This window comes from Sciurus vulgaris (genome assembly GCF_902686455.1).
Source record: "Sciurus vulgaris genome assembly, chromosome: 10".
Lineage (NCBI taxonomy): Eukaryota > Metazoa > Chordata > Mammalia > Rodentia > Sciuridae > Sciurus > Sciurus vulgaris.
In genome coordinates this window covers 11,907,167-12,051,042 of record NC_136470.1, presented here as the reverse complement: position 1 = coordinate 12,051,042, position 143,876 = coordinate 11,907,167, and the positions used below count along the sequence as shown (strand labels likewise).

Sequence of the window (143,876 nt, the reverse complement as noted above, 5' to 3'; positions counted from 1 at the left end):
TTCTAACTCCTTCACTTCATTACCAGAGCTCTCATGAACCCTTTCCAGTGACTTCTATCCCAGAAACTGGCCTTCAGAATGTCACGGGCAGCAGTGGGGGTCTGTGCATAGACCCCTGCAGCATCTTCCAGGGCTGGAACCAGAACAGACAAGGGTATGTTGCAGAGGAAGGAGCAGGAAGTGCTTTCTCCGAGACTTCCCACCAGACACATGTGCTTCTCTGGCTCTGAAGGGCAGAATTTTCTTTTTTTCTTCTCCCCAGAAGAAAAAGAGACCAAAAAAGCCAGTCAGTCGTAGATGATAAGTCGTAGCCCAAATAAGAGATTATGGGAAACACAAAACTTTTCCCGGTGACTCTAGCCACTGCTAATTGCTTGCCCCTCACCTTGGTGCCCTTAACCAATGCAGGCTTGCAATCCCAGTACCAGGGCCCACTCACCTCTCCCTGCACACCCCACTTCACGCATGAGAAATGCCTCAAGAGGCATCTCTTACTCCTTGGGAAGCCGCCAGAACCCCAAACTCCTGAGTTTCAAGTCTGCACCCTTCTCGTGGCTCAGGACTTAGTCCATGGCCCGGGGCATCTTCTCCCTTTAGGAGGATGAGTTCCTCCATGCAGAGAGCTAGAGTTCTGCAAATGAAGAAGAGAAGAGGACCAACATTTGTAAAAAGTCCACTGTGTTTCTGTCACTGGGTTAGGGACATTACTGGAGTGGACACCTTTGAGAATGCCCTCCCAACAAGAGTCTTTGGAGAGTGTTGCTACAGGCTGAATTGTGGGCTGTGAGAAATTCGTATGTGAAAGTCCTAGCCTCTGGTGTCTCAGAAGGCAACCATATTGGGAGATAGGGCCTTGAAAAGGAAAGTAAGTCAAAACCAGGCCTTTAAGGTAGGCCCTACTCTTATAAGAAGAAAAGATAAGGACACACCTGTACACAGAGGGAGGAAATGTGAGGACACCTGGAGAAGCTGCCATCCACAAGCCAAGAAGAGAGGCCTCAGGAGAAACCAGGCCTGCTGACACGGTGATCTTGGACTTCCAGCCTCCAGGGCTGTGAGGAAAGGAGCTGCTGATGTTTGGGCTGCCCAGTCCATGGCATCTGTTATGGTGGCCACAGAAATGACTATGGGCTTCAGTTCCCCAGCCTGTCCATGCTTCCAGAGGGGGAGCCTGGCCTGTGGCCAGAGTGCACTGACCCCCACACACACTTTGTGACAAGAGCTAGAACTAAGCCACAGAGACCAGCACTGAGGGTGGTCTTGTTACTGAGACTTTGAGGGGAAGACATTCCTGGATCCCCAGAATACTCTGGTCCCTGCTCTCCATGTTCCCAGGGTACGCATTTTAGTGAATCCCAGGAGAGATCCCCACATTCTTCCAAGAAATTCTCTGTCCTGGTTAATCTTGTTCAAAGTGGGTTTTGTGACCTTTAGCCCAAAGGACTTTCACCCCAACATTTGTGTGTTATCTCATGCTATTTAATTTTTCCCTAGGATATTACTGCTCCATTTCACAGACCAGAGAACTGAGAATCAACAGCAGTGTGGAACTGGCCAAAGGCCACGGGGCGGTACAACTATGCATACACATACCTTTTCCTCTTTCCATACTGTCGTTGATGTTGCACCTTTTGGGGTTCCCCTGCAGTGCTCGGCTAGAATTCAGGCATATAGTAGGTGCTCCATAAAAGCTTATTAAATCAAACTTAGCTCATGGACATATGCTCCATTTATAAACCAAAACATAGACAAATATGCTGCAAGTTCAAACCATTGGAGCCAAAAGGGAATAAACACTGTGCTAGGAATCTCTTCATCTTGCTACCCTTCTCCATTCAGCCCTAATGAGGCCGGAGACCGTGACCCAGGCTTTCTATGGAACTCTAGTTCACTCAGTGGCCCCAAGACACAGTTCTGAGCCCACTGGTTTCCCAAGGTCTCTAACTCTTCCCATCTGTGTGATGTTTGTTTAACCTACAACCAGGGCAGCTAACTTGCCCCCAGAACTTCATGTTCTCCAGAAAGGAAGGTGTGAACCCTGCACCACTCTTCCTTCCTCTCCTCCCCCATCGGCCTTCTAGTGCAAGAACATAAGCCAGCCTTTGTCAGGAGCAGGAAATTTGCCTTTTCCCACCGAGGAAGTTACAGGAATCAAGACGAAGGGCTCAGCTGGCAATGTGTTTCTGGGCATTTTTCTCTTCTTTGTAAAAATAAAATTACTTTTTCCTCCTTGCTTTGGAAAGACCCCAAAGTAAACCCAAGATCACTTGTATAGCCGTCATTAAGCCTCCCAGACTGACCAAGGCTCCAAATTTCACTGGCGGGGAGAATGGCGGCTGCTACGCGTGCCATCTTGTATTTCAGCATGGATGCCTCCAGCGAGCGAGCAGACCCTCGTCTCGGCACAGCTGCAGAGCCCTGAGGGAGCAGCTCATTACTCTCTGACATTTTACAGATGAGAAGGGAGGTCTAATGAGGGACCAGCCACACCGTCCTCTCTCCAGGGAGCTCAATACGGAGACATGGCCTCCACCCTCTGACCTGGGATTTCGGAGGAGGAAAGAGCATGGTGGGTGCAGTAGACAAGCCAATCAAGCACCATGGGCAGTACTTCTTTCTGTTTTTCGCAAGTTGCAATTAACTTGTTTTAGGGGTGAAGACCAGAGGAAGGAACCATAGACATTCCGTCCACAGTAAGAGGGGATCACACCAATTTTCTGCACAGTTCTGCAAACTTCTAACCACTAACCCTCAGTTGCCAATTTCCAAAGCATTGTTTTGCGGAGGGTTTTCATGGAAGACTTTCAACCCTGAGGAGGGTATTCTTAGCACCCAATTTCACAGAGAAGAAAAGCTGAGAGTGAGGAGACAGCTGCAGGTAGGAGCAGGGCAGAGACAGAAGCTCCTTCTTTGGACTGGAGACGCCACCTCTCCTCCCTTGCACTGTGACTGCCTGTGCGCCAACCAACGGCACACTTTTCTCCAGCCCCAACACTCAGACCTAGTGAACCTCGAATCTGGCCCCAATTTTTTTTCCAAAATGGAAATATCTGTATTGCATTTTTTCAAATTATAAGACATGCTTGTAAAAGAAAGTTTTTAATACAGAAATCCTATACCAACGAACCCTTTCTGTCCCCATAACAAAGCCCCAAAGACCACCTGTTATGTTTGTAACCAGCACTCTGTTTTCCCTTTTGACCAGTTGGGATCAAGCAAGGGCACCTTTACAGATTCGGGCGGTGAGCATCCTGAGCCCCCTTCCTCTTGACTACAGGACCTCCAGCTCTCATACATCCTCCAGTCATTGCTCAGAGTCCCCCAGATCGCTCACACAGGCTGCCCGCTGTGACCCAAGGGCAGCTCTTCTTTCTCCTCTGGTTCCCCTCAGAGTGTCCAGAAGGAGCCTCATGTCTCCTTCTCCTAGGCTGATGGGACCCATGGATGCCAATCCTGCCACTCTCCTCCCTTGGCCTTAGACAGTCTCCCTTTGGTTTCCTCTTTGTCAGATAAGAAATCCCAACAGAACTATGAGCCTTGGGGGTGACCAAGAAAGGGACAGAAGGGTTTTGAAGAGATTCCTTGAAGGCTGTCAAAGTCTTCTACCTGCATGAAAAAATGCCTTTAGAAAATGTTGTTTCTGGAAGATATTTGAGGCTCTAAATATGCCAATTTGACTCACTCCTTCCGTTTTCTATTCCTCCCTTGCTTTTCTCTTTCTCTCTCCCCCTCTGGCCTCCTGTCTCCCCAACTTCCTCTCCTCATGCTGGCTAACCCCAAATCCCCTTCAGAAACTAGTGTGGCCCCTTGCACACCTACCACTCAAAGCCCCTAATGCCAAAGTTTAGGAAGCTCAAGTGGAGGTACGGTCTTCCTCAGCCACCAAATTGAGCTGTTGCGTATCTGTCCTTGAATTTGTCATGAAGGAGAATAAACTCAAATTACACCTGTTCCTCCCTTTGCACGGTCAACTACTGAAAAGACAAAATTATCCAACAGAAGTAGAAACTTGATATTTGAAGGTGACCCAAGAAGTTATCTACTTACTCCAAACTAGTCTCTTTCAGACCTTTTCACTAAGGTGGAAAACTGTTTCTGAGACCACGAGGGATTAATTACTCTCAGAAATGTTCGTGTTTTTCCATTTATGGTCCATAATATGATACTGTCTCTTATATTGATCAGATCCTATGGCCCTTGTTTCGAAATAGCAACTGAAATAAAAATCCGTTTCACTAGAGGACTCCCCTTTAGGACTTGGGTCAGTGTGGTTTTTAAGAAGTGGTGGAAATGCATTGGTACATTCACTTGGTCAGCATTACGTATCATACTTAAAATAGTCTAAGAACTTTAAATAAACACCAGGGGTGGGTAGCTTCAGCAAAGTAAAGAAAGATCTTTTGTAAAGCCTAGCATTTGTCCATCTCCGCTGTAGCAAAATGAGTGTATTTTGCCCCTTCACTGTGAAATACCGCTGCCAAAAATACCCTTTTCTTTCTCCCTTTCTTAATTAAATGGATCTTCTATCACACTGAGCTCAAGTTTTGAGGCCTTTCTGGGAAAGAAAAATAAGTTAGTTGTCTAATGCTTCAAAGGTGTTGTCTCCATACATTTGGACTTACCTGTTTTTTCCCTAACCCCAGATATCTTTCTACCTGGATGGGAATAAAAATTAGTTTATTTAGGGACCCTGAGGGATGACTGTGAAATTCCCTCAAGCGGCTTGGTTGGCAGGCTGGTGGCCTCCCTTCTTGCCAGTCACCCATGCTGGTCACTCTTACCTTTAGTAGAACAATGAGCGTGTACTTTGTGCCTGGCTCTTCCCGGGGCTTATGGGAACTAAAGGAGGGGAGTCCTCAGAGCCCTCGGCTGGGAGGAAGGTGGCCTGCTGCATACGCCATTCTCTCGGAACTCCCCCTAGGGCCCCATCGCAGGACACGGCATGGATGGCACCCACCATGGCCACCAGCACCCAAGTCGTGCATCGGTGGCCTGTAACCAGCTCTCGACCCCTTGGTGTGTGGCCCTTGGCTTTCCCGTCCTGCTGCGGTCGGTACGTGGGAGACATGCCCTGTTTCCAGCTGGAGGAGCGACTGTTAACACAGGCTGCGAACTCTTCATTCACATCCTCTCCTCACCCCTCAGGCCCTCTCCCAAGTGTGGCTGGAATTCCCAGGATTCTTTATTAAAATATTTTCCCAGACTCCCCTTCCAACAGCCATTTTTATCTCTGACAGCAGACTGGCCTCTGTCTCTGGGGCTGGACAGCATCAGACCCAAATCACACTCCAGTTTCAAAGCAGCCCTTCGCACAGACTCCTGGAGCCCCAGGGAGGGGAGGGAGTGAGGGAGTGACCCAGGGAACCACCAGCCTCCCACAGCAAGGGTCACTGCCACCTCCAAGAGGGGAGCCCTTGGCAAGCTGGCTGCTCCACTGCCTTTGGCTCATGACAGTTCAGAGAGCAAGCAAGCAGTCTAGCACCAAACGCTGCTAGTAGCTTCTCCCTGGATGTGCCCATTCAAGCGTCATGGCTTCCAAATCACCCAACACCTACTGGTGGGTTCCTAAAACTCAGTTTCCCTGGAAAATGTAAAAAAAAAAAAAAAAAAAAAAAAAAAAGAAAGAAATAGTTTTGATTTTTAAGAGAAGTTTTCAAAAGCATTTTGAGGACTGGGATTGTGGCTCAGTGGTAGAGCACTCACCTAGCATGTGTGAGGCAGTGGGTTTGCTTCTCAGTAGAGCATATAAATAAATGAATGAAAAGTAAATGTCTATCAACATCTAAAAAAAGTTTAAAAAAAAAAGCATTTTGAAAAAGAAAATAATAAATCCCTAGAGAAGTAAATTGCTTTATAACTTTAAAGGGTTTTTCATGCGCTTACCTTCTCTAATCCTTTCAGTAATCCAGTTTAAGGGGTGGGGTTCATAAATGTTCTCTAATTTTTGTAATGTTATTACAAGTAAGAAAACTAGCACCAAGAGTTTAAGTGACGCGCTCAAGGCTATAGGTCGGGGTGGAAACAAGAACCGTTTGCTCCTTTATCCTTATTATGTGTTACTTCCTCTAGATCTCAGACATCCTGCCAAACTCACACAATCCATATTCATTCATTATGTGTGCCCAAAGACTTCACTAGAAGATGTTCACCGCCACATTGTTTATATAGTACCAAAAGTCTGGAAACAACCTCATACCTAACCAGGAGTTGGATTAAATGAACTATTCAGTACAGTGAAATAACACATAGCCGTGAAAACAGTTATGAAAATGTATTTACTGACTGGAAAACTGTTCACATTTTAGAATAGGTACAGTCAGCTGTCATTTTTATAATTATGCACGTTAATAAAAAGCATAGGAAAAGGTGTGGAAGGATATATACCAAAATAGTTAATAGTGGTTGTTTATAGCTACCTGGGTTACAGGTGATTTTATTGTTTTCCTTAGCTGTATCTTCCAGCTTTTCTATGGCAAAAGTACATTTCTTAGGTACTTTTTAAAGTTTGAAGAATATTTCATCAGGAAGCCTCATTTCGTCAGAGGACAAACATTGTGGCCGAGTATATTTAATAGTGTGAAAAGACAGTTCTTTCCATTTATTTTATCCTACCATTAACTAGTTATGCATGGTAAACTCAGTTTACTGTCTAGAGGACAACAATAAACATTTCTCACAAGCTTACTGATGTTTAATTTCAGTGAATTTCTTAAGGAAATACAAAGTGAATCATAAACAACGGATGTTTTTTCATATTTATCGTATCATGATTGCTTTTCCCAGAAACCTTATGTAGCAGTGCTAGCAAAATTACTGTATTCTTTACCCAAGGATCATATTCTTTAGATGAGGAGGTCACAAAACCCCTGACCAGGCCACCTCAGATGGCTGTCCCTCAGAGGCAACGTGGCAAAGTCCTTCTTGCTCATGTCTGTTGGACTCCCTGGGCCCGGCATGCCTCTCCAGCCCTCTGTTCCTAATCCGCCTGCCTGGGTAAGTCGGACTCTTCCTGGCCCTGAGTGTCCAGGGGTTTTCAAACTGATTGCTGAGGAAGGTTTGCTGGAGAGACTTCTTTCAGCTGGATGGCGCAGGACAGTTCACGTCTGACATCCTGGCTTCATTATTAAGAACTCCCTCTTCCACTCATGCCCTGATTTGGACAATAAACTTTATAGTCCTGCTAACGTTGATGAGCACATTAAAGATGGGAGCTGTTCTGGTTGGGGACTTGTCTGCCTGCATCTTGGCTCATGTTAATCTTTCTCATATTGAGTGACAAATTTTTATTGTTTCTGTGAGAAGCCTGACTTTGTAACTTTTTTTTTTTTTCCTTTTTCTACTGGGGATTGAACCCAGGAGCATTCTCTCTCTGAGTTATATTCTCAGCTTTTTGTTTTGAAACAGAGTCTCACTAAGTGGCCCAGGCTGGCCTCCAACCTGCCATCCTCTGGAGTAGCTGAGATATCAGGCATGCACTGTGACGCCCAACATGACTCTGTTATTTCTTAATCAGAACAAACATCCAGGGCTTTTCAGCCTGGTGGTCTGTGTGTATTTTGAATATGCTTTTAACTGTCTATCACAAATAGCTTAATCCAAATGCTCATTTCAGAGCAAAAGGCAAAATAGATGTGAATGAGAGTTATCCTTAACCAAGAACAAAACAAAACCAGGCTAGAAGCAAAGTCTCCTCATTCACAGATGGTTTCCCCCACACTGGCTCTCTTAAGAGCCACATCAGGACTGGATTCTCCTAGGTTTTCCTTCAGAGAGAAAGACGGCAGCCGTTGCCTTGGAAACCCTGCCCAGCGGGCTGGCATCACGGGACTTCTGCTGGTCCTGCTCCATGGCTGACATCCAACGCTGACTAATTCAAGTTGGTTTGGTGGTGGCTTTGCTCAGGGGATACAGTGAGGGGAGAGAGAACAGAACTTGAGCAAGTGAAATGAGTACAGCAGGCCAGTTTTCTCACTGAGAGCAAGGCGAGCCGTGACAAAAGAAATTACCCGTGCACGTCGACAATTAAGATGCTTGTGAATTAAGATGCTGTGACCAGAGATGCTGTTAAATAAAGTGCTCACGTGCCCACGTTTTCATTCTATTCAGAATTCCATGAGCCAATGCAAGTACTGTCTTCAAGACATGCCACCTGCCAGCCACCTACGACTGTTAATCAGGCGGCAGCGGCAAGTGTGGGTGGAACTTCTATTCTAAGCCTCTTTTGTGGTCTCCATGCTCTAAAGAGCAAGAAGCTGCCACTGTCCATCAGGTCACACATGCTCTGTGGGATCAGCTCCATTTCGAATAAGCACAGGTGGAGTGTGCTTGGGACTAGGAGTGTTTCAGATTTCAGATGTTTTCAGGTTTGGAGATATTTGCATATGCATAATGAGATGTCTTAAAGATGGGACCCAAGTCTATACGTGAAAGTCATTGATGTCCCATATATGGGTCAGACACCCAGCCTGGTGGTGATTTTATGCAATATGTTGAGTGACCGGCATCTTGACTGCGGCCCCTCACATGAAGTTGGGTGTGGAATATTCCACTTGTGATGTCACGTCATTACTCACAGTTTCAGATTTTGGAGCATTTCAGATTTGGGGTTTTCAGATTAAAGATACCCAACATTTACTTAATTAAAATGAACAAAATACTTCAGATTTCCTCCACAGATTGATTTGAAAAGGAAAGTTACAGGTGGTTCTTGTCTGACCTCCTTAATATATAGATGAGGGGACTGAGACTAGGAAATGGGAACCCAAAGACTCAAAATTCTCTAGCAGTGAGGGGCACAGCAGGCCCCAGCCAAGTTCCCGACTTCCCAGTCTGGTAGGACTTCACAGAACCAACCCTCAGCCTGTGCTACATTCTAATGGATAAAATAATTTAATGCATGAGTATAATCTAATACAGGAGTATAAGAAGTCTAATTCAGCAAATCAAAGTCTGACAAAATGTACAGTCATTCCCCCAGTATCCATAGGGGATTGGCTTTAGTACCAACAGGGATATAAAAATTTGTTCAAGTACTTTGAATAACATGACATTGTTTGCATATAATTTACACACATTACCTCATCTTTTGATTACTTATCTTACCTAATATAAGGTAAATGCTATGCAAAGTTCTTATACAGAGAATGATGGCAAAGAAAAACAGATGTTCATTCAAAGGCAATTTTTTAAATATATTTGATTCCTGATTGGATAAATCTGTTAATGTGGGACCCACGGATAGGGAGGGCCAAGAGTAATTTTTTTAATTTGCTAAGTTTTATAAATGTTCTAAACTGCATGCTTTGGATGCCTTGTTCCATAAGGAGATAAAGCTGCTCCTTGATCTTTCTAGAGGAATTGATGGCATTGGAATAAGACAGGAAGATTCCTGGGAAGTCTCTCGAGTCAGGCACATTAGCAAGGTGATCAGAAGTGCATGTATTCCAAAGTCTGACACTTCTCAGTTGGCAATTTCAAACCAAACCGGCAAACACAGCATTAAGGATTCAGAAAGCATGGGGCTGTGGGGACGGGTTCGGTAATGAACCTGAGTGATGGAAACACAAGAAGAAATTGAAAGAGAAACCATAATTAACTTCCCGTGTAAAATCTGAGTCTCTGGGGGAAAATGCTGCAGGAGTGTAGGTGTAAACAATTTTAGGAATGAATAACGAATAACCTAAACTCTTGGCAATTTGTGGGGGGCTGGCTATTAGTATAATTAAGGAGCGTAGTTACAAGAGTGGACGGATAAGCTCCGGACTGTGATGAGGCACCTACTCCCTGGAAGGGGCCCTTGCAGCCTCGGTGTGGCTCTGGACAGGCTGGACAGGATGAATATTTATGTGGTGAAATGCGGCCCCTTGTGGTCCGAGTCAGGAAAAACAAATCTCAGTCTTGGTCTGAGTAGCACAAACCTAGGGTACTAGTTGTCAGATGCGGTGCTAAAAAAGTGACTATGGTACTTGGGCAAGTTAACAGTGGTGCCAGGGTGGATGAGCCTGAGGGAGGACCATCTTACTCATGAAATCTGGGCAGAACTGCCCCGCACCCCACTCTTGAATGCGATGGGGACACCTGGAGTCTGAACTCCCAAGTGCCAGTCCAGTAGCCTGGATGAGGCCTGAGGGTCTGCAGGCCACCTCCAACACCTTCCTGGCCACCCACAACCTTCCTATTAGAGAAGCAGCTATTTCGGGTTGGCATCTGACTGTGCTTATGAGTTCCACATTAATACAAGCCATGTTTTTCTTTCCTGGTGTTCTTGGTCCCTGAAGGTGGTACACTTCTAGGACAACCTACTTCCAAATCTCCTCTTGTGATCTGCAGTTTGCAAGGGGTCCAGGGGGGCTGTGTGTTTATCTGCTGGGCTTCTCGCCCACTCAGCACACGCAGAGGCCCATTGTCAGCATCTTGCTGCAAATGGAGGAGTCCCATTTGCACCTCAATTCCAAGAATTCATTGTATTTGGTTAGAAAAAAAACTTTTAATACATAGTATTTTTATCTTAGTGTGGGAGTAGAAAGACCGAATAGACAGAAGACAGTCGAATGATCACAGGTGGGCAATTACACATGCAAATGGGTTTGATGTGGTAATCTTCCCTTGAATTCATGTTTATGAGGTTAATATTTCATGCTGACCCCACACAACCACTGAATTTAGCTGTGGGGTTTTTCTTATTTATTATTCTTATATGTCAATTCTGGAGCATTTTGATGTAAACATTTTTCTCAGCTTCAAGTTTTTTCAGGTTGTTCTGTTCACCATCATGGCTGATCTAGCAGGGGGATAAACGGGATCAAAATTTACTCTCTTCATTTAAAAACTATTAACTGCCTCCACCCAGCATACGAAAGACCACACACTGGGTCTCTGGGTACAAAAAAAAAAAAAAAAAATACCCTCATCTTGAAGAAACGGTTCCCACAAAAATAGAATACCAAACCACAGTCATAAGGCAAGAAGGATATCCTGAAGTGGGAGGGGCTCACACTGGCAGGGGAATGCACAAGGACTTCCTGGAAGAGTGGCACCCAAACAGGGCCTTGAAGGATGAGCAAGAACCACACAGAAAAGGGGCGGGGTAAGACACGGGGTGTCTGATTGGCAAAAGATCAGAGAGCCGGCAGGACTGGGGAGCCACGGAACCACCTGGGGCCAGATGGGGGGCTTGGTAATCCACACTGAGAAGAGCATTTTGTGAGCAGTGGAGCAAGGCAGAATGTGGAAAGACAGGGTGTTCACTGGGTTTGGGGGTAGGAGATTAAAGTAGTTAAGTAAAGATTTAGGCAGGAGATAATGAGCCTAAAGGGAAAATGGACAAGGAGAGAAGGGAACGAGAAACTTCAGGAGAGAAGAGAGCATCCCTGACAATTGACTGGAGGTAGAGGCAAGGAATGGTGAAGTGGATGTCACTCTAGGGTTTCAGGTCTAGGGCAAGGACACTCAAAGAGTTTCAGAAAAAGCAGGAAGGGGACAGGCTTCTGAGAGGAAAGGATGCGCTCTGAGAAGAGAAAGCAGGCTCCATGTGCATGGAGTACATTTGGTGGGCAGGGGTGTCTGCAGATCACTGGAAATTGAGATCTAGGATCCAGAAACAGGATAGGGCTGTGGGAATCATAGACACAGGGATGATAAATAAAATCTGAAGTATTCAGGAGAAACTGGAAAGGCAGAAACAGGGCAGGGGCAGAAGCCAGGGGAACAGGAGGAAGGCAGGAGAGCCCCAGCAAGCAATTGCTTTTGCATTTTCTCTGCTTATTTACAGGCAAGCCACTGCCCAGTTCCTTATTCAGGGAGAACACTAAAGATGGACATAATGCCAACTATTTATATAAAATTCTAAGCCATTTGCTTTCGACTCCTTTGCTTTTCCTCCAGGAGAGGTGAAGATCGTGACTATAATCCCTCAAGTGTTAAGAAACAGAACTCATTTAGACATACAGCATTAGATGTTAGGAACTGGTCCTTGGGGTGTTTAAAGATAAGTCTTTTTCTCTATATAAGTATGGAAGGAACCTGAAAATATAAAGGACAGTGTGGGAAAACAGCCCCAGAGATCTGGGGGAAGTCTTGATTTTTGTTTTTAACGTTGCGGATTTCTCTGGTGTCAGTACCCTCGCTGTGCCAGTTTCAAACTACCAGTGGTTGAATGGCCAGTTCATGCTACTCCTAACACTAAACAACTGGCTCTCAAAAGCTTGCTTCTGGGTATCATGCGAGCATTACATGTGCCAACGTACTTGATTAAACTTAGCTGCTAACCCAACCACTAAAAATGTGCATGTCATACCAGATGCAATATTTTGGATCTGAAATGTCCCTGAAAGGCCCATGTTAAAGGGTTGGTTCCCAGAATGGCCCTATTGGGAGCTGATGGGAACTTTTTAAGAGGTGGGGCCAATGAGAGTTCAGGTCAGTGGGGTGTGCCCTTGAAGGGGACTGTAGGGCTTGTATCTGCCTTGTCTCCTGGCTATGAGGTGAGTGGCTTGCTCTGCCACACCATCCCACCATGACTGTTAAGGCCCATAAATAACAAGCCAATGGACCACTAGGACTGTAAGTCAAAATAAACCTTTTCATTTTGTGAGCTGGTTATCTCAGGTGTTTGTGGTAGTCAAGGAGAAACTGACGCCCCACATGACCACATGTAAACAAGTTTTTAAATTTGGTATCTCATCATGGGTAGTCAAGACTCAGGTGTAAGGGATTACAGGTTGAGTATTCCTTATCCAAAGTGTTTAGGACTTAGAAGTGTTTCAGATTTAAGATATTTTTGAATTCTCAAGCATTTCAGACTTTGGATTTTCATATTAGGGCTGTTCAACCTATATTTGACAGTGTAGAAATAGATAAAGAAATATTTTAAGCAAAAACAGTTATGTCCAATATGATCCCAAGTTCACATATTAAATTGAGTGTGAGGGCCACACTCAAAAGTGTGAATCATAATTATCTTTGTCAGACTTGTGGTTTTTATTTTCTCCTTTGTGCTATTTTCCTATTTTTTACATTTCTTCAATGTTAAATCAGATCAAGTTTCCTGAAGGCCAAATCTTATCATTTGTTTTTGTGATGCCTCACTGTTTTCAAAGTACTATCACATGGGTCATCAATTTGATCATCCTTGGTACAAGAAAGGTAGGTTGTTATTTACAGATGAGGAAAAGAGGCCCAAAATGAGTGGCCCCGGGCCACAGGGCTAATAAAGCAGTTATATTAGGACTTTGAATGATGAAGACAATTTGACTTGGGACATTGGCACAATAATTCTGTTATTCTCAGGAATACTGGAGAACTTCTAAAGAGAAGTTAAGACTGCTCATTTATATTATTGTGCAACTTTATTTGTATCCAGAAGTAGAAAGAGACATAGGGAAATCTGGGGCAACCTTTACATTCCAAGAGGCCTGCCACAGTGCCATGCTCAGCAAATATCTGGATTCCACGGCACCAGGATTTCTGACCTCAAATAGCACAATTCAGTTTGTAAAAATCAACCTTAGGGCACTCTGTTTTAATCTTTATTCTCCTCCTGATCATAAAAATAATACATGCTCACTATTAACAAATGTCTCACATTATAGAAAACTGAAAAACCCCAAATCCCCCAGAATCCTACCCCCCGAGATACTTACTGCTCTGGTAAGCTTTTTTAGCATACAGTAGTAAATAGATAGCATAAAGAGGAATCCTAATATAAATAGGTGATACTCTGTTCTTCTACAAGTTTCCAAATGGTTCTGACAAATAATTCAATAGACAGGTTCTCCAGAGAGCTGTGAACATTAATTTTGAAAGAAGATTCAACCACACAGCAGGTAGAAAAAACTCTGAAGATTTTACCATTCACTATTTAATATTGTCCAAAGTATTAAAAGTGACATCATTCTTTAAAAAATAAAAAATCAAGAATAATGTATCTGACTCAGAGAAAATTCAGAAAAATCATCCCAGTTTCATATCAAAATACAAACTCCTAAATTCCAATTCCAGCAAGTATCATAAAATAGCTTAAAATTTCGAATGTGGCAAACAATCACCTCTTTACCATAAAAATAAAGCTGCAGAAATAATTCTAAAATTTCTCTCATTTAAGAAATAAGGGATGGGAAAGAAGGAGAGACACGGAATGAAGTTCAGCTACTGCAACTCCTAAAGGACAATTTTGATTCAACCTCCCACAGCTTCGTTTGCAATGCTTTCAAGACATCTTCCATCTACAGAATTGAAAAAATATAAACACATGCATGAATATGGCTAAAATTATACAGTTAAATGCATTAAAATATACATTGTTAATGCAATTTGATTACATTATTTATTATACAAAATAGCTATTCAGTATTTAACAAAAACTAGGGTTATGACTTTATTTAAATAAAAGATAATTCTAAGAACAGCAACTCAGCCTGTAACCTACAGCTATTCACTAGCCACCACCTTGCCTGTCTGACCCAGGAAGACATTAACATTCAAATAAGAGTGTTTATACCAACGAAACTGACTCAAATAAAACACTGATTTGATTCAAAGCTATATTTCTAGTTTAACTGTTTTAGAATATATACTGATTTGATTTTGGTATAAAATGTCCTCACTAGTTGATAAAGCCTTAGCTTAAATACAGATCAGTTCCCCCAAAATTCAACTTTGCCAACAAGTGAAATAAGCCCTCTCTTACCATGAAAGTGCTAAGATCAAAACAGACAGCATTCTGAGACTATGTAGAGAACTTGCTCACTGACAGGAAATTGTTTGTATGGATATAAAACATTCAGAATAAAATTACCTGTTTTAGAGACTTTTCTATTTCAACTCGGCTTTCAAGACTAAAAAGCTCTTTATCTTCAGGCATAATTTGTTTTTCAGAGGACCCTAAAGTATAACTGAAGTATAACAGTACAAAGTTAAAAATCTGTAAAAGGAACAAATACTAAATTTATATCAGTTAATACTAAAACTCTTAAGTACATTACATTATATACCAAGTAAGCAAATAAAACAACTACTTTTGGTAAGAGCAACTTACCTAGGGAGCTGTACTACATAAAATCATGTCTTTCTCTGGAGGAGCTTATCCAGATTAAATTTCCATAAGCATTTCATTATTGGAATAAACCTGCTCTTTATTAAGCGGGGTGGCAAAAATATTAGAGTTTGAAATTCCAAGGACAAGTTTAAAGACCCTGAAGAGGACAGTGGTTCTGAAGCCCACAGCTTTCTTGCTTTTTGTAACTTTTGGAAACATGTTTTCAAAGTTGACTTTTAATAAATAATAATTTGTGGGATCAACTCATGATTACCAAAATTTGGGCAATTTCAACAGTTATCCTCCAAATCATGTGTTGCTCAACTCTCTAGGGTTATGAGATACTATGGCTTGGAAAAGTATCTACAGCAGGAAGAATGACCTGGTAACGGGAAAATAGGCTGTGTTGGCAACCAGATAAATCTAAACATGGAAGAAAATTGGATTCTTTCCCATTTCTTTAGTAGAAGTCTTTTATTACATGTAACAATTTTGATATGTCACTTCTTTTGTCAAATAAGAAGACTTCCCTTGGAAAGCCTATAGATTATATTCCTGAAAAAACAGCACTGTGGGCAAAACTGCAGAAGGCAATTAACATGCTATTTACAAAAACAAACAAAGAAGGGAAGGTGAGATGGAAAAATTAAATGGCATTTAAGTGACTTACAAAACCATAAATAAACATTACAGAAGGCATCTACTTCTCAAATAAAACCAGATTCCTTGGTGTTAAAATCCTGCCCCCAAAAGGTAACTTGGATCCTAAATCCAACTGTTCAGGAAAAACAGCTTCAATATTATGATCTTCTGGGGTAAAACCTCCTACACGTCTTCTTTTACACAGATAATATCATTTTTTAAAGTTCTGTACCAACTCTGCTGGATTCAAATTTCATGTCTTTTGTACTTGTACTTTCCCAGACTGGTAAAATTCTCATGGATATTAAGGTAGCATTTGTCTGGGCCCACGCCTTCTATTCACATATTAAAACCAAAACAGACATCTCGCCAGACACTCCTGCAGGCTTTGTAGCAAGAAACAGAACTTGTTATATTATCCTTTGTGTAAGGCCATGAAAATTTGTGGATTATAAAATTGTGATCTAAAACTGTCTAACTTCAAATAAAAAAAAGTGTCAAAACTGCAGTGATTTAACAAGGAGTAACTGGATTAGAAAATCATAAACGCTGTTCTAAATTTTTTAAAGAGATAAATCTAAGAAATTCAACAGAAGTGATAAAATACCTCAAATAATAAAAGTACAGGACTTTTCTTTCTTCTCAAATTGTTTTTCTTTCCTAACATACACAAAGATTTTTAGGCATCCTTAAAGTCTCAAGGGTGACATCTTTACCAGGATTAGTGAAAAGGTACTGGTGTCAAAAGATTAATTTTTGCTTCCCATTAAAAAAGGACAATGAATTGGAAGATCATTTAGATACCTGAAACTCCCTGATTCTGCCACTAGACCCAAACTCACATTGCTTCCTAACGATTACTTTTAAGAAATCTTAGAGTGAAGACATTTCTTTGTCTATCTCAAAGAAAAGTAGACAATTCTTTATTATTGGAAATAGGTGGACTTTGTACCTCTACCTTTTCAGGATAACAAAGACTTCTTTCTTAACCAATTTTGAAATTCCTATTTTTTCATAATAGTCTAGGAAGTTAAAAACTGAGGGAGGGAGGGGAATGGAAAATATACATTGATCCACCCAATTGTTTAAAAAAAATCTTACAAAGCTACGTTTAATTTTTTAAAGTAATAGTTAAATAAGTAATAATAATTAAATGCTTGACTTTTCCAGTGCCAAAGCAATCAAGTCAAAGCAAAACAAAATCAGTGATTTTATTGTCAGAAATTACCACTTGAAAATAAATTTTAACAATGTTGATTTAGTTCTGATGTTTTCATACCATCTTCTCTGCAAACTTAACTGAGAAATCAGTCAGAAACTTACCTTTCGATGGCTTCAACACTGAGGCAAAACAAGTCCCTCTTGTAATCTAGATTCTTGGGAGTGCACCTGTATATGTAGCCAAGCTTGAGGGAGCAGCCCGTACAGTACAAAGTCTCAAGAATGCTGCCATAAAGAAATGTCATCACTTTAACAAAGAAGCAATTCGTTATGACAAAACCCCACTGTTAAAATTCATAAATGCTTAAATACTTGCACTGTGTTATTCTGACCACACTGATTCATATATACGGAAGCAAAAAATGATAGTAATGTGCTTACAATACATACTACATTGTATTCATCTCCAGGCACACTGCCTTGGGCATCTAATGACAAGGATGTATACAAAGTGACCAGAAGAGAGGATACTGATACTTTCTAGAACATCAACTCCTCTGTCCAGTATTAAGAAAATTTAACTGAACTTTGGAAGTTAAGACTAAAAAAGATTCTACATGCCCTTTTAATGTCATTTTAAACCAAGAAGCCCACCAAGGGTCATTACTGCTCTAGGGCAAGGGTAGAAGGCAATTCTTTTCTGGAAGAAACCAGAGAATATATAGTTAAGGCTTTCAGACCATCTGGTGTCTGTGATAACTACTAACTTTGCCACTGTACCATGGAAGCCGCCAGAGGTTAACACATAGCTGAATGATCCAAGTTCCAATTAAAGTGTATTCACAAAGGGGCCCAGCTCAGGGGCCACAATTGGTCAACCCTGCTCTAGAAGGAGTAAGCAACCCTGTTTGCTTACTTAAAAAAGGCTCTCTAGAGTTAATGATGAATCACAGAAAGAAGACTGATAAATTGCAAACAATTTAAGTCTGGAAGAGATGCAAATGATTTCCGCTAACAGAAAAGATAATTTCAAAGTGACCTTGTACTGTAGGACATTAAGTAGATTTGACCTATGGAGCAGTACCCTCCCTCCAGCTTTGCTATGTTCTAGTTCCTTTGTTAATTGGTTAAATGACTATTTGATATGTGTTCATTACAAATTTGTTAGAAATGCCTTTCTTAAAAAATTACACTTTCACATAGTATTTTTCTATCAACTACAGATATCCTACGTAGGTGGTTCACAAATATTTTGCTTAATGATCCATCATTACTTCTCCACATAACTGTTCATTCCAGACACTTCTCAGTTGTTTCCACACATGTGAACGTGCCCCCCCCCCCCGTGCCAATACCTGTCTTCTTTAAATATAGCTTACAATCCACTGTCTCCCCAAAGCCTGGCACACTGGTCACTTCAAATGTACGATTCTATAAACACCTATACTAAAATTATAGTCCCAACACATAGCAAATTGCTAAGTAGCGATTCAGATCTAGTATTGATCACAGCAGTGAAATATATACCATAAAAGATTATTACTTCATAAGTATTTTAACTCCTTCTCAGTATGTGAGCCAGTTGTCATCCCTAAATGCCTCTGCCCGCTATCAAGCAAAAGAGAGCTCCCTAAGATGCAGACAGCGTATTAGAGAGGGCACGCGTGTTTACCTTCAGACACTGGTGTTTTTAATTCCTGCAGCAATATACGGGAAATGATCAAAATGGATCAACACCTGATAAATTATGAGTTCTCACTGGTGATATGATTAACTAGATAATATACCACTGATTCCAAGGTTTTACATAAGAAATATGAAAGCATCTTATCAAACTCCATGTAGGGAACTACCTGTAGTGAACAGGCAAATCTCATGCTACATACCAACCTCAGATTAGGAGTCTGCCACACACAAACATCAAGACTGGGAACAAACATCTAATACAAGTGTCATCATCCAAGAAAGACACTTTGGAGAAATCTGGGGCTTGACCTTAAAACACACTGATCAAACGGAAAGGACTGTTTTAACTTGAATCACCAAAACCAAAACCAGTCTAGGCACCACCAAAGAGTATGCACAAACCCAATCACATTTCAGTATGGTGTGAATGTGATGTGTCCAAGCACGCACTCAAATTTAATCCTCTTTATGAGTTATTAAGAGGATGGAAATGGAGACTTCCTACGGTGTTCAGAAGCGGGGCCTTTGGGAGGTGATTAGGATTAGGTTAGATCGCTAGGGGTAGCCCCTGTGACCAAATCCTGGTGACTTTATAATAAGGGGCACAAACAAAGAGACACATACACGTGCAAGCTCCCTGTCTGCTGCCATATGGTGCTCTGTACCACCTGTGGACTCTGCCAATAAGAAAACCATCACCAAATGTAGCCCTTAGATCTTGTATCTCCAGAGTCAAAATAAACCTCTTTTCTTTATAAAGTAGTCTGCCTCAGGTATTTCATTATAGTTAAAAAACAAAAACAGACTGATCCACACCTGTAGAATAATCCTGGGGAACAATGAAGGGCTGAGAGCCACTATCACTGCAGCGTCTGCCTGCTTGCATGGCTGGTAAGTTTTGGTCAGAATTCACCCTTATTGTTGAACAACAATACTGAGAAAGCACTGTAGAAATCATGAGGTAATTTTAGACAAGTTTGGTTGAAAGATCCTTAACAAAGGGCAGACTCAGAAGGAACAGAGGAAACAGCATTGTTTCCTTCACAACACCCTTCTAGAGCCAACAAGAGCTTTTGTTTACCATCAAGCACATTGGTTCACATGGATAGCATGGCTCTGTCAAAAAATGCACAAGCGTCCTAAAGCCACATGGTATTTCCAAAGTGTGGAACACATGGCCTCAGTGAAAGTCAAGGCCACTTAAGGTAGTAGGAACAATGGACCTAGGTGACACAAGTAAACAACATTAAATAACTCTGGATCACAGAGTGAGAAAATCAATTCCTTTTCAATGATCTACCAATCCTGCTTATCAAAGAGAAGAAAGTCTGTTTGATATTAGATTGTTTTTAACACTTATCTTATACTTGTCCATCTTTTTAACAGTAAGAGAACAGACCTCAGGAATCAGTTACCAATAATATTTTGGCCAGATCTAAAAAATATTCATTTCATTGTAATTACCTTCAGATTTACTTTCAAGTTATGATCAATGATATATTTATATAGGTAATATAAAGATCCCTTTAAAAATAAATTTAAATTCAAAGTTTTGAGTCGATTTAATAAAACCACACTAAGAATATAATTGTGCAGCTGGTACATAGACATGGCAAAAACAGAGAAGGTGACATCAAAGTTGCGAAGTAGAGAGGAGAGAACGCCTCAGAGACCCAAGCATCATCCAAGCTCTTACTGCTGACCAGCCCCAGACTTAGTGAAGTTCCAACCTCCCTGCCTGTTTTCTTCATCCACAAAATGAAAAATGATCTAAGATGGGTTTTCAAAGTCTTAATGACCTGCTTGCCAACAGCATGATTTCTGACTCATCTACATATTACCTATACAATTATCAATTTAAGTTTCCTTAAATAGAGAACATTTTTTAAAATTAAAATACATTACTTGAATAGGGCCCTCTAGCATTACTAAAAGTGAAGTCAGTATTTTAAAAATGTGCTTGCACATTAAAATATAATTATCAAAAACAAATTTAAAAATTTTTTTAAATATATAATTATCAATGTATGCTTCTTTGTGTATTACCACCTAAAATTATTTTGTAAACCTCAGTAAGATATAGTTCTCATTTTGGGTAACAATTATATGAGACAGAGCTTTCCATTTAGCCACTTGCAACTGATGGGTGACAGGTGTAACAAGATATCTGTCCCCTCAACCCCTGCAGTAGCCACACAGGGCCTGGGATTGCTGCAGCCCCAGCACTGGTTACTTCTGGCCATGGGTAGCCTTATCTGTTTACCCCAATAGGCTGTGTGTGTGTGTACACAGGTACATTTTCTATGTGTTTCCTGACATGTAGGTAGCACTGGTCTTGACTTTGAGATTTTATTATAGAGATATTTTTATTCTATGCTTATTTTTAATTTTCTTCAGCACCAAGCAGAAAGAGGCAGTGTCAGAATATGCAAAGTTCAGAAACATCATTTCACACTCTCAAGGGGACCAACCACCATCACTGAAGAAATGATGTCTTTGAATGACCAATATTATACTGATTCAATTACCATGGAAACAGTTTTATCCCAAGTAAGCACATTGGTAATGACGGAAGAGTTTCATCTGAAAATAAGCATTTTCTCTGAAGTAATATTTACAAACACGCAACCTTACTCACCAACCATTTTCATCTTTACATTTGGAAAGCTTTTGCTCCTTATCCACAGAAACATTACAGGAAACACCTGGGGAGACAGAAAGTAAAAATGTTTCATTAATGGGGTTTGTTGTACTACAGACTTTAGAGGACTTCCAGAAAAAAACAAGAGCCCAAAGTCACATACAAACAAGGATGGTTCAACACTCAATGTACAGGGGTCTTCTGGAAAATACGATGAGATAAAGGCTATTTTATTCCATTCCCTGGAAACCACTAATATTAACAAAATAAATAAAATCAAGGGGAGGGATTTCAATCAATAGTGGAACTTGGAACAATGAGAACCTAAAATCACAGACTACAAAGAACATCTGCCAGACAGAGTGAAATTGGGAGCAAAACCAAGAAAGATGATAAAAGCCAACACACACACCTCCAGGCTACAAATGCAGAGCTCGTTTTTCTAAAAATAACTGAGAGGGTCCTTAGTATCCCAACCAAGTATCTTTTACTTGGACCATGACTTGGACAGGGCTCAAATAGACCACAGAAGCAGCAGAAAACATTCTCATAGAAGCGGAGAAAAGACATCAGACATAAATGAACAAAAGATTTTTAATTCAATCTTCTCTACAGTCTACCTTAATTCAGTAAATCTCACTTCCACCTGCCCAACGGATCAACTCAGAAGCTGTGTCATCATTAGATGCTGCAGTCTGGGAATTACACTCTACCCACTGATTACACCCAGCCCTGGTCCTCCGTTCTTTAGCTCCTCATCTTGCTCCCTGTGTCCATCCACTGCACTGCTATGTCATGCCAGCTCTGCCTCACAAATCTTGCTCCAGCCCCCAAACCACCAGCACCACCTACTGCAGTAGTGCTGATGGACCTACCCCATTTCCACGCTTGCTTGTTCCTCCTTCAATGCTTCCCCACCCCAAAAGGCTCATAGAACTTCCTACCCAAACTTCTCTCCTCCTAGAATAGATCCCTACTCTTTAGAATAGCCTAAAAGTCCCTGGATTTTCTGACCCTTCCTTCCTTCCTAAATCTTGTCTTTATTCAATATTGGCCACACTAGCCTTAGGGCCTTTGCTTTATCCCTGGAAAAGCAAATAATAGAATCCAAGAATTGTGCATATACCCAAGTTGGCATTTGTGCATAAAGACAACAGAAAGGCATTTTCAGGTACCCCAAATTGTTTGTGGAAGATGGGGGAGACAACTGATGACGATTAACCAAACTCAGGGAGGGAAGGCTAATGAGAAGTTTTCTTATAATAATAAAAGCAATAGAGTTGATCCAAGTGTTTTTTTTGTTGTTGTTGTTGTTCTGGGTTTTTTTGGTCTTTCCCTGGGGTGGGGAGGTGGGCATAAATCAAATAATCTAAAGCTAATAAACCAAGATATTTGTATATAGTTTTTAAAATTTAAAAACTACTAATATAAAAAAACTAAACTATGAAAATAAATAACACCTTATATATAAAACAAAACAAAGAGCCCATATGGCAAAAGGTAGAAAAGCTATAAAAACAAAGGACAAATAAAATAGAAGATTTCACATATTATTTCTTTAAAGGCCACATACAAGATAAACCCACATACCAAAAGTAAGAGGTCCTAGTCTATCAAAAATCTCAACCTGAATATAGGCTGTTCTAGTGGTATAATACTGAAAACAACCTAGACCTCTATCAATAAATAGACAGATTGGACGGATTGACAGCACTCTCATTACAGAAATCACTGAAATAGTACTTGAGACTTATTCAAAGCATAAGGCACGCCTTAACTCACTCACTTCTCACCAATACCTCATGTGAGAATTACCCCAGTGGTAGAGAAGAGGAAAGGAAATTGAGGCACAGATAGGTTAACTAGCCTGCTCAAGAGCACACAGCTAATCAATGGCAGGCGAGAACTCAAGCACAATCTAGAGCCTTCACCACCAAGCCACACAGCCCCTCAGTCAGGGTACACCAAGCAGCTGCTAAAAGTGAAGCATATCCATGTTCAATAACATAGAAAAATATTCGGAATACACGTATGCAGAAAAAAAAAATGAACTCTGGCCATTTAGTCTTAATGATAAGAAAGTAATCTCAAGTGTGTTTTTGAAAACTAGCATCTGACTACGTGCATACGTGTATGGCGCACATATGGAAGTTTAAGTGAGAAATAACGGCCCGCAATCCCGTGGGGAGCAACAGGTACTGGTCAGGCTACATCTCAAATGCTTGGTCTCTCGGGGACCATTCTGAATTAATGCTCATTCAACCGCTGCTCTTCCGGGATGGGGACCCCAGAGAAGACTTCAACCGCGAACCCAACTGCTGGGCTGAGTCTCCTTCCCTTTCCTGGGAGCTCACTCCGGCTTTTCTGCCTTTGAAGCCCCGGCGCCGCCCACCGAACCCCTCCCCTCCCTTGGGTCCGCCCAGGTGTGGCACACCTGGGATGCAGGCCCCAAGACCCCCGGCCCGGCCCGAACTGACAGCGCAGCAGGATGCAGTTGGTGTCCTCCTGGCCGCTGACCCAGCTCAGCGAGTCGCCCAGCGGCCGCCGGCAGCCGGAGCACAGGAACACCAGCGGGTTCTCCGCCGCCGCCGCCGCCTCCCCGGGCCGCGCCTTCTCCGCGCCGGCCTCGGACGCGTCCGCGCTCGCGGAGCTCCACATGCTCGCCCACTGCTGCAGCAGCTGGTGGCGGCTCGAGCCTTCGGAGATCCGCCTGCCCAACAGCGAGGAGTCGTTCCACTTGTCCTTGCGGTCACACGCGCAGCAAGTGAAGGTGCACCCTGGGCGACAATCCGGTGACCAAGAGCCCGCCATAACCTACAAATCGCCCGCGCCCCAGAGCGCCAAGGGAAAAACGCGGCTGCGCCTGCGCGGGGCGGGGTCGAAAGGCGACGTCGGGAGGGGCCGAACCCCGGGGGCGGGGCCTGAGGAAGGCGGCGCGCGGCGTCTAGTGCGCATGCTCGCCGGCGGTCGGGCGCGCCCGTTAGCCACGGTGCTTGCGTCCCATCTTATGTCCTAGAGAAATTGAAGCTGCTGAAATAGGTCGGATTATGAGCTTAAGAAGGGTTACTCACCCCTTTACGTGGGAAAGATGGCGACATTGAGAAAGCCACGAGCCCCAGTTAAACTCCCAACCCCTCACGGCACCTTCACACTATTTAGTGACCGCGGATTCGCAGTCGCACGCCGCCCAGGCGGAGGGTTGGAGGGCCTTGCTATGGCCTCGCCCCTCCGCGAGAGGCTGTGGTCCCCTAAACTTCAGCGTGCCAGAGAAACACCAAGGAAAGGGCTAAGCGAAGGTTCCTGGGTCTCACTCTCGGGTTCCGGCGGAGGCCGAGGATTTGCATCTCCCAGCTCCTAGGCACTCCGCGGTGCTCTCGATTATCTGCACCTAGGCCCACTTCCCTCGAGGCAGACAACGCAGGGGCCGCTGGGGAGCCACCTCATCACACGTTTGTGTGTGTGTGCCTTGTTATTTCGGAAATAAGACCCTGCAAGGGCCCTGGATCACTCGGACTAGGGCTGCAAGAAAAAAGTTGGAGAGGCGTGGGGCGCGGGGTGTGCAGGAGCCAAGCTGCTGGAAAACAAGGAAGTGCTGTTCTGTCCGGACCGGGAAGCCCGACGCCCTTGAAAGGGGCACAGACTTCTTCAGCTGCCCCAGAAAGCCGGCCTCTGACTTGAGAACGTCGTAGGTCTGGAGGGAAAGCTGGTGGGGAACCGAAGAGCCGCACCACGTTAGCTCCTCTAGGAGGAAAGCCTCCCGCAAGGACTCGAATCTGCTCCCACTGTGCTTTGGGTGCCCCCCGCCCCCCACCAAGTCCTCGCTCACTTTGCTCGATTAGATAAAAGGACTTACATAAAATTTACTTCCAGTTTTAGTGGCTATTAGCAAAAAGCAAGCTTTGGGGTCAGAAGTCCTGGATTGCCCTATCCTTGCCTCCACAAGGTAGGCAGTAACTATGTAGGAAACTGGAAAGGCTACGGGCTATGGGCTTTCTCTAGTCTGATCCTTCATACATTAATGGGTCTGTACTGCACAGAGCTGTTAATGCGGAACGAGTGATAGAACGCGTGTCAGTAGGTTAGCCCTAGCACTCCAGACCAGTGTTAACTAGCCTCCAACTAAAAGAAAATGCTTGAAATAATTTAGGGTTTTTTTTCCACCGTGGAATTCTCTTCCCTCCTGCTTCCTTAATGGAACAACCAAGCCTGCTGTCCTCAAGCACAACGTTGCTCAAGCACAATGTTCACACACCCACATGAATTCTTTAAGTAAATGGATAGTAACTTGAGAATTCAAGGGATGATCTCTTTGGTTTCCTATTGTCTACAATTAAAACTCTATGGTGGCCTATCCCAGTAAAGCAGCCCTCCCCTTTATCCTCAGCTGATACTTTAAGATCCCCAGTGGATGCCTGAAACCACAGGTAGTACCAACCCCTATAGAAACTATGTTTTTTCCTTCACATGCATACCTATGATGAAGCGTAATTTATGAATGAGGCACAGTAAGAAATTATTAATAATCAAAAATAGAACAGTATAGTGTATGAGTATATAAAAATACACTGTGATAAAATTTATTTAAAATTTATGAATTGTTTGAAACTATAATTTTCCACTTGATTTTGGACCAGGGATATAAGGTGTCACCCCAAAACTCCTGTGTTGATGCAGGAATATTCAAAGGTGAAGTGATTAGATTGTGAGAGCTGTAACCTAATCAGTTTGTCCTAGTTTAAATGGACTGACTGGGTGGCAACTGGAGGCAGATGGGGTGTGGCTGGCAGAGGTGGGTCACTAGGAGCATGCCCTGGAGGGTTCATCTTTCCTGTGGCCCTTTCATCTCTCTCCCTCCTTCTCTTTGCTTTCTAACCACCATGAGCAGAGCTGTGCTCCTACACCACACCCTTCTGCCATGATGTTCCGCCTCATCTTGGTCCCAGAGCAATGAAGTCAACCAGCCTTGGACTGAAACTCTGAAACCATGAGCCAAAATAAACTTCTCCTCCTCTACGTTGATCTTGTCAGGCATTTTGGTCCCAGTGGTGAAAAAACTGACAAACACAAGGGATAATTGAAGCCAATAAAAGCAAAACTGCATATAAGGGGGACTGACAAATGCAAAACAGGGCTGCATGATGACTTTCAGGGACCCAAGACATTTCTGCCTTGATGGGCCCTTTCCTCCATAAAAAAGTTTAAATAAAAATTATGCAATTTTGTAGTTGTATTACTATAAATATGTACATATTAAAATTATGTAAGAAAACATTTTCCTTGACATAGAAGTTCATTTTTTATGGTTTTAAATGAAATTAAAACTTTTCACGTACCTTTAAAAGTATCACGGATCCTGGGACCTATGCCTCTTGTGCCTAATGAAAAAGTTAGTCCCAATACAAAATAAATTCCTCTGTAGGTACATGTGTGTTTGCATTGTGAATATAAAATAATTAAGTAGCCACGAAGTCACTGGGGACAAGATGGAACTGTTTGAGGAAGATGCCCTTGGATTGGTTGGTAGTAGCTGATTTCTGAGCAATCTTTCCCAGCCTTCCTTTTAGTTATAAAAGTGAGGGATTTAGAGAAGGTTGAGCCCAACTTCACCACAATCACCACCAATCCCAGGAATGGATTTCCAGATATTTAAACCAATCAGTATAACCCACCTCTCTTCCATGTGATTGGTCAGTGATGGCACCTGCCCCAAGCTTAAGCCAATCAGTACAGGGGTAACAACTTAACCTAAGATGTTTAATCTTGTCCAATCAGAAAAAGTTCCAGGACCCTGGTTCAGAGGTTAGGGAAGAGATGCCCTCTTTGTTCTCTGGACTTGGACATGGACATTGATGCCCAGGTTGCTGCAGACAGCCATTTTGTACACTTGGGGAAAGGCAGATCTAAGAGAATCACAGAGAAACTGAGCACCAGCCTCTGACTTTGAGTTACGTGAACCAACCAATTCTCTTTATGGCAGAAGCCAGTTTGAACTGTCGTCTGTCTCCTGAGAGGGTCTTGCTACTCGCCTATGCTAGCTTTTAACACTCGCTGTCAAGCTCTCCTCCTGCCTCAGCCTCCTGAGTACCTGGCTCTACAGGTGTGGGCCACTGTGACCATTGGCACTTTTATTTTTATTTTTGTTGTTGTTGTCATTCTGGAGAGCAAGCCTAGGGCCTTGCACATGCTAGGCACTCAATCTACCACTGAGCCACACCTCCAGCCCCTGATTTCTTTTTACTAGCAATTAAAAACATAAACAACAACCTGTTAGAGTATGTTAAAATTAGAATTTTGAGACTCCAATGTGAGGTGAAAATTTGATATCGAAATCTGTGTGAGACAGATTGCCATCGTCCCCTGGAAAAATCTTCAGAGTAGACATTAGAGAGTGAATTCCCTCCTGCTCATAAATCTCCCACACTTTGAGAATGTGGGAGACTGGGGAGAATGGTGACCAAGGGAACTTGTAGGAAGGATTCCTGTGGAGAGGGACCAGGCTGTAAGTGCCACTCCTGCTCCCTAGTCGAGAATGTGCAGCATGCTTGCCTCTTGCCTCGATTTGGCTGAGAGGAGACTCTGAGGAAGTGTGTATCGTCTGTGGCATCTGGGGATACACTGGCCATGGAGACTCAGGATATTGAGCTGTTCGGGTGGCACAATAAAGGTTATCCACATAACCTGTCAACTTTGCTGGCAAGAGGTTCACCTGGAATCTGAAATTATGCCCGAGGAGATAACCTGGAAGGATGAAGGCCCTTGTCTTAGCTTTTCAGCACTGTGACAAAAATATCTGACATAAGCAACCTAAAGGAGGAGAGATGTATCTTGACTCATAGTCTCAGAGGTTTCAGTCCATGGCCAGTTGACTTCATTGCTTTGGGTCTGAGGTGAAGTGGGTCATGGTAACAGAGGAAAGCAACTCAGCTCATGTCAGCTGAGAAGCAGAGACAGACAGACAGACACCAGGGGCAAGATACAGTCCCTAACGGCATGCTCTCGATGACCTACTTCCCCTGACCATGCCCCACCTGCTTATAATTTCCACCACCTGCCAGTAGTTCATTCAAACTCTTAATCCATCCACTAATGAGATTAGAACCTGTTAGTCAACTTTTTGTCTCTATGACCAAAATACCTGACAAAAATAACTTAGTGGAGGAAAAGTTTATTTGGGGCTTACAGTTTCAAGGTCAACTGACTCCATCACTCTGATCTGAGGGTGAGGTAGAACGTCATGGCAGAAGGGCATGGCAGAGAAAGCTGCACCACTGGTGACAGCAAGCAGAGAGAGAGAGAGTATAGGTGCCAGGGACAAAATATACAATCCCTAAAGGACACTGTAATGTATAAAGCTGCTCCCCCGCCCATCAGGTGCAGCCATGTTGCCCGCCTCCCAACCACTTAATCTGTGAACATCCTGGCTAGCTGTTGGTTCATCAGTCAGCTTGCAAGTGTCCTTCTCATATTGGTCCCCTGTTAGCCTGGCGGAATTCAGTTGCTTTACTGTAGCTACCCCGCCATCTTTTCCCTTCCTTCTGTCTGTCCTCCTCACTTTTCTCTATCCTCCTGGCTTTCCACTCTCTCTAGCGCACGCCCTTTCTTTTTTCCTTTCTCTTCCTCTCATTTTCTCTCTTCCCCTGCAGGGAGACACTGTTTGCTTAATAAACTCCCTTATGTGATTTCCCGTGTCCGGCGTGGTTCCGTGAGGTTTCCTTACATGGGTGCTGTGACTCGGGATGGGTCCTTCCACTGTCACGAGTGGAACTCCATCTGAGCCCCAGTGCCCCCCAGACACGGCCCCATCTTCCATTCTGCCCGGACTCTCTGCTCTGCATCCATCGCTGGACTTCAGGTTGGTGAGTCCTCTAGGCGGGTTCCCCTAGGCCGATTTATACCCTCGAGGCGGCTGAGGGGTGGGGGTACCCCCAGCCACAACTTTTATAGTTATGGCAGCCCCTATAGTCAGTCTTATCTGCGGGTGGGTTCCTGATTTCATGGTGGAGATTCTCTCAGGGTTGAGGCTCATCTCGTACTCGCGTTCGCACTCGAAAACCCTGATATCAGGTCCTCGACTCTTCTCGGCTTCTGCCTGGCCCACACTGATGTTTGTGTGACACACCATCTATGTGCCGCCTTCTTGTCTCCAGTCGACTACTCTGTGGCCTCGGGACGCCAGGGCACAGACTCGGCTGTATCAGTCCCCATCATGGGATCTGGGTCCTCCGATCTGGCAGATTCAACCCTGGGAACCCTTCACCCAACCCCCGGTACTTAAAGCCATCAAAATCCGTTTGTGTAATGGCACACAGCTTCCGTGAGCGAGCCAGCAGGTGGAAAGGGATCCTTATCTTCCAGTCTCTTCTTTCTCGCTTCTTGGCTCTTCCTGCAGGCTCAGGCGCCTCCAGACCCTGCTTCCCATCTTCCCCTGCTCCCCCATGTAATGTAAGCAGCCCTATTCCCCACAAGTAGTGGGAGATAATTGTTTAACAATTTTCTGCATCCAAACCTAAATTAATTACTAAGTTAAAAGGACCTAAGCATCAAGCTTCTGCTAGAACATTTTAGCCCCTTTCAGATTCAGATCTCAGGCAAGGCTTACATTGAAATGTAAATGGAGGAAGGCTCAGTGGGATACCAGTCTCAAACCCAAAGAAAAAAACCGTGTCCATTTTAAATTTCTCCTGGGCTACAACTCAAAATACTTTTCTCCTTTCACCTTTTCTCTCCTTCTCATTTTCTCATGCTATAATTAATGACCATTATCATTTTTCTAGGACTTTTGTTTTTCTTAAATGCTATATTTCTGAGCTCACAATTTTGATCCTACATACAAGGTTAATGATTTTTGATCAGTTCTTTTTATCCAACTCTAGAGTTATTTTTGAACATCGGTTACATTGCAATGGAGATAAGCATTACAAGGCCTTTGCTTTTGTGTTAAATATAAGCGCACATAAAAATTAAAATTTTAAAAATGGATCCAAATATTTTTAATTCACGTGATTTAAAAAGGTTTACCCAATTTAAATTGGGTAAACTAATAGACATAAAATGTCCTTAAAATTAACTCACAAGTCTCTAGGTGATCAAACTAATGAAATGTTGATGTTTATAAAATGTCTAACATCAATTTTTCTAGGACTTTTCTTCAACAGGAAAGAGACAGCAAATACTGTTGGTACACTTGTCTGATATCTTGGTTTTCCTACAATAAGATGAGTGAATTAGAGTCGACATGTATGGGATTACTCAAATGTGTTCGTTAGAGACATCTAATTAATTTACAAAGTTATTCCATGGAGTAACATACTTAAAAACATTATTCTTTGTATATTAAATGTGTTCATATTTTTCAAGTATACAAGCCTTTAAAGCAGAAAACTTATCAAGCTGCTATTCTCCAAATTAAACTTGTCTGTAATGGTAAACCTATCATTTAATGTTCTATTATAGGACCTGTCATCAATAGGGTATATGTAAAATTTGTTAAATGTATTTCTAAAAGTTATTGAGAGCCTGATTTGTTTAAAGGTTAAGCATGAAAGCATTTTACCACTTTGCCACACAAAAGGAAACTTAAAATCTCTCTCAGGCTTTCTTTAATTCATGTTTTAGATAAAATGTTAAATTGTGTTAACTAAGGTTCATATAGACTCAGGAGTCAATATATGTAAATTTCTTAAAGATTGCTGACATAACTCTTTAGATCTGCATTTCCATCAGAGAATAGAGCTAAAAGCCCCGCCTAACCTGAGATAAGGCTCTGCCTCATAACCCTGCTGCATGTCAGAATTTCTCCAAAGTAAGCCAGACTTTAACTCATTTAAAGTTGTGTTCAAAATCTGATGTTTGTTGTAAAGATTACTGTGATCTCAAACAGGAACTCAGCCAAAATTCAAGATAGCTATTGCACAAACTGAATGTTTTACTGTTGGTGATTTCATTTTGTATTTTCCTTGTAAACTCTAATTGTTGCCTGATCAATATTTTGCAGAAGTACTGCTTCAAGAGCAAACACTGTATAATGTAAACCCCAATTAGATAAAAGGGGGTAAATAACTGTAAAGTTATAGACATTGAAGCTAAAGTCCAGTACTCTTACTTTATGACTGGTGAGATTGACTTGCTTGATGGTTAAGATCAAACTTAGAGATTGAGATTAAATACAGAGGTCAAGAAAAGTCCATATTTGGGTCTTGCCCTCAAAGTCAGCCTGAACCCAGGGAAAAAGAGGACTTCTCTGAGGAGGTTTGCAACTCTGGGTCACACAACCTCCTGATCAAGGAGATTGATGAGGCCACTAGAGGAAAAGCCACTCAGTGCACCTGCTGCAGAGGAGGATCATGGAAAAAGGGAGATACCCCTAATGCTTCCAGGGGAGCCACCTCATCGAGAAGACACTGCCTAACCAATGGCACTAATGGAGCTAAGAAGCTGCTCTTAAGTTCTCTATGAGTGACCCCTGTGGGAACTCAGCTGACTCTTAACAGACAGGAACAGGTCACTTTGACCAACTTGATCTTAAACACCTAGCAAAACAGTTAAGACCAAAATATAGCCATTCTTGGGCATTTAAAAGAAATAATACTTAAATGTAACTTAAAATGTACACTTGTGTTAACCCACTAGAATAAAGACTAAAAGCTATAAAAGAGAGATTCTTAGGCAAGTGTGCCTGATAACTATCAAGAGAAACTGCCAGAGTCAGAAGTTTTAGTCAGTTTAAAGCCTATAGACACAGATAGGCTTAATCTATGTTTGCTAGTAACAGAAGTATAGAGATCTCTACTAAATGTTGTGTTTACATTCCTGATAACCTGGACAATGTTAAAGTTCCCAAATAAAGGCCTTCTCCTCTCTGGCCTTTGCTAGGCCTTGTTATGGGAACAATTTCTCAGTTCTTCCACCCCCTGGTGAGGAATTATTGACTTCTGTCATCTTTATGATATGCATTGGCATGTTCCAGATTCTGCAACATTTATATTGTATCAATCTCATTTCAGTACTCATGTCTTTTTGTTCTTCTCTCATAGAAGCACCCATCCCCAGATGCCTTTACAACCTGCTCTTCCCCAACCGAACTTCTACCCTGGACCCCTCAATTGACCCAATTTCTAAAAAGGAAACTCCAAACTGCTTGTCCCATGCTGCCCCTTTCCAGTTCAAAGAAGCCAGATCAGTCATCACCCCCTTTCCCTACAGCAGTGAAGGAGTTCCTAGAATTAGAGGGGTGAATGAAGTCAGAATTGGGGACAGGCAGTTAGTGTAGAAATAGGGGATCAGTCAAATCGAGAAAATGAAGCCCATGAAAACCATCTGCCTTTGGAAGTCTGGAAAGAGAATGGACGTTTTACATCTCACCTGCAAAACCAGCCCCAGTCACTTAGGCAGGAAGGGGAGAGAAGGCTTCAGAAAGAACTGGAGAGCAAAAGATTTTCTTATAAAAACAGACACGGGGGAATGTAATGTATAAAGTTGCTCCCCCGCCCATCAGGTGCAGCCATTTTGCCCGCCTCCCAACCAGTTGTCAATCTGTGAACATCGTAGCTAGCTATTGGTTCATCAGTCAGCTTGCAAGTATCCTTCTCTGATATTGGTCCTCTGTTAGCCTGGTGGAATTCAGCTGTTTACTATAGCTTCCCCACCATCTTTTCCCATTCTTCTGTCTGTTCTCCTCACTTTTCTCTATCCTCCTAGCTTTCCACTCTCTCTAGCACACGCCCTTTCTTTTTCCTTTCTCTTTTCCTCTCATTTTCTCTCTTACCCTGCAGGGAGATACTCTGTTTGCTTAATAAACTCCTTTATGTGAGTTCCCGTGTCCAGCATGGTTCCGTGGGATTTCCCTTTTACAGACACTCCCAGTGACTTCTTCCTTCAGACACACCCCACCTACCTACAGTCACCACCTAGTTTGTTCATTCAAATTATTAACCCATAAAATGGATTACAGCTCTCATAATCTATTCAATTCACTTCAAAACATTCCTGTATCAACATGGGAACTTTGCGGGAGTGTAGTTTGTGCCAGGCTAGCTCAGATGCAGGTAAGGACGTAGAGTCAAGACCCCAGACTCCGGGAGTTGGGTGGAAGCAGGCTTGTGGCAAGCAGCCTGCAAACTCGTTTATTGCGGGAACAGCCATACATTTTATAGGTTTCTTGCCCAATCACAATGTGCCACGGGGATCAGACTACCAGGCTCCTGTACAGGTTCCCTTGGTAACACTAGGTCAACTTGGGGCAGTCGTTTAATTTCCTAGGTAGGAGAAATGGAACGCTCCTCCCTGCAAGTTTACACTCTTGAGACATTCACTGCTGCCAGCCAAGAACTAGGATTTCTCTCAACATTTCCCCCATTTTTATTAATTTGGACAAGGGATTCCTTCAGGAGGACCTGATTGACCTGAACCCTCATGAGTCTCTTGTTGCAAATGGACCACAAACATTTAAGAACTGCAAGTATTATAAGGAAGAGTATGCAGGATAATCCTAACATTACAAAAGGATTTAGCTTATTAAGCCGGTTCTATTTAAAGGTAATAACACAGATCTCTCCTGGGAGGGAGAAGGGGGCCACAGGAGGGAGAAGGGGGCCACTGCTGATGTTCTAAAGTCCCAAGAAGTGAGCACACCCTACATCTTTTATAGGTGAAGGTCTCTTTTGTTCTCCAGTTCTTTCCCCCCTTATCTCTCCTTCCTGCCTATGTGACTGGGCCTGGTTTTGCAGGTGAGATGCATAAAGTGAGAAGTGAATGGGCAGGGAAAAGGCCAAAGTGTACAGCCAGGTAAGGGCCCAGGGGGCATTAATTAGCAGCTCCTTGTCTGCAGTCCTTGATAAGGGCAGGTAAATCTGGTAATCAATGGGCTCTGCAGATCCTTGACATTCCATTCTCCCAGGGGCAGTCTCTAACTTCCAGAGGCAGATGACTTTCATGGCCTCCATTTCCTCCTTTTGACTTGATCGCCTATTTCTACACTAACTGCCTGTCCCCAATTCTGGCTTCACATGGGCAGGCAACTGGGGGTGGGAGACCGGGAGAGAGGGTTGGCTCTAATCATGCCAGGCCGCAGGCATGAAACCAAGATATGATTAAACAGGTTCAAGTGAAAACTTCCTGCCCCTTTCTTCCCCCATTGTAGTCTAGACAGGCATAGAAAAGCAGGGAGCAGGTGTGGTGAGAGACAATAGAGTCAACTGTGCCCCCTTCCCCACCTAGGGCAAGGGAAAATGACTCTAATCCTGGAATGTAGCTTGCCATGGTGATTAGCATCTTGGTCTGGATACTATCATTTCTTCATTGAGATTCTGTTTGCAGCTAAAGTGGCTACAGAATTATCCACTTCCTCAGAGACTCTGGCAGCACACGGTCTCCAATTCCAAAAATATAGGGAGTGTTTCTTTATAAAGTACCAAATGACAGTGGTGTGGACCACATGAAAGAGAATACCATGAGGGATGGTGCAGGAATCTGGGTGTTCAGGAATCTAGGTTAGCAGCCAAAAACACCTCTCACTGGACCCACAGGGAGGCCAGAAGAGAGATGTCTAGAAGCCTGAAGGAAAGAGAGTTGTGAGAAGCAGGTCTCTTTGAGAGGATTGCCTTTCAGTTAAGGAACACAGCCAGTTGAAGTGACCACACAGGAAGAAAGGTAAAAGAATGAATTCCCTCACCCCACTCTTCCTCCCTCCAGCTTCCTGCTGGAGCTTCCCATTGCCCAAATCTAGCCAGAGTCCAGTGGACATGGAGCATGTGAGTGTCAGCCATCTGGTCAACCTCCCACATTAAAGAGCAGGGGGCAGCAGTGAAGCGGGGAACAGTTACTGGCCTAACTAGCTCCATTTTGCCTCTAACTTTTTTCCTTCTGAATTCTCCTGAGTCATTCTCTCCTGCATGGGTTCCAGGAACAACAGGTCTGATCTATAAACTTCTTTATGACAAGGAATGGAAGCTACTCTCTAGCAACAGTGAGCCTCAGAGACAGATTCCCCCATAATGAGATTGTACCCCTAAGCAGGGGCACTTAACCATGACAGGAACTGAGACTGCACCCCCTGAGCAGGACCAGTCATCTCCTAATGAGAACAGAATCACCCTCTCAAGTGATGACAACTTCCCTGGAACTCTGCAGAACCAATTCTGAGATAATAATCAACCAGACCACAGCCTGACCAAGAGTGCCTTCTTTGCCAGCTATTCAAAACTCCCAGTTATGTAAACACCAGACCCTCGCCTTTGGTCTCCTTTCTATGAAACGTCAGTTTTTGTGTTAGCCCTTGAAGACAGATTCTCAGTCACTAACCCTCTGTTGCCCTTCCCAGCACAGCCACACTGATTAAAGCTCCTTTCCTGCTTGACACTGCTCTTTGATTGGCATCTTGGGTGAGGTGGCCAAATCAAGTCCTTTGGAACCCCCAAAGCCAGGACCTTGGCCTAAAATTCTGGTAACAGGGGATATCTGAAAGACATACCTAGAGACTGTCCTTGATTTAGTCCAGGGGCACATAGAAGACCATCACCATGAAATAAGTTCTCAATACACAGAGGGAAGCAAACGTCGAAGTTCCATTTTTATTCCATCCTGAAGTCTTTCCTGTTCATCATGTTGTCACTCAGACAAATGACTCAGAGCTCATTTTCTGGCTTAGTTCAGAAACCTTGGTGTAAATAACAAACAAATGCTAGTCCAACTCCATATCAAGAGCTAGCATTGGAGTGGGGAGTACACAAAACTAGGGAAGAGAAGGGATAGGAAAAAGGGGAGAAGAACCAGATGAGATCTCAACGACTTTGCCAGAAGAGCTGTGGATTCTTAAAAGTGCTCTGATGATTGAGGGAAATTAGAAATTAATGGCTACTGATTACAGTCCCAGGCTACATTTCAGTTGCGTGAACTTCCTTACACTTACACACGAGGATGACAATAAGGTGGGATTGCAGGCAGCTGGCTCCTTAGCATGTGGAGAATCGTGTGATCCAATTGCATTGAAGGATCATGTGATCCAACTCTTACTACTAGAGGTATGTCTAGAGGCAAATGGCAAATGGGGCCTTTCCCGATCAGCTGGCACCAAGAGAAGGCCATACTGTGTACTCAGCCCCCAGGGACCTTCTGCCACCATGATATCCCTCCTTAGCAGGATAAAATGCACTGTGGGAAAAGTGTGGTTAGATACTTATATCTGTGTTCCAGGAGCGAAACAATAACTACAGGAATATGCTTCACCTTCCTAAAAATCCTTGGAGGCAGGATATTCTTTAAATAATTCTTTTTCCCTCTCCTATTTAATGTGTGGAATCAGTCTTACATAGTTGATTCTCATGCAAATGAAAAACAAAGAGAAAAATGTGATTTTTGGCAAAATCACATACTTGAGCTGGGATAGACACATCTCGTGGTGGAAAAGTTGAGGTCCGGGGGATGCAGGCCTCACAGATCTAGTTAGAGGCAGAGATTTGTGGATGTCTGGGCTGATGTATGTCAAGCACACTCTTCCTCTTCTAAGAAAGCTGCTGCTTCTCCCCACAACTCCGACAGTGTGGGGCTCACGTCTCCAAAGTCTTACCTTATTCACACCCCATTCTAGAGACAGGCCGTGCCCTCACCCTGATGGGTCAGTCGTAGCCACCAACTTGAACACCGCCACAGTGACTGGTTCAAGGTGAGCAGGTCACCAAAATAGCACCAACTCTGTGTCCACCAGTGGAATGTGTCATGTCCAAGCTTGGAGGGAAGGTCCTCTGCTCACCCTTTCCTCTTGATTGATGACCTTAGAGCTGTCATCAGATGTGTCCCTAGTCAGGTGAAACAGCCTGGCATGACACTAACATTCAGAGAGATGCAAGATGCAAGGTGGAGACCCAGAGTCCTTGCAGCATCCATTTCCCACCGCTCACCCCCCAGCTACCCAGGCCCCCTTCACAGCCTGTGTTTAAGCTAGTTAAAATTGGGGTTCTCTCAGTAAACACAGAGTGCAGTGTAGAATCTCCAGACCCCAAGTGCAGTGGTCTCACCCCTAGACCAAAGTGTTGAAATTCAATATCAAACATTTAAGGGTGCTTTGTCATTTTCAAGACAGCCTTTCGAGGGCATTAACTTTGAGGGATTGCAACGCTGTAAGAGAACAGTACATTTCCAACAGAATTCTTCAGTCAGAGACCTTCACTTTCTTTCCAAGCACTCCCAAGTTTTCTCCTAGTTCCTTTCATTTTGCTGGATATCCGAGGAACATCTCAGTTAGGGAACGATGGGTTTTGACACCTGTGAAAACACAAATATTCCTGTAAACTAAAAGGGCGTTCTCCAAATGAACTAACGAAAAGCGGGCATTTCGACTTTTTTTGGAAAGCCAAGATTGTTATCAGACTAACAAAGTCACCTTAACAATCAGTATTTTATTAGAAATGAAAATTCCAAACTCATCGAACTAAATTATGCTCAATTGGAAAATAAAGGAAGGACAGAGGGAGGGAGGGAAAAGGTAAATTTATCTATAATTCCTCAATTTAAAGAATGTAACATAAAGACGTGAAACTCTTCCCCTACACCCACCGAATTTCCTAATTTCAATCCAAAGATTGACTTACCTTTTAGGATGACTCACAGGAGAGTTCAGGAATTCCTGGGACCTCCGCCTGGGCCTGCCACCCATCCCCCATCTTGATGTTAAGCTTAGGAGTCAGGGTTTTGTCCTGAGTCTTGGCCTCACCTCTCTGCAAGTGATCAGGAGAAAGGCACAAGGTTTGGACTCATATGCACAGGTGGCACTCTGTGATGCCCCAGGCATTGTCAGGAAGATCTGTCACACCTTAAAGACACAGTTACCAAAAAAATTCCTCAAAAATATAAATCCCCAAAATTTGCAAGTGCAGTTCCTTTAGAAAGAGACATTGAATAACGTTTCTTTATGTTTTAGGGTTTTTTTTTTTAAATGGTCCTTTTAAAACAGTATTTATTTTGCTTGTATACAATTTTTTTTTTTTTTAGGTAAAACAGTGGAAAGCATGAATTTTAAATGTACAATTCTGTGAGACTTAAAAAAATGCATATACCCATGTAACTCATATCTATCTATATTGAAATAGGTAACATTTCTATCACCTCCAGAAAGTTCCTTTTGGCTCCTTCCTGGTCTCTGTCCAATTGCCACACCCAGAGGCAACCACTTTAAAAATGTTTTTTTCCACATAGTTCTGTCATTTCAAATACGTGGAATTATACTGTTTGAGGCTATATCTGTCTTCTCTTTTTGAAAGTGTTTATAGCATTTTGTATTCCATGAGGGATCTTTGAGATTTTCAATTGTTCAATATACTCACCAACATTTATCATCATCAGTCTTTTTAACTTCACCCTGTCTGTTAGATATAGGGATATTTCCCAGTTTTATTTGCCTTTCCCTGATGAGTAATGATGTTATGCATGTTTTCATGTGTTTATTGGCTAGTCACATGTCTTTGTGAAGTATTTGTTCAAGTCTATAGTCAATTTTTCAATTAGGTTGTTTACCCTTTACACACATACACACACACACAAATTTTTTGTACCAGTAATTGAACTCAGGGGTGCTAAACCACTGAGCCACATCCCAGTTCTCTCTCTCTCTCTCTCTCCATATATATATATATATATATATATATATATATATATATATATATATATAAATTCTTTAGCAGATATATGTACAATTTTTAAATATTTCCTTCTCGTATGTGGCTTGCCTAATTCATTTTCTTATAATGATAAACAGACTTAAAATTTCAGCAAAATATAATTTATCATGTCAATTTAAAAAAAAAAAAACTACCAAGTTATAGATTGCATTGAATTTATAGATCTATTTAACATTTTAACAATAATGAAGCTTTAAATCCACAAGCCTGCTATCTCCCTGTGTATTTTAGGTCTTACTTAATTTTCCTTAGTAACATTTTGCAGTTTTGTCTTGCACATCTTTTGCTAATTTTATTGTACATTGTACATTGTTTATTGTAATTTATATATTGTACATTTTTAACACTAGGAAAATACATTTATAATAGTATCAAAAAGAAGACATTATACTTGAAAAGATATTCTGTAGCCATTGGATACAGTGTTCTACACAAGCAGTATCTCTAGATGATTGAGAGTGGTATTAGTCTACTTGGGCTGCCAGTGTAGCCCAAAGTACCACAGCCTGCTTATGGGCAGGAGATGAAGACTGTGTGAGACCTGGTAAGACCTTGGCCTGGAACTTACATGACTCCTTCCCCTCTCCCCCTGTTCTGTGAATCAAACTGAGGACATTGTGTGTGCTGGCTCAATGCTGTCCCACTGAGCCATAACCCAGCCAACCCAACTTCATAATATGAAGTATGAGTCAAAGCCAAAACAAGTCCAGGTCCAACCCAAGTGCAAGAGGTGCAGAAATACTCTCTATTTTTGTCTATGAGGATATGGAAAGTCAGAATGAGAGGGGCATACATGTGGTGGAAGGTTGGAACCTTCTTTGCAAAACACCATGCAGAGTACTTTAATTTGGACATTAAGTTTTCCCCAAAGGCCCATGTGCTAAAGACTTGGTCTTCAGGGTGGTGCTATTGATGGGTGGGGAACCTTTAAGAGGTGGAGCCTATGGGAGGTCTTTAGGTCATTGGGGGTGTGCCCTTGAAGGGGATCACAGAGCCCCGCCCCTTCCACATTCTGTGTTTCATTTCCTGGCCGTGAGGACAGGGCTTTGCTCTGCCATGTGTTCCCACCATGATGTGCAGGCACAGGTCTTAACCAACCATGGACTGAAACCTCTAAAATAAACCTTTTCTCTGTATATGTTGATAGTATCAGGTGTTTGTGGTAGTGACTGTCATGGTCCAGGTTTGGAATGCTCATCAAGAACTCATGTGTTGAAGCCTGGTCCCCAACACAGCAATATACAGAGGCGGTCTTCAGGGAAGTGGTTGTATCATGAGGGTTCTATCCCCATCTGTGGTTAATCCAGTTGATAGGTTGATAATGTGAAAGCACTACTGAGAGGAGATGGAAACCATAGGCAGGTGGGTTGTGGTTGGAGGAAGTAGCGCTCTCTCTCTCTCTCTCTCTCTCTCTCTCTCTCTCTCTCTCTCTCTCTCTCTCTCTCCCCCTCTGCTTCCCAGCTGCCAGAAGCTGAGCAGCTCTCCTCCACCACACCCTTCTGCCATGATGGTCTCCTCACCCAGGTCCAAAGCAATGGAGCCAGCTGACCCTGGATTGAAAACCTCCGAAACCATGAGCCCAACAAGTCTACCCTCCTTGAAGTCCCTTGTGTCAGATATGTTGGTGTCAGCAATGGAGAGCTGACTAACAGGGACAGCAAGCTGATTTACAAAGATATGTGGCCTGTAAGTAAGCTGCAGTTGTTAGCCAATCAGTTATTTTTCTCAAATATTCTCACATTCTACATCTACCCTGTCATCAGTTTCCAGATCTTGTCCAAAGACAATGTCGACACTTTTGCACAAAGACCTTACTTGCCTTTATTTGTAACTCTGGAATTAAGCGACACTCATCCCAGGAAGTGAGCGTTCTGATGAACTGAGCGAGGAGCCTGGCTTTAAAGACAGAGCAGGGCCGAAGGAAACAGAAAGAACCAAGAGTGGATTTGTTATTTCAAAGTGACTTTCTTGTAAGGTGGAAGACAGGGAGTAAGAACAATAGAAAATCTCTTCCATCTAGCTGTTCCTTAGAGTCTAGTATTGGTTTATGATAAACAGGTAATCTTGTAAGTAACCTGTTTTCCAGAGTTTTCTGAGCCAGAGCAAATGATCACCGTGGAGGAGGGGACTCTGGGACTCGCTGATGTGTATCAGTGGCTCGGGAGGACAGTGACAACCTGGGACTGGTGACTGGCATTTCATGGGGCCGGGCTCTTACCCTGGGGGATCTCTGACAGCTCTGGGCAGTTAACATCAGAATTGAAACCAACTGCAGGATGCACCATGTCTACTGAAAATTGGGAATTACTTGGTGTGAAAGGAACTTACCCACAAAAAAACAACCAGACATCAGAAGTATAGAGAGCAGAGAAGCAGGAGTTTTCTTTGACTTTTCCAGGGAATTTCTGAAGCCAGGAGCTCATACCCGCTTCTTGTCAGCTGAGGGATGCCTCAGACACAGCAGCCTGATCACACACACAGGGCTGCAGTTGACTGGATGAACTGTCTACACTCTCAAGCTTACGTCTGGCAGTGTAAATCTGAATCAATAACCCTGGCAAGTGGGGAGATCACAGGAAGGATCCCATAAAATTGCATTTTGAGCTCCTAATTCTCAAAAGCAAAATTCTAGGGCCCCCTCACGTTTAGTCTTTCTCATCCAACACTCAGAATGCTCCTCTTGGTACCGTCTGAGGATCTGGAAGAGTGAGTGTCTAACTTTAGAGGCCAGCCCTCCAGAAACTCAGAATTCATTACTCTGTGTTAGCTAAGAGCTGGACAGACCCTGGTGCCCTGCTTCTCAAGTGCTGTATCCTGGGCCATTTTTGTCCACACAAACAGCCTCTTCACTCTGGACGAATACAGCTGCCTGGTTGGTTCCTGGGGGTTTAGGGAAAAGCAAATAGCTATACTCAACTGGGGCAGCGGGCTGTTTTAATGGATTGGGTATGTGTACATGAGTGAGGGAACAGGTTCAGGCTGGATTCTGAGATACTGAATCCAAGCCAGGGACTTGCTGATTGCTTCATAGCACTGAGAACTGCCTCCATGTAAGTCAAGGGCACCGTTGGGCTTTTGTTAACGGTTTTATTAACTTTTCAATTGCTGAAGACAAATAGTGATTGTCCTCTCCAGCCCTTTGCACATCTTCTCTTTCCAGAGGCCCCAGCCTCTGTCTTCCTGCCCAGCTCCCCTCCTTGTGCTGGGGGGTGATCTAGAGCGGCACTGGAGTCTGACCTCTGGCTGTTTTGCTCTGCTTGTTTTGGAACTGGATCAAGAGGAAGCAGGGGGGTGCCTGAACATGTTGACCTTTCATCCAGCAGAGCTGCTCTGATAAGTGGGCAGGCCTTATGCTTGGAGACCCACAGACACACTTGGATGAGTCCTACAGAATCAGTTAAGCAATCTCCTTCCAGAGGCCCAGAGCCTCATTCTGAATGTGAGCTGCGGGCCAGACGCTGGCTCCCCAGTGCCACAATCATGGCCAACCAGACAAACACATCCGCCCCATACTATAGCTATGAGTATTATCTGGACTACCTGGACCTCATCCCTGTGGACGAGAAGAAGCTGAAAGCCAACAAACGTAAGTTGAAATGGGGGAGGATGGCCAGGCAGAAGCTGGGTGTCCACTGGAAACGCCTGCCTTTTTTCTTCTTCACTTATTTACTCTAGAAGATGTCAGGGTAAGCAACAGGGGGACCAGAGCACACACAGAATTGGAGTCAAATTGTGTCTGTAATCTTCTGTAGCAAGTTTGTGTGTTAATCTGCCATAAAGTAAGTAGAATTTTTTTTTTTTTTTTGGTACCAGAGATTGAACTCAGGGGTGCTCTACCCCTGAGCCACATCCCCAGCCCTATTTCGTATTTTATTTAGAGACAGGGTCTCACTGAGTTGCTTAGTGCCTCACTTTTGCTGAGGCTGGCTTTGAACTCTCAATCCTCCTACTCAGCATCCCGAGAGGCTAGGATTACAAGCATGCACTCCTACTCCCGGCTAGAATATCTTTTAAGACAAATTTTTTGATCAAAAAATTTCATTTGTCTGGGGTTCTGTTAATCAAAGTGAGTTTCTTCGAATTGCAGTTTGCTTTTTCCATTGTTGAGATTTAGATTTGGGCGAGGTCTTCTCTCTACCTATAAGATACATGATATAATTTCTGAGGAAATGCAAACGGTATGTAATCTTCATGGTCTCAGGGAGGATAAACATGAGTTTCTCTTGGGTAACTTGGCACTTTGTGGACAATCTCTCTGATCTGTCCAGCTACTCAATGAAGATAACAAGTCAGCCAAGGAAATGAGAATAAAAACCAAAACCCAGGAATAGTGAGTGGACCCAGCAAATGGAAACCTGCCCTCTGCCTACCCAATCAGAAGTCTTGGGTTCCTTGGCTATTTCCTGTAGAATAATCACATAATATCTGTCTCATAAAGTAAATTAAGTCACTAAGTTTATCAGAAACCCAAACAAATTCAACTCTAAAGAAATTTATCTTAGGAAAGCAGTTTTCTTCAGAAGTCCTAGTTTCTTTGACCAGTTCCAACTTTATTAGAGGATCGCGAGGCCTTCTACCTGCAAGCCCCGTAGATGGAGGAGATCTTTGAACTCACAGTGAGAGATGCTCCTTCAGGAATTTTTGATTCCTGGATATTGTCTCAGGTGCCTCAGTCTTTGTGACTTATCTGAACTTAATTTCTAATTTTTCTAGAAAAGGAGTTTGGGTTAGACAAAAATACCTCCCACAAGTAGGCTTCGACCCTGAATAGGTAATTGTTGAATTTTTTTCCAAAGCCCAGGCCAGGAGACAGGACTCGTGTAAATGTGGGGCACATGGTCTCCAGCCAGTTTGCTGGAATTTGCATCTCAGCTCTGCCCCTTGCCAGCAGTGTAGCCTTGGGCGCGTATGTGACTAAGGCTGGCCAGAGTCAAGAGGAGAGAACTAGATTCCATCTGTCAAAGGAAGAAGTGTTGACATTTTGAGACAGTCTTTAATTCCCCTGGGATGGGGAGACAACAGGTTAGGGCAGGATTCCAACTCTCTCCGTAATATTTTAATTCTGCTTTTCCTAAGGCATCTGGATCAAATGTGGCAACATGTTTGATGGGGACATAGGCCTTGTCGTTTTTCTCTGTATTTTTATGTATATCTGAAATACTGTATAATTCAAATTTTTAGAAATATTTTTAAAGGTTAATATGCTCTTAGTAAAAGAGTCATACAATAAAATACTTCACCCCATCCTTCAGGAGGAAAAGAAAACAATGTCAACATTTCAATGCTTGGTCAGCTGGGGTGTTTCTGTGTCCATGTCCCACGTGCTCACGGGTGTGCATGTCCACACAGGTAGTCACACACTCACTCACATGGACTCTTGCTGTGCACACTGTTGATATTACCTTCCTGCCGACACTCCCGAGGGGAAGCCCAGAACTTCCCACAGTCGCCCCTCTCCTCCCAGAGCCCATCTGTGACCGCGTCAGGCAGGGCCCCATGGGTGGGCAAGGGTGGTCCTTGCCATGGACAGAAGTGCTGAGCTGGAGCCAGGGAGGACAAGGACCGTGAGTTTGTAGACAGCTGCACTGTCTGCTTGTGACGATAGCTTTATGCTCTGGGTGGGTTCGAAAGAGTTTTAAATATTTCGATTGAGTCCATTTTGACCAAGACCCCCTTTCTGACTGAGGGGAAATATGCATAATGTGAGACTTATCCTCTCAGCTACTCAGGAGGCCAGCTCAGCAGCAGCGGGGACAGTCACACTGGTGCACACCGTCAGTGCCAACCATCTCCTCCACCCTCCCCTGCCCCTGGCCACTGTCACCCTACTTTTGTCCCTGTGGATTTGGCCATGACAGGGACCTGCTGTGCTCAGTGTTTGTGACCCCCCCTCCCCCAATTTGTACTGAGGCCCAACTCCCCAGTGGGGTGGGATTTGGAGATGGTGTCCTTGGAGTGACTAGGTCGTGAAGGCAGAGGCTTCAAGGTGGACTAGTGTCCTCGAAGGAGACCTGGGAGCCATCTCTCCCACCCCCCATACCAGGGGAGAACATAACCAGGAGAAGAGCCCTTAGCAGGACTGTCCACATTGATCTCAGGCTTCCTCCCTTCCAGAACCGGGAGAAAAAAATATCTATTATTTAAGCCACCTGGACTGTGACCTTTCAGTCATAGCAGCCCAAACTGACTGAGACAGTACCTTACAAGTGGGATCACATACTCTCTGTCCTCCTGTGACTGGCGTATTTCACCTGGCATATTTCCTGGTAACAAGGACCTCCCGAGGCAGGTCATTTTCCCAGTCTCCAGAGGCATACATCAAAAAGAAATGTATTTTTGAAAATAAATCATCTGTAGCCGTCACGACTGCGGATGTTGCCTTGAGCTCAGCAGTCGCTTGACACCAGATACAAACGCCTGCAGCAGGGTGTTGTGAGTCGAGCTGACTGGTGATGGGTGGAGGGCCACCCGTGGTGGTGGAGGGGATGGGGAGGCCCAAGTCACAGGAACGTAGCCACAGAAGGATGTTCAGAGACTTGGTCACAGAAGTGATGAATAGGGGCACAGATGATGGCACGGGATCTCGGGGAGGGACGTCTCTGGCCCTCTGTCCAGCTGTCGTCCTCCCCCAGTTCATCTGCTCCTCCAGCGCCTCTCCTCCTCCTCAGGATCCAGCCCCCACTGCCCTCTTGGCAGCCCGTCCCTCCCGCCCTGGGCCGCCTGCCCCTCCCCACCCTCCCTCCTCTGGGCCCCGCAGTCAGGCTGTGTCCCCTCAGCACACTTCCACTGCGGCTCTGGCGGTCATGTCCTTCTCCCCACCCTGGCCTCTGTGACTCTCCATCTTCATGTCCAACTCCATCTTCTCTCCTGGGGTGCTTCCCTGCAGGGTGACTGCGGTGGCCCAAATGCTTGGGTCCTCCCCAGATCCACGTGTTCAGACCCAACGCACAGGGATGGCGTCAGGAGTGGGGCTTGGGAAGGTGATCGGTCAGGAGGGTGGGGCCCTCCGAGCGGACCCGTGCCTGTAAACGGGATGGAGAGACAAGAGACAGAGTTCTGCCTTCCACCAACGGCTCGCCTGGCCCCGGCGACCACCTCTGGCCACACCCTGCCCGCCCTCAGTGACCACTCACTGAAGCCCCCGAGGGGAGTGATTCACTGATTGGGTGGAGGCGCTCAGAACTCAATCATTTCACCTCTAAACCTTCTCACCTTGTCTCACACATGTGCTTCCAGGAGACCCCTCGCATCCAAACCACAGCAGCCACCCAGTTTGTGCCTTTTGGCCTCGTGGCCCAAACAGACTCCACCAGCCGACTGACCCTCTCATTTACTCTGCATGGCTCCGGTGTTACCACCGCAAGTTCCTCATCCTGGGAAACCTGGGCACAGGGAAATTCTCTCCCTACTTCTCCTCTTCCTCTTCAAGCCTCACAAGCGAGCGCAGGGCTGCCTCTATCCTGTATCTCAGAGGAGGTTAGAAAATGTCCTTCTCTGGGCTCACAGCTAATCACAAGCCACCAGCTGGTGGCCCTTGGGGACCCAAGTCTTCAGTGTCACTGTGTGCCCCTGGCCTTTGGCCTGTCTCTGCCTTACCCAGTGACCTCAGCTTCCCTCTTCTTTTTGGCATTCCCTCTGAAACTTGGCCTTGTCAATTTAGTTTCCCGTTCTCTCCAGTGAAACCCACTTCCTCCCCAGACTAGAAACACACTGTAGTTTTTCTTACCTTCTTACTTTTGTTCACGTTTGATGCAACCATAAAAAAAATTCTGGCTAGACATCACACTGGGAGCTGGTGATACAAGAGAAAAATAAATTCATGCCCTGGGGTTTTTCATTAGCTTGATTTTGTTACTTTTATTTGCTTTTTGATTATGTATTTCCATGCAGACCCTCAGGACATTCCTCCACCAAAGGCTTCATTAGCAAACCATAGAACATAATATTAATACAGCTGCAACCTTTCAGTGATTATTTCTTAGTGGCGTTTACTACTCAGTTGTTACAGTCTGGATCTTGAATGTCACCCAGAGGCCCATGTGTTAAGGCTTGGTTTCCAGTCTGAGCGGTAGTGGAAGGCAGTAGGATTGTTAGGAATTGGAGCCCAGTGGAAGAAAGTTTGGTTATTGGGGACATGCCCTTGAAAAGGATGCTGGGAGCCTGGCCCTTTCCTTTCTCTATCTTTGCTTCCCAACTGCTGCCATGCTGCACTGTGCTGCCACAGGCCTAAAGCAACAGGGCCAACCAACCAAAGACTAACACTCCTGAAACTGTCAGCTAATATAAACCTTCCCTCCTTTTAAGTTGATTATCTCAGGTATTTTGTCACAGTGATGGAAAGCTGATTAACACATCAGTCTAGATTCAACTTTCCCCAAATGTGCTTATGAGCCATGTTTGACCCATCCATATGGATGAATTGCATCTGGTGGTTATTTCCCCCAAGTCTTTTTTTCATTCTAGAGGAGACATTTTTTGGTAGAGGTCACTGATTTAATGGACGTATCAAAAAGGCTACTTTGTATTTATCCCCATTTTTGCAGTCAGGTGGGAAATGCTGTTAATAAGCTGCTGTTCCATTAATGGTGTTGCACTGGAAATTTGTAAAGGCCACGTGGCGGGCACAGAGAAATGTGTCTACAGGGGGAAGTCAGAGGTCTGGGGAGAGGTAGTCCCAGGGGCAAAAGTCATCTTCCTAGAGAAGATGAGTCCCAAAGGATCAATAAGGATGTGCCTGATAGATAAAGGGCTTTCCCAGGGTTGAGAACAGTTAACCTCCCAGGGACAAAGCAGATGTATCCAGGAGGATGACACGTGAGCTCTTTTTGTGTGACAGGTTGAGAGCTATAGACCACAGTGTGGTTGGATCATCACAGACCAGCCTCAAAGGACTTCCCATCAGCCAGGGGTATCATCTAACACTGCAGGCAGGGAAGGGACAAGATCCAGTTTTCTTGCTATACATATTCCTCTGGTGAAATACAAAGTTTGATGGTGGGTAACACCTGGGCAGGTGATGTACCGGGGTTGGAAATTTAAAGTTGATACTATTCCTGCTCTTAGGAGTTGACAGTCTAGGAAGCAGAGGTCAACTTAGGTAAGTATGCAATGATGTTCTGAATTGGAAATAAACGTAGGGGTCCCAGGGTCCAGAGAAGCGCAGTCAGACACTCAGAGCTGGAACTTAAAGCCCAGGTTCCATAGCTTCCAGGATTCTTCCCATGATACTTATCATGATGAGTGGGCAAATCCTACCAGATATATGATCCAGGGGACAGGAACCTGGCCACATCGTGAGTGATGCCTGACAATAGAAAGCAGGCACCGAATCTTTGTTGGATGGATGATTAGAACCTCATGCGAAATGGGCAGCTCCTTTACACATTCTTAACTTTCATAATGAATGTCTGTGTCAATTATCAATTTATTGCTCCTCAGCATTCAGAGCTGAGGAGTCGAGGAGCAATAAATTGATAACTGACACAGACATTATGCCCTGTGACACTGATAGGATTCCTTTAAGCACTTCTCCTTAAAGGAAACACACTGTGCTGTTTCACACGGTCGGGATCTGGAGGAGCAGTACAGAGGACTGGGGTGGGGTCAGCAGGGGGATATGCATACATCTGGTGAAACCAGCCCAGTCACTGGCTGGACCACGGACCCCTGAGATCTTACAGCCTCAGTGGAGCAATAACTATCCCAATGAGGAAACCACAGCCCCTGGTGGATGCTACAGAGCCACCCGCAGCCTGTCATACACTGTCAGACTCCCACTGAGCCCCCTCTTCGATGGCTGATGAAGGCTTCCCCCACACTGGCATTCCAGAAGGTTGTCCGTTGTTGTCCCTCAGCTCCAGACCAACTCAGGCCTGGCAAAGCTGACCAACATCTCTGAAGAGGTCTGAAGCCCTCCCAGGATTGTCTCACAAAGAACCTCATTATGGATGTGTTTTGTATTTTTTCTTTTTTTACCTATGTCTCAGTCATCTTCATGTAACTATAACAAAATACCTGAAGCAATTAACTTACAAAGAGAAAAAAATTCATTGAGCTCTTGATTTTGGATGGCTCCATCTAAAACCAGGTGGCCCCACTGCTTTGGGTCTCTGGTGAGGGCATCAGATGGCAATGACTAGGAGCAACCTTGGGGTGTGGCAACCACTTACAGACCATGAGCCAGGAAACAGAGAGGAAGGGGCCAGCGTCCCACCGTCCCCTTGGAGGGAATGACTCCAATGACCTAAGGACCTCCTCTAGGCCCCACCTCCTACAGGCCCACAGCAGCTCCTAAAAGCACCACCCTGGGGGCCAACATTTTAATGGACGGGCCTTCAGGAGACACTACCCCTATTCAAACCACAACAACCTACCAATATCATGTTTTCCAAGTCATTCAACTTTCACAAAAACTTTGTAAATGACTTCTTGGTGTTCTAGAAGTTTGCACCTACAGATATATAGGATATTTTTAGGATTTTCCTATTTTAAACAGTGGCCTCGAGAAGGGAAAACCTGTTCCATTGTTGTTCTATACACTTCTGTTTTTGGTATTTGAATTACAGTAAGTTTACGAAGAATACAAAACTGGACATCTTTATCATCCATCCTCTGTGGTACCTCCATTCTGTGTCACTTTTATTTTCTCAAATGATCAGGAAAAGCAACATCAGGCAGTCTCAGGAAGGGACCAGGATCCCACAGTCTCCTTTGATGTCCTGTTACATGGCTTCAGAGGTGGGGTCAGGTGCACCCAGGTAGGTTGGACAGAGGTCACGTCATAGACAGCAGGTGACCATTCTTGCTGGCTTTTTTGCTTATGAATTCGACTTTCTCTCACTTGGGTCTCTCCCCCACCAGCTCAAAAACTCAGAAAGCATGGCACCCCAGTTCTGCAGGCTTCTCTGCAGCATACGCATCAAAGACAGGAAGAAGCTGGGAAAGGAGTCATAGGCCAGGAGTGCTTCAAGGCGGGGACAAAGAGGCAAAGCTCGGGCTTAGATCTTCTCCTGAGAGGCCACCTGGCTCAGCTGGTTGACACATGGCAGACCAGACTGGGTTTGACTCTTGCACTGAGCAGAGAAGGAAACAAAATACAGGAAAAATACCCAGGGCTTATGTGCGAACCTAACAGGAGGGAAGGATTTCAAGATCTTTATGGTCATGCCCATACACTGGAATATATTCCATCATGGTTGGGCAGGTATTTGGAAACACCTAGGACATATATAAAACATACACGGGTCAATCAGAACTCGGTCCAAGGTCATGGGCTGCCCTTTCCCAGGGAAAGCTCAAAATCTGTGATTTTGTTCACAGACACTGTCAGCCTTGTGATTTTTGACATGGCTTGTTGGTTTCACAGAGAGAGAAAGAGTCTCCTCAGCTGTTAATAAGGTAGAACATGAGATTTGATTTCTGAGGCCCTGCTTGAATTGACTGACTATATGTTTGACTGCCTGTCCCTTTTTTGGAGGCTAAGCTTAAAGGAAAACCAATCCCACATTCTAGGCTCATAGAGACAAAACAGATTATTCTAATAAGGTGGGTCTCCAGCTCCTGGTCTAAGGCTGCTTTACAGAGAGCAGCAAGATGGACTGGTTCCTCTTGAGGAGTAGTGGCTGTCATGCTGTGTTGTCTACCTCTTGGGTCCACATGGCTGCCTCTCTTTAATTATGGGTTAGGAAGAATATGTCATAGTTCACATCAAGTTCTGCTGATGTGCTGCCTTTGGCAGCTCAATAACGTGGTCTGCTCATCCGCAACTCCAAGAGCTGGAACAGCAGAAGAAAACCACACCAGTAATCAGTCTCTTCCGAACACAGTACAAAGAATCCAGTGAACAGACTGAACCAATTCCTGCATACGCCTTTCCTTGCATTCAGAGTAATGTTTCTGGGTCAATTTTACCATGGCTTCAATCTCTTCAGTCAATGGTGCAGCCCATGTGCGTGACACAGTAGTGATTTTCAACCCACTAAGACCCAAGTTTTTAGTTCTGCAAACATTTCCATGAAATTAACACAAGTTCAGGAAAATAGGTTGGAAATCAATCTAAAGCTTTTATATCCTTTATGTATTTTTCATATATAAGGAAATATATATTTTCGAACACTATAATCACTCACCTATTACTTTCCTCAAAAGAATACAACTCTAAAAGCATAATATTTATTTCAAGGGGACTACAAGTGGTATATTTGTTGATCAATTTAAGATTTTTATGGGCATACTATATATAGGACAGTGGGACATAATGGCTTAAAGAGATCCCAGCATGTTTACCTCTGAATAAATTTGTATTGAAGTAGCCTCTAGGATGAGGCGCTGCTCTTGACCAATTCTGTTATTACTCAAAATTTTCTCATAAACCCTCTTTTATGGATCTTCAAGTGGCCACAGCACATTCCATAAAATAAGTATGGTGGTAAGTTCTGTATCTGTTTTGAGGATGGATTTGCTTCCTGGAAATAGTTAAGATGTGCTCAGAAATAAATCAGATAAAAGAAATGGGTGATCATGCTGATTGATGTTTCTAGGAGTCAAAATGAAAAAAGATCTCATAATGTAGCAAAACTGTGTGTGTGTGTGTGTGTGTGTGTGTGTGTGTGTGTGTGTGTGCATGTGTGTGTGGGGGGGGGGAGGTGATCTACAAACTAGCCCTCAAAGGTAATCTCAAAAGAGGAGTCCTATAAATAAATGCTTGATCAATAGATGATTTTTAGGAAAATGTATGTCTCTGTGATAGAGGGAGGGTGCCTATTTTGAAGTTAGCCTTCACTTGGATTTTTCAGCCCTTTCTCACTGAGAAAGTCAGTTTCTCTACCAACTTGGTAAAGAACACTGATGATGGCTAATAGAATAGCAGATAAAACAGAACTTAATTTCTCTCTCGTGCAAAAGTCGGCCAGACTGGGTTGGTGAATGGACTCCATGAAATCCTTGGGAACCAGCTTCTTCCCAGCTCATTACTCTGCCATCCAAGGGATGTCCCTCATCCTTATGTCCCAAGCCAAGCTCCTACCTCACATCCACGGATAAGCAGCAAAATGGTGCAGGGGAATAAGAAAGGATAGAAGGTACTGGAAGTCCTGCAGTCTCTGGAAGAAGACTCCTGTATGGTTTTTCTCCCATCTTCTTGGCCATAACCTTGTCAAGGGTCCTGTCTAGCTGAAAAGGAGGCTGCGAGATGTAGTCTCACCCAGGCAGCCAGGTGCCCAGAGGAAAGCAAGTCTCCATCACAAGGGCAGCACACAGGAGCAGACAGCAGGACCGACAGCTGGCAGTCTATGCCATAATGACATCGACTCATACCTCACACTTCAGTGAGCTTGGAGGAAGCAGTAATATCCTCCGCAGCAAAACCCTCCTAACAGAAACAATAATTTAGTTGTATTTATAAATCATTTCACAATCGCTGAACAAGAAACTGTGCCAAGTTCATTATACATACACATTATTCTGTTTAATCCTCCTAACACCTAATATAATAGGTACTTTCATCCCATCTTACAAGCAAACAGACAAGCAAATTCAGAGACATAAAAATCTCAGATTGCCTGACAGCTAGGCAGAATTGGAACTCAAAGTCACACATCTCCAAAGCTTGGGCTTTAAACATACTGTCATCCCTCAACAAGAGGAAAATCTTGGAGTGGATCTATCAGGACTCTGGGACCCAAACGTTAGTAGCATCTGGAGGAATCCTCAACTGAGATGTAGTGGTTTCCACTCAAAAGAGCTGAGTGCCCACCGAGGAGGGACCACTCTGATGGGTAATTTGCTAGCACCACGTTAGGATGAGAAATCCCTCAAGATGAACTAAACTGAAGCCAGCCCATGCCGCCTGGGCCCTTTCTTGTCCCCCCACTGTTGATGTCTAATTCTTCTCATTCCAGTGTTTACCAGGAGACCAAGGAGCAAAAGAAATGAGGGAAGAAAGGAGACAGGAAAGGAGAAGAGGGATTAGGGAGAGAGGGAGAAGGAAAAGGAGAGAGGGAAGAAGAGGGATTGGGAGTAGAGAGGACGTGGGGGAGGAGAGAGGAAGATCTCCATCAGCCGGCCAGTTTCACTGTCACCCCAGCCTGGGACGCCTGGTGAAAACAAGCCTTGGCTATTAAAGCATTTCCCAAATTGGGAAATGACAGTTCTTGCCCTTGGAACAAAATGTTCTCTCCCAGCACATGGAGTGAGGCTTCAGCAGAAGAGGAAGAAGAATTGCATTTTCTCGGTTGACTTTTTTTCAAAAGAACGCGATGGAGACGAATTTAGCACAGGAAATAACCAATGGCCACTGGTCCTCTTTCTGTGTGGCAAAAGTTTAAATCACACTTCTCAGAACACACTGTGCTGTGTGCGGGGAAGTCTCCTTTCCTCTCAGTATCTGGGGATATTGACAAGACCTGAAGCAGGCACGGGCGAGCCAGAGGGAAGGAGCTCTGGCTGCCCACGTTCAAAGCTGTTTCCTAAGAGTCCTGGCAGAGCTCCTCTGGGGGTTAACGACCCCAAATCCTGCCTTATTTTGATGGAGGAGGAAAAAAAGCAGTAGTGACTGCAGAAATCCAAAATATCCTGACTGAATAAAATCTTTAGCCAAATTTTCAGAAAGCACATGTACTTTTGAACTTGGAAAGTCATGAAGCAAATGGCGACTCTCTGGGAATGGAGAATGGCACGGTGAGCCACCAAGGAATGCTGAGAGAGTCGAGTCCTTGAGCTCTGGACATGTGGGGCGGCCTCATTTCCACTTTCCAGGAGTCCAGGGATCCCCCGAGCAGCTTAATGTTCTTGGGTGCCACCACAGGCTTCTCAGCTCCGGGAGAGAAAGGAAAGACGTGAGAGCCAGCCTGGGACTTTGCCAGTGCCCCTCCAGGGAGTGTAGGTGCCGAGCAGCTGATGCAGCACCACCAGCGGGTGCTTGTGATTCCATTGGCAAGTACGCCACCTTTTCATTGGACTTTTTTTTTTTTTTTTGGTACCAGGGATTAAAACCATGGGCACTTAACCACGGAGCCACATCCCCAGCCTTTTTTAGATTTTATTTGGAGACAAGGTCTCCCTGAGTTGCTTAGCGCCTCGCTTTTGCTGAGGCTGGCTTTGAACTCACTATTCTGTCTCAGCCTCAGGGAGTCGCTGGAATCAGGTGCGCGCCCACTAGACTGTTTTTGATGTTGGTGGTTAGGGTTCAAGATCACTCATCATTCCAAGTCCTCTGTTTTTCCCTCTGCCTTCTGAGTTGTGGAGGGCAGAGATGACTCTGCACCCAGGGGCGGCCAGCTCTCAGTGTACCTGTGGGTTCTGCACCCATAGAATCGACCAATCACAGACAGAAAATGCTTGAAAAAAAACTCAGCTCTATTAAAAACGTGCAGACCTTCCTCTTGCACTTATTCCCTACATGATACAACTATTTACTGTATAAATTCTCTGTATAGTAATATATTATATTCACCATATAGTAATATATTTACTATGTAATTACTAAAGTGTATAGGAGGACATGGTCATTATATACAAATACTATGCTACTTTATCTAAAGGACTTGGGTATCTGAGGACTTTAGTATCTACAAGCGTCCTGGAACCAGTCCCCCCTGCATTTCAAGGAATGGGTGATTCCATCGTTCACACCCAGAGCTCCACCACCATGTCTATTGACTGACTAACAAATCTCTAACACCCCATTCATTCCTTTGGTTGGTTGTTCTTTCTCCCATTCATTTGTTCACCCATTAGATAATCATACCCAGAAAAGAAAAAAAAAAAAAACACACCCTACCGGTAGCAAACAGTTCCCAGCAACTTACACAATGTTCTTGACCTGGAGCTCCAGAGACAGGTACCACCTACCCTGCTGTCCTACCCAGGGTCCCGAAGAGGCTCGGCCTGTTTCCTGGTTTCCTTCTACTGGCCACAACTACAGCCAGAGTAGTAGCTCCAAAAGGGTTTCTTCCTCCCTGTACTGCCCAGAGATGAGCTTTTCCACCTGATAATGAAGACTGCTTCCCTGAGCAGGTTGGCCTCAGCTGACCCCCTCGGAGCAGTGAGGCCTTGGCCCTCCAAGGGCACCACGGCTCCGTGCACATCTTCCTCTGGGTCTCTACCTCATGGGCCTCTGGCACTGCTCCCCAAGGGACTGGTCAGCAAATGCCATGGAACTGCCCACAGCCCTTTCTTCTCCCTTCTCAGGGACAGAGGAAGGAGACGAAACCTATCAAGAATGTCTCCTCTGAGTAGCAATAGCCAAGAAGGCTGATCTACAGGGTGCCACATGATTTTATTCAGTTTTCCTTCAACACTCAGCCAATGACCCAGTGGCTAGTTGCCTTGGGCAAAAGCTACTTCCCTACTTTACTGTTCTTTCCCAAGGCCTTATTGGAATATCTTCCCTAGGCTAATGGCTGACAGGTGAGAAGAAAAGAGGATAAATTCACTCAGCCCTATCACACAGGGTCCGGATTCCCTATTTCCCCTCACCACTGGTTATTGTTGGTGGCAAACCGACCTGAGAACATTCTGCTCCTCTCACAGATGCCATCGTCATTGCCTTTTGGGTGAGCCTGGCTGCTTTTGTGATGCTCCTCTTCCTCATTCTGCTCTACATGTCCTGGTCGGGGGCCTCGCAGATGAGGTGAGTGGGGAGGGCGGAGGGCATTGTGGGAACTCAGGTGCTGAAGAGCAATGGCACAGAATGAAGGGTGGTTCACACCACGACATGACGACAGTCGTGCGCGTGCAATGATGTGTTCTTCAACCGTTCTAAAATTAGATTATGGTGATAAATGCACAACCATCAATCACACACTTTAAGTGGGTGAACTTTCCAACATGTAAAATATATCTCAATTCAGTTAAAGAAAGTAACGAAATGACCTCCTGTACCAGGTTAAGTGTTGCCAACCGGCTTACCAGGAAAATGCACCCTTAGATTAGGTATCCCTGTCACTACCTCCTACTGAATGCCATATGTGTGCCTCAGTGTTGGTTGTATTGGAGACAAAATCCAGGAGCTTCAAGTGGTAATTAGAACCCAGCTCATTATGAACCTTGTCTCATGCTCGTCAATTCTCCTGCCAAATCCAACTTTCCTTCCCAGCTGCTGTTATCCTAATGACTGTTCTCACAAGGGCCCTAAATCCTGACAGCTGGACAGGATCAGGGTGGGAAATGGACCCAGTGCAAGCCCATCCAGAAGTTGGCCAATGGCTGTGTGGCCTGGCAGAAGAGCTGCCGGTCTGACACCCACTTTTAAATTTGGAATTGGAAACCTGAGAGAGGAACTAGGTGGCTCTGGGAGTTGCACCATGTGGCCTGGGAGGACGAGAGGCTGTGCACCTCTAGGGACCACAACGTCCATATGGACGGAAGCCGTGGGGAGCGAAGCCACACAAAACTACAGGAAGCTGGTCCACAGGGAGGCGAGAGGAGGGCCCTACACAAACCAGAGGACAGCCCCTACACCTGGGGGGTCCCAGGTCACGCCTGTGAGGAACCTGCCAGCTGATGCACTGTGAGGGGGCTTCTGTTTCCCTCCCACCCCCATTTTACCTCCCACCCTGCCTGTGGTCTCTAATTCACGCAGTCTACACCTCAGCAGGCCATTTCTGGCTGCCTCTGGGGGAGGCAGGGACCAGCTTTTGAGCAGTGAAGAAATCCCTTCTCCTCTTTCAGATTTTAGAACTCATATTACATTTAAGCGTGTTTTACCTTGAGACGCCGGGGATAAACTAAGGAAGTCATGTTCTTTTCTGCTCCTCTGAGGAGTCCGGAGCAAGCCCACCCTAGGCCCAGGACACTTCGCAAGGATTCCCTGGAAGCCTCCTGGTGGAAAGTCCCCTGGGCGGGGGTGCACACGAGGGCCTCTGCAGAGCCCAGCACCAGTGTCTCCGGGCTCTGGTTTTACAGGGGCGAATTCACGATGCCATTCAGCCCACGACTCACTGTAGAAAGTGCCCGCGAGGCACCGTGTAACAGACATGGGCAAACCGGGCAGCAAAGACGGTCCTTACTGAGATTAAGGAAGGCAAGTTGCTCCCTGAGGAGTCCTCTTTCCATGTGGAAGAAAGGCATAAAGGAAGGGAGAGAGGAAGAAGTGAAAAGCTCTTGCACTGGGGGTTTCTGAAACGAGGGACGCCAGCCTCCACAGGTTCCTGTGTTCTTTGTCTAAGTTAACGTTATAGCCATGTGAAACTGACCTCCAGCTCAGACGGCAGCCCTCCCGCGCCTCACTTCACCTGCTGCCCCGTTTTGTGGATGAAAGCCAAGACAGGTGGGAACTGATGGCTGGGGCACATGCCAGGCAGCTGCGCCCACCGCCCTCAGTGCGGAGGATGGACTTCTTAGCTGGGACACAAGATGGCCTGGGTATGGATGTAAGCAGAGCTTATTCAGACCAGTGGCTGGATGGAGGTGACTCTGCCCCAGGCCCCTGGAAGTGGGTACAGGAGGAAGTAACCTTGAGGGACAGACCCGAGGCCTACTTTCTGACAAAGCACTTCCTGACTTCTCAGAAATCTGTAATGGACTCAGAGAGCTGGTGGACTCTCCCCTGCTCCCTGGGCTTCCCCATGGCCTTGGGCAGGCAGGAGGGGCACGGGGAGGCAGCACAGGTGAGAATGCTTTCCAGTCAGCTCCTTGATGCCTCCTATTTGCTCTGTCCACAGGACCGGCCCCCAGCATCACCAAATGTGCCCATGGAGCCACAGCCTCAACCTCCCCTCCTGCCTCAGGAGGGCCTCCCAGGGGGCAGTAGAGACGCCAGGAAGCAGTGCCGGGGCTGACTAGTGGCTACAGCATGCGAGTCCTCCTGCCCCACCCCTGTGCTTCCCACAGTTCCCCTCTGGGAACAGAACCTGGACGGGGGCCCCGTGACAGGAGCAAGCACAGTGAGCCTGGAGACAGAACCTCTCAATTAACCACTCATGGTCGGGTGGACAGGTAAAGCCAAACCAACCTGGACATACATGTTGCCTTTTCAAAGCCTGTTTACATGCAGCAGAAAGTGGCCAAGTCAACAACTCTGTGAGGTGACGCATCCCGAGCCATTGTTAAAGGCTTGCAGGCGGCCCCGCTTGCATTGAGAACTGCTTCCAGACATGGCTGATTTTATCTAGCACGTTTAACCTGCTCACTCACATCTTATGCTGGCCTTGAGAAGAGTAGGAAAATAAAATATATATGAATTTAAAGTACTCACTGACCCACCCCCGTACCAGTCTTCTGTGAACGCTGCCCGTGTGCTCTTGGTCCATCGGCACCTTTGTTGGGACACGGGGGAGGTGTGCAGAGCGCTCATGTCCTCCATTGCTCACTAAGATGTGGTGGTGTCTCCCCTGCCAGCTAGCTGGCCTCCTCGGCTTTCCACACAGAGCCAAGGGGTCTCCCCTGGAGGGAGGCAGCGCCTGAGCCCAAGGGGAGCGAGGCGTGAAAAGCTGTGGAGGCTGCCAGGTGGAGTCCCACTCGAGATGCCACTTTGTGACTCTGGCTCTGGGAGTCCTGAGCTCCTAATCCTCTAGGACCCAACAGCGCTGGCCTGGAGAAGAGGCAGCACCATGCAATGGGGGCCTGAAAACCCACTTGTGCCACCCGGCACTTTCGGGCAGGGAGTTGGTGGGTCGTTTTGTAAATGGTTTTTCCTTTTTCACAGCAGCATTTAAAATACAGCTGTCCTTTGAAGTCGAGGGGTTGGTTCTAGAACCCGAGGGTGCCGACGTCTGCAGAGGCTCTGGCTGCTTCTGCAGGACCAGTCTGCATGCACCGACTCACACCCTCCACACTCACTGGGAACACAGCACCCATGTTAGGAGGCCTTGTTACCCTGTGCTGTTAGAGAACGACAGGAAGTCAGTACGGAGGCGATTCTCGGGAATTTCCCATCTGTGGTTGGCTGCAGCCACGGCTGAGGAACTGCAGATCCAGAGAGCTGGCTCTACTTACAGTTCAGTGTTTCGAGTTCCAAGTCCTGGTGAAGACCGTGTGCACTCTCTTCCCAAGGGGAGACACTCCTCCACCTGAGTGACTGGGAAGCGGTTCCATGGGGAGGGCCAGGTATGGCCTTGCCAGACTCGGGTACAGTGAATTCAGGAAGGGAAGAAAAGCCTGGCGAGCTGCGGAGATGTGGAAAGGGAAACTCGCCAAAGACGCGACTTCAACGTACTGAACCAAAACCCGGCTCTGAAGACCCTGTCACCACCTAACTCATCTATTTCACTTGTTCTATTGCACATTAGCCACAGAAGAAAAGATCCAGGGGACAGTTCCTCACAGAAAGCACAAGGAAGGGAGCCATGTCGCTGGCTGGCACGGGGCATTCGGGAAGGCACAGGGCTGCCTGGCAACCTCTCCTTCCCCGGGCTCGTGCCAGAGGCAGGCTGGGGTCACCAGGTGGGTGGAGCCTGAGCCTGCCCCAGCCACACTGAGAAGGCACATCCCACCCATCCCGGGGACCTGAGAACCTGGAGACGCCAGGGAAATCCACCCTGCGCGGCCCTCCCCGTCCCCTAGAGGCCTGGGCTGCAGGGATACCCCAGACCCTGCTCCTCCAGCCGTGCCCCTACAAATAGAGTCAGAGGAAACTCAATGAGCACCTGACAAAAGGGTAAGACAAAGGTACAGAGGGAACCATGAAGAGAAGGTGCAGAAAACGGGGCCTTTGCTGGAACAGTGCTTGCAGAGTCTAACTTGAATCCAAACAACCTCAGAATGTTCTCAAAGAATCCTGCTATGGGCTCTTTTAAGGAAGGAGTGAACAGGAGAGATAAATGGCCTTTGCTTTGTAGACGACAAACCCTATTTGTGGTAAAGGGACTAAACATAGTAAGCATTATTCTTACTTCAGTTAAAACATACAAAAGACTCTGAAGAGTATCAGTAAGTGTAAATGTTTAAGGCAAAGTCAAGCCGTTCTCAGTGCTATGTATATTATACAGGACAAATTAAATAGCTGCTTCCCAAGTAACAAAACAGCCCTCCAGGGACCAGCATGTGTGGAAGGGTCTGAAAGGACCAGGCTAGTATTTTAGCTGTGAAATTCATAAAATTTCATATTGACTTTTGTTAGCTACAATACTCACTATCATGTGACCCTCAAGTCAAATTCTGACCTGTAAAATGCAAGTTTCTGGAATAGAATCACCAAAATCAATCAAAGCAAAACACAAAAACATTACAAAAATAGATATTTACTATCAAGAGATTATAACACTCAAAATCCCCTTTGAAACATAACTTTAAAAACATAGGCTGTCATTCTTTAGGATTTAGTATAACATCTTTTGACTTCATAAAACAATCAACAAACACTGCAGGAACTTACTGATTTATAGTATACAAAATCTTGTCATGACTTCTTATAGACAGAAAACTTTAAGTATCTTTCTTCATGGTCATCAAAAAATATGACAGGGGGCTGGGGAGATAGCTCAGTTGGTAGAGTGCTTGCCTCGCAAGCACAAGACCCTGGGTTTAATCCCCAGCACCACCACAAAAAAAAAAAAAAGACAGATTTTTTTCAACATTTTAGCTTCAATGACCATGAATCCGTTCTGCACTCACAAGTATCCTCGACTTGGCCATTCCCAGCGAGGGACAAGGCACTCACAGAGAAGGGGAAGGACCTGCCCACCCGGCCCTGATAAGCCTGGTGGCCATGATGTACCTGCAGTTACATGGCTCTGGCCATCTGGTACACACGGTCCCTTGAGCTTATTATTTATTGGTCAGTTAAATAAAGTCCTTCCAACATTTTCAGGAAACCGAGTCAACGTACTGAAGCTGTTGTTTCCTGCCTTCCGTGGAACTTGCCCCAGCCAGACTTCTGAAGCTGGGTTCAAGCCTCTAAGGTGCAGGCAGCGATGTCCTTGCAGAGCACAACCATGGCCGCCTCTTCACCACCCGCCGTGTCCTCCGCAGTGTCACCCACCATTCGAACATGGGCCAGAAGGGTGTCTGGCTGCCGGCTGCCCAGCCAGATGTCCTTGACATACAGAGACACCAGGAATGCTGTGGAGGCAGAAGAGGGGACAGGCCGTGAGGATGCGCCCTTTGGAGGGAAAGCCAGTGCCGCCACAGCCGCAGCCCCGGGTGGGCACTACTTTTCTGTTGGCTTGATTTTTGTGTTAATCTTTTTTACTTTAAAATGTACTTCCTTCTGATTAATATGAAAATATATTTATAATATAAATAATATAAAGAAAGCAGTAACTACAACTTAGTCTCCTCTGCTTCCGAGCACCCACGCCCGGAGCCAGCACTGAAGTCTGAGGGGCACTTCCCAGAACTGTGTCCCATCACGTCCTCAACCGCCCGAGTGAGGAGACAGGCGGCAGGCAGAAAGGCTCACTTTCCTGGCTGCAGCCAGATGAGAGGAAGAAGGTCACCCACTCCCAGGTCAGTTCGCCTGCCTGGCCAGCTGGCCCTTCCCCTCCCCGATGGAGGAGGCCACACTCCTCAAGTCCTCCTACTGTTATTAAGGCTGCATGGTTCCCTCCTCACTCACTCCTGCTTTCCCATTTGTGGGCATCCGCTAAGTGCAAGCACAGACGGGCATGCCTCTGTGCACCTGTGCAGACATCCACACGTGTGTGCAAGCGCACGTACAAGCCTGGCCGTGACATGCAGCGCAATCCTCCATCCGGGTGGTGGTCACACACCCTGCGCTCTGCAGCCTGGGAGGGCCCGCGGTTCTGAGGGAGCTCCCTTCCCCACCCCCAACCTGACTGTTGCTGGTGTTTCACCTGAAGCCAAGGCAAAGGCTTCCTCTCCCTTCACATGAGGGCCAAACGGCAAACCACAGGCAAGGCCCAGAACTGTGGGAGGCGTCACCCAAATACTTTGTTGAAGCACCAAACTGAGGAAGTTTCTGGCTGAGACCTAATGGACTCTAAGGAGTACAAGCTTCTGCCCAGCCCCTCCAGACACTCCTTCAGCTTCTAACCAAAGAGCCAGTATTACCTCGTGTGGCTTTGTCCTTCTCATCCGAAGAAGATGACGTCCACAGGGCTTCCACTGCCGGGTGGAAGGGGCTCTGTTCCTGGCCCTGGGCTGCCACCAACTGTAGCATGACCGAGGTGAACAGGAGGGCCACGTCCCATCCAGGACCCACCAGCTCCTCGGCACTGCAAAGGCGGCTGTACAGCTTAAACATGCTGCTCCTCACAGCACTGTCCCCAAGAAGATCAGCTACCACCTCCGCGTGTGGCAAAATGTGGCTCTTGAGCCAGCCAAGGAGTCCCAAAGCCTCTGCCCTGCTGAGAGGGCACTCGGCTACTGACCGCAGCACCCAGCTGACCACAAGGGAGGCGGTGGCAAACACAAGGCCTGGGGCTTCGCTCTCCAGGGTGGTCCGGTCTGCAGGCCCCTGAGTGGGTTCAGATCCAGGGACCACAGGCCCCCAGTAGGTTAGTATGGACCTCAAGAGACCCTTGCAGGTCTCCAAACTAGATGCCGTCAGTTCAGAGCTGGCCGTCACCTCTGCCTCTCCAAGCCGCCTCTTTCGGCCCCTCAGGCCTTTGGTCCAGGCTGGTACAATGGGCCTGTTCTTATCCTTGAGCATTTCTATTAATCAAAGAGAAAAATGGCAGTGAGGCTGGGGCCCCTCCTGTCCACACAGATCCTCCTCCTCTGAGGAGTGGGAGGGCAGCTCAGGGTCCTGAGCACCTGGGCTGTTCTAGAGAACCCCTCCTGCACGACATCCACTGTGACCGCCGTTAATGACGACGCTTTCATCAGTGTGTGAGAAAAGCCAGGTGCAGTGGTGCATCTGTAGTCCCAGCTCCTTAGGAGGCTGAGGCAGGAGGATCACTGGAGTTTGAGGCCAGCCTGGGAAACTCAGTGAGACCTCACCTCAAAAAAAGAAAAAAATCTACAGGAGGAAACAGAGACCTGTACATGGTAGCGTTACAGCTTGGATCCAGGAGCTCCAGCCCCCATTTGTTCTCTGGACCCCACATTACAGGGCGAGGTGGGGCAAGTAGCTCTTAGCTGCCTCCTATCTGCTCCACAGGTCAGTGTCCTTACACTTGGGTAGGTTAAGTGACTTACTCAAAGGCAAAAGCCATTTAGAAGCAGGGTTAGATCTTCACCCCAAGTCTCCCACCCCGCTCTAGGCCTTGAGGCTTTAGAAACGCTGCTCGGGATGGGAGGGACACTGGTTGCTCTGGTGGACCCAAAGCAGCTTGGGAGCCGCTGTGGGTGCTGACACTCACTCATGAGGTCCCTGACTTGGTGCTTCTCAATCGCTGCTCTCAGGTCTTCTTGCAGCTTAGTGTTTCTTTCGATGAGGCTCCACTTATGTAAGAGGACCAGGACATCTTTGGAGGAAAGGACCATCTCGTTCACAGTGAATCGACCCATGTCCTTGAAGGCCTGCAGGACGGTGGCCCGGTACCTCAGCACCGAGTTGAGTGTCTTGAAGAAGCTGATCAGCTGGGTGGAAGCCAAGGTCGGCCTGTATGGGAGCCGAAATTACAGACTGAGCAAAAGCTGCCTCCCTCTCCTGGGAGGACAGCACAGCCGAGTGGCCTGTCAATGTCCTATGGTTCACTCAGGAACCAGGGGTCCCTTCACAATGGATACCTAGCATGGCCCCCAGCATGCAGAAAAAGTGAGCTTCTCCAGGAAAGGGGAAAAGGAGCCCCAGAGTCTAACCCTTATCCTAGAGGAAGAAAGATTTGTTTGGAAACCTGGGCTAAATGAATAGGAGGCAGAGAAAGCTCAGGGTCAGGTGCCAGGAGATGCCCAGGACTCCACTCCAGGACGGTGCTGACTCCTCTCCATCTCAGGACATCAGACTCAAGGGAGGAAGGCCTGGGAAGGCCCCAGGATGGCTTCTCTCCCACGGCCAAGACCTGACCCGTGGGGCACTGGGAGGAGACACATCTCTCTGAACTCCGAGAAATTTAAAACTAAGTATCACCTATTCCACACAATATTGAAAGTAAAACTGTTATTTCAAAGAGCAATTAGTCCTCAGCAACAGCTCCCGATGACCCCAAAATAAGAAGCATGGTCGTCTAGCAGAGATGTCACTGAATTTGAAACATGAAACACAATGTCCTGCTCCTTATCAAGCAATGCTTCATTCTGAGCCTCATGTTTGCTACCAATCTTCTAGTTTGTTAGCAGAGAGAAGGAAAGTGCTAAAACAGATGTCCTGGCACCACCAACACCTGGTTACCAGCACCTGGCCCGATTCACGCCAGGACCCAGCAGAGCCCACCTGTGGTGTTGCAGTGTCCTCGGTAACAGGAAAGAGTAGTAAGTGGCAGTGGCCATTGCAACCTCAAACTGGCATGGTAGGGGTCACCTGGTGGGGTGACTCACCTCAGGTGCTTCAGAAGTGCAACAAGGACATAAAGGAACTCAGTGACCAGGTGCAGGGCGAGCAGCTTGCGGGGTTCCTGGGAGCCAGGCTGGCAGGGTGGCTGGCTGTTCCCCTCCATTTCTTTGTCCCCCAGGTTGGTCACCCACAGTGTATGCAGCAAGGAGATCACATTAGAGAGCAGCTGAGTCTCCAGAAACCTGAAACAAACATGGCAGTGGTCCGGCCCTGCCACATCCTCTCCTCTCAGTGAGTCAGTCCGTGAGGGTTGGAGGGCAGGACTGTAGGACAGGATATGGCGCTGGTGGCAGTAATGCCTGGTGGCACCGCAGCCCCCCATTAAACATATCTGCTCATCTTCTCAAGAAGTGCATCCTCTAAATGAAAACAGCGTGGTCCAGGTACAAATGCAGCTCCAACACTAGCCAGGGCACCCGCACTCCTCTCTAACCGCAGGGCTGCCTACGCCCCTCCAGAAGTTCTGGAGCTGCTGCTCGTGCTGCCCCATTTATGACGACCACCTGATTTCTGAAGCATCATGGTGTGAGCCAGGAACCAGGCATGACTGGCTAAGTACGCCTCTTATAAATATGAAGTCATCTTACAATCGATGTTCAAAGACATAAGATTTAGAAAATTTCTTTCTTCTATGGGATTTTAGGAAATACTTTTTAAAAAATACACGAAGGGCCTTGAGACCCCTGGGCTTCTGCCAGTGGTGAGTTCTTTGAGAGACAAAGTCTGCCAGCCAAGCGCAGCCTGTGACAATCTCATCACTGAGCACCTGGACCTGCCCTGGCGATGGAGCACTAAATTGCTGTCACCCGGGACTTCCAATAACCTGTCCTGAAAGGAGGAGCTCCAGGGTGGGGAGGAAAGTCATTCGGGTGTTACCAGGGGACTGCCAGGCATGCTGGGCTCAGATACACTATGTCAGAGAGCCTGGCACCTAGCAGACACTCCAGCTGCACAAAGCTGGCAGCGGACACTGCGTCCCCATCCCAGCTTCCTCTGACCTGAGCGCCTCTCAGGCAGGCAGCACTTACTTGCTCTCGAGGATGTGTAAAATCCACGTTAAAAGGCTACAGTCCCGAATGATTTCATAGGCAGACCTGGCAACTTGGGCAGCATTCTGTAAAATCTCCAGGATCCAATTCTGAATATCCAAAGCAAAATGAGACTCCTTGGTGGGAAAACCAAACTTATTTATCAAAGGCATGATTTTAAAAATGCAGTGGTATGCTCCCATTACAGGGGGCTGCCCCAGATGAAGGCTGCTTTGCTCAGTCTGTTGGAGTGTGGCTGTGAAGGAAAGCACCCTTCCTCACAGTGACAGCCAGAGACAGGCTTCCAGCACCTGACAGGCTGGGGAGAGACCCGCTTCCATAAACCCATCATAAGGAACCACCCCTCAAGCAAAGGTGGATCAAAGAAAGCACACGGCCCAGACATGCAGCAGCCCGTGGGTAGAGAAGGCAGCCCCTCCCAGCCCAGCTCTGGGCCACTGGCAGCCCACCAGTCCCTTCTGTTCCATCATCTGGAAGGGGGGCCGGTAAGATGGGACTGCCCCTGATTGGCACTGGGCCTCAGAATTCTCATATGCCAAAAAATAAAAAGCCACTGTACTCAATCCTGCTTATCCCAACGTGCTTCTTAGTCCTGACTCACTCCTATTCCCCACATTTAACAAAATATCAGAAACAAAAGCCAACTAGGAATTAATTGAAAAATGAAAGCCTTTTTCTACTTCTTAAAAAACACTTACAGAAGTCTAAGGTCAGATTCTTAATTAGCTAAGGGAGGCAGGCAGTTGAGACTCCCAACTCTCCTTTCCTTCCAAGTTTTGATGCTTCTGGGCACTAAGTGAAATCCTGGTGGCTCCAGGGCGCCTCTGTCACTTGTGTGTTCCTAAGTTCTTGGCCAGCTCCGCAGGCTCATGATTACTGATTGGTCCCTTCCTTGTGAAAGCAAAGTAAGAGGCATTCCTACCAGCCAAGGGCACTATGAGAGGGAGGCAATGAAAAGCATGTCATCTGGGGACAAATGATACGTGGTGTCACAACACTGTCCGTGAGTGAATCAGCCTGCACTGCACGCAGGCAGCAGGACAGGCGTCCATGGAACCACGTTTTCCTCACTTCAAAGCCAGGCTGGGGCGGTCAGGTCCAGGCTGGGGATAGAATTCACAAGGACTTGGCTTCCAAATAAAAGCACAAAATAGAGCAGACGTTTCAGTCTCATATAATGCTACAGCATCAACTCACCTGTGCCACTTCGTCACATAGCGGGCTGCTGAAGAAGGACAGGATAATGTGGAAGACCCCTCGCCGGGCACAAAGCTCATAGCAGTTTTTGTCACGAATCCCCTGTCGCAGAATCCCAAACACCCATTCCTGTTCGGCTTTTTGCTGCAACCCAGGCAAATAAGAAAGCATCGTTAACTAAATTCAAGCCCTTTTATCCGACAACCCTTCAAACACCACTACTTTCAAGTGGTGGCAGAGATTGACGCAGCAGCCCTGGCCTCTGTTTCCGTTTACATTATTAAAACCCTCAGTCTCTTCCTCGATTCCACTTCTTCAGGTCGGGAATAAAGGACCAGTTCAGTTGAAACACCAAGCTGTTCCAGGTCAGGCAGGGGATCTATGTAAGGAGACTTAATTCCACACAGGCATTCACCAAGGAATCCCATGAGAATGGGATCAAGAGTCAGACTGGCAGTGTTCAGGGTTTGAGAAGCAATGTGAAGATCAGTGCACAGGACAGGAGCCCTGTCTATGTGGAAGCCCGCGTGACTGCTCCTTTTTGTGACCTTGCTTGACGCTGCTTGTGCAATCATGTCAGCTGAGTGTACATGGTATTAACAGGGAAAACATCAGAGAGATAACAGTGACTGAGTGATCCAGCTGAGGAATCTCTGGGGGCTTTGGCAGCATTACCTCAAAGTCGGAGCTGAAGAAGAACTGGTAGAAGCCTGGCACTTTGTCCATGTTCAAGTACTCGTGTGACAGCAGGAACTTGCTGATCTTCCAGTACATGTGTTCCTCTGAGAACAGGCAGACAGTCACTGACTGCAGGCGTCAACAGGACACCTGAGGCTGGCAGTGTGGGAGGCAGGTGCTCTGGGTATCAGCCATGAGGTCCTGTCCCCAGGGAGCTTTCCCACCCTTGTCCAGAATACCAGTTCTTGAAAATGAGACTACAGCTGGACACCTGATGTGCAACTGTACATGGGCTTTCTCCTGTGGTTCAGAAGCCACTGCTGGACGTGCCACACAGACAGCAGCCCAGGGCGGACACCACCCATCAGCCCACTCCCCTCCGCTTCCCAAGGAGAAGACCTGTACCAGGAAGGGAGGCTCAGGCAACTCCTGGGAGCCTCGGCTCAAGAACACAGCAGGGGTGAGACCTTCCTCCCGCTACAGCCTGAGTCAGCCTGGCACCTGCTGTCCCCATGTGTCCCACCACAACACAAGTGCTGATGTGGGACAGCTACACCTGGTGCCACACACTGGACGGGAGGTGAGGACCACGGATATCATGGTCTCTGCTGTATTTTCTCATAATAAGATCTTATCTTTAGAGTCTACAAATTATTTTAAATTATTTCCCTTCCTCCTCAAATTTGTAAGGCAGGGAAAAACCATGTCATAAAAATCATACAGGAGATGAAAATCAGATCTGACTTCTACCAGCAGCCTGACTACAAGCTAACTGTGGCTCTTGGAATGTCATTTAACCCTGGGGGCCTCAGCTGGTGTGAGGGCCAGGGCACTGACTGGGGGCAATTTCCTCACCTAGGTACAACCGGCTCTGCTGGAAGAGCCTGCAGTTCCTGGTCATACCAACATTCCATCGTTTTCCTCTCAATAATGGCAAAACAGGGACATATGATGAACTAAGGTTTCCTACTTACACCCCCTCAGTGGAGGTGTCCTGCTTCCCTGTGGGTAACACGCTGGAGCTGTGTTCTCACAACCCAGTGACGCCTGCACAGCGACTCCATGCTTTCCAGTTAGGGACCCAAGAGCCACTCTGCCTTCTCCCGAGCAGGGATCCACGAGTCCGTGAGTGAATCAGCTGCACTGCATGCAGGCAGCAGGACAACCCGATGGGAGCCACTGTGCCAGGAAGTCTGTGAGGGTTCTGGGGTGTGTAACACACAACACCTGCGCAAGGATCCTGCAGGCATGGCCGTGGTGCTACTAGCACCCCCGCTTCAGAGTGAAGACACGAGGCAGGGAGCAGCCCAAGGCATCCTGGCCCAGCTCAGTCCTCGATGTGGTCACACCCAGGGACGCTGTGACAGGCCTGAGTCTGATACAATGTGCAAACATGTGCTGATGTTCCTGCCCCATCACACACACTGTTCTGCTTCTTGCTTTTTTATTTAGTTTTCTCTGGATCTTCTCCTACAGAGCTCCATCACTTACTTACTGTCTACTACTGATGGGCGTTAAGGCGGCTCCCAGTCTCTCACTATTACAGACTCTGAGTGGCCTTGAACATGTCATTTCTCACACATATGTGACTGATTACACTTGTGGGATAAATCCCAGATGCCAACTTGCTCAGTCTCAAATTTTCAATTTCTCCTCAACCACATTATATCAGGGGTACCTGGTTTCAAAATCTGCAGAGCTGCCTTGGCAATGAAGAGAGCCAGGGTAAAAGTGAGTCTCGCATTCGGGGCTCGAATACCATTCCGGACCACATCCAACAGGTAAAGCAGCTGGAAAACGGGGTGAATGGGGGGAGAGAGGCACTTTCAGAACCGTGACTCTGTAGCCAAACCACCACTGTGCAGGTGTGCCTGTCCACCCACCCCACGGACACGAAGGCTGCAGCATGTAGCACGGGACACCAGCTGGCCACCATCTTGGGGATACTCTTCACTTCTCACCTTCTTTCAGGAGGCAGGCCCATGCCCAATGGCAAAAAAAAAAAAAAGCCAGGTGCTACACCCTGAAAGGCCAGTAAAGGGCACAGAAGTCTGAGGGCCAGAAATCTTCACCACTGAGTTCAGACCAAAGGAACGCTCAACAAAAATCAAGTGTCTGTCTACCCACAGGAAGAGCCTTTGTAAGGGGAAAGCTTGCTCTTACTCCCCAGGGGATGAGTCTCGAAGGCAGCCTCCTGCATCACCTCCCAGAGGTAAAATACTAGTTCCTCAGCAGGTCTCCCAGCAACACGCCAGCTTCAGTGAACGCCCACCAGACCCAGCGGACAGCCGGCTAGCTCTCTGACCTCCTCGTCCGCCCTCCCCCACAGGCTTGTCCCCACTGCCTGCTCACCTGGGACTGCTCCCGGAACCGAGCACCCTCCAGGTGTGAGTAGTAGGCCGCCAGGACCGAGTAGGCCGCAGCTCGCATCTGGGGGTCATAGCTACTCAGGGCCGCCACAGTTAGGCCCAGAGCGTTTGAATCCAGAAATTTTCGACAATCCACCACAAATTCTATGGGAAAACAAAATACTGTACTAAACACATGACAGGGTTTCATGACTCCCGTGCGACCTAGAAAAGTCAATTTCTTTTCTGCATCTTACCAATCTCAGCTACATCTACAGGACATAATAAAGTCTCTCTCTGGCTCCCTAACTGATGAAAAATATTTTCCCTTTTGTAGCAATAACTGCCATGTCTTCGGTTTCTAAGATCTTCACTGGGAATATTTCACTGCTTTCCACAAACTCCAATGATGTCCAGAAAGGAACAGAGAGCACTGAAGCCCAGGGTTGCATGCTCAGCCAAGAGCTGGGGCCATGACTGGGGTTCTGCAGCCAGCCCCCAGGTCTGCCCGTTCAGCACACAGCCTCGTTACTACCTATACGCACCACCTAGAAAAATACAGAAGGAAGGGGAAGCTGAGAAATGCAGCCAGTAAAGCCAGTCAGATCTGGTCCATCAATTTTACGAAGGACTAAGCTACATCCAACCTGCAACCCTGTTCATTCTTCAAACAACAAAAATCTCTCAGAAGATTGGCTCACCGCGCTTGATCAACAGCTATAGCCAAAAGAGCCTGCTGGCTGGCATCTGTGGGGCCTGGAGATGCACCCGACTGTTGCAGACAAGGACAAGACTCAGGGAGACCAGATATGGGGGGCTCTACCACAATGCAGAGACTGATTTTCACTAATGAAATTCAGAGTACTTCAATTCCTCTCTAATAAGAACCCAGGCCTTTTCCTAAGACAAATTATGTCAAGAAGGACTTGGAATAGAGATAGGCCCATTCTGTTAAAAAATTATTCATCTGAGCTGGGAGCAGCGACGCCTGCCAGCAAACCCAGGGACCTGGGAGGCTGAGGCAGGAGGACTACAAGTTCAAGACCAGCCTGGGCAACTTAGCAAGAACCTGTCTCAAGATAAATAAAATTAATAGGGCTGGGAATGTAGCTCAGTGGTAAGGCATTTGCCTAGCATGCTTGAGCCCCTAGGTTCAAACCCCAGTGACACACACACACATACACACACACACATTAATCTGGCCATGATAATTATCCGTAATGATGTTATGATGTTCTTTACAGTGAGTAACCAGTGGCCTAGTTAGGAAATATATGCAAGCCAAACAAAAAGACTGCTCTAAGTGGGTACTTTTGTAATACACTACCAACAGAAGATATACTATCAACGGCATTTTTAAAAAGTTACAGGACAGATAGAGCATGTTAAATAAAGAGACACAAACCAAGTTTCTAGGGATGTAAACTATAATGCTTGAGATGAAAATGTACTGGATGGGTCCATTGAATTAGATACTATGGGAAAAAAAAGGCTTGTGAATAAGAAGATGGTAATAGAACTATCCAAACTAAATCGCAGACAGAAGAGCATTTTAAAAACACCTGTGAGCTGTGGGGTGATGTAAGCAGCCCTAATTCCAAATTTGACAACAACCATAACCCACACAGAGCCAAGAGGCTCAAGGAACCCCAAGCACGAGAAATGAACAAAAAATCATATCCAAATACATCATAATCAAATTGCTTGAGACTAGTGATGAAAAAAGATCTTAAAAGCAGATACATAACAGACAGAACAAAAGGAAGAACAATGCCAGATGATGATTGTTAGCAAGACTGTGTGACCCAGAAATCACTGGAACAACATATTTCAAGTACTGTACAAAAAGCATATTAAACTAGAATTCTATTCCCTTTGAAGACCGTCCCAAAGTTTTTTTCAGATATAAAAAAGCTAAAAGACCAATCACTAGCAGACTTGAACTATAAGAATTCTTGACTGAAGTACTTAGACTACTAGAATGATATCAGATAGAAAGGTGGATCTATACCAAGGGCTGCAGAGAACAAAAAATGGCACCTACGGGAAGGGAGACCATCAGAGAAGAGAAGGGCAGCGGGAGGAGGGGGGCAGGAAGACGACTGCAGCAGGTCTACGCAGGTATGGATATGGCATAATGAAACCCTTCATTCTGTGTAATTAATATGCACTAGTAAAAGAACTGATGACCACATGGTGAATATAAACAAGTAAATCTCTTTAAAAAATAATGAGGCAAAAATAATAACCTATTGTGAGGTTTTAGATTTTGAAGTAAAACATGTTGTAAGAATAGCACGAAAGCCAGAAAGGGAATAATGGGTCCATACCATTGTAAGGATCTCACACTATGCCTAAGGTGCGATCGTCTGCACTGCAGGTAAATGGCAACAAATTAGAGGCATGCAATACGAACCCTAAAGCAATCACCACCCACAATATGTAGCTAAATATCAACAAAAAGATAAAAACAGATCATAATCTCATTAAATATAAATGGTGAATATATTCCAAATAAAAGGCAGAGATGGACAGATTAGAAAAGACACAGAACTCAGGTGCACACTGCCTACCAGAAGCCCACTTTTAACATAAACACACAGATAAAAACTGGAAGAACGGAAAAAGAACCATCATATGACTTGTGGGCTCCAATAGGTTATGGACTCAATTTTCTAATTTCTAACAAGTGATTATTTTTGATGCGGAAGGAAAGTTCAAAAGCTTTAAAAGCATCAAAGTGGATAAAATTAAAATTGTTTTGGAAAAGAAGAGCTGTGTCTGAGAGACACCTACATAACAAATACTGTACATAGAATATATGTGGATGAGAGAGTAGTCTAAACATTTAATGTTACACTCACTAAAAAGAGCTGGTACTGAGCTGGCTGGGATATTTTTAGTAATTGCTGACATTCTGAGACAAATGAATTTTCCACATGTTCATAAGGAAAAAGCAATTTCATGTTTCAAAGTCGTCTCTGCTATTCTATGGAAGCATTGGCTTTGTAAACACTTATGGAAAAGGGCTGTCCTTGGGATGCTGAAAATATAATAGGCTATTTAAAAACAGTTATAAATGTCACTCTGTTTGAAGAACCTCATGAATAGCAATTTGGCCTTCAGACCAACAGACCTTCAGAGAATGGCTTAATTGGGACTATTATCCAGGATTAAATTTGGAATGACCCCTGGGTCAGTGCCCCCATGCTCAGGAGCATCAGGAAGTCTTGCTCAAGCTTCTTACACAATTCCCTGCCATGTGCACAGTGGGGTAGAACTCAGTACAAGAACAGTCTGCTGGTCATCTGGTGATGAGGCTCAGAACAAGTGAGCCTTCCTGTGCTGGCTGCTTTGTGGCTTACGAGCTAAAGATTTCAGAACTGTTCTGTTGAGGACAAGTCTTCGTTGTGGAAAGTGTTTGTCACTGCCATTGCTAACAGCCTTGACTGGCTCTATTTCTTGGTCAGGGACTTAAAGAAAAGAAGCAGTAAAGTTATGAAAATAGGTTTCCACTTGCAGCAAAGGGTTGAAAATGGAGCTGTGAGTTGTGGTTTCTCTGAAGACTGAGACTAGCCATGTGCCCGTGTTGGGACCACAGGAGTTCAGCAGCCCCTGGGTCAGGTAGAAGTGCAGACACACTGTTGGGACCTCCTACTCCCACAGCTTGGTGAATTCATGGATGTAACATGTGATAAGGAAGGCTGGCCCCAGGATGCACTGTGAATGGTGCCATTTATGTAAAGTCCAAAAATGGGCAAAAAGGGGCTTGTGGAGCTACCCACTATGCTTTCCTATTTGATCTGGCTGGTGGCTTCACCAAAACTCAGCCTGTGCAACATAATTCATGGACTTTTCTATATGTCAGTTTAACTCATTTTAGTGCTGGGGACTTTCCTCTCCCAAAGAACTGGTGGGTTTTTGTTGCTGTTGTTATTTGTTTGGATTTTTTTATTAGAAGCCAACAAAATCTGTTTAAACCACCAGGCACCTGTTTTTTGCTGAGGAAAAGAAGTCCAAAGCAACACCTAATAAACCTACGGTTTGGAGGGTACTGGTGTTTGTTGTATCTATTTCCTTTTCCACCTCAATGCTTTTTTAAATGCTCTACTTCAATCTGAATTTTAATACCACCAGTATTTTGAGTTACTAAAAATCCTTTTCAAGATGAGGACTAATGTGCTTTGCAGTTTTTTAAAAAACATATTATACCAGAGCAAATCAAATAGTCTATATTGGGAGATTTAAAGGTAAGGAGATTGGTGACTTTTATATTTCCCTCAAAAAAGGCTCCCAGGCTCCCAGGATCTGCCCCCTACCATGTAAAAAAGGAAGTAAGTATTCAAGACTTAGGGAAAAATAACCACCTGATTTTACTGTTAAATATTTTCCTAAGAGTTAAATATTCTCTTAAGAGTTCTATTGTGAGACTGAGGAAGAAACCAAACGATTTGTTCTAATTTGTTCCAGTAACAATGGCCAGCAAACTCATATTTTTAGACTATGGAAAATTTACTTCCATGTTTGATGAAGAACAGACATGGCTGGCACCATCGAGGCAAGGAGAGAGGAGTGGATCTGCCTCTGTTAGCCTACTGCCTGTGGCTACCAGGGTGATTAGGACACCCATCTGCTTTTACTTTTCTGACATTTGTACAAAATGTCCCTGTTCTCTTGCAAATAAAATCTAGTATTAGCAACTGAACTGTGTTCTTTAAGGGGAGTCAGTGCCAGCACCAAGGGCCACTGATAGGGAAATCTCAATGAAAAGTCAGCCTTCTTTGATCCTGTTAAAAGGGTTACAATGCACAATGGTAGAGGTTTAGCAGGTCTGTTCACAGGTAGGAGGCTTTTGTATATAAAAAGAAAATTTCAAGTTTAAAAAAGCAGAAAAAAGACGAAGAGTCCACCCCAATAGACACAGCTATGAGCCCCATCCAAGCAGGCCATGAAAGGACCACAGAAGTCAAATACACCTACCAGGTGCTGAGAGTCCCTGGGTTGGCCTGCTCCATTCCAGGAGTAGAACTGAGAAAGCAGCGACCAGAAGTGCCAACAGGCATTGACCACAAAAGCCTACTCTCTGGAGCCAAGACTAGAAAGTGGGCAGCCCAGAGACAGAAAACTCAGACAGCAGAGGACTCAACTTCTAGCCAAACACCTCACTGTGGTCCCCTGAACATGCCAACCAAGGCAAAGTAGGCTGGCCAGAATTCAGCACTGCCAGGCTGTGAGGAGGAGCCCGTTTCCCTGCGGAGGCAATATCCCAGAAGGCCTCTCACCCCTACTGGGTGTCACGGAAGCCCAGTGGAGAGCGAGGACTTCCACCACTGCCTGATTCTGACAAGGCCCCTTGCCTGGTGCTGGTAACAGCTACTTCTACCCTGCCTCCCAGGACAGTCCCCAGGAGGCCTGGTGGGTGGTGGGGCTCCCACTCCAGCCCCGCAGGAAATGGAGAAAGGAGGACTTTTCAATAAATGGGGGCTGAACAACTGGACATCAGCAGCAAACAATCAAACCTGGACCTCAACTTCATGCCTCATGTAAATATGAACTCAAACAGACCCTGGACTTAAAAAGAGTAAATCTATCTAGTTTAGTAGAAACTTTTGCCCTGTTAAAGAACCTGTTTAGAGGATGAAGAGATAAGCAGACAGCTAGATATGTGAACCACATGTCTTTCCATGGACTAACACTATATCTAAAATACATAAGTAAACTTCAAAATTCAATCAACAAATAATATCATTAGAAAATGGACAGAAGAAAAGGATGCACATTTCAAAGAGGAACTCTTGGTCTTCTTTACTTGGGAAGTTCAATTCATCTTTGCTAACAGGTATATAGCATTCCCAAGTTATCCAGTTTCAGTTATCTGTGTTCAACCATTGTCTGGAAATACTAAATGGAAAATTCCAGAAATAAGCAATTCACAAGTCTTAAATTGCAGGCTGCTCTGAGCAGCACGATGAAATCACACGCACGTCAGGCCCAGGAAGTGAATCATCCCTTGGTTCACTGCCTCCTGCAAGTCACCTGGTAATCATTTCTACTATCAGACTCATTGTACCGCAGTGCTTTTTTCAAATAACCTTTATTTCACTTAATAACCCCAAAGTGCAAGAGTGATGCTGGCAATTCAGACATGTTAGAGGTCATAAAGTGGCGAAGTTCTCAACTTAAGGCAAGAAAACAAACTATGCTGAGGTTGCTAAAATCTATGGTAAGCTTTTGTTAATTGCTTACTGTGGGTGATCTATTACAAACTTTCTGTGTGCACAGGAAATAACAGAATATATAGGGTTTGGAACTACCTGCAGTTTCAGGCATCCACTGGGGGTCTTGGAAGATATCTCCCCAGGTGAGGGGAGACTATTATACATATATACACGTTTTTACTCCCCACCACCCACATTCATCCATAAAGACTGCCCCCCTAAAGCTACTAAGCATAAAATAGACTTACACCAAAACCAAATCACCCTCAACAGACTGACTCAAACATAAAAACTATAGTTTCTGTTGGCATTTGACCACTATCTAGTGAAAGTTCGGAAAATGCTCATCATTAGGAATTAGGAAAACATTGAGGACAAAGAGATATTGAGATAAATATTCAAAACATGAATACTGTGACTGTTATGGTTTAGACATGAAGTGTCACCCCAAAAATGCATGTGTAAGAGTACAATTTTCCGGTGAAATAATTAGATCATGAGAATTATAAAGTAATCAGTGGACTGATCCACCGATATACATTAACTAGGAGGTCACTGAGCAACTGTAGGCAGGCAGGGTGTGGCCAGAGGAAGTAGGTCACTGGGGTGCCTGCCTTTGGGGTTTACATTTTGCTCCTGATGAGCAGAGCTCTCTCTCTCTCTCTCTGCTTCCTGGTTGCCAGGTCCTGAGCTGATTTCCTCCACCATGCCCTCCCACTATGATGTTCTGTCCCACCTTGGGCCCAGAGCTATGGGGTTGGCCAATCGTGGACTGAGACCTCTGAAATTATGAGCCAAAATAAAAATTTCCTCCTCTAAGTTATTTTGTCAGGCCTTTTGGTCAGAGCAATGAAAAAAGAGTCAGACCTAAACCTGGAATTATGGCAACAATTGCCCACCATTGTCAGCTGACCCCAGGAGCCCACACAGCAGCTAGGAACCCAGGAGAGAGGCTGCATTTACCTGGCCTGGTGAGTTCACTGAAGAGATGAAGGAGAAAGCAGGGGTCATAAAGGCCACTGAGATCCACCTTCACACTCTTGTCTTTAAAGATAGGTTCCTGTGAGTCCTGGAATAGCCAAAACCAATAAAAATGCATGATTCAACCTCACAAATGTATCAGCATATCAATGTTAAACTACTGTTACATAACTCAAATTATTTTGAATATTTAAGAGCATAAGCAGAAGAGATTCTATAAAAAGCAATGCTTACATATGAAACAATATGATCTTTGGGATTCGCTTCAAATAAGCTTTTTCGGGAGGGGAATGAATGATACAAGGTAGCCAGTCTGGGTGATGGGTACCTGGGGTCCGGTCTGTTCTGTACACAGTTGGGCTTTTACTTAATAAAAAGTTAACAAGAAAGATGATGCTGGGTGTAGATGGAGCCCTGGGAGAGGAAGGGGCAGAAGGCAGCAGCCGCACCTCAGGAGGCAGCAGCCTCCGGTTCAGGGGGAAGTGCAGGATGGTCTGCATCATCCGGTCCCGATCCAGCAGGCGGAGTATGTCCCCAACACTGGGCTGCTGCCACAGCGACTTGCCCAGGCTCCGGCACGTCTTGTGATGTTCCACAGCCGCTGGGCCCCACAGCAGCACCCTAGAGCCAGAGAGGGGAGGGCAGACCGGTCACAGGGACCTAATAGGAACAGCACTGATGACGACGATGACAAGCACACCAGACAGCACTTGTGAAGCCACTGGTTCATGCAGGTGCCATTCCAGGTGTGCTCCATGTGTTCTGTCACCTAATCTCCACCAGGGTTGGTGACGATGACAGAAGCCAGCATCCATACAGCACTGAGGACGTGCCTGGCACCATCCTAAGCACTTCATGTACATTAATTCATTTAATCTACATGATACCCCCACGGAAGGCAGTATTACCCACTTGAGAAAATAGGGAAAAGAAGCATAAAGTTTAGGAAAGATGCTTGGCTGGTACCTGCCCAGCTGGTAAGTGGCAGAGCCAGGATCCAAACTTGGGAGCCTAACTGCAGAGCCCAGATTGCACCAGTGGCAGGCAGAATCCTGACCTTCCCCTGCCCACAGGCCACGCGAGAACCAGGTCAGCCGGCCCCACCTGAGCGTCCCTCACAGGTATGCCACATACACTGTGCAAGCCACAACCCCCACTGCGACTGCCCAGAGAGGCCCCTGCTTGCCTTCTGCCTAGAAAATGACAGGCCTCCCTTTCCCCACTCCACCCCATTTTCCTTCTTACCCTACTTATCCCCCCAGTATGGCCAGGATGCTCCCCAAAGCCAGCTCTGAGGAGGGCCATTCCCTGCTCTGAGGTGTCAATCAGCTCTGCCACCCCCGGACAGAGATGGTAATTTGGGGACCTGGAAGTGCTTCTGCGTTCCTCAGCTACCGGCCTGCGAGCGCCCTTCCTTCCTTCACACTCTCCTTCCTCCTGGGAGCTGAAGGGAGCTCGCATAACCTCGGTCAGCTGTTACTTGCTGGGCAGCCTCACCTGGCCTTCTTTGCTCTGAGTTTAGGGTGATCTGAGGCAAAACAGACAGTTGGAAGGGCTCTTTCTGCATACTGATGAGACCTATGCCTGATTTGCTCTCCTTTCTCACTCAGGTAGACAGGGACTGTTCTATTCCAGGAGGGGTACAACTGACAGAGCACCAACCCCAAGGTGAGAGAGAGAGAGAGGTCACTGCATGAGGGGAAAGAATGGGAATATCTACACAAGATCTGGGTATTCTTGATAGAATGTTCTTCTTTCTTTTCTCTTTCTTTGGGGTGGTGATAGCTTCTGAGCTAATATAGCTTTCAACTTTAAGCAAAGTGAGGCAGTTCCTGGGAGCCCAGAATAGACAGAGGAAGACCAACAGATGGGGGGCGGGGGAGAGATACTCACGTGACGGCAGCAGACAGGAGAGAGCAGACCTAATGCTCAATCAGCCCTCTTCACTCTTCTCCCCCAAACCCCAAAACCCCATCACACATCATTCTACTTAAAGTGAAGCGTGAAGAGAAAGGTTTTCAGGAAAATTAGCCACAGGAGACCTCTTAGCCAGGAGTGTCGAGGGGCAGTCCTGCGCCAACAGGCACCACCAGTCAGCAGGCGGCCCGCCAGCAGACCCACCCTTCTGGTGTGAGCCAAGCCTTGCCCGAGCAGCCCACGCTGAGCTGTGCATGAGCTAGAGGAGCTCTGTCCCTGTCACCCTGGTCCGAGAACTGAAAACCAACGAGGACACTCTCAGGTCTGGGGTTTGCTGTGAGGAGAGGCAGGAGCACCACGTTGGCCAATGCCCTCAGCACTACTGGTCCCTGGCATGCGGGCCCGGCACTCACCTGAAACTAATGAGGCTGAGCTTGTTCTGTTCATATTCCCGGAGGAGAAGTAAAATCTTCTGATCTGGAAGTCAACGAGGGTCCCTTTAGGAAGCTGAGCTCCTTAAACACGCCACGGGGTACACCCCACCAGTCCTCAGCCCTCACCCAGGATGCTGAGGGTGGCGCTGTAGGCCCCAAGGAGCACGGCAAAGTGGCTGCTCTCACAGACAGAGGGGCACATCCTCACCACGGTCACCATCAGGTCCACCAGCGCTTCTGGAGGAGAAACACCAAAGCTCAGTTCTGCAGGGACACATGTTCAAGACAGGAGTAGGGGGCACATTCCAGGGAACATCGAAATGCCTGAGACAGCCTCTCCATGACTCTGGGCTTTGGGCCACTGCCTAGTCCCTTCCCCTTTTTGTAAAATAAGCATATCTTCATAGTCGTGGTATCCCTAGGTCTTTGACAAGGCTGCCTTTGACAGTCTCCGCTCATGCCCCTGCACAATTTTAAGCCACCCAAGATTCGTAAACCCAAGCGTTTCCCCCTATGGTTCTTGTTATGGTCTGGCTATGAGGTATCTCCACAGAGCTCCAGTTGATGCAGGAATATTTAGGGGTGATCTGACTAGATTATGGGAGCTGGCTTCCAGGAATGAGCAGTGCTTCTCCACACGTTCCTCCGTGACGTGCCGCCTCACCTTAGGCTCCAAACAATGGAGTTGGCCCAGCATGGAATCAATCTCCAATGCAGTGAGCCAAAGTAAACTTTTCCTCCTCTAAGCTCTTGTTGGATACTTTGGTCACAGCAATGAAAGGCTCACACACACTATTATGCTACCACAGTCTACATTATTTCTCTTCCTGCTTGAATAGTCACCTATTATTTGAATTGTCACCTATTATTTGGGTGACAATTAACTTCCACCCAGCAGTTCATTACTGACTGACCCTGTGGAGATTTCCAGTGGTCTGAGGTGTTGATTTTGCTTCTTTTTCTGAGGGGGCAGGGACTTTCAGACATCTTGGACATCCTCCATAGTCTAAACCACACTCGGGACTCCTGGCCATAAAGTAGCTGTTTGGTGAGTTTGGGGGGAAGCCTAAGCCTGGCTTTAGAAGAGCTCACAGCCGTGAACTGCCAATGAGCAGGTCCTACCCGCTTTCCCTCGGTACGTTTCATCTTCCCAGTGATAAAATTCGCACGCCTAACCAATTTCTCTCAGGTTAGATACCATACCCCGACCTCCCTTAACTCCCAGAGGCTAACGCGAGCGCATGATTGAGCAAGCGATCCCTTAAGCCAGACAAGGCCTTCAAAACAGGTCTCACTGTTGTTTAACCTCGTGGCAGGAGTATTTCTTTACTCTGAATGTGACAGAAACAAGACACTCTAATGCCATTTTGGTAATACTTGTTTAGCTCTGAAAACTTTGGGAGAGAAGTTTTGATGACACAGGAAATAAAAGCTGCCCCTGAACCGGGAGGGCAGCTTGAGTCACCTTTTACTTGACTGTCTGGGTTTCCTTCTTCCTCAGACGTGAGCAGTGTTGGCAGAAACAGAGAATGCTGGGTGAGCATCATGTGGACCACCGGGAGCTGGATGAGCTGGGTGCACACGGAGCTCTCGGGGCCGTACAGCAGCTGCGTGGCAGCACACAGGGTGTGCAGGAAGGTGTGGTCCTGATAGCGAAACCTGAGGGGAGGGTCAACCAGAAAGAGTTCCATGACAGGGAAGTTTGTTCTACAGGAAACTCATTTTTTTTTTGTCTCAAAATTTTATTACAATTTTCAAACACAGCACCAAGTTAAGAATGTTACAGTGGATGTCCATATACCGTCATCTGGATTCTACCTCTAATGTGATGTCATCCTTGCCAACCTTGTTTCTGTCCACCACCAGAGACACTTGTGAAAAGGTGGGATGCGGTGCTCTTGCAGTCCGCGCCACTAACAAAGGGGACACGTCCTGAGAACTGTTATCATCAGACAGTTTTGTCACTGCACAAACATCGCAGAGCGTGCTTACTGAGACAGCTACCACATCACCAGGAGAAACCACCTCATGTGGAACGCCATCACACGTGGGCCCACCAGTGACCACAATGTCTTACATGGCACAGGACCCCATTTTCTTTATGACACAAACACCAAACACACTTCCTGTTGAGATGAAACACCAGGAGGCAGGGGAAGAGCTGGGCCTGAGTAGAGGAAATGAGCCTCCCAGCCCACCCTGCTAGCCAGGCCTCTCGCCGGCCTGCCTTTCTGTCGGCCACTCAGAATTAAATGGCCTGGAAGCTATGTCTTAAATCTTCCAAACCCCTACAGACAGGGGATAGAAGAACCATGATCTAGAGAAAAGCTTTTGAGTTCTACACGAACTATGCTAAGAATCAACACTGCCAGGCAAGGTGGTGCACGCCTGTGATCCCAGGGGCTTGGGAGGCTGAAGCAAGAAGATTACAGGTTCAAGGCCAGCCTCGGCAATAAGTAAGCAAGGCCCTAAGTAACTTAGTGAGACCCTGTCTCAAAATAAAAAAAAAAAAAAAGGACTGTGGATGTGGCTCCATGCTTAAGCACCCTGGGTTCACTCTCTAGTACCAAAAAACACCCCAAAACAAACAAAAATCCCCAAAAGAATCAACTAAGTTAAGGTAGGCACTCTAGACACATAAATTAACCAAAGACAGAGAGAAATGCCATCAAAGCATAATGGTCATCCATAGCTCCTTCACTTCTCTCCTCTTGTGAGAGAGAGTTTTCTCTGACTAAAGTTCATGAATGATCAGGGAAACGGAAATGACAGGCATGGCACAGCACCATCTCACGACATGACTGCCAAAACTAAGGAGCCTGACTATGTCAGTGCCAACAAGAACACGAGGAAAAATGGATCTACACCACCCTGCTGAGTGCAAATCCACTCAACTGTGGAGAGCAGCCTGCACATCAGGGACACTGCGGGTGTGTCCACATTAGCAGCCAGTACGTCCCCCTCTCACACCAGCACAGCCAGCTGTGCACCAAGTTACATGTGCTGGTCCAGTCAGGACTCTAAGGGGGAGACTTGGGGAAACAGCCTAATGTCCATCAGTAGAGGATGGCTACGTTAGTGCGGCATCTGAAGACAGTATACTGCATAGCAGTAAAGATGAACGACTTGGATCGACAGGCAGCAAATTCAATAAATTAGAAACATTTGGGTAAAAGAAAGGACATAAAAAGAAAGACACTTCTATGTAAGATATTAAACACATTAAACATTACCGATGAAACACATACTGACACATAAAATGTGAAAATGTAAAATATACATGAACAAGACAAAGCACAGTCTAGAAGAGTGGGGGAATGGGGGAAGAAAATGAATTAGGACAGATTTAGTACAAACAAAAAACTGTCATCACTGATCAAATTGGGGTGCTATTACTCTTTGCACAACTCTGTATTTTAAAAACATTTCATTTTTCAAAAGGTTGCTTCTTTCCTCATCATTAGCATCACCCTGTATGTCAATAGGCAAATCATTTCATTTCCCAACAATCCTCATGTTCTAGCTCTAAAAATGAGGCAACTCCTGCTCTACCACTTGTATTACAACAAGCTGTGTAAGAGGTTTTTCATGATTCACACCTTTATAAATTCACACCTTTATAAATGATACTAAGTAAATAAAATCAACTTACTTGAGTCCCATTTTCACAAATTTCTGCCAAGTACTAGGATCAACTTCCTTAAGTGCATGCTATGAATAAAACAAACAAGAAGTACACATGAAACATCAATGTGTTTAAAAAAATAATACTGAGAGGTTCCAGCTGTCCAAGTTTTGGGAAGGTAGCTGCCTCTCTGGGTCTGATTTCCCTTCTGTAAAATATTTGATCCAAGAGTTGAAAAAGGAGCCCCAATCACCCCTCCTGCTCTAGGTGTCTGATCTTTCCCAGCAGCGACTGTTCTAGCCACCTGAGGCCACTCTGTTTTTAGTAATTTAAAGCAGATTCAAAATTTTTTATTTTTTATTTTTACAGACTGCATTTTGATTCATTGTACACAATTCGGGCTCAACTTTTCATTTCTATGGTTGTACAAGATGTAGATTCACAACATTCCTGTAATCATACATGTACATAGGGTAATAATGTCTGTCTCAGTCCACTATCTTTCCTTCCCCCACCCTCTCCCACCCCCATTTCCCTCTACACTATCCAAAGTTTGAGGCCACTCTTGGCGAGCACCTGATAGCTCAAGCTTGGGAGGGCAGAGAGAAGAACCTAAAATGTAGACTGTGGGTTAAAGTTAGAGCTTTCCAGTCAGTATGAAACACAAGCTATCCAAATAACCCCACAGGTTTCTGGTGCCTGGTGGTGTTTTTTGTTTTTTTTTTAAACTTTAAAAAAAATAAATCGGTTATTTCTACTAGTAGTTCTGACTTTTCTTTTTAGCATATCTCTGCTTACTGAACAGGCAAAAAAGACATTTCCTGAGGCATCCTGTCAAGTGTTCCTTTGTCCACCATTTCAACAGCACCAACAGATTTGCAGTTAGCCTGTTATTAAATAGCCAATGAGAAGCATCTGTGTGACCGGGTGCGTGCTGGCCAAAGGGAGGAGGGACATGGACCTGAAGGGTGGAGCTGGATCCACAGACCAGGCAACAGCAGCACATGCTTAGGCTGCTGCCTCCCTCCATCAAGCTGGCGGGCAGTGGCCACCTCCCACCAGACACTGAAGGAAACCCAGGGTCAGCTGGACCCCTCGGCCAACTCCTACTCATTCCAACAACAGAGGAGTCCATAAAGCGTCGCTTAACTGAAAGAAGCCCTCCTACTCATCCCATTCTAAAATATGTGTTCTCTCTGACCCAGCAGTTCCTCTTTCAGGTATTTACCTGGAGAAAACCAATCAAATGTGCAAACACGGACCATGCAAGATTCATCACACATGCTTAACATACTGTACTCTCCTAACAGCAAAAACTGGAAAGCCACTTACAGGAGCAGCACTACATGCCACTGTTCATCTACCTGGGAAAGACCACTGCCCCACAGCCAAGGTCAGGGCAGTGCTCAGCCACTGGCCTGGGACACAAACTTCAAAATCTGGTATCGTGTAAACCAGACCGAACCAACAGCTAAAATACCAGGCTACCTACTGCATGTACAATATGATTCCATTAAGACATAGACCTACACAAGTTTTATCAGGTGTGCATGTACACACACGTAGATATATGTAGCAAGATCTCTGGAAGCATATACACCTAACCTACAGTAGGATGGCCTCTAGGTAACGGGAAACTAATGATTTTCTTCTCTGTATGTTTTGCAATACTTACTATTTGTAATGACTGTATGTCTTTTAGTTTTATAATTACAAAACCAATAATTCCAAATTTTCATGGAACTGGGGAAGGGGAGGTAGGCATACAAGGGAGAAGTACTCAGCAACAAAACATAATAGACTACTCATTCCCACAACAGATGACCCAGAAGGCATCATTTAACTGAAAGAAGCAAGACACACGAAAGGGCTGATATGACTACACTACATGATTTCAAGGCTGTGAAGGTCTAAAACAGGCAAAATAATCTAATGGTGACAGAAATCAAAAGTGGCTGCTTCCACCAGACATGGTGGTGCATGCCTGTAATCCCAGCTACTCAGGGGGACATGGCAAGAGGATCACAAGTTCAAGCCCAACCTTAGCAATTTAGAGAGATCCTATCTCAAAATTAAAAAAAAATAATAAAAAGGTTTAGGGCTATAGCTCAGTGGAAGAGTGCCCCTGGGTTCAATCCCCAGAACTGGGGAAAAAAAGAGTGAGAACTTCAGAGGGAAGCTAGTTTGGGGAAGAAGCACAGGAACTGAGATGAAAACCCTGGACAGGAGTGTGGAGCACACGGGTACATGAGCTATACTTAACAGTTCTGTATTTCATATCACGTAAATCATACCAACTAAACAAGACGAAAGGAAGGCCCAACCCCTACGAGCACTGCCTGTCATGTGGCTGGGTAGAGGGGAGGCCCATGGAGTTGGGTTGCACTCCCTGTGGCTTTGTGGCCAGCTGGCACTTCCTGCCTCCCTGGCTCAGCTCTCTCTGGGTCTCAGGCATACTCCTCCCTTCTCTTAGTTCTGCCATGTTTGGATTCCTCAAATTCACAAACATGTGACATAAAAATTAAGCCTGAAACTACAGGTTACAGTTTCTTAAAATAAAAAAATAAGTGCACAGCTTGGTCTGTGACTTAAAAATGTATTTACCACACACTTGTTCATTTTTACCTGCAGTTATTTTCCTACAATTACTTTTAAGTCTTGGGTTCAGGGTTTAATCACGAGTCTAGGACTATTTATGCATTTTGATATCATGCATTGCAAATAACTCACATACTTATGCTAACCTTTGGGATATTAATTATTTCTGTGCAAAATATAACATTTTTCAGAAAGGACATTTTAATAGAAGGGAACAATGACCAAATATTTCCTATTTTTATGAAAACTATCAACCCACAGACCAAGTAGTACACTGAACCCTAAGTACAAGAAACTTGAAGAAAACAGCACTAAGATGCATCAAAATAAAATAGATTTAAACCACATTTCAAGAAAACAAAAAGTCCTAGGGGGCTGCAAGTATAGCTCAGAGGTAGAGCACCTGACTAGCATGCATGAGGTCCTAGGTTCAATCCCCAGCACTGGGGGAAAAAATCAGCCAGAGGAAAAAAAGATACAACAGAATGGATAGCAAAATTACAAACCAAAATCCCTCAGGTACACGGAAGCAAAAATTCTTCGTAAAATATACAAAATATTAGCAAATCAAATCATATATATATAAAAAAAGATAATACATTATGATCAAGTATGTTCATCTCAGGAATGCCAGGTTGGTTTAACATTCAATACTCGCTTAATATAAAAACTAAAACCAAGACCTTACTAAACATCTCAGTAGATGCAAAAAAGCACTTGACAATATACAGCATTTGCTCCTGATGGAAGACAGCTCATCAGTTCAAGGGCTGTCCCACCGGCCACTCTGCCCAGACACGGCCCCTCTTACTTCCCACCATGCCACAAGGCTGGAAATGTATCTGCAAAGCCTGGTTTATCTAGCTTACCATCCCTTAAAGATGTGAACTGGATGTAAGAAAAGACACCTACCAATAACTCGCTTAATCTGAACAGCATCTGCCGCTCTTGCTCCTGGGTATTGGCATCGCCTGGCTGGCCACCACTGAAGGACACCAGCAGCCACTGCATGCAGGACTCGAGCAGGGTCTTCCTCCAGGCATTCAGCTCTCCTGAGGACCCCTCCAGGGCTGCGGAGACTGCGTCTGCCACGAGCCAACTGCAGCAGGAGACCAGAATTGCACAGTTAGAGGATTCAATCCAACCTTGAAAAAACCCGCATGGGAACGATGCCCCGATTCCTGTTCCACACACTGCCCACTCCAGGAACCACAGACTCCCCCCGGCCTTCAACATCAAAGATGCACCATACCGTTCAAAACCAACAGCGTCAGCACAGAGAGAAAGGATACGTGTGTCTCGACTGCATCTAGATCAGGGTCTCTTTGAGTCAGCACTGAGACATTGGGGTCAGATAATTCTTTCTTATAAAGGGCTGCCATGCGCATTCCAGCATATTTAGCAGTAGCCTGGCACCTCTAACTTCTGGATGCCACACCCCTCGCCCCAGCTCTGACGATGAACAAAGTCAGACATTGCCAACCACCCTGGGGGAAATCACCACCAGTCCATAAGCTCTCAGAGACGTGCCCGCTCCAGCATGGACAGTCAGAAATTAGCGTTCCCGTCAGAACAGCTGTCTCACCAACCAGCACAACAGAAGAGCAGCTGTGTGTCACTAACTTACTTTATAACTACTGAAGAAAAGTGAAGCTGAGAGGAAACCGGCCATCTGACGACCTATGCCCTCGTACCTCTTGTGACTGTCTGGAGTCTGAAGCAAGCTGGGCAAACGATCCATGAGCACACGGAGACCCTTGGCTCTTGCAAATGGGACCAGCTGGGCCAGAGTTTCCTGAAGCAGCCCAGACTCTGGGGGCCCGCTGGTGCTGAGAAGCCTGTCCTGCAGCTGTTTCCACAGGGCCTTCCTCAAGACAGGAATGACAGCAGAGGACACTGGGGCAGAGACACCAAGCAGAGGTCACCGTACACTGCTCAACTGAGTCAGTCTGGACAGGAGCTGGCTGCTGTTAGGTATCCTGTGATGTCACTGTGAGAGCCTTAAATAGGCCACAGAATAGTACTGACACCAAGGAAAGCAGCAAATGCTACACGTTCGCCTCCTCCCAGGGCCAGCTGTTAAATGTTTCCATCTCCTCAGTCGACATTCTTGACAAATGCTCTTGAGCCCAGTGTGCCCCGTATGCCCCAGACCTAAGTTCATAAGACCATGAGTATGGAAGTTCTGAACTCCCGTGGGACCCATTCTCCAAGGCGCAGGAGCAGAGTGGGTGCCTAAGGAGAGGTGAGTCAAGAACCACTGGTGGAAGGCTCATGCCTGAGGGGCTGTCTTCGATTTCAAAGCATCTCTGACCTCCAACACAAAGTTATACAAAACAGGCAAAGCAGCAAGAGAACATAATTTGAGCATTCAACAAAAAGGAATCAAGGGAATTCGAGGTAATCAGAAAGTACATCAGAACTGAAACACAGTAGGTAAAGAAAAAAGAATGCTGGACCCACACTGTCCCAAGTGACACCAACTCCCCTCTCCCCTGAAGGTGGGGAGAGTACAGTGGACAAGGCATGGCCCAGCCCTGCATGAGTCCTCAACTTAGCAAGGCAGCCCCAGATGACCCCAACTACTGCCTACCCCACCCCTTCACACAGGGTGACCAGGGGCACCAGGGCTACACCTCAATTCATTAGGTCAGGAGACCGTGGAGGGGTGTTGGGGATTTCTCAGACTTCCTCCATCTTCAGAGCTGGTCAGATGCTGGAAGAGCAAGGAGAACTAAAGCACTCAGACCATGATGTTGTGTGGTTTTTAAATGGACATGCGATTCTCAATCTCCCTGACCTACAACATTCCAGTTGCCCAAAGCCAGCCTTTTCCATACCTCTTGCTGGGCGCATGAAGTGCCCGTGAGTCCTGCACTGGAGGTACACGTGGATGAGGGGAAGGAAGCTATCCAGATCCTCCTGCAGGCTGAGCCCCACACTGGCCTGCCCACACCATAGCTCAAACCTCAGCAGGTGGGTGCAACTCTGCTGAAGGAGCAGGGCAGCGATGCCAAGTGCCACTTGTGTGTGCCGGGCCAGGCAGTAGTCAAGCAGGTCGGCTGCTACGACGGAGGCCAGCACAGGGTCTCTCTGCAGAGTGTGCAGGAACACAGTGTCTAGTTCATCCACAGCCAGGGTTGGAAGCAGAGCCCCCAGGCCTCTCACGTACTCAGAAGACCAGAGGAACTCACGGCCCTGCAGCTGATCCTGAGGGCTGCCAGTCAACAGCTGCACCAGGGTGTTTCCAAGAGCACTCAGGTGTCTCCCCTTCCCAGGGGACTTCATGGGTCGCTGGCCCAGCAGGTGGGCCTCAGGTAAGCCCAGCAATGCCAGGGTGACCTCACGGAGCTGGGCACCTTCCATGTATGGATACAGTTCCTGCAGGGCCTCCAGCTGTGGTAGGGTCTTGGGTAGCGATGTGGCTGGGCCTGCTCTCCTGGCTCGCAGCTCCCTCAACACACTTTGGGTGATGGCCTCCGAGTACTTGGCCAGGAGGCCCAGCCGACCCATGTTACGAAGGATTGGGGCACTCGCCACCAGCAGTTGAAGGGCCCCTGCACTGAAGTGGGCCGCCAGGAGCTTCACAAGGACGGGACTGAGTGCGTGTTGGGGTAGCACCTGCTGCTCTAGGGCCAGAAACCAGGCCTCCAGTGTGGGGTGTCTGAGGATGGCCACCAGCACCTCCTCCAGTATCTGAAAGACAGAGACAGTAACATACTTCCATGAGGCCCTGGGTCAAGGAGGAGGGGCAGCTGCCAGGGAGCACTTGCTGCCACGAGATAGTGAGGAGGAGGCAGCAGTGCGTCCCACTGCTAACCCACAAGGCTGGGCGGGAGCCAGACTGCACCTCTCCTCCCAAGAAGTCAAGATGGAGATCAAAGAAGAAAGTCATCTATTTCAACTTCAACAAGACTATGGATGAGGAACACACTTGTCTTCTGAACCAGCAGAGCAGTTACACGGCACACGCTGTAGAACACACACCTGACCCAACTAACTAGACTGCAGCACAAGGAGAGAGGAGACAGGAGAGAGGCTGTGTTTCAGAGCACTGCACTTCCGGAGCTTGCGTGCTGTGGAAGGAAGGGCTCCCACTGCCCATCCTGGTCAGCACAGGCCGCAGCTAATCAAGAGGAAAGTGATTTCTCGGGTTTCCCGAGACGCTCACAGCTTGAGGTGTGAGGGGGAGTGCAGAGGTGGGGGTGCCTATGCAGACGACTAAGGGGAAGGATAAGCTGCGCTAACCCTGGGTGGGGGTTAAGGTGTCAACAGCTCTGCTATAGTTTTCTGCATTTCACTATTGTATTCAGTAAACACATATTTGCAATCAGAAGTACTGAGAAAGCCACTATCCATCACTCTCTGTGCCCTAGGGAGAAGGCTAACAGGATGCCTATGAAAGAGATGGCAGTACCTGGTCATCAGCCAACTCCAGCGAGGCCACAGACTCCATGTCCAGAAAAAGGTCGGACTCGGTGTGGACGGCCTCACGCTTCCGTCGGTTCTGGGCATCCAGCTGCTCACAGTGGATAACCAAGTGCCTGAGGAGATCCAGGAAGAGCTGCAGCATGCGGGGCCCTGCACTGCGGCCCAGCTGTGAGGATGAGAAACGCACAGTTCAGAGATGGGCGGGCTGACGGTCACCTGAGCAGTGACTGCCAGGTCCCCAGGTAATCAGGGAAGGAGAGGAGACTCAAGGGGGCAGGCTGAGACGGCAAGGCCTTTACACACAGCATTTGTGTTTGTGAACAATCATCCTGGGTTGTCTCTCAAATGAGAGACCTGTCTTCCTGACTGGGTGAAATACAAAGATCTATTTTGGTAAAGACAAGAACAAGTCAATTCAACCTAACCTGCGCTCTATACACCACATCAGGGAAAAGCTCACCAGTGAGCTCTGAGTTCATCAGCTCAAGAAAGGAAGAGGCCTGGCCATGCCAATCGACTCTAAGAGGCGCAGGGTCACCCCATGACACACTGGCACATCTGGCCATCTTGTGGGCTGCCAAGAGACATGCTGTTCTGGAGAGAACAGTACTCTGCCTCTACACATTTGCTCCAGGGAGAGGTGGCCAGTATGGTGGGGGCAGAGCTGAGAGTCCAGGTTCCTGAGTCACAGGCTTGCTCTGTGGCCCTGGGCCATCAGAAATCCTGTTCTGCAGTATGGACCAGTTCCAAGGCCACATTTCCTGCAGGTAGAGTATAGATAGAATGTTGGGAGTGAGGGCTGGAAAGACAACACTGACCTGGCCAAAGTTCTCCACGGTGGTCCTGAGGTAGAGCAGCACCTGCTTGGCTGAGCGCAGCACCTGGTGCTGGGCCAGGTGTGGGATGGCGGCCTGCAGTTGCGTCTGGATGCCCCCATCCTGAAGTGTCTGGCTCTCATAGGCTGTCTGCAGCAGGGCAGAGAAGCAGGGGGCCTCTGGAGGTGCCTGGGGTACAGGGCTGCTTGAGGCCTGCAGCAGCTGGGAGACAGCAAAAGACAGAAAGACAAAAGACAAATCACCAGGACGCGACATGGCACACAGTGGTACTGAACTCAAGGCCACACATGTAACAAAGGTCGCCTCACACTGATCACACTAAAGACTGAGACTGCATGGCATTTTACTCAAGCAGCTAGTCCCACATATTTTCCTAGCGCGTGTTCCTGCTGACAACACGATGACACCTAGAAAGAGGTACGAGGAGACCCTGCACAGACAAAGTTTAGTCACAGGACGGGACGGTCCCTGGAAACAGAAAAGCCCAGCCTGTGCAGGGGCCCCTTGAGCTACTTGCCTCCCCAGGAGCCTAGGGAACTGCACTGTCAGGACAGGAAAATGACAAACACAACAAAGAAAAATTTCTGGAGCCAATGTGCCTCAAACAGTAGCTTCTGAGAAAACTGCCTACTGCCCTCTTTATTTACCCCATGTGCTTATGTTGTTATAACTCCGAACACTCAACATCCACAGGCTAATAAACCCAATGTCGCGCGTGCCCCGAATTCAGCGTTCTCTCCAAGTGCAGCTCCCAGACCTCTCTCCAAGTGCAGCTCCCAGACCAGCAGGGCAGCGCCACCGGGACCTGCGGCCACGCTGTGGGTGCCAGGCACGTCTGAACAACCCCCAGGGAAGTCTGATGCACCCTGAAGGGTGAAAGCCACTGCTGTGACACATGTCAACAGAGCAGGGTCGCTGACGTGAGTGCCAGAAGGGGCAGCACTGAGCTCCCAGCCACTCCACACTGCAGAAGGTGGCAGCAGCTGTTACAGTAACGGACCTTGGGGCCAGACTGCCTGGACCACGTCCTGACTCCACCGCTGGCTGCTGGTGGACTCAAGGTCTCAGTTTCCCCATGTATACAGAGGTGCTGGGAGTCCTGACCTACTTCTCAGAGCTGCTGTTAGGATTAAAGGGCTTAAAATACATGTGGGACGCTTAGTGTGGGGCTGGGCACGCACCAGTAAGCCGAACGTACCATCGGTGTGGCTACTATTCAAAGAAAAGAGTCCTAACCCGTCTGCTCCCTCAAGTACAGTGAAATGCAACGAACCCACAAAAAACGCACACAGCGACGCTGACTCTGGCTCCACACGACTTATGTACACACTGCCTTGGAGCCAGACTCTCATAACAAGAATGCAGCCCCCACCAAAAGAACATCCCAGTTTGAGCAGAATGGAGCCTGCTGGGGACCTTGAGGGAAATCTAGGGATACGCCAAGGTTCACAGAAGAGAGCGGCAAGTGTCACAATCCACTCCGTAAGCAAAAAGGAAAGACAACCTCCTGTCCTAAGCTAAAACACTCATTAGCCAACTGCCATCACTACGGAACCAGTGGGAAATTTAATCTTGTTGGTCACTGCGTCCTCTGTGTTTCAGTCACATCAGCCGAGCAGCAGTGACACCTCTTGGCTTCCTCCCGCATGCAGGGGAAATTTGACGGTTAGCAGTTTCTCCCTGCGGGCTGCACGGCAGTGGCCCGGGCAGGTACAGCTCCCAGAAAGACACTCTGCAGGAGCAGCGATCACAGACACAGCTCACCCAGGGCTCCCGGGCTTGCTCCGGGATCCAGAGGCTGTAGTATCTGCTAAACCTGGAGAGCCGAGGGCAGCAAGGTGGGCCTGGAGGCTCAAACTTGTCATAAGCCTGGAGGAGCAGACACAGAGCCAGGGGGTCCCTCTGGGTGTGGAGGAGGTCGGTCAGCACTGCTGTCAGGTACGTCACGATGCTTTCCCCTGCAGAGGAACAAGATTCGTGTGGGAAAGGCCTCCCATAAGGGCCCTTCTGAGGTGCACCACCACTACCTTCTCCCACAAATGTGCAAGACCCAGACAAATTCGGGCAATTCCACCAGGGGTCACATGCCCACATAGGGAGGTAGGTGTTATAGCACAGACTATCATAGGTGCCACTTTATTAAACAGACAGCACATGGTCAGATCTCAGGCCCTGAGGCAGGGAAGTGACATGTAAGAGGCAAGGCCAAAGCCACCTAGATCTAGGACTTGCTACGGCTCGCTAGACCCTTCCCTCTGCCTCAGCACACGAGCCCCTCTGGTAGGCAGAATGGGGCTGGAAGGGTTTGTCCCTTGCAGGCCACAACATCTCTGACTTAACTGTCCCCTCTCTTCCCTTCCTGAAAGTCACATGTTGAGAAAGCACAGTTCTAAATCGGAAGCAGCCTGGATTCCTGCATCACCTACTGGAAGACAACCCCTGGGAATAGCCTGTACAGGATTATGACATTAAACCACTGCCGTGTAGGGTCTGCTCCATTACTGCCTAATTATACTAATGTGACCTGTGGGTGCTTCCTTGAGTCTGAGTTGCCTGGAAAACACAGCAAGTATGAAGGACTCATTCTCATCATCAGGATATCAAGAACGGTGAGCCAGGCACAGTGGCACATGCCCGAGTCCCAGCAATTCAGAGGGTTGAGGCAGGAAGATCACAAGTTCAAGGCCAGCCGCAGCAACTAAGTAAGATCCTCAGCAACTTAACAAGACCCCCTCTCAAAATAAAAAGGCTGAGAATACACTCAGTGATAAAGCACCCCTGGGTTCAATTCTCAGTACCAAAACAACAACAAAAAGATGCCAAGAACAGTATGACAGCTGTTGTCCACACATCAATTCACACTCATCCCATACATGAACGCTTGCCCCACAGCCAGCCAGCCTCGGGGTCGATATGCTGCCCTATGAGCTGCCAGGAAGGCAGGCAGTTGTTATTCTGGTGGGTCTGAACGCTTGCTGCCCAGGGTTCTCAGTGACTGAGCCGGTGCAATCCTACTCCCCAAGACCCAGCTGGCCCAGTGCCGCCAGGACAGCTGACTGTACACAGTTACAGGTACCTGCTTCATTTTCTGCCCCAAGGAGCAACTTATTCCTGGCTTCCAGGGCTGCAGGGACCACAGCACTGAACGGGAACGTGAGCAGGATCATGTCTTCATTTAACAAGAATCCAACTTCCTCGTCCAAGCCTTCGTTGCCCTCCACCAGGACGTCTACCATGTCCAGCACATCTGCACAGAAGAGAGAAGCGGGAGCCCAAATGAGAGAAGAGCCACCACAAGTCCCCAGTGCAAACAGCCCCCCGGGGAGGGAGATGCATAAGGACAAATAAATCTCACCTTCTCTTGGGGGAAAGCACTTAATATAGTCAGATCCTAAACAGACAAAGGCATTGCCTATGAAGTCTTAATAATCTCTGTCTGACAAAATGCAGAATATTCAGTCAAGCTGACAACAGGCTGAACTTTTCTTAAGTATCATGAGAAACCCAGGAATTTTAACCTGGGAAAATAGCCAAAGTTTGAGATGCAAGAGTCTGAGGGTGAAAGCACAGACCAGAGCCAGAGAGTCTGGGTTTAAATCCTGACTTTGCTCCATAGTACGTGCAAGAGCTTGAGCAAATTACTTAACTCTCTGCGCCTCAGCTGCTTCATCTAAGGAGGACCACGATGCCTTTCTTTTAGGTAAGGGTTACTGTAGTCTTACCCAAAAGTTATTTAAGAGGTATACATGATGCAGATTTGTAAAAAGTTTACAAAAGCACCTGGTGCATAGTAAACAATCCAGCAAGTAAACTCTGCACACACTGCGCATTACATAAACAAATTCGACAAACTTCTGGAGTAGGCTGAATTTTGACACCAAGAAACAGGACACCAGCACTTTGCCGGAGGCATTAGTGCAGCCCTATTCTCTATGGCTACCACGCCACTATGCTACACAAGCTGCACAGCACAGGAGGGAGAGGTACCTCAGAACCTACCATCAATGTGGGACACAGGAATGCTGGCGTCGTCAGTATCTTGCTTCGTCATAGTGGCCTGCAGTGTACTGGCCTCCTGGACAAAGTCAGATGCTTTGTCTGTGTATGAGTAAGGATTCGCCACCAATGTCAGTAAAATCTGGGCAGTAAAGAGCCAAGTGGAAAACATTTAGATGGTCACAAGTTAAAAACAAAACAACAACAACAACAAAAACGCCAAAAAACAATGGTCAAAATCAAGGACTAAAAATGTTAACAGTCCTTAGTGAATAGTTTTATGTAAAGTTCTTGTTTTTTAACTTTTTGTTAGTTAAAAACAACCCCAAAACTCCATACTAGTCTTCTAATACTGCATTTAGTCTCTTCCTATTCCCCTGTGCAAAAATAAATTCCTGAAAGGAAACAAAACAGCATGCAGTAACGTATTCCTTTTTCACAGATCCTACAATTGAATGGATGCTGAGGCCCCAGCAGGATCGAGAAGCCAGCTGAGATAAGGAGCCTTCTGGTGCTGGCACACCACAAAATCTGAGGGTGCTGAGACAAGGGCGCATCTCACGTCCGCCAGAATGCGCCCCTCCTGTGAGGAGCGGGGCTTACCCTTTCTAGAAACCGGATCACAGTTTCCCTGCTCTCCTCTGCAGTGCTATCCAGGTGCTCCAGCCAGAGCTCCAGCTCCTTCCAGGTGTGCTCGAACACACCTGTGTCCCGCAGGATCTGTGAGCAAAAGGATGCCACAGCATGGGTCAGAACAAAACCAACTTTCTGTGGTTTCATGCCTCCCCAGCATTAACTGGAAACAGGGGAGCATGAAGAAGCATGAACGTGTCATCTAAAGGTTTGGTCTAAAAGGTTCCTACAAAAAAACATCCTCATTGTGGAAGGACACGAGGAAAAGGGATCATTCCGTGCTCTACCCAAGACAATGCGATTCCCCTCCCACTACTGCTTTTCCTGAATTTATAATAAAGGGAAAGAGTTGACTGCCACTTAGGCCGCCTGGATTTGCACAAAGACCTAGGTAAGCACAGAGGACTTGACGCTCAAAACAACTCAACCCTGGACCTATAGGAAACCCCTGAGGCGAGAACCATGCACACCACAGCCTTTCAATGTGGGACCTTAAGACCCAGACCTGGGCAAGAAGCATCACCACCACCAGAACAGAATTGGGCACCAGGCAGAATCTGCATCTGTGGGGTTGAATAAGTGACGGAGACTGGAGGAGTTAAACGGCCACATGGCACAGAGCCCTGTAACAGTGTGCACCAAACCCCGCAATGTGTGGATTCCACCATGTGCCACTAGTGATAATGAAGTGAAATGTGTCTGCTGCAGGTTCACACCTGCGCTACCTGGATGGAAAGGGCAACCTGGAGGCAAAGACTCAGCCACAATCTTCAGGCAGCTCAGGTGAGATGTGGAAAGTAAAGTGAGATGACCAGCCCTTCAAATAAAGGTGAAAGGTCACATCTCTGTGCCCTACAAACTGTGGATGTGGTTGTTGTAGCACCCCCAAGATATTTATTGCAGAGCATAAATTTGCAATAGATTCCCGGCTGCTTCAGCAAGACCCAAGGCAGTCATGGAAAAGCAAGAACCATGTGTGAGAAAGAGAAGTAAACAAAGCCCTCCTTCTCTCCCCCTGACCTTGGTGACACCTGTGCTGAGGTGTCACACAAGAGCAAAAAGGCTGAAAGCCCCAGAGAAGGCAGGGTCCGGGGACGAGGGAACAAGCACTGACTATTAAATGGCTCCCGAGAGGGCAGCACATGGCTTTTATTGCGTATACTGTGTGCTAGGCTACTACTTTACACATTTAATCTTCTCTGCCACCTATGGCTTATTATCTCCATTCACCATGGGAAAACAGTTCAGAGACGTTAACTAGTTTGTCCAGGCAACGCAGGAAGATGTAGAACCAGGATTAAAATCCAGGAATCAAACTTCAAAGCCCATGTCTCATCTCCTGTCTCCAGGCTGCTTCTCAGGAATGCAGCTAAGTTTAGACACACTAAATTAAAACGACTCTAAAACCCCCTATTTTAAAAATCTATGACAGTTTCCATACATCCTGAGTTCCACAACTGTTCACTAAGCACCAACCATAAGGAAGATCTATGTAAATGCTTTCCAGAATTCAAAACTGGCAGAAGATGCTCACCTTCATGATCAGAAGTTTGGTTAATGACTTGAGTTGTAAATGGCTACTGGTCACAAACATTTTCATTAATAAGTAAAACACTGATCGTTCTCCTCCAATAATTTCTGCATCTGGGCCTTCCTAGAGATTGAATAATATACTTTCAATATATGTAATTTCACATATATACATATACACATATACATTAAATTTTAGTATATAATTACATATCATAAAAATAACAAGGGTCATTATTTGCTGAGCAAACAGGCAACTACATGTCCAGTACACTGCCAGGTCTTCCACTCATCTCATTTTAACTACCACTCAGCAAGATTACTGTGATTCCACACATAAGGAACCTCAGAAGGTGGGTGACTTATTCGAAACCCCCAAACAGCACCCTAGTAATACCGAGTAAACAGTAGGCACAGGTAGCCCTCTCCCTGTGCTGGCACAGTCCTAGGCTCTTAATGTACACTGACTTAACCCCTTCTCCAACCTGGGAGGTGGTGGCAGAGCTGCTACCCTACCTTACAATGCGAAAACTAAGGCACCAGAAGGTAACTGGCTGTCTCCTGGGAACCAAGCCCAGGGAGTCCTGGTGTAGACGCAGAACACTTGGTGGGTGGTGAGGAGGGATCCAGGCCGTCTGACCCTGTCTTAGGCTGTACAGGCTGCACTTTATCAGATGCTGGGGTGCAAATATAATTGACTACTTATCCACAATTTATCCTCCTAAAAGGCTTTTGGGTTTAGAACACATGCCTCAAAGAAGGGCACGGAACTCCGAATCCCCAGCCCACACTCTGTTGAGTCTGCATAACTCACCACAGCCCTTGGCAATGAAGATGATGCTAAACGTGTAAAGTGCTGGGGTCACTTATCCTAGCAGACCATGCCAGCAGACGCATCTTACAAGCATAAGGTGGAGTACAGGATACAAACGAAGGTCTTAACACCAGTTCTGCCACAGGAAGAGGCCTCTGGTCACTTTCCAACTAAATCATCAAGGTCCACCAGCCTAGTTCAGCACGAGTGAAAACCAATCATCTCACTTACTGCCTCTCCAGGGTGGTGTCCAGTGACCTCACAGCTCAGTGGAAAGATGGACAACAGGACTCTGGGCAGTACACCTGGGCCCCTCCTGACCCACTACCACAGCTGGGTCACCACCACCCAGCAGCACCTTGTCTCTAGGTGGTGTGAACAAAGCAGCCCTGCAAAGATTCGCATGCAGCCCAGCACATGGCAAGCCCTCAGAAAGAGTGAGCTCCAACTCTGAGGAAAGGAACCTCAGAAAGACGACTGTGAGGGGCACCACACACCCCAGCAACACGGCATTCTCAGACTTTCTGGAGACATCGCCTGTATAAAGTCCAAATACCTTCCCATGCTATCAGTTTCATGCAAAAACCTAACATAGGATCTAAGTCATTAAAAAATTGTGAGCTACTAAGACGCATACTTAGACAATACTTAGTCTAGCTGGCCAGTTTTCCCTCACTGCACAGGAGTAACACAACACCAGGGGTGTTCTTTGTTTTTTTCTTCAGTACTGGGAATTGAACCCCATGGTGCTCCACTACAAGCTACATCCCCAGATCTTTTTACTTTTAAAATTTTGAGACAGGGTCTTATTACGTTGCCCAGGCTGGCCTTGAACTTGGATTCTTCTGCCTTAGTCTCCCAAATAGCTAGTGTGTGTCACTGTGCCCAGCTGAGCATCCTGAGCTTCCCTCCATGAGTCAACATCATGCTCTCAAAAGCTCCTAGATGTTACTGAGATACAAAGTGCTGCACGCAGTGTTTGCTGACCTTCCCTTGGTCCTTTGCTTGGTGTCTATTCCCATCTCTGTCTTAATTTCTTCTAGGATGAGGACAAAGGAGAAGAAATAATTTTATTTACAAAAAAAAAATGTTTTAAAATGACAAGAAAAGCATAAGCATCGAGCTAAAAGCTGCCAGCCCAGCAGGTTAGCTAATGCAGAGGAGAGGAGATCCCCGCTTCCCACCTGTGCCTTCAGCCACAGAAACTTGTTGGCAGGCAGCTCCAGGGCCACCTTCAGCATGTGGTGCTGCAGGACGGGCGGCACCTCCTCACGCAGGCCCTGCTCGGAGATGATGCCTGTGGACGGAAGTGAGGAACACGGACAAAAAGTCACCCAGGCGAGGGTGCCTGGCAACTGCTCCCCTGGCCAAAAGGACCAGATGAGGAACCCCATATCTAGAGAGAAAAAAGGATGTGGGTCTGTCCCCATGTCCTGTGCTCCCTTACACTGGATATGTGAGAAACGCCACCCCTGCCAAGCCTCACTACCAGGTCTATCCAAATCCTTCAATAAAAGGCTCAAATTCCCCTTGCCCAAAACAGCCCTTCCCCGCCACTCAGCCCACGCTGTCCTTGGCCTACAGCTGGAACCACCACACCACACGGCCTCCAAGTGTGGGCCCTCACTGATGTCATTCCCTGCCTTACGCCCACAGAGGTGTTCTGTGGCCACTGAGCCTGAGACAGCGCCCTTTTCCTTCAGCCTGGTCTTTGGGTTTCTCCTTTGCTTGGGAAGGACACAGCTACTAAATTCTAAATGGCCACACTCTAGTAGATTACATATCCTCAAGGCAAAGAGAACCTTTCACCTTCAAATGATTTACAAAGCTAATTACAGCTCTTGAAAAGGACTATTTCAATAGCTTATATAAATTCCAAGAATGGTATTTTTGCAAGTCTTCCTCTGTAGGCCCAATAGCAAAGTCAACTTTATTAGGCAAACCTGACCATCAGGGAGCCATGACTAGGCAAGCATCCTATTACTTTTATGAGATGTGGTTTGAACCTGACTCACTGAGGTAAAAATATGAGGTAGCTGCTTTCAAGCGCCTCTGTACGAATGGCGAGGGATGTCCCTCCCACGGGGCTCTCTTTTCTGCAGCATGCTTGCTCCCTTGAAAGGCAGTTTTAGAGTAAACGTCACCTGATCTGGGCTGCGAACTCAGGGTGGCTGGCTTCTCCCCTCTCCACCCTCATTGCCTATGCTAAACGCTCACTTAATACTTACTGAAGGAAGTCCAGCTATTTAAAACATATTGGTCCACATAAACAATCAGGCTAGTGATCATGCCTGCCGGTAGACTGCCCACCGACCTTCCCGAGCCTCAGTCAGAGGCTCTGCGCAGGCCTGTCAGTGCCCACTTCACCCCACACAGCTTTTCTGCCATCCCTGATACCCACCCTTCAGGAGCTTGCTGAAGTCAAAGTTATACTGCATGACCATGTGGGGGACCACCTTCTGGTAGAGGCATATGACCTGGAGCAGAATGGCTTTCAAAAGAATGGTTTCTGCATCGTCTGCACCAAAGAAGAGAGTCTGGATCAGAAATGTCCCTGTTCTTTGATCTCGACTGGGAAGCGGTCAAGCGCGTGCTCAGCACTGAGGTGCTGACACAGCCCTGTGACTAGATGTAAGGAAGGCATCGACAGGGATAGGCAGACTGTTCAAAGGGCCTGAGTCTAAGACCCACGTGGCTGCTGGAGCCTTGGGCGAGTTAAGGCTGCTCACTCTGTGCTTTTGTGTCCTCAGCTGAGCACTGGCCCACCCTTGTGGGGTACTATAAGGATTCAGTAGGATCTAGAGAGAAGATACAAAGCTCACTAGCTGGCCAACAAGGTCAAGTTAATATATTTTAATATAAGGGGGACCTCCACCTACAGAGTAAAAGAGCCCCCTAATCCACACACCCACTCACTGAAAGGCCAGGTAGATAGCACACAGCATTCAAGTCTTCAGACAGGCAGCACCTGCATAAAGCTAAGGCACATTTCTAATGGATATCAAAATTCAACCTACAATTTCATTCTAATTCTCCCCCATAAGCTAAAAAGGACAGGAGATACATTCCCCACCAGAGGGGCTCCTCTAGGTGGGAGCCATCCCAGGCTACTGTCAGCTCTGTCCTGGGCAAGCAAGAGACCCCTCCACCCCCTCGCAAGAGCCCTCACCACTCTGGTGAGCCGCATGGGCAGCTGGAGTCCTGTCCCCTCTTTTCTTCCCCTTCACATCATCCTGCTCCGTCTCTTGCTTTTTAAGTGATTGCCAGACCCACACGACAGTGTTCAGGTCTGGCAAAATCTAAAGGGAAAAAAGCAAAAAAATCAGTCACACTGAACAAAGAAGAGAAATAAATGAACTGAGCATACTAAACAGGAAGCAAAACACAGGAGGAGGTGAACGTCAGCACAAGAGCGTCAGCGTGTAAGAAAAAGGTGGGTGAGAGCAGGCCCACGTGCTTTGAAGCTCTGGTCTGTGGCATAATTTCTGAACTGTACACAGGCCTTGGTGAAACCAGAGAGCTGATGAGCACAGTCCCTGAAGACTCATTCAGCCGGCCAGACCACTGGCCTGAGAGATGGCTCCTGAGGACCAGCTCCAGGGCACCTGGCCCATACAGCCTGGTGGCTCTCAGAGCAGCTGACTGCTTGCAGGAGTCTGGTCTTCCTCATTAGCAGAATCGGTCATGGTGGAGGCTTCCCCAGTTACCTAGCCCCTTCCCTCGTGGGTTGCCGTACATCAGCACGTGTGCAGCAGTGGGCCAGTGAGAAAGGAAGGGACACAACAATGGCCCTTGATGAGAGGCAAGATCCCACCAGAACTAGAACCCCACAACCATTTCTGTGGGAAACCAAGTGCATCGCTTGAATTCTTACTTCGCCAAGCACTTGTGGACTGTGCTAACTGTGACACACATGTGGCAGTTCTATCAGCTGCTCCTGAGCACCAGTGCCCACTGGCTCAAGGACGTTGCTTGGCTCCCAACCTCTGCACTTCCAGCAAGTCCCCTTCTCCCTGCCCTGCCCAGCAGCAAGGTCTATAAGGAAAGGCCAAACCTGAGCCTGTGCCTACCTTGCTCAGGGCTTCTCTGAAGAGCTGCACAAACTCTCCCATTGTCACGGCTGTGTACACGCCTGATTCTTGCCATAAGTCTGTGTTCAGGCAGTGATCAATGGTTTTTAAAGCTCTTTTCAAGATGACAGAAACAAGGGATAAAGCTGTGTGTCTCACCGATGTGCTGTCCAACTGGGAAGAAAAAAGGCATTCAATCCACAATGTCTCTAGGTAAACAGATTTGTAAGCCCAGGGTTGGCTGGCTCTTGCCCCCTCCTGGGTCACCACTAGGAAAGCCACGTAAGATGGATGAACGCTATACTGTAGGACCTGGAGACCTCGGGCCCCCAGGACTTCCTCTGCGTCTAGTCTTGGCAGCTAACGGGAAAGTGGCTACTGCGGGTTTCTGTGGTCGCTTTCAGGAAGCCTTCTCTGACAACTACTCAGACAACACGATCACCTGCATTAAAAGCAGCAAGATCGCTCCAGAACTTATTAGAAGCATTCCATGTCAGGGAGAGATGGCAAGAAAACATGCTGGATTCCTCATGAAGAAAAATCACCGCCAGGCTCAGAGCAAATGTTGTGACTGAGAAGGTGGTTTGTTCCCTGAGGTTCACGAGCTGAAGCTTAGCTCCAGTGTGACAGCACCCGCAAGAGCTGACGGGAGGTGCTCGGATCATGGTGGGCCATTCTCGGAGGGAAGCAGGTCCCAGGCTCTGGTCCAGACCCACCCCAGGACACTGCATCCTCACATGATCCCAGTGATGCCACACTTATTGGTATGGCAGCCTGGGTGGGACACTGGAGATCTGGAGCTAGGAAGAACAAATGGCTTTCTAACTGGATTTTAGTCTATTAGCCACATTCTAATGCTTGGTGTCCCCGCATTCCTACTAGCCATGGCTTCATTCTAAGTGGACACTATTCACTACACAGGCACACAGAATGAAGCCAGAAATGGCTGGAACCCGTAATTCATCCAAAAGCAGGCCCCACGCAAGGACTCCCACAACACCAGAGGGCTGGGGACAAAGCCCAAGCCCCTTCTCACAAGCCCTTCTTGTTTCCCATTTCTAAAATCAACTAACTCTTCTCTTTTAAATTCAAAACGTATACTGTCAGAAATTTTTGAGGCAACACTGTCAGGGAGGAAAGAAAAACAACTGGTAACTGGAGCCCCCAGATCCACTCATACCAGTGACAAAAGTCTCAGCTCTTGGGAAGGACACCTGAGGCCATGGGCAAGGCTGGGGCTCAATGGCCCTGGGCCTCCATGGACAGGAGAGGGCTGTGTTCCCCCTCACTCTCTGAAGACTCCTGAGGGGACCTTGAGACAACACCGGGAGGGGGGCAGGGCGCAGCCTCTCACCTTTCAGAATGCCCAGAGTGAATAGGGAGCAAAGACGCAGCCCTCCGAGGAGCCGGACCTGATCTGCTCCTTTCAGTTCAATTTTCCTGCAAGCCCCTTGGGAAGTATTAACGTCTCCCATAAAATAGATGGACAAGCTAGGTAGGTCCCCGTTTTCTTATGCGAACGGAAAGAAAGACCTTTCTGCCATGTCCCACACAGGCCTCCTCTCCATTCCTAAGTGACTGCTTATCCTCAGCACAAACCCTGGGTGGGAACCCAAAGATTCCATTGCATCGTCACAGAGTCTACACCACGTTATGGTGACTGTGCCACCGTCACTGGGCCAACTCAGGTCTGTGTGACAAGGCTGACCATTGATGCCACACACCACAGCTTGCTTGAAAGGACGGAGGGGCTCCCAGGCAGGACTTGGCCACTTGGGCTTAAGAGAGACCGGCAGGGCCAGACCCCTGGTGTGCCAACAACTCACAGCCATTTACCTAAACTGATGATGCTGTGTGAAACACACACAAGCCCTTTAGAACATGGCTCCTGATGGGACCTGGGGACCTCTTTAATAAATAAATATGTGAAACTTAAGTATCTATTTTTTCCATGAACATGTCCTTCAAAAATACCTAAAAATAAATGTCCCCATCAAATCTTAACACTAATCACCTGAAACAAAAAAGAAAGAATTTGCTGACAAATTTCGGTCTCAGGCTGCCCAAAATTCTGCACTCATAATATTTTAATGAAGGAGTTTCCCTTTCTGATTCTCCCACCCCAGGCAGGGCTAGAGAGGCAAGAAGGTATCCAGAGATCCTGCCACGTGCTAGAGAAGGGACATATGTGGAACCATAGTCACACCTAGAAGGAGTGGGCTCCACTCCAAGGTCCTTGCCCCAAGTGAGTGGTCACTCATGGGCCATTTCAAACTAAAGTCCCATCCTAGAAGCCTCAGGGGCATTCTGATGAAATACAATCTAAAAGAGTCAGGTTGGTGTTCTCTGAATCCTCAGGCAGCACAGCCTGAGAGCTTAGCAGAAAAAAATTCCGGAAGCGAGGCAGCCCATGACCTTACATTTAATGCCTGAGTGAACATGATCTTATTGCACACCAGGGGCACCGTGGTCACCATCACCATCGCCAGGAGCCGTGGCAAGGGGATAAACTCTCTGGTCCAAAATGCCCGAGAAATCTCTGGCTGGGCCTCATAGATCTGGAGAAAAAGAAAAGAGATTGGTTGGTGCCAGAAATAAGTTCTAAATCTGAAGCAAATTTTAAGAACCCCACACTGAAGCCATTCCAATCAAATAGTGATGAAGGTCAGACTGGCCACAAGGAACAAGGCTGCTATTAACCCCAAATCCACTTGCTAAAGACAAGTCAGGTCACCACCCTGGCATCATCACAGCAGTGACCTCCAAAGCAGAGCCTGGCCTGAGGTTTGGGGAGCCTCCTACCTCTGATGACAAATCCACCACTGCTGGAACTAACAGTGGTACCACTCACTAGCAACCACTGCACTTGACAGGCTTCTGACAAATCATGACATCTTTTTAAAGCTTCATGACCCCTTTGGGCGAGGGACACAGGACATTAAAAATAAAATGTGTTTATGGATGGCAAAACTGGGTCTCAATGAGGTTCAGTGACTTCCCTTGGACCACAAGGCTAATAAGCAGTCAAATTAAGGATCCAACTCAGGCTGCAGAGACTATGCACTTGCCCCTTGGTGACACTGGGAGAACAGTACCAGAAGCAGCTGACCAGTACCGTCTTCCCCCAACAAGGGACAAGGCTCACCCTTCTTACCTGGAGATATAGATGGGCACTGCACAGGTAGGCACCCAGGAAAATTTAGACAACACACAAATAAATACAAGATAGATTTACAGATAATGCTGGATCCAGACTGAGGCACAAGAAAATAACCCCAGGTACTTCATTATTAGGCAGGCCATAAATCAGGCAAGAAAGCTTAACTGAGCCAGACAATATTGAACACTCCTAATCCGAAAATCTAAAATCCAAACCTTTTTTTTTTAATTTGTTCTGATTCATTGTACATGACAGTAGAACGCATTTATACATTTTGATAGATTATACATAAATAGAGTGTAATCTCTCATTTTTCTAATTATACATATTACAGGATCATATCAGTCATGTAGTCATACATGTACATGAGGTAATAATGTCTGTTTCACTCTACTATCCTTCCTACCTCCATACCCCTTCCCCTCCCTTCACTCCCCTCTACCTAATAGTTTTTTAAATGCCAACGTGTATCTATGCAAATATTTCAAAATCCAAAAGTCTCTAGAATCTGAAACACTTCTAACCCCAATCATTTTGAGTAGGGACATATAACTTGTACCTCTACTGGTTGGTGAGGGGGATGCAGACCAACATCCGACAGCTCATTTCAAGGTATTCTAAGGACTTGAAACCAATCTTTAAAAACTGTCTTACAATTCAGATATTTCACTAATTCTGGCCTAATTGTGCTCAGACTCAACAAGATATCACCTAGAGCAAAATCTTAATGAGGAAAATAAATTGGTTTAACAGGTTCTCAAGAAAAAAAGTCCGAAATTCAGCTCAGTGAAAATCAACACACTATACTCAGAGGACAAATTCACCCAAGTTACATAATCTAAAACAGCCCTTTATCCCTGAAGGGAGACCTCCCTGTGCACACCTGACCAGAGCAGGATGCCTGGCACTCTCCTGACTCACCATGCTCTGCCTGCCCCAGCCAACAGGCACTTTTTACCTTGTTTAGTAGTTTGATGTTATTTAGCCACGTGGACTTCACTCTTGGGAGAAAGGAAAAGGTGACCTCCTTGAAGTATTTGTTCAGCAAGTCTGGGCACACCTTAAGGATGTTCACCACAAGCTCAGCCACCAGTTCGTCCTCCGCGGCCGTTTTCAAACCCAACAAGAAGTGCAAGAGTGTCAGGTTGCCTCCTCTGTTGGGGACAGAGACAAAAGTCAACAAGGTAAATTCAAAATGTGCTGAGAGCTGGAGCTGGGGGGTTTCAGCACCACAGCAGAGGTCTTCAATTTCCACCCCATGCTCCTGAGTGGCTGCAAAGGCCCCTACTTTGTCTTGCACCCATCTCTGCTTTCCTCCTTCCCTCCCTCAAGTTCAATTTGACTTCTAAAGGAGAGAAAGACAGCGACCTCTTTATGCTGCCAGCCAGCTACAGTCTGCCTAAAAGGTAAGGCCACTAAAAAAAGGCAAACCCAGCAAACACGACTCCCTCCTGCAATTTCTTCCTTCCTTCCTTTTTTTTTTTTTTTTTGGCATTCAGTTCAATGGATTATTGAATAATAATTATGTTCTTGTAATAACAACATCTCATGCCCCTTAATTTTTTAAAATTTATTTTTTAGCCAACACATAAAAGCTTAAAAACTGTAAATACCATGTAATGTTCCGAGACATGTATGTACTGAATAATGTTTACATCAGGTTAAATATGTTTATTTCCCCATTTTTCATTTCTTTATGTTGGAAACTTCCAAAACCCATTCTTCTGCCCTTCCCAAATTTCACTTTGAGATTTTACTGACTTCTTTCCCCAACCACATACAAAAAAGCATTATATAAAGATGTATATATTGTACATGTGTGTGAGCATAAAAAATGCAGACAGGTAAGGTTTTTTTTTCTGAAAGGAAATAGTTTTTTTCATATGCAGTCAGTGCTCATGAATTGCCACAAGGTTCATAATGACATCAGATTAGTTCTAAAATGCTACAAGACAGCACAAGGTCTTTGTGCACATCTTCTGCCTTCTGTTTCCAGCTTCTTTCAAATCCCCACACCTCTACTCAGCAGCTAAGTGAAGAATCTAGTACAGGGAAAAATCCACTGTGTGAAAGTATTCAAAATTTTTCCCAAAGTGTGCAAACCATCTTTGAGAGTATGAAAAGATGACAAAAGTAAGAGAAAGGAAAACCTGCAGACCCTGCATCACATAAAGGGAGCAATAACCTGGGGACCTACACAGCCAAAGCACGGGACTCTAGGTTTTATCTGCCTGAAGTCTTTTAAGAAAAGATGCCTTTTGTATCTGATTGACTCTGGGATTCTGCAACATCTGAAAGAACCTTAGAATCTGCCACTTTTCCATGCCATGTGGATGATTTCTCAGATGTCCTGTGTCTTGAATCCCTTCATAAATTGAGTAAAACTATAATGCTAAATGACAGCTGTATACATAGAAGTTTCTTTAAAACCAAATTAGCATAAAATTTTATTCAAAAAGGTATCCTTTTAAAAGAAAGGTATGAAGAATTTTAAAAGATAAAAATTTCATGAAAAGAAATATAGTTGCTACTATCAAATGAACAGAACATTAAGTCTACCAAGAGTGCCAAAAATACCATACATACTTACTATTTTAATTAACAGTGTAATAAAATGAACAGCACTGACTGATAATGGTATGTAACGCATAGCAGGTGCTGCTCCTGACAGATGCAGGCTCCACCCTCTGAGGCAGGCACTACTTTTATTTCCATTTGATCAATGAGTTAAATGAGGCAGAGAGGATATGTAACCTCTAAGGTCTCAGGGCTGTCAGGATTAGAGCAGGTCTGCAGAGCTCAGCGAGCTAGGTTAACCCTTTAATCTGACCTGCACACCAAGGGACACCACAGCAAGGCCCACCACCTATCTTTACGCATAAAAAGAGTTTTGGGGAACTCAGTTACATTCACTTATCTCTGTCTACGGCCACATCAGAGCTGTAATGGCCCTGCCAAGCAATCACAACATAGTGTGCAGCCTGTCAAGTCTAAAATACTATCCAGTTCTTTATAGAAAAAGCTTGCCAAGCCTTGCTCCACGCTCTAACACCCACTATGTGCCAAGCAGCATCCTAAACACTGGGAGTCAAAACACATCAGCCTCTTTTCTCACTTCACACAATCAGATAATAAAGAGGCAAGAAGTCACTTTGCAGGGTGGTGAGAAATCACAATGAGAAGCCTGAACCAGGCAAAAGGAGGCTGACCGTGAAGGGGTGGCAAGGGACCTGAATGAAAAGAGGGACGAGCCACACAACTGTCAGGTTTGAGTCTCCTCAAGGTCTCCCATCACTGTCCACAAACACAGGCCCCCGCCCACCCTGCTCCCCTAAGCATGGCAATTGTTTTGTGCTAGTAGCTTCAAAAATTCATGAAAACCACAGCTTACTCCAAACAGATCCACACCCTCAATCTGACTCAACATGCTCACCAAGTGATCATCTACTTTAAGGGCCTAGTTATAGAGGTAAAATTGCTTTACAAGGGTTGGAGGGAAACGTGTTGTAAGCATGGTTGTTAGATTTTTATTAGATTATAAAAGTGCAGTTAGATTATAAAAGTGCAGGGAATGAACTCATTCATACTGATGAGAGAAAAACTAACGCTTTCACTAAGTAAGAGAAAACTTGAAGAGGGAAAAAAATGATATGGCAAGCTAAATTCAAATGCAAATCAAAACTACCCTAAGATTTCATCTCACTCCAATTGGAATGGCTATTATCAAGAACACAGCAATAATAAGTGTTGGCATGGATGTGGGGGACAAGGCACACTCATACATTGTTGGTGGAGTTGCAAATTGGTGCAGCCACTCTGGAAAGCAGTATGGAGATTCCTCAGAAAACCAGGAATGGACTCACCATTTGACCCACCTATCCCACTCCTCATTTTATACCCAAAGGACTTAAAATCAGCATACTACACAGTAACACAGCCACATCAATGTTGATAGCTGCTCAATTTACAATAGCTAGATCATAGAACCAACATAGATGCCCTTCAACAGATGAATGGATAAAGAAACTGTGGTATATATACACAATGGAATATTACTCAGCCATAAAGAAGAATAAAATTATGGCACTTGCTGGTAAATGAATGGAGTTGGAGAATATCATGCTAAGTGAAATAAGCCAAGCCCCAAAATCCAAAGGCCGAATGTTTTCTCTGATAAGTGGATGATGATACATAACGAGGGGGGGAGGTAGTGGCAGGGGCAAGAGAAGAATGGAGGAACTTTGGATTGTGTAGAAGGAAATGGGGCGGGAGGGGGTGGGGGAAGGAAAGATAGTGGACTGAGACAGACACATGTATGATCACACAAATGGTGTGAATCTACATTGTGTACAACCATAGAAATGAAAAGTTGTACCCCGTTTGTGTATAATGAATCAAAATCAGTCTGTAAAAATAAGTAAATAATAATAATAATCTCAGAATTGAAATGATTGCAAAATCACAAGCAGGCACAATAATCCCCACCATGTAATCCCATTCTGAAAGAATCAGGACTCTTCTGACTGCCTGAAATTACAAGTACATCACACCATCTAAATCCTTAAAATGCTGTGCAGTCAAGGGGATGGGGGATAAGTCATTCACGATAACCAGAAAATACGTCCAAATTTTTATTGTCAAATGAGAAAAAATCAGCTTGATAATTTTAGTGATAAAAAAACACATATGTATTATAGTTATATGACTTAACAACTACTGAGTTGTTAAGACAGCTGAGGAATCAGATTTCCTGAGTTCAAATGCATACTTAAGTACCTTGACCTCTCTGTGACCATTTTTCTGCTCCAGAAAATTAAGATTAAATGGTATCCATGTTCACAAGGTTCATGTCAGGATTCCCCTCCTGGTAAAGCTGACTTAACAGACTCATTCTCAGATCCAGCTGACCACCACCACCATTTTTAAGTAAAGAATTGAACACTTCCCTCTGTGAAACATCTCATTACTCATGCTTCTAAAAAAATTGCTAGGCTGAGGCTTCTGCCCGAGGACACATAATCAATAGAAGTTCTCTGGATCCCCAAATGCTCAGCCCTAAAGTGAGTTAGATAACGTCCACAACTTCAGTCCTAACTTACTACAGACACAGTGACTTCTGAGAAACACACACAATGGGGTTCATAAGTGCTGTACTTTACCTGCCAAAGGTACCCAAAGATGCATCATAAAAATTGATGCCATGCTTGAGAGAACAGCAAAGATCCAACAGGAAGTCATGCACGAGCTCCCTTACCATGGTTTTCCCCGCTTCTTCAGCAGACACCTACGAGGGTTTAAAAAGATTCATGATTCCCAAGCTCATAAACCTCGGTAATAGCTACAGAATAAAAATGAGACAGTATTACCTGCCTGATTTAACAAATGAGAAAACATTTAAAAATCAAACACCACTTGGTATCATTCCAGAAAAACAAAGAAGGAACCAAAACCAAAACCAAAAACAAAACAAAAAACAACCAAATATATCAATCAAGATAAAAGAATACTCTAAGGATGACAAGTTTAAACCTGTTTTGATTTAAACCTGTTTTGATAAACGCTTAAAAATGACTAATTTCTCTTATACTTTTGTTGTTTTTTTTTGTTTTTGGTGCTGGGGATTGAACCCAGGGCCTTGTGCTTGCGAGGAAAGCACTCTACCAACTGAGCTATCTCCTCAGCCCTCTCTTATACTTTTGAATAAAATTCCACATTTGGGAGTGTTTTTTATTAAGCCTGTGGGGCTTCCTCCTAAAGGAACATACAAAACCATGTTCAAAACAAGAGGACACCAGCAAGTCACTGGGATAAAAGGAAGCCAAACAGCAGACTCTGGAGAGGCAAATTATCATACAGTTAACAGGAAGACTGCACCTCCAACTCTGTGGGCCAAGTCCACGCTCAGAAACACCCCAAGGAAAATGAAAACAAGGAAATGCAATACGCATGGGGGTCAAGACAGAGCCAACTGCTTTAACTCGTGAGTTAACTACCACAGAACAAATGACCCACGTGAGCAGGTGGGGAACTGTGAGTCTCCTAGACAGCATTCCCAAGTAAAAGAAATAAACACTGGAACTCCAAAAACTAGATATAAAAAAGGAGAAGAAAACAAGAAGAGGCCAACTGAGAAGAGAAGAGTGAGCCTGGAGGAGCCCTATAAAGCTACAGCATGGGCACTGCATGCAGAGTTTAAGATTCAGCCAGAGGGAGTCAGTTTTCTCATTAAGAAAATAAATACAGTAAATTATCACAATGACCCCCAAGATTAGGAAAGAAACTAAATTGTAAAAAACTAAAACATTTAAAAATCATATTGTGTTTAACAAAGAAATAATCTAACCATATAGCCATAAGCCAAAAAAAAGAGATCAAATGAGAGGTTTAGTTTTGAGCCTGGAATAGTGTACAGATGCTCTGGTCTCCTGAGGTTAACGCTCCAGCACTAGGCTCGACCGAGATCCCATAGGGACTGCACCTTGTCTGTCTCAGGGATTTCCAGGGCCACGTCGACAATCCCATTCCAGCTGTAGAGAGACGCTATGTGGTTCAGCAACTGCCCAGTAAAGAAACGAACCTTCTGTGTTTTTGTGATATTCTTACTGTGAACTACCTGAAAATAATAACAAAACACATGAAGCTTAAAGAATGGGCTATCGTTTTCTTAACTAAGATCACATTTACATATGGTTTGGGGCCTTTTTTACCTAAGCTTTTCCCACATCATTTAAAATTCCTGCAGAGCATCATTCTGGAGAGCTGAACACCACTCTGTGCCGTGAGCAGACCACAACTTACTTCACCAATGCCCTGTGGTGACGATCAGGTTGCTTCCACATTCTGCCTATTCCCCGTAAAACCATGAAGTGTCCTCGCAGTCTTCACTACATGTGGGCCCAGGAACCTGGCGTGGTTCTTACAAATGGAACTGTGGCACGAGTCCTCAAAAACACCCCAGCGTCTCTGGGGTGTGGCCCAGGTATATGTATTTCAACACTCCCTGCGTGGTTTGGGTGGCTATTCCAGTTCAGAGAGACCTTAACTCAGGGTCCATGAACACAAGACCTCTGACAAACGGTGATGGATCTGTCTTCCACAGGGCTGTAACACCTTCTCCAGTGAAGTGTCCCATCCAAAGCATCTTTGCTAGCACTATCATTTATTTTTTTAGAATCAATGCTATTCTGGTAGGTGAAAAAACCTCTATGTCATTATGTGCATTACCTTACAAAAGCTGACAGGTGGGAGTACCCCGACCTCTACCCACCAAGGGCCAGCTTTACCTCCCCAGTCCTAACAAACAGACATGTTTCCAGACAGCACCAAATTCCCAGGGAGGAAAAAAATGCCCCCTGTTGAGAATCACTGTTTTAAATACAATAAGAAGCAAGTGTTTTCATGCTTATTAGCCATTTTTATGTGGGTTTTTGACAACCTTTCACATTGGGAGGGTCAGTTTTTCTAATTGATCACTTAAAGACACTGATCGCTATATTAAAGACAGTGATGTTTTAGCAAATATTAAAATTCCTGCAAGATGCCTGCAAAAGGCAGAATACAGGCCCTAACACAAATGAGCACTTGGCAAGATGTGTGAATGAAGAACTATGAGTAATACTTCTCCCCATCCTAACAGAAGGGCAGCCTCACCTGAACAGCATCGACTGCTGCAGCAGATCTTAACCTTGCAGCCTGAAGTGGCTCACCACCACGATCCTGCTCTGCTTAAGAAGCTGCTTCCCCCTACCCTACGTAACTGCAGCCTCCAGAGCCCTGAACGTGCCAGGAACCGGTCCTTCAATCACAAGGAGAAAACAAATGACACATACACCAGGCACCAAACATACCTTTGTCTTCAGGGTGGATAACAAGATGTTGATGGTAGAAATCCTATCTTCCTTTATGCCTGAGCTAAAGATGCAAGGAATAAATTCTGAAAAGTAAAAGTTTCAAAACGTTAAACTCATTTTCAAAACATTAAACTCAGAAAACTCAGATGAGAGACTACTACTGTTTGAATGGTACAATAAACAATGCCATGTGCCTTTTTAAAAAAGTTTTATCTTTCTTAATTATACAAATTCATTGTAGGAAAATCCAGTTATGTGACACAATAAATTAAGAGAACCTAAAGTTAAAGTATTAAAGAACTTTTACAAAGTTCAGTCATTTTTTAGTCTCATTTTACTTTCATTTTCTTACATTAAGTAAAATGAACTTAATACTGATTATTTGAAAGGGAGTATATAGTATGATAAATCTAAAATTTATTTCTTGTTTAGACTTGCTCAGAAGTATGTTTAAAATGATGGTCATAATTTTATTGGCTGGTGGTGGGTGGTTTGAGGGGTATTTTGTTTGCTTTTTTGTTTTGTTTTGTTTTCATACTTCTTGATCACCAGGGAGACAGAGGCTATGTCATTACTAATGCACTGGTTACACTGGACAGAAGCATTGAAGCAATTATGATTTTACTCACTTCATGCATGCTTAATGGATACACATAATTTCTACAAAATTCATTATTCTTAAAAAAAAAAAATCAGAAAATACTAAGCAAACCAAAAGACTAAGATTTAAAATCAATCATAACTCTGACACCCAGAGGTGATCACACTGACATCTGAGTTAATTATTAGCTTTCTGATGAAGACAGACTGCTTTATTTAACTGTCAGTAAAATGGGATCATATTTTACGACTTTATGACTGAGTTTACACCTAATCATATATCACTGAAAAACTCTGATGTCAGTAAGCATATTCCTATAGCATTTTTATTAGCTTATGACTAGAACTCCCTTTGTTCAACTAGTCCCTTCCTGGTGAATAGTAGGAGTCCAATTTCCAGTTGATACCATCAAAGTGTTCCTTACCCAAACCTCTTCTCACATCCTTAACTACTTGGGACAAATGACTACCCATGAAAGTGCTGCATCAAGCACCTTAAATGATGGATACATAAGGCCAACTGCCCTGCAGAAACCCACCCCTTCCCCCACCGCCTTTCAATTAAAGGCCAACTGGCTGGGAAGACACAGGGGATTATAAAGACACACCTCACCCGGCAGGACATCCTGAACCTAGTTCCTGGCAAAGAGCAGGGTAAAAACTGTGGCATCATGCAGAGAGTGTGCACTTCCTCTCCCATGATGTCTTACCATGGCAGTGGTGGCGCCCTACACAGGCCAGGCTGACAACATACCAGGCTGACAACATGCAGGCTGACCTCTGTCCCACCCCCATTCAGGAGACCTGAGCTCCCCGCTGGGGAAGGCAAAAGGGCTCCCTCAGGAGTCACTCAGCTAAGGCACCCTGGTCCTCCTCCAAGGATGACTCTCAGAGTTCCACCGATGGACAAGGCACGTGGTTCCGAGAACTAACTGAGCAATTCCCATGTGCTGACCTATGCTGTCGTTTACTATCACACCGAATCTGTTGATAAAACACAGCCCTAATAAACTACGCTAAGACTTGTTCTACAGAGACAGCCACCAGAAGATGGCCAAGTGGGAACTCTCTGGAGCCCTGTTACTAATATTCTGGTAATAATATTCTTGGCGTAGAGCCACTAAGATTTTATTTTACTGCAGTTCTGGGGATCAAACCAGGGCCTTGCAAATGCTAAGCAAACACCCTACCACTGGGCTACACCCGCATCCCATAAACTTTATTTTTTTAAATGGAATTACTAAGAAAAGCCAGGTAGCAAGGGCTAGGAATTTATGTATGTTCTGAAGCCAAAAGTCATAAAGTCTCCTTGTTTGCCTCTCTGGGTCTGCACTGATCCTTTGTTAGGGCACAGCTCAGCATTCCAGACGGCCTAACAGGAATGCCCCAGTCATGCTGACCAGCCACATCAAGATGGCATTGCCCACAGATGTGCCCCCATACCACTGTACCTGGTAGCTGCAAAGGCTGCAGACTTCTGAAAGAAATGGCTTGCCGCAACTTCTTCAGAACCACGACAAGTGGGCTTTCCTAAGGGACAAAGGAAACACCTACCTTTCAGCTCCAGCACTTGCCCTATAGTGCTGTCATCACCAGCAATTAAGAAAGAGAGCACAAACTGGATGTAGGCCAGCCGGACGTCAGGCACTCCCTGGAAGACAAAGAGACCCACGTGTCACACGCACCTCTCACACAGTTGCTGGAGGAGGAACGCAGCTGGCACGCACACATCTCTCAGCTCAGCATCGCCAGCCTCCCAGTCTTACCCCAGTTATCAGGAGAGATGGATGTCTAAGGCCAATTCCCACTCCTTATGGGAAGCACAGGGTTTGGCTTTGCTTTCTCCCTCTCAGTTTTTTCTACTTTCCCTTTTCAAATCCTAGTCTCAAAAAGAAAAAAAAAAAAAAAGAAAAAAGCCTGGGTAAAAAGTTGTACCCCTTGTCTGACTCAACATGTAATTTCTTGGTTCATGGGACACTCTGGTGTAGGGCAAAAGACACCCTGCCAAGATCCATGTTTTCTTGTCTGCCAATAAAAACAACCCACCCATGTTTTTAAAAATCTAGAGATAATGGAAAGACTGGTGCTGTTTTTGATGAGAAGCCAAGGTGATGTCTGGTTTTTATTAGATATTATAAATAAGGTATGAACTCACAGCACAAATCAAAGCACAGATACTTCACGTTACAAACCCTGCATGCATTTCCCAGGATCACGGCCCAGACTGCCCCTCAGGTCTCAGCCACCACCCAGGGCAGCAGAGCCCAAAGGCCATGACAGGCAGCCAGCATTTCCGGGGAAATCAATAGGGCCAGCTAAGCAGTTTTTCCTCCCAGGGTCATTAACGCAAAGCCATAGCTCATCATCCCTGTTCTATACTCAAGTAGGCCAGGACACATGGCCATGCAGGTCTCTGGGTAGAACTGGCAAGTGTGCTTAAACCAGAAATTTTCCCCCTTATCCGTTATTCCAAAGTGCCTTAATTCGCTAACAAGAAATAAGATTACAGAGGATTATTGCCCTGAATGACTGGAAAGATTAAGAAGTCCTCTCTGCCTTCCAAATAGTTCTGTTCCACCTGGTGGCAACAGAGGCAACAGTGAGGTGGTGATGAGGACACTCACTGAATACTTCTTATATACCAGTCACCATGCCGGATACTGCACGTCTACTATCTCAGTCGTTTCTCATGATAAGATGAAGTAGAAATGTTTAACATCCTCATTTTACAGAAGAGACTGAGGCTCTAAAACTTCTCTGAAGGTCAGACAGCTGCTAAGCAAGTACCAGAACTAGTCATAAGAAATAAGGGAACAGAGAGCTGAGGTGTTTGATATAAAGAAGTCCTCCCTTCTTCTCCGAGCTCTGTGGCATTTGTATTTCGCTTTTGCTCGGGGTTCAGGGGGCACACTTCATATCATTTCCATGTCTACGCAGGTATTTCATCAATTCCTTCTTGCTTTGCTGGGCGTACGCTTCTACTGAGAAAAGAAAGAACATGCACCCTGGCTCTCCGATACCTGGACCAAGGCCTTGCACATCAGTTTTATTTACTGAGTCTGCAGCATTAAGACTTCCTTACACCAATGCTGATTCATCCCAGAAGGCTTCAAATGATCCTTTCTGCTCTGGAGGCCTGTCTGGAGCCTCTCTGCCTCCTGGAGTTCGGGTACAATGATAACCAGGGCTGCACATGAGTGACAATTCCTGAGGCCATCAGCCACGCTCCTGTGCCTTCACTCACCAACTCAACGTTCAAACCGCCCTCCCCCCCCCCCCCCAAGTGTTCAAGATGCCTTATGTCAGGCTGAAAGGATGCAAAGGCAACTAAGTGACAATACTGGGAGGCAGGGCCTTGGAATGCTGGTCCCAGTTTCAGCCATTCCAGATTTTTCTATCACAGCAGAATTGCCTTCCCGTGTGTCCCTCTGGCAATGAATTTCCAAAAGAAAAGGAACTTATTTATGACCTAGGGTTCCCATTTTGTGTATCCCAGACGACTTGAAATCTCAGAGGCCAACACTGTGGAGGAACTAGAGAGATAAAGATGCCTGAGACACAGCACCTGCCCTCCATACGGTCACCTGGGCCTGTCTCCATTCCAACACTCCTTCAAAGGCATTTCCCTCCCACTGAAAGCCATGTGCCTACTCCTCATTCCTACCCTGTGACCTCACAGGGCTGTTATCCCAAGAAGAAAATGTCCTGGACTCTTTAGGGCTTGTTCTGCAAAACACTGTCTAAAATAGACCAAAACATATTTGGCAAAACTGCTCTGTGGCACAAGATTTTAACAATGCTTTTCTTGGCTGGAAGATTATACCCACGATCCTTTCTTCAGGAGACTTTAATAATTCCCTCCCAAATGTTCAAATACACTTGTTAAAAAATCGAAATTGCTACCAGCATCTCCAACAACTAAATGGCATGAAAAACAGGCAGGAGAAATGCAAAGATTCAAAAGATATTCACAAGGACCTGAGGAACACATCAACAAAATACGACATGTAAACCTTGTTGGATCTCAATTTGAACCACAAAGTATAAAATATTTTTGAGATGGTCAAGAAAATTCTAAGACTAATATGGGTTTCAGATGATATGAGAAATAATTAATGATGATAGGTGCAATGATAGTACTGTGGTTTCATTTTTAAAGGGTCTTTTCTGTTAGAGCACATGCTGAAATATTCATGATGAACTATGATTCATGTCAGGATCTGCTATAACAGGCACTGCCAAGCAAACTGCAAAGCTGGGAGGAGCCCAAGTGGTGCAAGACGGGTGACACTGGCTGAAGCTGGCACACGGGGGTCCCTTGTTCCTTTAATATCCCTGAGATTTCCTATATTGAGAAAAAGAATCACATGTCTAGACACCATTTCCTACAACATTCAAAATATTTCAGATACCTGATACAAAAGATTACACCAGAGAGTAAAAACACTTTCAACTTGACGTCAACTCCCATTTTAGAGATCCTGGAGAGGTAAAATGACCTGCCCTGAGACCCTGGGAAGAAACGGCTGGTGCATCCGGCCTTTGCTGGTTTTCCCATGTCATCTGGTTTTGGTGGGTGGCCTGGGTGCTTAATTCTTTTTTACTCAGATGGCTGAGATGGCTAAGGTCGAGAGAGAAGAGGGTAAAGGGAGGGGTACCTGATGGGTAATTACTGCCAGGCTGCCTGCCAGCCAAGACCAAAGAACTGCAATATTTGCCCTGGTGTGCAAATAGCACACACATTCTTTTTATGAGAAATGCATTTAACTGTCAGGAGCCATTACTCACTGAATGGAATTTGTCAACATGTTTTTTTTTTTTTTTGTTTTTGTTTTTTTAAAGGGTCAAAACATTTTATTTTCTTTTTTTTTTTTTTTTTTTTTTTTTTTTTAATAAAGTTAAACAGTAAAACAAAAATTCACAAGCTGTCTCCCTGTCCACCCCCCACCTCCCTCCCCTCCCCAGGCTTGGGCACTGGCTCCCTTTCCTTCACCACACTCACAGACACAGGCATCCAACTGAGAAAACGAAACTGCTCTAAGTACATGGAGACATGATGAAGGAAGGAGGTGAATTGTGTCCACATTCAAGGTTGAACTGAGTGAGTCTGCATTTTCTAGGTTCTGGTGGTTGCCCTTCATTAGCCAAACTGAAAGAAGAAATTCCCTGGACCAGAAGCTTCAAAGCTGAAGCCCCCAGGACCTCCAAAGAATGCCTTGAAGATATTGTTTGCATCAAAATCACCCATATTCATGCCCTCTTCATCCAGGTCCTGTCCACTATCATAACGAGTTTTTTTCTTGGGATCAGAGAGGATGGTAAAGGCCTCTCCGACTTCCTTAAACTTCTTCTCCTCTTCTTTCTGAACTTCAGCACTGGCTCCACTGTGCCGATCTGGATGGTGCATCAAGGCCCGTTTCCGATAAGCTTTCTTGATCTCGTCCTCAGAGGCATTCTTGTCCACTCCCAGAATCTTGTAATAATCTTTCCTTTTACTCTTCTTCAGTTCCAGTTGTGCATTTTTTAGAAGCTGCTTGTGTTCTTTTGTTTTCTCCGTCTGATACACTTTTTCATAGTCCCCCACTGCTTCTTCATACTGCTCTGTGTCCATGTAACACTGAGCTCTTCTCAAGTAGGCTTTTATATATGTGTCATCGAGCTTCACTGCATGTGTGCAGTCTTCTATTGCATCATCTAGTTTCCTTGGAATTAACCGTACCCCGGTTACAGTAGAGTTTAGCATTTGTTTTTATATTGTTGGGGTCTATCCCGAGGGCTTCTGTGTACAGTTCGTACGCTAGCTTGTAATTTCCTTCCTTAAACGCTTTATTTCCATCTTCTTTCTTTGCTTTAAGTGCTTTTGCATTTCTGCAAGCAATGCAAGCCTTCTCATGGTCAGGAGCCATCCTGAGAGCCTGCACAAAAAACTGAACCGCCTTCTCAATACAATCTTCATAATAAAGGCAAAGACCTCGTACATAGAGAGCATCTGCATTGGTGGAATCCATTCGTAAAATGTCACTGGCTACAGACTGTGCTTCTGGATATCGACCCAGCATTGCTAAACATTCTGCTTTGAGGATTTTGAAGCGATGGCAAGCAGGGGCAAATTCTAGGGCACGGTCCATGCAGAAAACAACCTTCCGAAAATCACACTTCTCAAAATCCATTTCTGCTATTTTTTCATATTCCATGACCGCATTAGCATTCTTAAACTCCTGTTGTGCCTGAGCATTTTTGTGATCCAGTTCTAGGGCTCTCTGGAAACTACGACATGCTGCCACTGCATTCCCTAGAGAGAGGTGGCACTTGCCCTCTCGTAGATGTCCCCGGACAAAACTGTCATCCAACCTCACTGACTGCTGTGCATCTCCAAGAGCTTCCCGGAACCTTCCAAGCATCATCAATGTGGCTGCTCGATTACCATAATAGCTAGCATTTTTAGGACACATATCTATGGCTTTTGTATAATAGTTATAAGCTTCATTGTAATCTTTCTTGGCATAGTATGCATTTCCTTGTTCCTTGAAGCACTCTGCTTCCCTGGAACGACCTCTAAGTAACTTCCACATCACAGCACTGGAGAAAGGGGAGCAAACATTAGTGGACTCTCAGAGGGACTCTGCATCAGGCCAAAAGGCACCTAGATAGTCGCCGACCATTGTTCTCCAGTCTTCTAAAGTCCTCTTTGCTTCTTCGTCGTCGAGCAGCTCTGGTTCGGTCGCCGCCATTACCACATCGCACTCCGCGGCAGCCGCCATCTTACCGCCGGGACCAGAGAGCCGGGTGGGAGGCAGGCGGTGAAGAGCACTTCCGGCCGGAGCATCGAGCAGCTCTGTCAACATGTTAATAAAGCATAGTATCCAAGAGACTGAGACCTGGACCTTTTTTCCTCAGAGAATACCTTATTCTGAATTTCAGTAAAAGCCTCAACACCAGGCCAATCCCACAGAGCCATAAAAGTACTTGATATTATTATTAATCCTTCAGTCTATTTCCCAGCAATGCAGAAACCTTTGTTTGCTTTTGCTTTTTTTTGTAACAGGGATTGAACCCAGGGGTACTCAACCACTAAGCCACATGCCCAGCCCTTATAATATTTTATTTTGAGATAGGGGTCTCGCTAAGATGCTGAGGGCCTCCCTAAGTTGCTGAGACTGCCTTTGAACTCATGATCCTCCTGCCTCAGCTTTCCAAGCCACTGGGATTATAGGTGCACACCACAGCACCCAGCTAGAATTCTCAGGAAAACTGAGAACAAGCTAGCATGTGGTTACAGAGAACTGTCCTAATGTGGTTCTCCACCTTGGCAGGCAAAGATTGATACCTATCTGCCTGCTCAGGTAGTGGAGAAAAGTCTGGTGGGGCTGTGGACAGCACTGAGTACCAGGCGGCCCGCATGGCAAAGGAAAGAGGCACTGCCACAACTGCAGGGCACGCGCCCTGGGATCACAGAAATCCCAGTGTGCTTTCTTCCCAAGAAGCTGTCCAACCCCAAGTGACCCTGCTAAAGCTACCAGGGAGCTCCCACAGACCAAGCATGCACACTCCCATTCTCTCAGGCCTGTTCATCCCCTACCCAGGACCAGATTAAAACTTGGAGGCATGTGTCACTTACTAAAGGGCCACAAGAGCCCTCTTTGAGAATGTCACCGGCTAGAGTTCTAAGGGTACTCTCCCAAGTGAACAGAATGGGACTGAGGACTAAGGCATTCAGAAACGGGGACTTTGAGGTTATCTCATTCGCCCAGAAGAGAAGACACCTGAGAACTAAGTCATCCTCCCAGGCCAGAGGCAATGTACCACCAAGCCAACTTCCCCTTCCCTGCAGCCCTGGAAACTTCCTGAGACGTCCAGTGGTTCAAGCTCTGCTAAGCAGCTGGCCCCATCATCGGCTGGGGTGAGACCTGCCCTCCTCACAGACAGAGGCTGGCTGTTGCCAAAGGACACCCTTCTCCGTGTGTTCCGGGACTGACACAGAAAAATAAACTGCCGTAGCCCTCCAAAGGGAAGGAAGACACAGGGGAGCACGACACTTGGGTTCTCACCTTTGAATCCCGCTTGGTCACAAGGGTATACAAGGTCTTTTTATTCAAATCAAAATGGCCACAGACATCCCTGGCAGCTTCGGGCCCCTGGCTCACCATGGCGGCCATCAGGTTCAGACAGGCTCGAGCCATCCTGCCCAGGGACAGAAAGCCAAACATGTTAGGACACAGAAGCACAAGACCATCTCCTGAAGAAGACAAGCGCGCATCTGGCTGTGTGATTTGCTACCCTAAAACCAGAAAAAAGGAAGATGTGCTCTCTTGGTTTTTTTCAAGTAAAACAAAAACTTGGAAAGCTAAAAAGCTGAGAACGAGGCAGCTCAGGAAACAAGGATGAGAAGCGTTTCTGTGGTCAGCTTCCATATGACCAAGGTGCCACACCCCAACCCGTGTCTGTGGTCAGCTACCATATGACCAAGGTGCCACACCCCAACCCGTGTCTGTGGTCAGCTTCCATATGACCAAGGTGCCACACCCCAATCCATTTCTGTGGTCAGCTTCCATATGACCAAGGTGCCACACCCCAATCCGGGTCTGGCACACAGGACCTCTCTCCAAAAGTGAGCACCTAGCTGCCTTTCTGCTCAGTTACCCAGAACTGGCGGCTCACTGAACACCCGCTGTGTGCGAGGCACATTTGAGGGGGCGGAAAGGCAGCAACGTTTTGAAAGACAGGTAAGGCCCTGCCCACATGCACCTTGCATTCCAGCGGAGGAAGGCAGTCAACAGACAGATGTGGAATATTATGGCAACTGCATGGGCATCTGTCATTATGCAAACACCAAAGCAGGATGAAGGGACAAGACAGTGCGCATGCTACTGGACATAGGAGGGTCAACAAGGGCCACACTGAGGTGACACTTTTACAAAGTGCTAAAGGCAGAGGTTGCCCAAGACTACTTGGGCAAAGAGCCAGTGAAGAAGGAATAGGCTATGTAAGGCATGCTGGGCTATTCTTGGGGCAGCAAGGAAAGCAGGGGGGCTGGAGGAGCAGGGGCATCATCACAACAGCTCAGATACAGCTCAGCTCTCCTTAATGAGGTGAAGGTCAAATGCACTCGCTGGGAGCTGAACAGACCAAACCTAAAGGCTAGTCCTTCGCCACACATACACAGGCAAATTACCTGTAACCTGAAGCATACAGGGACTCACAGATGAGCTTCATATGGTTGTTTATTAGTTTTTTCACAATGTTGGTGCCCACAACGTGAAAATGTGAAAGATCACTTGCTGTCCGTAATAATATGGCTTCAAAAACTTGAAATATTAACAGCATCTGCAAAGAAGAAATTCCAATACTTATGAATCATCTCATCTCTTTTCCTATTATACACAGATGCTCCTCTTGTCCTAGTTGGAATTACTTGCAGGCATAAAACCTTCAATGTGCAGGGTCAGGCTTCCTCAGATCCTGAGCCAAAGATGGTGAAGGAAGCAGCTCAGCAGGCTCACCTGTGAGGACCCAGGTTCTAAACTTGAAATACAGAATGGCTTCCTTACAATCACATGAAATGAAACAAAAAGAGAAAACGCGAATAATGATTGGGCCTCACCACTTTGGAGACATTCTGTTCTATGTCTTTATAACAATAATTTTGAGACTTCAATAAGTTCATAAATATCTCACATTTTCAACCTCTTTGGAACCAAGAGATAACACCAATTCCACATATTCTGAGACACAGAGTTTAGCTGTTCTGCTTATGTTAAAATAACTCAGGTACATTCAGATTAAGAGTCTATGATTCTACCTCTGACAGTATTCACCAAATATTAATAAGAAGTTAGTGCTTCCCACCAAAATTTTTCAAAGGTCATGAAGGTACTAGTGAATGTATTCCTATAGTACCAGGACAAAGCATCATTCCTGTAGAAAGGTGCCACTGTCTGGGATGCTTATATCATCATTTCATCAAATTTAACATCACAGCATCATTAACTTTTTTTTTTCCTTCATCAAACCAGGTAAGAAACAACGTACTTCACTTTCAGGTCGCTTCTCTCCACTCAGAAGCTGGAAAATTTCTGCACACTCAACAGATATCTTTATGTATCCTTCCACGACATCATACATGTCTTCTTGTGGTAGCTTCTTGGCAGCAGTAACAAATGCTTCCAAGGCTAAAATAAGAGTTATGTTCAAAAGTCAGCAAGGGCAGTCTCCTCAGAAACAATCATAGCCACTATTGCAACCTGCTTTCCCTGTCGTGATCCTCATGACTTACCTACACAGCCAGAGAAGCCACTGAAAATGTTATGGACTGAACTGTTCCCCCCAAAATTTACATAATGAAGTCCTAACTCCTACAAGACTATATTGGAGATAGGGCCATTCAGGAGGTAATTAAGTCATGAGATTGAAGCCTTAATCCCATAGGACTGATGTCCTTGTAAGAAGAGGAAGAGACATGAGAGGGCTCTCTCTATATGTGATGACCCCAGAAGGGAGGACCCAGCAAGAAGGCAACTGACTACCATCCAGGAAGAACCATCACCAGAACCCAATCACACGGCACTCGGACTTCCAGCCTCTGGACTGTGAGAAACTAAACAACTGTGTTTCAGCCATGTGCCTTGTTTCAGCTGCCCTAGTAAATGATCCATATGGACATAACACAAACACTTGATAAACAAAGGCAGTACAGGAATAAACCAGCTGTGAGCCAACAAAACACACAAGTTTGAATCCTGGCTCCAGCCAGCACTCACCTGGGCCTCTTAATTTTCATTCCCTCACCTACAGATGGTGACAATTACCAAGAGCTCTACCTATGTCACATCATTTCATTCTCACCATGACCTTTCACTCCATGAACTGATATTTTTTTGCACTTTAAAGATGAGAAAACTGAAGCCCTGGTCAAGGGTATTTAGCCAATAAGTGCCAGAACCAGGGCTCAAATTCAGGCAGTCTGGCTCCCAAGACCACAATCTCCCTTCAAAAGCTAGAGCTGACCTGTGCTGCTTTATGTAAAATAGAGTATACAGTGTCTATGCCGAGCCTGGCCCACTGTCGGCACCAGGAACCGCAGCAGACCATGGTGCTCTTCAAAAGCTAAGAGGTATGGCTCCTACAGGCGTATTTTCCCCATAATGTGACCCCCAAAATTCCCTCTAAGAGTCACATGAGCTCAATTCTCAGGGTACCTGTAATCGCTCACAAGACCCTATCCCTCTCCTTTAAGAAAACAATGCAAGAGACAGCAAGGGCTGCTACAACATTCAGAAAGAACAGTACTAATATTTATTCTTTTCTAAGGAATCATTTGCTAAACTCCAGGCAGTCCAGATTACTGAAGGGCAGGAACTGCTGATCTATTACACCTGCCATCTCTGAGCTCACCTTTCCATTCACCAGCTACTGAGCACCCACCACTTGTACTAGGCATTGCAGTGCCTGGGAAGTGCTGGGGAACAACCTGGAAATGGCCTTTACCCACATGTACTTACGACGCAGCAGCATAGGCCAACTCTCATCCATGAATATTTATTAAATACCTACAACAATCACTTAAGTAGGTGTGTTATTACAAACTGTAGTTAAGTGGTATGAAGCAAAAATCAGGAGTGTAAAGGGGTTATAACTGGGGAACATGATTTAGAGTTGAGGGTTGTGAAGGCTTTCCCTGAAGAAATAATGCTGAACCCAATAATGGCAAGAATGAGTTGAGAGATGGGCTGAGTTAAGTGTTCCAGGATAAGAACGTGCAAAGACCCCAAGGCTGGAGGGCACTGAGTGTGGCTGGAGCCAGGCAGATGGGTTGGTAAGTAGGTGAGTGAGGCTGGCCTGAGATGAAGGCAGAGAAGTAGGCAAGGCTAGATGTGGTAACAGTAACAATTTTGGATTTTATCCTAAGGACAATGGGATACCATGGAAGGATGCCATGAGAGGAGTGAAAAAATCAGATTTGAAATTCTAAAACATCATTTGCCTGCTGCTGTAGGGAAGCAAGAGTAGAAAAGAGAGGCCAAGCCTGGGCAGCTTTGGCCACAATCTCAATAGGTACCAGGACTAGAATAATGGTGAAGAGAGAGGGGAGCTGAAAAACTCCAGGGACACTCAGAAAGAGAGCTGCCAAGGCCAGGGGATGGAATGAGGCACCAGGAGGGTTCAGGCAGGGATACTCAAGTGGTCAGAACTACCCCTAATGCATGCAGCACACAGAAGCATGTGGGGCTGGGAAACTCAAAAGGTTCATTAATCTTTGGTGCACTCATATTTCAATTTGATCTTTTTTATGAAAGACCAGTGAAGGATGGGGGCACAAACTTTGCAAGGAACTGGCTTGAAGCAGAACCTTCCTTGATCTAGGATCCTCCCTGATGCGGACACTGATCCACTGAGCACCCTTTACCAATCTAACCTCGCAGCTTTTCCCTCTTCTATGTGAAAGGAGTATAAACAGAAATTGTCCCTCAGGCCTATAAGGAGAGAAAATCCTCCACCATCCATCCAACAATTCTACTTCCCTGATCTTCTAGAAATTCTATCACAGGAAGCTGAAAGCATATCAAAAGGGGGAAGAGAGAGAATCAAAGGAAGAGACTAGATTCAAACACAAATCTAAAGCGGTGTTGCACAAGGGGTTCATGCTTTCATCCACTGACTTCAGCTTTGCAGTGTCTTTCAACTACTTCACTTATACCCATCACCTGACAACCAAGTTGTCCTCTGACACTTACTCAATAGATGCAGCTCATGAATGACAAGGTACTCTCTGAGCTGGACAATGAAATATGGATATAGTAACTAAACACACTCTTCTGCCAGAAGGGCTCCTGTTTTTGTCCCCTTCTATAGCCCTTTTGAAAAGCCACGTCCTTGGAGGAAATTTCTTCCATCTCAAGAATTAGTTCCAAGGCTGTTAGGTACCCTCAGACACCATGCATGGCTCCTTTGGAATTATATATATATGGCTTTATTGATTATCTGCCTTTCCTATTAGACTGCAAGACCCACAATGGCAAGATCTGTGGCAGAGTTTTATTCATCACTTTATCTCAACCCTAATAAATACTAGCCCCTAGTAAGAACTGAAAGGACAAATGAGTGAAATGTGTTAGTCTGTGTTAATGTAGGTGTCTTCTTGGTACTGATTAGCATGTGCAGGCATCAAAAGTTCAAAAACAGAATCCATAGGAGAAAAATTAGAAGTTGAGGATATTCTGACCATAGATTTAGTAATTTCTTTAATGTGGAAGAAATACTGCCAGTGTTTCATGTTAGCAGAGTACCACTGTTTCCACCTGGCAACATGTTCAATTGTTTCTTTCTTCAAAACCTCCATACTCTCTAAAGGATTGCAAGTAGTTGTGAAATTACAGATTGTGTTCCATCTCTGTCATGAGATGGCCCATTCCTGGCGATTGACAAGTGGTTGTGGTGGCTTCTGGTATCTTGTATGTGTGTTATCAGGTCAGTGTGAGTGTGGGAGGGCCAAACCACTGAAAATGGTACTGATAGCCCAAGGAAACACCAAACTGTCTCACTGAACTGCCCTGAGCTGAGTCACTGTACAGATTCTATACACACTTTTTTGTGTGAATGAGGATGCTTTATTATTTTCTTGACAACTGCAACAAGGAGGTATTGGAGTTTGCTGATGGTTCCTGCCCAGGCAAGGGAAATGGGCAGCAGCATGGAACTGTCAAAACCAAGCGAGGCAGCCCTGCTGTCGTCGCTGACAGCTCAGGGCAAGGAATGGCAACGCTCAGTCTTGGAGCTGGTTCTGGCCCAAGGGACCCTGGACGCCCAGTCACAGGAGCCTCAGCGTCTTTCTAAAGCAGAGGCTTGGCTCTGACCCTCAGTGACCCAGAAACTACAGAAACGGCAGGCCGTGTCTGGCAGAGTCTAGACCCTGCCGGAGAGCCACCTCGCTAGCACGTGCTCGCCGCCCAGGGCTCGCCGGCCAGGGCCCGCCGCCCCGCACTCACCCGGCCCCGCGCCCTGCGGATCCCTCAGCTGAGTCTTGAACCGCACGCCCGTGAGCTCTTCAGTGCGGGCCCGCTTAGCTGCGCCCGCGGCGGAAGCCGCGCGGTCCTGGCCGCCTGAGGCCTTCCTCTTGGAGACCCCCATGGCCGAAATGGCACCGGTGCGACGGAAACCACGTACGCCGGGCTTCCTGGATAGGGAACTCGCGCAGAAAACATAAAACAGACACGCGCCGGGACCCACACGTGGGAGGGAAGGGGCGGGGCCGACGGAAGAGGCGGGGCCTGGGAGGGGAGGTCGGCGGAAGGGGCGTGGCACGGGAGCGGCCGGCAGGCAGGGGCTGGGGCGGGGCTTGTTGAGGGGCGGGGCTGCTGAGGGGCAGTGCAGGCCGGAAGGCGGAGGCCGGGTTTTGCCGGTACCTGACCGCGCGGTGGGCTCGCAGGGGGCTGGAGGCGGGCTGGCATTCCACGACACCCGCGCCGGGCTGCGGCGGCTTAGGGCCCATGGGGCCCTCCTTTGACCCCGGGCGGCGCTCTCCAGTTTCCCCAATAGAAAGACCTCCCAGGCCCTTGGGGACAGCGACACCTGCCCCCGCGCGTCCTGGCAGCAAAAGTTTGGCTCTTGACTTGAGGGCGCCCTAACGGTGTCGCTCAAAGAACTTGCCTCGCACGTAGTGGGAGTCGATCCTTCGCCAGTTCGAGGTTCTGCGGGTTGGCCAGGGTGGATTTTCCCTGGTTAAATGCTGGGAGAGCCTCTCTTGAGAACCAGGACTCAGGGATGTGCCGGTGCCCCTAACGCCGACCCCCATCTTCTGTCCCAACTCGAACCAGACAGGCTTGTTTAGCAGGAAGTCGCCCTGGGTTGACCTCCGCCCCACTCTTCCCCAGACTGATGGGCGCGCTGTGTAAGATGCAAGGAGAGGATCAAATGAACTGTGAAAGCCCTCAGTGGACAGCACCGAGCACCTACATCTCAGTTCCCCTCATTTAAATGGAGATAGCAAAGCCAGCCATACCCAGTCCTCAGGGCTACCAGCACAGCAAATGATGCAATAGTTTGTAAAACTGCTTTGACGGGAATAAAGTACAGTGTGTTTTTGTAAACTGTTATTGACTTGTGGACTGCATTAAATGCGCTGAAATAAAATAAAGGTAAAACTGCATAAGTAAAAACTGGAAAGTGTGTTTTTTATAACAACCTCATCAATACTTGGGTACCATTTAAATAAATCATGAACCAGCTTATTAGGTCAGTAATTTGGTGATTCCTGGAATTCTCTTGTCATGTCTTCTAGTCTGAAAAAATACCATCTTGTTTTTTGTAAGCAAGTATGTTTTAAGTACCTGAGGATGTGGCCCTTTGTGACCTGCTATACAGAAAGCACATGGTATTAACTCTGACCCTAGACCAGCAAGACTAGGAAATGCACCTGACAAGTGACAATGTTATAGGAAAGTCAGCCAGAGGGAGTCACCCCAGCACATTTGAAACAATGTAGCAATATTGAGAAGAGAACTGCTCCAAGTCAGACTACAAAGGGCAACACTCACTAATAAAGACAGACTAATAACTAATTGGTCACACTGGTCCTCCTGTCTGGTTAATTGACTGCCACAAAATTTTTTTCTGACGGCATGAGCCCACCCAAAGAGGCAGCAGGAAGGGGCAGGACACAGGCAAAAGCTGAGTTCAGTTTCAATTTGCAAAGAATTGGAGTGAGGAACTTTGCAGGATTATTCATTTCCTAAGTGGAACCAGGACTCATCCAGCACCAGATTAAAGAAATGGAAGTTTGCAGTACCTATTCCATCCTTGGCCAGAGATGTACCTGATGTTAGATAATGGATCAGAAGCACAGACGGAGGCTCAGACTGATTCAGGTCAAAACCCTAACTCACTGGTGCCAGGTCACTAACCCCTTGTTCAGGTTTAGAGTCCACCAACCAACCTCCAGAGAGTGACTTCTCTTTCTAAACAAAAGACCTACACTGTTTGTCCCCAAGCATGTTCTGGTCTGTTGAACACTGAGCATTGTAGTTATTTCCTAGGACATTCTCAGCTGACATCCTCCTCAGGGCCTTTGCACATGTTCCCTCCCTCTGAAACTCTTTGACAAAACCTCAAATGTCTCTTAGAGTCTCATTTCATGTGGGTTCTTTTTGTCCATCCCTCTCTCTAGCCTCTTACTCTCCTCTATTTTCCTTTACTGCCCTTTTCGCCTACTGGTGATATTAGATATTCTTTGTCAAACTCCTTCACCAAAACGTTCCCTGTATAGTGGCACAAAGCATAGGGCAAAGCTCCATTCCCACTGCTTAAAATCCACAACACAGGACACATCACAGTGCTCAATAACTGTTGAATAAATAAACGTCCATATAGATATGAATGTGAATGAATGCACAGACCTGAGTATTGAGCTAGGTTAATGTCAGAGCAGGTTGATTATTAGAATGCTGTCAAAAGCCTCACAATGCAAGTTTGAGTCTGGAAGCTTTTGAACTGACCCCAGGACTATGGTGAATTAGCAAGGGAAGTGACCGACCTTCATTAGCCACTGGTGAAGCTCATGAGATCATTCCAGTGACCTAGCTTCTCATTTACACCTATTAAGTGTGTGTGTTCATTTCTTAACCCATTTCAATCCGACAAGGTTAAATTCAAGTTCTGGAAAGGGACCAAAGAAGCAGTTCAATCAAAACCTACATCAAGTTCATAATACACTGTGCTCATCATAAATCCTCAGAATATGAGAATTATCATACACTAGAAGAAGTTATTTTGTAGTTTTATCCTTCATTATTTCATCTGGATGAAAACTAATTAATGCAATCACATTTTAGAGAGCAAAAATATGGAATTCCTTTCTCTATTCTGGTACAAATTCTAATCTCATTAGTGATAAATGTGTTAGTGTCACATTTTCTGAGTTCAAGACAGTTTAATTATCTGCTTGTTTAGCAAAGAGAAAAATAACGTATTGTTTCTAAGACAGTCACTGTAAGACTTCCTGGATCCCTATGCTAAGTCCTCTCTTCTTTCCGTCCACTCCATAACCTGGTCCCTTGCAAAAGTGCTCTCAAGTAGTCATCAGAAAGTAAGGAAACTTGATAAATGCACCAAGGTGTTGGGGAATAGTAACAATTTGCAGCCTATGCAAAAATATTTTTACACTTTATTTTGTCAATTCTGGATGGGTGCGAAATTATTTTTATACTTTAAAAAAAGAACTCTTTGGAGATCACAACTCCCCAAAATGAATTTTTAGTAACTGTTTTAGTAAATGACTATGTAGTTTTATTTATTTATTCATTTATTTATTTATTTATTCAGGTATTTAGACTAGGGATTAAACTCAGGGGTGCTTTACCACTGAGTCACAGCCCCAGTCCTTTTTTATTTTAAGGGCCTCTCTAAGTGGGTAAGTTGTTGAGGATCTTGATGAGTCTGGCCCAAATTTGCGATCCTCCTGCCTTAGCCTCCCAAATAACTGGGATCACAGGCAAGCACTCCTGGGCCTGGCTCATCATTGTGGCTTTATGGGAGTAGAAGAGGGAAGGAAAAGGCGGGTCATGGACAAAGCAGAAAAAGAGCTTCTCAAGGTTGACATCAATCAGCCTGAATTCCAACCATCATCCCACATGTTACAGTTTTAAATTTGGGGACAAAAATAGATTTTAAAATCATTCCTGAAAATACACACAGCTCCTTCTGGAACAATGCCTGCCAGGGCGATCTCCTCAATAAATATGTATTATGTTGACGACCATGAACTCAGACTGGACTGACTACTCAGGAACACCAGGTTGTTCAGATGACAGCCTGATTCTTTGAACAGCAAACTGTAGCACTAGCTATAGCCAATTTAAAGTTTAAAATATCAAATGTTAAATTTGAACACTATTATGTAGACTAGACTGACATCTTAATCATTAGAAATATTAAAAATTTTTGAATACCAATATTTTAAAATTAATTTATCCTAAGGGAGTTTTTTTACCCACAAAGAGATAATACTTGTTTCTTTTAAGCAAACATGGAGCAGTCATACAAAACTGACCATTTTAGGTCACAAAGGAGGCCTTCATAAATTACAAAAAATCAGCATCACACAAACCATCAAATAATAAAGTTAGACCTTGATAATAAGAGAATAGATTGTCAAAAAATCCCATGAGTCTAAGATGAGGGTTAGAATTTCTACTAAGTAATCCTGGGAAAGCACAAGGGAAATTATGAGACTTGGAAGACAACAAGTGAACATTTCATATAGCAAAATCTGTGTGAAGGTGCTTAGAGGAAATATTTTGTTGCTCTAAGTGTACTTATAAGAAAGCAAGAAAGATTGAAAGCAAATGAGCTAATAATGAATGTTCAAATGAAGACACTAGAAAAAACACGATAGAACTAACCCAACAAAATAAGAAGGAAAGAGAAACAAAGAAAAATAACAGAAATCAATCACAAAAAATGGGGGGAAATCCATCAAAGAATATCCACAAACTTTCACAAAGACTGGTTGTTGCTGTTTTTATATTGCATGCACAAATCAGTGGCAAAATCAATTAGGAAGATAAAAAAGAAAGAATGCAAAAGAAAGTACAGGGATAATGAAGGGAATTACTACACAAAAAGTATATATTTTTAAATATTAACAATATGAACAATATGAACAACAATATGAACAACTGTTTACTCAAAGCCTTCAAAACTAAAAATAAATGGACAGATTTCTGGAAAAGAGTAAAAATCCAAAATTTGGCGCGCACACACACACACACACACACACACACACACACACTAACACACTAGAGAATTTGAATACACCACCAATTACTAAAGAAAATTGCATAATAATCAAACCTTTTCCCAAGGTGCCGATGATTTGGGGGGCAAGTTCTAAGACTATTTTAAGAAACAGGTAATCCTGTAGTGTGGGCTGTGCTTGAAACAGCACAGCAGTGTCTACCAGATTCCACCTGGGCCTCCAACCACAGTTATGGGCATCTGACTGGAAATTAGATGAACTAATTGAGCTGATGGCCTCCAAATCACCTCTGAAGAGAAGATTGCCTATATCAAACCTGAAGATAAAATTCCAGGGGAGCTTTTTGCTCAGGCAGCAGTAGACCAATATCCTGGTGTTGCTTGGAGACAGTGACAAATTCCAGCCGAATTCAAGATGGTACCAAGCACAGTGTATTCATTAGCATTGACTTCACAGATAGGGGAGATGCCTTTAACTTTAATATCTTCTTGCACTTCAAGTAGGTAAAGCAGGAATCAGAGATTTCCAGAGAATCTCAGGAAATGGACCTTCCTCCCAAGTTGGATCTAGGTTTCAAGGAAGCACTAAGTTGAATATCAGGAGCATTATAACCAAGAAAGGAGGTGATTAGGGCCTGGGGGCCTCAGCTTCCTTCCACCTCTACCTGGAGGCAAAGTCACAGTTCCTCTACTGTCCTTCTGAGTTGCCATCAGCAATCAAGCCACCCTACCACGCATTCCAAAATCTAACCGTGGAGGTAGCAATTCAGATTTCTCTTTAGAATTAGATTCTCCTGCACCTGTCACAACACCAGCACCAGCTCGTTCTGCAAGCAGTGACTTATGGGGAGATGTTAGCATTGCATTCGGCTCTGTTCCAAACCATGCACCGCATCTACCCAACTGGATCCAGCATTGGCAAGACAATAGGACAGACTTGAAGAATAAAAATGACATTGAGAGCACCAAATTGTGAAGGGGGTTAAGAACCCATTCTCTCCCCAAAAGCAAAATTAATGGACGATCTTTTTCTCGGATTCTATATTACATTCAAGCGGATTTATGTCATTATTTGCATGAGAGTATCTGTTATTTCCTGTTCATTATCAATGCAGGAGAATAGTAGGTCTTATCATACTTGTGGTTGACTATGCAAAGTTTAAAAGGCCATTGTCTTTTTGAGGGGTTATGACCTGTAACATCTGTAAAAATTTTCTCCAACTTTTAAATTCTTGAACTCATTTCGGAATCATATGATGACCCTTATTAGCAATCTGTGAAGCCCTAATTAAGAATTTCAGGGAAGATAAAAGCCTTGAGACTTTCTTTTTCACGACCTCAAGACTCTAAAAATGAACAGACTGACCTCAGTATTTACAAACTCATAATTTTAGAGAAGGGTAGGTTTGGAGAAAGATCTGTGTCCTGGGTCTCTTTTATATGGCCTGCTTTAGGAGTGTACTGTTCAATGAACACCCAGTGCTAGGTGGGTGCAGCTCCCCACCCTCCTGTGGGTTTACAGGTCTTTTCCCATGATAAGAGGGTTGTGTTGTTGGCACCTCTATATTCTTTTGTGTTGACTGAATAATGCAACATCTCTGACCAGTGGGTGTTCAGTGTTTCTTGAACAAAGGGAGTTCAAGAGGCTGAGCTTCCCAAGTTCCCTGCTATACACGTGTTGGATTTCTCGCAGCTCCATCTTGTTGCTGCATCTGAAGCACAGCATTCATTTACGTTTGCCCCTTTTTCTGACCTAAATTTGAAGAGCTTTTACCTGATCCACAGAGCAGAGGTTGAAAGCACTTAACCCTTATCTGACCCCTTTCCACAAACATTTCTTTTTTCAGTCCCTCTAGCTCTTCAGTAGAAAACTGCTGTTTCATATATTGTCATTTATGAGGAAGTCAGAGGGTCATAGCTTGACTTGTGATAGGTTTTGCCTCAGACTTTGCTACCTGCCAGCCAGGGGACCTTAAAAGTGAATTGCCCTTCCGTCACTTCCCTCTGCCTTGCCATCCCTTTCACAGCGCCCCTCAGATAAATGGGTGCTACCCATTTTGACTGTTAATGGCAATTTTGAGGATTAAATGGGTGGATACAATTTATTCCTTTAGCACCTATTTGGATATGTGGATTCTGGCCAAAGGGGAATCCTTTGTTTAGTTTCAAAATATATTGTTTCTCCTGGATATCGCTCTTAATTTTTCTAACTTCGGGTCCATTTTTTTTTTTCATTGCTTCCCCTTCCAGGCAACTCTAGTCTTGCAGAACCATGGTAGGACATTTTTAAGTTCCATTAGAAAATACTGAAAGGAAATCCATAGAATCATTAGTGACTAGCTACTGGAAACCTTTTTTCTCTGTCTTCCTCCATGTTGAGTTCTCTGTATTCTCAAGAAGCTAACATATTATCTATTTGAATTGCTGAAAAATTGAAAATGAAGTTGAAGATATATGTATATAAAGGGTAAGCTATATTCATGCAATAATGATAATTAAACATATGGAAAATGAAAAAGAAATGGGCAATGCCTACCTTATTTAGTTTGTTCACAAAGCAGAAAAGATGGAAAGTATCCTGACATCTTTTTATAAGGCTCTAGTGTAACCTTAAATATAAAACCAGCTAAGAGTAATGCAAAGTAAGAAAATTATGAACTTATTTCATTTTGAACATAGATGTGTGTAAATAAAATATTAGTTGAGTCCAACACTGCATTTGAAAAAGAAATACAAGGATAGTTTAATATCTTGCCTATATAATTCACAACACTAATGAATTAAAGGGAAAAATCAATTATTATCTTAATAGATGGAGAAAGATACTTTAAAAATGCCTATTTATGATTTAAATTTACATAAAGCAACAAATAGAAAGGACTTCCTTAACTTGATAAAGACTATATATCCCCCAAACCTGCAGCAATCATGCATTATTGAAAAAGTCAGATACACTTGAATTATGATTGGGAACGACAGGAAAGACAGAAATTCTCATCACCTATGCTATTATTTATTACTAGAGGCCTAACTAGTAAGATAAGTCAACACAAAGAAACAAAGGAGAGAAAAGAATTAGAAGAGTTAAACTTTTCTCAACTTCAAAAATTCAACAGAAGTATAAACTAAGTAAGAGTGTAGCAAGGTTTTCACATATAAGATTAAGTTACCAAAATCAGTAGCATTGTCTATATCAACAATAGCAATTTAAAAGTGTGATAGAAAATAAGATACTATTAACAAACCAAAAACCACAACCTGTGAATTATCTCAGAATGAAACTAGAAAAAGACTGCACAACACCTTTAAGAAGAAAATTTTAAAACAAAAACCTAACTAAAGAGGCATACCATGTTGACCTACAAATCTTCCTAACTTTGATAAACTTGATCTGTTTTCCACCGATATGATTATGTATTACTATCTTTGTGGTTTTCAGAGACTGACTGAAATACTAATTGCTTTTATGCTAATTGTTTATAAAAAAAAGTAATACTTCACACACACAAAAAAGAGGCATACTATGTTCATGAAAGAATGACCTCACATGGTAAATTTGTTAATTCTTCCTAAATTAGGCTATGAAACCATTGTTGTTACTATAAAAATTAAGAAAGAAAACATAATAATAAACTTTAATGGAAAAATAAAGGTCTGTGAATGGGTAAGTCAGATTTTAAAAGAGGAAAGGTGATCTTGCTTTATCATGCATGAAGCCATATGTCAAATTATAATAATCAGATTGGAAAGATAATGGTAAAAGAATAAAGTCATACCCAACTAGAACAGAATACAGATTCAAAAACAGATCTGTGTCATGTAGTTGTGGGTTAATCACCTGGAAACATGTCACGTATCCTGGAATTGAACAATTAATAAATATTTGGAAAATGGTGTGACCTAGATTTCTCACTATTGGAGAAAGAAGTGATATAGAAACAAGAGAGTGAGGAAATGAACACTTTGCATTAGATTTGGAGACATAAGTATGATATCATGTTTAGCTTAATACAGATAGAGATGGATAAATACAGAAGAAAGTGTAGATATGTACTCTCCCTGGGTTTTATAATGTGCATATCTTTCCTAGCTCTGCAGACTGACTGACTACTCCAGGGCATAGTAGCAGTGACATCCCCGTAGCAATGAGCTCACCCAATGCCCAGACCTTGGTTTCTAATACCATTATTAAGAAAAAAGAAGAAGAAAAGGAAAGAAGAAAGGAAGACAAGGAAGGAAGAAAGAAACCCCAGTGTTTCTTAGAGAAATGACTGATTCCTTGGCTGGGTCAGGGAACACCTAAGATGATCCTGGAGTATCTTTTAGTACCATAAAGTAATAAATGCTTCAAAACCATAAGAATGAGAGTATGTAAAAGGGATACAGAAACTAATCTGAAAGAACTTCCAGTGGAACAGTTTGAGTGACAAAATAAATAGCATAGTTATTATAACCTAAGGTATAAAATAAATACACTTGTCTATATTGATATAAGAATTATTATTTAAGTTAACTAATGAGGGAGTTAATCTTTCTTATGAAAGTAATCCAACCGATACATGTATCATATGAATTAATTTCCTCCTGTTCCTGCTCTGAGAGATTGAGCTTGATTCATACATTCCCTCTCCTCTTCTCCAGTGTGGTTTTAGTGACCTAATTTCCAAAGATTAGATTACAAATAAGAGAAAATAGTAATCTTATAATAAGTATGGCAAACACTACCTTAACCAAGTGATCGAGGTTAGCATCACCAGCTGTCAGTCCATTTTCTGTTGCTGAAACAAAATACCACAGATGGGTAATTTATAAAGAATAGAGGTTTATTGGCTTACAGTGCTGGACTGGAGACAGGAGATCCAAGAGCATGGCACTGGCTTTGGCTTGACATCTGGTGGGGGCCTTCTTGCTGCATCATAACATGGCAGCATTTGATGAGCTAGGGCAAGTGTGCCAGCTCAGGCCTCTTCCTCTCATAAAGCCACTAATCCCTCATGGAGTCCCACCCTCATGACCTCATCTAATGCTAATCACCTCCCAAAGGCCCCATCTCCAAACACCATTAACATTTGAATTTGAGAACTAAGTTTCCAACACATGAAATCTGGGAATGTTATGGCTTGGATCTGAAATGTCTTGCAAAGGGCACATGTCGAAGTTTTGTTTGCCAGCCTGTAGGAGGTGGTGGAATGTTTAGGAAGTGAGGCCTACTGGAAGAAATTCAGATCATTGAAGGTGTGACCTTGCAGGGGATCTTAGGCTCTGGTCCCTCATCTCTCTCTCTTTGCTTCCAAGCCACCACCAGATAAGCATCTTTGCTCCATTATTCACTCCCTCAAAAAGGCCCAAAGCCTTTTGGCATTATTCTGCCTCAAAAAGGCCCAAAGCAGTGGAGCTGGGTGACTATGAGCTAAAATCTCTGAAATTGTAAGCCACATAAATCTTTCCTCCTCAGGCAGTATAACTTATTAATTTTTTCACAGCTGTGGAAAGCTGGTGGACACAGGGAGATTTGTTCAAATCAGAACATTAATGATGAGTCATATTGCTCTTGTGTATCTCTGATGTGTTGTAATAAGGATCCTTCATTTTACTGTATGTCCTTCCCCAAATCCACAGCTCTAGCCTAATCATGTGAAAAACATCCCACAAACCTAAATTGAGGCACAATCTAAAAAAAAGGCATGACCAGTACTCTTTTAAAGTCAGCTAGGCATGGCAATGTACACCTGTAATCCCAGTGGCTTGGGAGGCTGAGGCAGGAGGATTACAAGTTCAAAGCCAGCCTCAGCAACTAAGCAAGGCCCTAAGCAACTTAGTGAGACCCTGTCTCTAAATAAAAAATAAAAAAAGAGTGAGGATGTAACTCAGTGGTTAAGAGCCCCTGGGTTCAATTCCCAGTAACCCCGTCCTGGAAAAAAATACTGTCAAGATCATGATAAACAAGGGAGGACAGAAAAGTTAAAAGACCAGATGAGATTAAATACACATGACAAATGCACTCTGGTACTGGACTGGACACTGGAGCAGAAAGGACTGTAAGGGAAATGCAAGTTGAGTTTGGAGTTAAGAGTAATGTGGCAAGGCTGGTTTCTTAGTTTTGACAGATGTGCTACGTATTCATGAAAAACGTGAATACTAGATGAATCTGTGAGAATATGCAGAATCACCCTTTTTTCAATTTTTCTGTAAATCTAGAATTATTCCAAAATAAAAAGTGTAGTCAAAACAAAGACTTGTGCCTGGATAGGAATTTTTATTTCTGAACACCTTTATCAAGGTATAGATGATGTGCAATAAGCTGCACATATTTACTGTACATGATTTGTGAGTTTCTATGATGATGCGCCCATGAAGGTCTCACCACAATCAAGGCAATGGACACATCCATCACCTCCCATCATGTCCCTTCAGGTGTGCTTTTTTAGGGGTGTATCCATGTGGTAAAAATATTTAACATGAGATCTACCGTGTTAATGAATTATAAGCTCATAATCCAGGAAATCAGCCACATTTGAAGACATGGATGAAACTGGAGGATATTGTAGGACTTCAATACATGATAAAGATGGTGACTAAAATCAATGAGAAAGTTATGATGTAGTAGATTGCAAAACATGGTCATAAATTCCACCCGCCCTGGGGAGAGCATCTCTCTGCAATTTGATAATATTCTTCCCCACCAGGATGTGGAGATATGCCTTCACACATGGGGGAGCAATTTGGATTTGCAGTCTGCAGGAGTATCAGTTCCACAATGTGGCCATGACCTCCCATTTAACTTCTCCCTTCCGTATTCCTGGCTTATTGAACATATGACAATTTCCTGCATTCAGATTATTTACTCTCTCAATCTTTATGACCCAGTTTGCTTCTTTTTTGTGCATAATGATTTTAATTACCTCAAACTGTCATTTTGCTTTGTTACTATTGAAGTAATCCTCAACTGCTAAATTCAACAGTAATTGAATTTTCAGAGAGGTTTGTTTTGGGCAAATCACCCCCAAAGGGGCAGAAAGACTAACAGAATGTCAGGTCACCATGTACTCTCTGAAGAAGAGCATAGAGTGTGAGGGTAACTGGGGGAGGGGGCAGGGGATAGCAGACAAAGAGCTTCCAAGTAGAAGCTATAGCAAATGCTAAGGCACTGAGATGGGAACATGGTCAGAGTGGGCAAGGAACACAAAAAGGTTGATGTGTCTGTGTATTGTACATTTTTCCATTGCTGTCAGAAAATATTTGAAGCTGGGTAACTTATAAAGAAAAGAGGTTTATTTAGCTCCCAGCTTTGGAGACTGAAAGTCCAAACAGCATGGCACAGTCTCTTGCAAGAGCACCCTGACTTCATCCCATCATTGGCAGATATCGTGGTCGGGGAGTATATGTAAGAGAGAGTGCTAATGTGGTGAGTCAGGAAGTCAGAGCACAAGAAGTGGCCACTCTTGCTTTTTGACAAAAACCTTCTCAAGGGAACTGCTATAGTTTGGATCTGGAATATCCCCCCAAAGCCCATGTTTTAAAGGCTAGTTCCCCAGACCATGATGTTATTCGGAAATGGTGGAATCTTTGAGAAGCAGGGCCTAGTAGCAGATTTTAGGTCACTGGGGGCTCCCTTGAAGAGGATTGTGGAGCCCTGGTGTCTTTCTCTTTCCCTCTTTGCTTCCTGGCTGCCATGAAGTGAAAGGGCTTCTTCTGTCATGTGCTCCTGCCATGGTGTACTGTGCTGCCACAGGCCCAAAGCAATGGGGCAAATTGGTCATGGATGACCAAAACTTGAGTCAAGAAGCCTTTTCCCCTATGAAGAGGAAAGTTGATTTATCTCAGGTATTTGTTACAGTAACAGAAAGATGAGTAATACAAGAACTAACCAGGGTTCCACGAGAACTACATCAATTCCTTCTGAGGGCACTGCCCCAAATGACCTAATCATGTACCCTACTTTAAAACTCCATCACCTTCCACATCACCACACTGAGGACCAACCTTCCAACACATGAGACTTGGGAGGACACACTATAACCACATCCAAACTGTAGCCGTGGAATAGAGGGAGAAGTTGGTTGGAGAGTCAGCCAAAGGATAATTTTCTTGTTGGACAAGGGAGGTCCTGGTAGCATTTGGATTATATAGATTTCCAGTTCCCCAAATAGGCACCCAGGGTGTCCAGAGTGCTGAAAGAAACTTACAGTTTGTCCTGAAATATTTGTATAAGTTGAGGAAAATGAGCAGCAATTCTTGACCAGGCAAATTACTAGTTCAAGTTCAAGGCGGTTCACAGTTTCAACGTTAGATTGTACTACTTTCTGTTTGATATTGTCACAGCTTCAGGAAACTGAGTTTTCAGTGGTTACTGTGACAAAAACAAGGATTAGGTAAAAGTCAACATGGAACAGGAAACGAGGGCGGCTGTACCTCATCTGATTTCAAGGTTAGAGAAACAGGGACATGCCCCACCAGCACACACACACACCCCATCAGCAAATACTTGTGGTTACTTAAGAATGAAATAAAAGTATTTTTTTCTTTCAACTTATATGTACAGTAATTTTTTCAAACTACTACTTAGTCATTAGAACAAAATTGTTTATTGTTTGCATCTTGCTATTGAGTAAATGTAAAAGTCCAGCTCATCGCTGTTGGGTGTGTTTGTCTAGGTGCACCCTAAAGAACTATTGAGACATGAAGGGCACCAGGAACCCAGAAAGTTTGGCAACCTCTGCTTTGTTCTTTTCACCAGAGCTCACTGTTGTTTGATTCAGAATCCCCCTTGATGGACTAGGATCACCTTTCCCTTTGTTAGCTTTACTCTTACCTTTGAGAATGATCATTTACAGTTTGTAATATTTTGGACACTCGGGTTCATCTGTGGCATTATTCATAATAGCCAAAATATGGAAGCAACCCCAGTGATAACTGAGGGATGATAGATACATGAAACACGGCATGTGCATACGGTAGACAATTTTTATCCTTGAAGAGGCAGGGAATTTGACGTATGTTAAACATGAATGAACTTTGAAGACGTGATGTTAGTTGAAATAAGTGAGTCACAAAAGGATAAACATTGCATGATTCTACTTACACAAAGTCCTAAAGTAGTCAAATTCGTAGAGGCAGAAAGTAGAATGACGTTGCCAGGGACTGGGGATCGGGGAACCAGGAGTGACTGTTTAATGGGGACAGAGTTTCAGTTTTGGAAGATGAAGACCTCTGGAGACAGACGTTGGTGCTGCTGGTGCAACAATGTGTATATGCTTCATATCGCTGACTTGTACACTTAATTTGGTTATGTTGCTAATTTTATATTATGAATATTTTGCCACAAAAATATTGCATTTTAAAATTCACTGTCACCATTTTTGAGACTGCAATTAAGATTCCCACCTACAGAGGGCGCCACTGGCAACTCCTCATGACATTCCCTGGTTGGGTACAGGATTTACCGGAAGGGCTTCTCCTCCTCAGCCCCCCAGCCTGTGCCATAGGCCTGGGCCTCCCACCCTCTCCCTCACCTCTCAGAGATTTTACCGAGGTGTTTTTACCACTGCTCACCAAGGGGAAGCCGATTGGCACGTACAGTAGATGACTACCCTTCTCTTTTCTTCCTTCTGGGGACATTTCATTAGAGAGGTTAATGTGGTATATGCGTTCATACATACGCATCTGAATGTTATGAATATTGTTTATAATTATTATTCATCCTTAGAAAGGAAGGAAATTCTGACACAAGCTACAATGTGGATGACGCCTGAGGACATTATGCTAAGGGAAATGAGCCAGTCACACTTACTCCACTGACGTGAGATCCCTAGAGCTGTAAGTGTAGACACGGAGGATAGAATAGTGGTTGCCAGCGGCTGAGAGGAGGGGAGTGAGGAACTGTTCAGTGGGTACAGAGTTTCAGTTTTGCAAGATGAAGAGGGTTCTCTGGATACATAGTGATAACGGTTGCTGGGCAGTGTGAATCTATCTACTTAATTGCACTTGACTGTACACTAAAAATGTTTAAGATGTCCTCTGATTCCACCCATTTTCCTGCACAGGATGAGATTTCATTCTTCTTTATGGCTGAATAATACTCCATGGTGTGTGTGTATGTGATATACATATACATATGTGTGTGTGTGTGTGTGTGTGTGTATCACATTTTCTTTGTTCATTTATCTTTTGACAGGTGCCTAGGCTAATTCCATATCTTAGTGAATATTGTGAATAGTGTCACAATAAACATGGTTATTGTATTAAGCATAATAATTCGGGCATAGAAAGACAAAATCATGTTTTTTCTCATGTGTGGAAACTAACAAAAATAAAATAAAATAACCTGGAGATAGAAGAGGGATTATTAGAGACTGGAAAGGGAACAGAGGTGGAGGGAAAAGGGGGAACAAACATGTATGTGTGTATGGAAATATCATGGCGAGTCCCATTAATTTGCATAATTTACATGAGTTGATAATTATAATAAAAATGGTTAAATGGCAAATTATATGGTATGTGTATTTTACCACAATAAAAATGTTTTTAAAAAAGAAAGGTTAAATATCTCTTCTATACATATGCACAGTTTTTTTCAGGCCTTTGAAGAGCCAAAAACTGAAGGCAGTATCAGCTGGCATCTCAGGAATGGCAGGTTCTAAAAACCCACGTGTGTCACAGAGGGGTAAGGGACAGGGACCCTGCTGAGCAGAAGAAGAGGGCAAGAAGTGAGATGGGCTTGAGTGCCTGACAGAGTGAGCCAGAAGTGGAACAAAAGCGGGTATTCAGAAACCAGGGTTGGGAAGATGTTGCAGCCGGTTTACAGGAAGAGGAAAACAAACCTCTGATGGAGAACTCCATCCCCGTGTCCCACCGAGGGCTGGCTGCTGTCATTCAGGGGAAACAATTGGCAGCTGTTTCCAACATTACCTAAGAGGTCAAAGTGTCCTTTGATGCAAAGACATTCCTAGGGGTTCAAGTTAAAACAAAATATCATCTTATGCTTAACAAATAATGATCTGCCAAATCCATAAAAGGAATGCCAATGTAAAGTGTAACAGATTGTGTTTTTCATCTGGCTACCCCCTGTGAAGCTTCCACTCTGACCAGCGATGTTCACTTTGACTGACCACCAGTAACACAAGTACCAGTCTTGGCAGAGCTGGGATTTGGGCACTGACCACAGAACCTGCACCAGAAGTTACTGCCCTACGCTATGTGGGCTTGCAGGGCAGGCCTGGTTGCTAGAACCAGGGCTGCTGCTTTCCAACAAGCTAGGTAGCTGCCTTCTGTCAACTCTGTTTCCTTTCTGACAGCAGAGAACTGGGTGGGAGGAGTGCCGTTTGTGAGCTTTTTTGCTGCTGAGACCAAAAAACCTGATGAACAATTTTAGAAGAGGAAAATTTTATCTGGGACTCATGGGTCTCAGTCCATAGAGGTGGTTCCATAGCTCTGGGCCCAAAGTGAGGGAGAACAGAGTGTGGTGGAGAAAAGTGGCTCAAGACATGGCCACCAGGAAGTGGAGACAGGCTGCTCTGCTCGACAAAGACAAAATATAAACCCCAGGGACCCATCTCCTCCGGGTGCAGCCCACCTGCCTATGGTTACCGCCCCATTAATCCCGTCTGTGGGTTAATACACTGATTAGGTTAAGGCTCTCATAACCCGATTGTATCACCTCGAAACTTTCTTGCATTATCTCACTTAAGAGCTTTTGGAATACACCTCACACCTAATCCATAACAAGTGCCTGATCCCTAAGTGAACGTAGGACAGAAGGGGGTGTGGGGTGTTCTGAAGATAAAAGATCCTTTGTTTTCAGGTGGAGCTCAGCCTGGCCAGCTCCCTGGGGCATCCACTGGCAACACCATCAGGGCTTTCCTTGAGACATAGTACACTTCGGCCTTGGCCAGCAAGTGAGGGAGGTATCCACTCCTTCCAGGATGCAGACCCTGCTCTCCTCCAGAAAGGGAGATTGCCAATGAATTCCCACACTGAAAAATCCCCAGGAATTAGA

At 45.4% G+C, this 143,876-nt stretch overlaps 3 protein-coding genes and 2 pseudogenes across 6 annotated transcripts; 2 read left to right on the top strand and 3 right to left on the bottom strand.

The window, feature by feature from the left end:
- Positions 1 to 13,513: 13,513 nt before the first annotated feature.
- MIS18A (MIS18 kinetochore protein A) lies at positions 13,514 to 24,004 on the bottom strand. Its single transcript, XM_079155711.1, has 5 exons — positions 23,642 to 24,004; positions 21,162 to 21,228; positions 17,000 to 17,122; positions 14,795 to 14,891; positions 13,514 to 14,222 (listed from the first exon to the last, which is right to left on the bottom strand). The coding sequence occupies exons 1-5, from the start codon at positions 23,973 to 23,975 to the stop codon at positions 14,142 to 14,144; spliced, it is 702 nt and encodes a 233-aa protein (XP_079011837.1). The 5' UTR covers positions 23,976 to 24,004; the 3' UTR covers positions 13,514 to 14,141.
- An 18,097-nt stretch (positions 24,005 to 42,101) lies between these two features.
- Positions 42,102 to 58,505, top strand: MRAP (melanocortin 2 receptor accessory protein). 2 transcript variants are annotated; one of them, XM_079101130.1, is made up of 3 exons: positions 42,102 to 42,419; positions 55,364 to 55,463; positions 57,496 to 58,500. In XM_079101130.1, the coding sequence occupies exons 1-3, from the start codon at positions 42,212 to 42,214 to the stop codon at positions 57,614 to 57,616; spliced, it is 429 nt and encodes a 142-aa protein (XP_078957256.1). In that variant the 5' UTR covers positions 42,102 to 42,211; the 3' UTR covers positions 57,617 to 58,500. The 2 variants fall into 2 exon arrangements, with proteins under 2 accessions (XP_078957256.1, XP_078957257.1); XM_079101131.1 differs by lacking the exon at positions 42,102 to 42,419 and adding an exon at positions 52,864 to 53,768 and having other exon boundaries at positions 57,496 to 58,505.
- Positions 58,506 to 60,328: 1,823 nt separating this feature from the next.
- URB1 (URB1 ribosome biogenesis homolog) lies at positions 60,329 to 127,387 on the bottom strand. Its single transcript, XM_079156416.1, has 39 exons — positions 127,117 to 127,387; positions 123,164 to 123,303; positions 122,307 to 122,458; positions 121,183 to 121,315; positions 114,689 to 114,785; positions 112,532 to 112,617; positions 111,163 to 111,297; positions 109,844 to 109,968; positions 105,643 to 105,838; positions 103,945 to 104,082; positions 101,525 to 101,698; positions 100,624 to 100,753; positions 99,856 to 99,972; positions 98,639 to 98,751; positions 96,645 to 96,764; positions 95,081 to 95,197; positions 94,481 to 94,619; positions 93,558 to 93,728; positions 92,246 to 92,439; positions 90,464 to 90,682; positions 89,632 to 89,811; positions 88,055 to 88,910; positions 86,909 to 87,110; positions 86,127 to 86,313; positions 82,644 to 82,702; positions 80,457 to 80,650; positions 79,118 to 79,228; positions 78,971 to 79,034; positions 77,090 to 77,261; positions 76,623 to 76,728; positions 69,446 to 69,606; positions 68,772 to 68,883; positions 67,091 to 67,197; positions 66,416 to 66,559; positions 65,198 to 65,307; positions 64,154 to 64,351; positions 63,037 to 63,278; positions 61,784 to 62,386; positions 60,329 to 60,832 (listed from the first exon to the last, which is right to left on the bottom strand). Exons 1-39 carry the CDS (start codon positions 127,256 to 127,258, stop codon positions 60,660 to 60,662), a joined length of 6,819 nt encoding a protein of 2,272 aa, XP_079012542.1. The 5' UTR covers positions 127,259 to 127,387; the 3' UTR covers positions 60,329 to 60,659.
- LOC306671152 (dnaJ homolog subfamily C member 7-like) lies at positions 118,047 to 119,910 on the bottom strand (annotated as a pseudogene). The gene is made up of 2 exons: positions 119,778 to 119,910; positions 118,047 to 119,677 (listed from the first exon to the last, which is right to left on the bottom strand). The product of its transcript is annotated as a dnaJ homolog subfamily C member 7-like (transcript).
- Positions 127,266 to 132,857, top strand: LOC306670456 (adaptin ear-binding coat-associated protein 1-like; annotated as a pseudogene). The gene is made up of 2 exons: positions 127,266 to 127,274; positions 132,069 to 132,857. The product of its transcript is annotated as an adaptin ear-binding coat-associated protein 1-like (transcript).
- The last annotated feature ends 11,019 nt before the right edge of the window (positions 132,858 to 143,876 follow it).

Excerpts from the sequence above, each read along its gene's own strand:
- URB1 (XM_079156416.1), bottom strand. The coding sequence starts at position 127,258 with ATGGGGGTCTCCAAGAGGAAGGCCTCAGGCGGCCAGGACCGCGCGGCT. Across the intron at positions 88,911-89,631 it reads TGGAGTTGGCTGATGACCAG|ATACTGGAGGAGGTGCTGGT; the intron begins GTACTGCCATCT and ends TCTGTCTTTCAG. Across the intron at positions 66,560-67,090 it reads TCTTCAGCTCCGACTTTGAG|CAAAAAGCCGAACAGGAATG; the intron begins GTAATGCTGCCA and ends CCTGGGTTGCAG.
- MIS18A (XM_079155711.1), bottom strand. The coding sequence starts at position 23,975 with ATGGCGGGCTCTTGGTCACCGGATTGTCGCCCAGGGTGCACCTTCACT. Across the intron at positions 17,123-21,161 it reads TGTAAAGATGAAAATGGTTG|CATTCTTGAGACTTTGTACT; the intron begins GTGAGTAAGGTT and ends TCTTTATGGCAG. Across the intron at positions 14,223-14,794 it reads TAGAAAAGTCTCTAAAACAG|ATGGAAGATGTCTTGAAAGC; the intron begins GTAATTTTATTC and ends TCAATTCTGTAG.
- MRAP (XM_079101130.1), top strand. The coding sequence starts at position 42,212 with ATGAGTCCTACAGAATCAGTTAAGCAATCTCCTTCCAGAGGCCCAGAG. Across the intron at positions 42,420-55,363 it reads GAAGCTGAAAGCCAACAAAC|ATGCCATCGTCATTGCCTTT; the intron begins GTAAGTTGAAAT and ends CTCCTCTCACAG. Across the intron at positions 55,464-57,495 it reads TCGGGGGCCTCGCAGATGAG|GACCGGCCCCCAGCATCACC; the intron begins GTGAGTGGGGAG and ends CTCTGTCCACAG.